The sequence below is a fragment of the Schistocerca gregaria genome, chromosome 11 (assembly GCF_023897955.1).
Source record: "Schistocerca gregaria isolate iqSchGreg1 chromosome 11, iqSchGreg1.2, whole genome shotgun sequence".
NCBI classification, from domain to species: domain Eukaryota; kingdom Metazoa; phylum Arthropoda; class Insecta; order Orthoptera; family Acrididae; genus Schistocerca; species Schistocerca gregaria.
Window position 1 is genome coordinate 94,799,104 of NC_064930.1, and position 144,179 is coordinate 94,943,282.

The 144,179-nt window shown below is 40.1% G+C and overlaps 2 protein-coding genes across 4 annotated transcripts; both read right to left on the reverse strand.

Annotated features, from left to right (window-relative positions):
- Positions 1-689: 689 nt before the first annotated feature.
- LOC126294963 (uncharacterized) lies at positions 690-64,871 on the reverse strand. 3 transcript variants are annotated; one of them, XM_049987190.1, is made up of 3 exons: positions 64,507-64,871; positions 2,698-3,257; positions 690-1,212 (listed from the first exon to the last, which is right to left on the reverse strand). In XM_049987190.1, the coding sequence occupies exons 1-3, from the start codon at positions 64,552-64,554 to the stop codon at positions 720-722; spliced, it is 1,101 nt and encodes a 366-aa protein (XP_049843147.1). In that variant the 5' UTR covers positions 64,555-64,871; the 3' UTR covers positions 690-719. The 3 variants fall into 3 exon arrangements, with proteins under 3 accessions (XP_049843147.1, XP_049843148.1, XP_049843146.1); XM_049987191.1 differs by lacking the exon at positions 64,507-64,871 and adding an exon at positions 15,609-15,729; XM_049987189.1 differs by lacking the exon at positions 64,507-64,871 and adding an exon at positions 10,438-10,497.
- On the reverse strand, positions 54,809-70,039 carry LOC126294964 (uncharacterized). Its single transcript, XM_049987192.1, has 3 exons — positions 69,919-70,039; positions 57,038-57,597; positions 54,809-55,359 (listed from the first exon to the last, which is right to left on the reverse strand). Exons 2-3 carry the CDS (start codon positions 57,586-57,588, stop codon positions 54,867-54,869), a joined length of 1,044 nt encoding a protein of 347 aa, XP_049843149.1. The 5' UTR covers positions 57,589-57,597; positions 69,919-70,039; the 3' UTR covers positions 54,809-54,866.
- Between the last annotated feature and the right edge of the window lie 74,140 nt (positions 70,040-144,179).

Genomic DNA, 144,179 nt, shown 5'->3' on the forward strand with positions numbered 1-144,179 from the left:
GACATTGTCAGTAACCTGATGTAATTTTGGTACATTAGTGCCCAATCCTATGTGCTGAAGTTTGCAGCAACTCCATAGCTCATGAAGTGTTGGCAGAAGTACGGGTGCATATATTCTCACCACTAACCATCGGATTAATAGTCACAAATATGAACAGGTGCTCAGAATGAATGTGAAGTCATTTGACAATATCACACGCAACTCGTTCTGAACCTTACACAGATTGTTAAATGTGCTTTCCTTAGACCACCGAAGAATAGGGATGTCTGTGCCGACATGAAATTGCACACACAAATTTCAGGCTGTGTTAACAGAAGAACTGGATGCTTCTGGGAAGGGCATGTGGTGTAAGATTCTTGAAACTGGTTTACAAGATTACCACACCAGAAGCTCATTGAAACTGATGTGCATTTGGAACATAGTCAAGATTAAATGTTAACAATCGCTACTCTCGAGCAGTTTCAATAGAACTCTGCTCTCCTGTGCCAGTCAAACATTTGATCCACTGCCAGTAAACTAAGTGTAAAACACTACTGTTTGGGAATCTCAAGGCAGTTGACGGTAGGAGTTTAGGAAGTCTCACCTGCGGAAGGAATACCACTATGGGAAGAGACAAGTGGGAAGGAAGAGAAGGTAAATATTTGAATAATTCAATGACACATTTCACAGTAAACCAGACGTTTATTTTATTACTCAGAAAATAGTACCAAAGGTCCACCTTACACCGGACGAATCCCACTCAGAATATCTATTACTGGCCTCCTGTTGTACGCCTGGGCAAGTTCCAGAGGCGTCCTACCGTATCCGGCAGCAGATCGGTCGGCTCCCAGCCGCAACAACAGGTTGACCACGGCCGCTTCACCACACGCAGCGGCAACCTGCAGAGCCGTCTGCCCACTGCCGTCCCAGGCGTCTTTGTCTGCCCCATAGAACAGCAAGGTCATGGCGACACCCTGTCTGCCGTATCCCGCTGCTACGTGGAGGGGCATCTGCTGCCAGTTGTTTTCTGCACCGACATCAGCACCCGCCTCCAACAGCCAGTTTACGGCCAAGACGTCGCCGCCCTTCGCCGCCTTGTGAAGTGCCGTGTAGCCGTTCTCGCACCGGCAGTTTATGTCCACCCCCTGTGCCAGAACGTCTGCAAGTTCTGCCACATTTCCATGTTCGGCAGCTTCGTGCAGCCACTTCTTCAAGGCTTCCTCCTTTGCGGCACTGGAAAACAGAGAGAGATTACTTTCCACAGAAATTTACCGTCGCAGTAGATAGTTGCAAAATTATTAACTACACCAATTGAATGCTATAAGCCCACACGATCAGTGAGAAATGTGTACGAAGGTTTGTAAGTTTGCTCCAGGATGGGGAAGGAGATTTTGAAGTTACACAGAATTACTTGCCATTTTTTAGAACTCTGGGAAACGTCAGAGGATGGTGTACCAAACTAGACCTGACACAGGAAGCAGAAACCAGACAGATAAACAGATCTGACAACTACTGCTCTGGTACAAAGTGCTGCTCAGCCTTTTTTTGAGAAACTGGCACTAAATTTCACTAGCCTGTTGGCTACCACACAAGAAAGCCAGCCATCTGGCTTGTTACATTTACACTACCAACTACGGCAGCATGTCCTCGTACTGCTTATCGATCCAGCCCTTCACGCTATCCTTTCTTAGAACACTCGTTGCTGTGACATGATTAACCTTAGATAAAAAATTACACCTGTGGGAAGGTAGTATCAAGATTAAATAAATAGTTGTGATTTTTCTCTCAATACACTTGAGCATATCCCACTTGCATTACACCTGACTACATGATTTACAGACAAATATTTATTGCATTGTGGTCTATTAGGTAAACTATAGATGTCTCCAAATATACCACCACGATTATTGGTATAACATTTTTTTCCCTTCGAAACAAATGTGCATCATAACAAAAGAAGACATTTGTTAAATAAAAGCCCAGAACAAAGAAATGAATATCAAGATTGTCGGCTGCCGCCACCTCTAATTTTGCAATTACTGCTGCCCGATGACTAGCGACATCCAAAGGCATTCGACAGGATCGTGCAAATTTCCCGCTGTTTCGTGAGATTTGTTTGGCAATGCACAGTATTAGAGCAGCTTTTGAGAGATTTAAGTAAGAAGCACAGCAAGAAGTAAGCAAAAGATAAGCAGGAAGAAATATTTGGTGTATTCACTCACAGCACGCACTTCTCCCGGCAACACATAACCAATTAAGTGGTTTGTGTACAGCAGCAATTGTGGTAGATGGGAACATGTTATTCTGAAGCCTATCTTATATGGAACTTTTTTATATGAAAAATCCAGCCCTATAAACCTTTAGACAACTGCTCACCTGAGCTAATGTCACCCAAACTTTAATTCTAGCAGAGCTTACTAAATTTGTACAAAATGTTTTCTATGACAAATTTAACATTTTAAATCACAACATTCAGTTGAAACAGAAATGGAGAACAGAGCACATGCAAAATATACTTAGCATCCACAGCAGTCAGATTGAGAATATTACTCTGTATAAGGAAGTACAATTCTAAGTTTTTTGGGTCTAATTAACTAGGCAAGTATACATTTATGTCCCAAATCTGCACTAAATTTTCACCGCAATTGATTGTAAACTGCAACACTGCGTTCAAGAATACAGTAAAAGAATGAAGGTTCTATTAGAATATTAGCTAACCTGATTTCTGCTTCAACCAAATCCGAGATTTCAGTCATCAGTTGTGGGCAGCAGGCAACTCCCTCCCGCCAGCCCTCCGTTTTGCGGGCCTCCAGAGGGTCCTCGGAGATCACCTCAATGGCGGCATCGAGCAGACACGAGCAACAGTGCTGTAAGGCCAGCACCGCACACTCCGCCACATTCTCTGCAGACAAATCCTGCAGCAACCGGTCCTCGCAAGCCTCCTTCAGCAGAGGGAGGTCGTATTTGTCAGCAGCTGCCAGTAGCTCTGCCGCAGATTCTTTCCCCTCCGGGACCTCGTCCGTGTACATGTAGCGGACGAGCTGCTGCATAGTGGCAGCCTCTACGTCCGGTATCTGGACACGGCCACTGGCAGCTTCCTCCGTGTCGTGCCGCAGTAACATAGCTGCGAAGACCGGGCTCCTGGCGGAGAGTATTAACCTGTGCGCCTTTATTTCACCACCTCGGACACACAGCGTAACATCGGCACCTGTGCACGACGTCAGGAGCTCAGACATCGCGTCAACCAAACTGCCTCTGTTATCGGCCATATTTAGCACCTGAAATTGGGATGTAAAAACGACACATTAAAAGCTGCCAAGTTTCTGATACAGTAATTTAATAACTCGATAATGGCAAGTTTGTTTAGAACAAACACTTCAATGTCACCACTTTACCTTCAGCACCTATAAACAAATACAATTAAAGGCAGAAAGCAGGTCGCACAGGTCTCAGTGATATCCCAGTTAGAGAACAAGCTGTAGTATTGAGTAAAGTCCATTGCCACCACAAATAAAAAAATCCTCCAGCCTTACTTTAAAAAAGCAAAATGTTTACATTATACTCAATACTATAATACTCCAGGCTTTAGACACAAGCAGTTCAGATCATTCTTAAACAAGAAACAAAAGCAGTGATGCAACAATCTGACCGAGATAAAAGCTCTGCCAACATAATTAAAAATTCCATCACGGACCAGCGAACTAACAATTACTTCAACACAGCAGGAAGCATTGGTACCAATAATAAAATGGCAAATGCAGATGCATTAGTTTTACGTTTGACACAAGGCATGTAATACTGACATGTAATCTAAAAATTACATTAGGTAAACAGAGAATTTTAAGATAAGTGCAGCTGACTGCATGCACTATGTATTGTGACACCTATTCACAATGGTGACATGCAAACTAAATGTTACATTAACCTAGAGTCCGTATGTCAAGGATTTAATCAGAAATGATGCCGCCCCCGAAAGTTGGGAGTTAACAAAATCTTTGTCACAGTAATACATATGACGTGATATCTACAATGAACTGCACTCAACACAAACCTGTCAACATGACTGGTTTGTGACGGTTGAAGGGACCAGACTACAAAGGGCATTGGTCCCTTTTTGCACAACTATGAAACAAAAACAACAGAGATGACAAGGGATGACAGAACAAGAAAACAGACAAAGACCAAAAAGAGTGTGTTGTTGGCTGACCATGGAAACAAAAAAGGAAAAGCCAACCACTAAGAGACACACTAAAAAACCCTATCTAAAACCATAGGCCAAAGGCAAGAGTCAATACAAAAGAGAGAAACCCTCTGAGCAATAAAAAACCCCTGCACAAATAAAACTCAAAACTAAGCCTGCCATGAGAGCATCATTCGTTAGAAGTGCAGGGAGCACATCAGGCAGTGCAAATGTCTGCCTGTGCGCAGTTAAAAGTGTAGAGTCCAACAAAATATTTACCACTGTCAATGCTGAACCATAGCGACAGAGCTACAAACATGTGCAGCATGAAAGGCCAGTGGTCATTGGTGCCGGATCCGCAATGGAGGGACACCAGCCTCCACAGATAGGCTGTTTATAGGACTTTTTCAGAAAGCTCCAGTTGCAAGTGATACCGCAGTGAAGTATGGGGTCAAGCAACAGCAATGTGGAAGGCAGTGCCAACCATAAACCAGGCTCCCATAATCGAGATGGGACTAAGTCGACACCTGATACAGTCGTAGAGTGGTAGGCCGATCGGCACCCCAGCTGGTGTGATTCAAAGAGACGAAAAGTGCTAAGATGGCGCCACAACTTTTGCTTAAGCTGACAAATAAGGGACCATCAAAAAACAAGCCCAAAAACCAATGCATCTCCACCACGGCAAGAGGTTCGCCGTCAAGATAAAGCCTTGGTTTGGGGCGAACAGTGCGATGCCAGCAAAAACGCGTGACGCAGGTCCCAGTGGCCGAGAACGAAGCCGTGTGTGACAGCCCAGGACTCCACCTTCTGGATAGAACCCTCTAGCCACTGTTCATTAACTGGAATGCCAGTTGAGCTGTAGTACAGGCAAAAATCATCAGCGTACGAAGAAGCCGATACAGACGTTCACACATCTGCAGCTAGCCCATTGATACCAACTAAAATGAGGCAGACACTCAAGACAGAGCTTTCTGGGACCCGATTATCCTGGACTCTGGAAGAAACCAGCTTGCACACAGAAGGAACAAAGTGACAGAAATTTTGAATAAAAAATTGGGAGTGGGCTCCTAAGACCTAAGACCCCACCCACAAAGTGTGGTGAGGATGTGATGTTGCCACGTTATATGCCTTCTGCATGTAAAAGACCAACCAGATGCTGAGGCGTGCAAATGCCGTGCAGATGGCAGACCCTATGCAGACCAGGTTATCGGTGGCAGAGCGGTCCTTACTGAATATGCCTTGGGACAGAGCCAAAAGGCCCCAAGACTCAAGTAGCCAACTAAACCTGCGGCTCACTGTGGGTTCGAGCAACTTGCACGTAACGTTGGTGAGGCTAATGGGGCACTGAAATGTGTGGAGGCATCATTTAATAGAGAAAGGTCAAGCTGTGCCAATGCTTTCTCAGTGACAGTACCTCTGCCTGTTGCCACCAATCCAACCCACAAAGGGTTATTGGCATTAAAGTCTCCCCAATAACAGAAAAGGTGGCAGCAATTGGGCTATCAGCGCAGCCAGAAGACACACACACACCACCGGATACCCTCTCATAAGCTGCTGGATTCTTATCATAACCCAAATAGCCATGGAGGGCGGGGGTTCGCATCACCGGAAACCCAGTTTCCTAGAGAGCAATGCGGAAGAAAGGGTGAAGGCTGAGAAATTGCTGGAGCTCCGCAAGGTGGTGGAAAAAATTGCTGCAGTTCAACTGCAGGGTGACATTGTCCACGAAGTAAAAAGGCGTGAAGAGATCGAGGAGGTAGGTTACACTGCTGGATCACCTGCTGCCACCAACTGATTACCCGTACGATCGACTTCCACGGTGTGAGGGTCCTGCGAGATCTAGGTCCTCAGTAGATGCCAGTATCTCGGCAGAGCTTATACATTGAGGTGGGGTAGGCCCACCATGAGTTCCTTCATCCTAGAGGTCTTCTTCTTGGACATTTCTCACTGCTCCTTGGGTTTCACTGGCTCGGAGGGCTTCACTGATTCAGTCTCTGGGACTGAGGAGGATCGTGAAGCCCTACAGCCAGCTGCTTGTGAGCACTTACACCAATGGCGGGCATCACCCTTCACACTGGTGGAAATCTGGGAAGAGAGGAACCCAGGAGGGGACGACTCAGCAAGATGAGCCAAAGAAGTTTGATGCTTCTTCAGCTTAGAAGTGGGGATGGACATCCCCAATGGGTGGGGGATGTAGTTCCTGAAGTAGGTGGCGCAGGGGCAACAGAGCAAAGTGCCCTCAGGTCAAGAGGGCAGATGTAGTGTTACAGCTCTGGGTGACGACTCGAATTTGCTGAAATTGATGGGGCTACCACTGTTGTCATAGCGGTGGCATAAGACAATCACACAAGATGGAGTCACTCGTATTTCCTCAGCCTCAGTGTCGGTCAGTCAGTCCAGCGTCTTTTATTACATGATTTTCCGCTCTTTCTGTAAAAGCCTGCAGCCTGGTGAGCAAGGTGAATGATGCTCTCTGCTGTTGACACAGATGGGAGGCAGGGCACAAGGAGTATTGGGATGTGATGGGTGTTCGAAATCTTGACATGTGACACTGGAAGTACAGCAGGAAGACATACGGCTGAAGTTCCTGCCCTTAAAGCACCACATCAGGGGAGGTATATAGAGCTTGCCGTCACAGTGGTAGACCACCTCGACCTGCTCAGGCAATGTTTCACCCTCAATACCAAGATGAAGGCAGCGGTGGCAACCTGATTATCCCTCGGACCTCGACAAACGTGGCAGATGAAATTAACATCTCACCACTCTAAATTAGCGTGCAGCTCATCAGACTGCAAAAGAAGGTCCCTGTGGAACATAACCTGGTTCATATTAAGGTCCAGGGCATGATTGTGACTGAAACATCCCCAACTTGTCACCATGACTGGAAAGGGGGTGATTTTTTTTATTATCATAACTGAACAAAACATGCGAGATTGCTTTTGGTCGACCATTACGACAGGCAGGAATACTGCAGGGCTATTCTAAACCCCGGACCTGCAGGGGGACAAACATGTCAAGAAGCTCTGTTAAAATTCATTCATTCGAATTTAGTTGGTGTACTGGGAATAGCGTTAAGCATGAAGTGAAAAGAAGGTGCCATATTTAGTGCATTAATAGCACTATGATTAGCTTGTCTTATTACTGTACACTGAGATAACAGTCATGGTATAGCAATGTGCACATATACTGATGGTGGTAGTATCAGGTACACAAGGAATAAAGGAGGCAGAGCTGTCATTTGGAGTCAGGTGAAAAAGGTTTCTGAAGTGATTATGGCCACATGACGAATTTAACTTTCCACGCAGAATGGTAGTTGCAGGTAGATTCAATATCGGAAAGCATTACACAGTTCATTATTCCGAGACCAACAATGTCTAGAGTCCGCCGAGAATACCAAATTCCAACTGTTACATCTCGCCACAGGCAACACTGCTGCAGCATTGGCAAAGGGTTGCTAGTGGTAACAGGCCAGCAACAATGTGTGAAATAACCACAGAAGCCAATGTGGGAAATACAATGAATGTATCTGTTAGGAAAGTGAGGTGAAAGACTATGGAAAGAGACTACCCATGCGAGTGCCTCTGCTAACAGTACATCACTTCCAGTGCCCGTCCTAGCCTCGTGATCGTATCGTTTGGACCATCGATGATGGGAAAAACGACATCAAGGTCACACGAGTCCCAATTTGAGACGGCGGAGTTCTGGTGTAGCACCGAGCCTACGAAGCCACAGTTGTCAATAAGGCACTGTGCAACCTGGTGTTGGCTCAATAATGGTGGGGGCGATGTTTGCATTACATGGAACTGATCACTTACTGGGAAAGGTTATTTTCGGCTACCTTAAGACCATTTGCAGCCACTCAAGGACAATGGTCCTGAACAATGATTTTTATGAATGAATGTGCCATGTCACAGGGACACAACTGTTACCAATTGTTGGAAGAACGTTGCAGATAAATCGCGTTAATTATGTGGCCACCTAGACTGCCCAATGTGAATCCCATGTAGCATTTAAGGGATCTTATAGGGAGGTCAGTTTGAGCACAAAATGATGCACAAGGAATATTTTCACAATTATTGAGAGCAATAGAGGCAGCACAGCTCAATATTTCTACAGGGGACTTCCAACAAATTGTTTAGTCCACACCACATTCAGTTGCTGCACTGTGCTTAGCAAAGGTGCAAAACAATATTACGAGGTATCCCATGACTTGTTGCCTCGGTGTATGCTCTCACTATTGTTGTCACCTCCGAATGATTTCCATTTTGGTAAGATATACGGAACACACACACACACACACACACACACACACACACACACACACACACACACACACACACACGAATTCCACTTATGTTACAAATATACTGCACAATTAATACACGTCAGTTTTATAACATGTTAGACAAGTCCCTGTAGAATAATTTGATTCCTGTCAAACATACACAGCACATCAGAAAAACTATGAGGGATTTGGGATGTCTACAAAACACCACCACTAACTGGTGCTGGAGAGGGGAATTCTCTATCTCGCCTGATACACGAGCTAATTGGCAATAAAATTTAACATCCATGTCTGCAAATCTTTAATAACACAACCCAGAATAGAATGAAATTTTTAAAGTTACAGGTAACTAACTGTCAGGTATCATTACATATCCCAATATTACAAAAGCAACAACTAATATGTTCAAGAGAACCACACCCGACCAGTGAGTGCATCACTTGTTCTGGGTAAGTTAATAGATACATCCTTCATGAAATCCTCCCCACTCCACTAAGAGTGTCTTTCTGCCGTCCATGTAACCTTGTTAACCTCTGGGTTCATCCCTATGAAATCCCCGAACTATCCTCCCTACCCTCTGGCTCCTACCCCTGTAACTGTCCCCAGTGTAAAACCTGTCCCGTGCACCCTCCCACCACCACCTACTCCTGTCATTTAACCTGGAAGGTCATTACCAACTGATATGCCTACACTGTGAAGCCTTCTATGTGGGAATGACCAGCAACAAATTGTCGATTTGCATGAACGGACACAGGCAGACAGTATTTGTTAGTAATGAGGATCACCCTATGGCTAAACATGCCACAGTGCACGGCCAGAACATCTTGGCACAGTGTTACACCATCCAGATTATCTGTATACTTCCCACAGACACCAACCCATCAGAACTCCGGAGATGAGAACTTTCCCTTCAATATATTCTCCCTTCCCATTACCCTCCACGCCGAAACCTTGAAATGAGCCCTTACCCTCTTTCCTGATGAAGCAAACTTGGGTTGCGAAAACTTGAACGTCTATCAACATATCAACACTTCCGTTTGTTAAGTTACAATGTAATTATGTATAATCTCCAAAGATGCTGTAAATTACTAAATAAAAGTGTTGGTATATTAATAAAAACACACACACAGAAAAAGAAACAAACACACACACACACACACCCACAAACACACACACACACACACACACACACACACACCCACAAACACACACACACACACACACACACACACACACACACACACACACACACACACACACACACACACACACACACACAAACTTTTGCAACCCAAGGTTGCGTCATCAGGACAGAGTGAAGGAGAGGGAAAGACTGAAGGATGTGGGTTTTTGGGTTTTAAGGGAGAGGGTAAAGTAGTCATTCCAATTCCAGGAACGGAAAGACTTGCCTTAGGGGGAAAAAAGGGAGGTAAACACTCACGCCTCAGCACAGGCCCACACCCACATATCCATCAGTACATATACGTATTGTCTGTATGTTGCCTGTAGGGTAACTGACATTTTTAATTCGTACTCTGAAATATTGTTATGTAGCACTTTGAACAGGTTTACATCTACACAGCACTGAAGAAAGCTAATAGTACTGAATACAAAATTCTTGAAGAAAAAGTTTGTGTGGCTTACACCACAATAATGGACAAATTTCATGACTATTTCAAATTGCATAAAAAAATAACATGGTGGTCTGTGAGGCTAAGGAACTGTACAACTTGCAGTTTATATTCTACTGTAGTAATAAATATGAAGCCATGCGGGGAGTTAAAACAATAACACACAATATGCTGCCAGTCTACAATTTAGCATAGAATGGCATTCTAAAAATTTAAGACAAACACAAATTAAGAAAACTTCAGGACTAGAGGAAGTACTACGCAAGTGCCTCGTGATCAAATACCACATCACAGAAGGCAGATTTATACAATTATGCTACAGCTGTCATATTTGAAACAATATTTAGTTAACAACTACTGACCATATTTGCCTCCTTAGTCAGCTTCAAGTCAATGTTTACCATGTTCATATGTATATAGCATTACGAGATCTTACAGTGCCATAAAAGGAACAAGACTTCAGAGACTACTCCAGCAACATTGGAATTTCATAAACCATATTAAAATGCTTTATTCCACTCTAAATACACGTATGTATGTCCAGATGCACTCTGAAGTCCCTAATATTCAGCTTTTCAAGTGGTTTTCACGATACATATTTTCTTGGAGGTCCAGTAGTGTATTCTCATGTTTGATTCTTTAGTATGGTATAATGTCACTCATCCCAGAAAATAAAAATTTCCACTTGAAATTGAACAAGGTTTAAAGTAGCCAATAGTGTGGAACGAAAGACTTCATTTTGAATAAACTAAACGCCTCAAAAAAGAAAAAGTAGAGGCAAATTTACTTATAAAACAGACAAATAGCTTCTTTAAGACATTAATGGTTGATTGCTAATATTGTGGATAATATAAAATCGGAAAATTGACACTACTAACTTATTTTGGTCTTTCATGGTTATGAGAATGTATATTAATTCACTTTATTGCTCCCAGCCACAGAAATCTGTTTTGATTTCGTTTGACGTGGGACCTGTAAACGAAGAGACCAGCAACATTATGAAGACACAAAACATATACACAGGTCACGTGGGGAAGGACCTCCCCCACTACAGCACTCCGCACACACGCAAGCAACTGGCTACCTGCTGCTAGTGTTCATACAGCAAACAGCCACACTCCAAGGAGCCAGAAGCAGGAGGAAGGCACTGCTCATACTCTAATCCAGCTCTGTGTATGTGCACGAGTCCATAACTCAACAGAAGAATGAGACTAGAGCAAAAAAAGAAAAATAAAACAAGTAACGTTAACCTCTGTTGACATACGAGCTGTATCCCGAACTTGAGCTGATCTTCATAGGGTAACTGCAGTACGGTATCAAATTAGTCGCTTTGCAACTTTCTACCTTTGCTAGCACTAGTATCCTACGTAGGTCAACTGGAGTACGGGATACAAATTTTACAGTTGTTGCTCTTTTCACCTCTGCTACTGCTAGCAACCTATTCTTCAGCTGATACTAGTACCAGCAGAAGTGAAAATATAAACAGATGTAAAATCTGTATGCCAGGTTGCTAATGCTAGTAAATACATAAACCTATGTAAGTAACATTGGCAAACTGTACCTCAGTTAAAAACCGCGAAGGCAAAAAAAAGCAATATACATAAAATCTGTATCCCACACTTCAACTGACCTAAACAGCTAAGCTGAAATAAGTGGTATGAATTTTTTTCCACCATTGATACCAATAGTATCGGATGAAAATCATCATAGTGGTACTAGTGACAGTGAAAAAACCTAAAACAAAAAAATTTTATACCATATTTCAGTTTATTTAGGCCAACTAAAGAATAAGATACTAGCATTGGCGAAAAAACTTGTACTGTGAAATTCATATTCCATATTTCAGTTGATGCACCCTACCCTAAGTCTTCCATATGGATAGGAATACATGAAATCCAAACCTACAAACAAAACCAAAAAAATAAAAACTGCTCAATGAAAAACAATCTTCCGAAAAGTCTCATACGCACTAAGAATGAAAATGTGTACTGAAAGAATTGGACTGAACAGATGATTTAATACAAGCGACAAAAATGTTACACAATGTCCCACTCTATCTTTAAAAACATTCATTTATTTCAATTTACAATGATGCTATGCCACAAAAGATAACCAATTTATTACCTACAGCTCGATAATAAAAGCATTATTGGTTGTGAGTAAATACGATACACTGCTTCACGTGTAGGCTCCAGAATACAATCTGCAAATAACCAGCAGAACTCGCAGCGGGCTATAGTGTGATATTGCCACTGCTGCCCCCCCCCCCCCCCCCCCCGCCACACACACACACTCAATGAAATATTCACACTAGTAGATGGCCTGCAGACACTGGAAGGTTTCACATAGATTACATAATGGCAAGGCAGATCTAGGAACCAAGTTCTAAATTTGATGACATTTCCAGGGGCAGATGTGGACTGACCACTATTATTTGTACAGAAAAATTTAAGAAACTCCAAAAAGTCAGAAATTTAAGGTCAATGAGGCCTGGATTAACTGAAAGAACAAGAGGTTTTAGAGGGGATATTTTAGAAGAGCAATTCCACCCATCTGCTTTGACCCATTACGTCATGAACCTGGCAGAAATATCTATTCGAAGAGTAGAAATGTGGCGCCTATGATGCCACTACATACACACGGCAACAAACACGAAAATACATATAAATAAGAATTACATTTACCCAAATGTACAATCAAACTAAGGGGACAACCACAGGAAATGGGGTTTTAGGGTGAGGGAAATCTAACTATAACAGTAAAAAGAACACCATGATCCCAAAAGACAAAATGATAAACAAAAAGAAAAAAATTACTACACTCCACTACAATAAGAATGGGCAGGAATCAGACACTTCCTTTGATCTAGTCAGGTGAAGATACCAAAACATCAATTCCTACAACTAAAACAATGAAAATTGGAATCCGGACACTTCCCTTGACCAATATACGTCAACCACAAATGACGATACCGAAACACCAACACCTACAATTACAAAAATGGGAATCAGTCATTTCAAATGACTCATAGGTCAACCGTAACTGTTGATATAAAAAATCAGCGCCTAGAACTACGAGAAAAATACAAAACCTCAAAGAAACAAACATCGCTACATAAATTAAAACATTAATACACCATAAATACAGAAAACACCAACTCTAGAAGAATAAACAAACCATTTACTTGCCACTAGCAAATTCCCACACTAAACTGGATCGGCAAGTCCACCCCCCCACATATACACACATATAATCAACGCCTTACCACAGTACAAACAAACCAATAACACCTAATGAAAACAACAACACAGACACACACCATGAATCAACAATACGGCATCTACACACACAACAAACTCCAGCACCGAGCCATAATTAAGTCACACACCGTAACACCCTTATGTCACGTGTCTTCCATTAACTCGTATAGTGTTTCAGAGGGCATTAGGGAACAATTGACAAGGATGGGGAAAGAAATACAGTAGAAGAATGGGTAACAGAGACGAAATAGTGAAGGTACAACTACTAGGGCTAGTAGAAATCCTTGGGTTACAGAAGAGATAATGAATTTATTTGATGAAAAGAGAAAATTCAAAAATGCAGTAAATGAATCAGGCAAAATTGAATACAAACACCTCAAAATGAGATCAGCAGGAAGTGCAAAACAGCTAAGAAGGGATGGCTACAGGCATGATAGATACTGCCTAATGGAAGAAAGATCTTTGCGGAAAAGAGAATCAAGTATGAATATCCAGAGCTCAGGTGGGAACCCAGTTCTAAGCACAGACAAAAGCAGAAAGGCGGGAGGAGTATACAGAAGGTCTATACAAGGGAGATGTACTTGAGGGTAATATTATGGAAATGGTAGAAGTCGTAGGTGAAGATGAAAAGAGAGATTATGTACTGCATGAAGAATCTGACAGCACTGAAAAACCTAAGCTGAAACAATGCTACTCAACATGTACAGTAACCATAGAGCAGTAATAACAGTTAAGGTCATGAAAGTGAGTGAGACAGGGGATGGGAGTGAAGGGGGATGGGAGGGGTGTAGCATGTTCCCAATATATCTGTATATACTGAGCATTGAGTAAAGGATACAAAAAAAAAATTTCGAGTATTAACTAAAACCTAAGGAGAAGGAATAGAAACTGAGGTCAGCTGATGACTAATTCCATTACCGAAGGACTTGGACGAGCAGTCGAACTGGAAGCACAGTGTCTTGGAAAGAGAATATAAGATAAACAAAAAGGAAAGGAAAGCAAAACGAGGATAATGGAATTAGTGAATTAAACCGGGTGATGCTGAGGGAAATAGATTAGGAAATGAGACACAAAGCAGTAAAGGAGTTTGGCTATTTTGGGAGCAAAATAACTGATGGTCGAAGCAGAGGATATAAAATGTAGACTATCGCAAGTAAAGCATTTCTGAAGAGAAATTTATTAACATCGAATACAGGTTAACCGCCAGTAAGTCTTCTCTGGAAGTCTTTGTATGGATTGTAGCCATGTATAGAAGTGAAAGACGATTAACAGTTTAAGCAAGAAGAGAATAGAAGCTTTCAAAATGTGGCGCTATAGAAGAACGCTGGAGATTAGAGGGGTAGATAACATAACTGATCAACTACTGAACAGAACTACAACAGAGCAGTTGGTAGGACACGTTCTGCGGCATCAAGGGATCACAAATTTAGTATCGGAGGGAAGCGCAGAGGATACAAATCGTACAGAGACCGAGGCATGAATACAGTAAGCAGATTCAGAAACAGATAGGTTGCATTAGTTAGACGGAACGGTTTGCACAGGAGAGAGAATCATCGAGAGTTGCATCAAACCGGTCTTGTGTGTGCTAACAGACTACTCTGCGGCATAGCCTATTTAAAACATTTTATTCAAAAAAACGTAAGTGACAAAATCAGGAAACTCACAGTAAATACTGGACAAGACACCAACTATTTTTATGCACATAATGTACGTACAACTAAAACTACGAGAAATGCAGGGGGTCCATTACCTAAAATTAGCAACTACTGTCCATGTTTAAGAAATCAAAACATTAAAACCTATATATTAGTGCAATGCCTTAAGCAAGCACATTGCAGCTAACTTCACTCTTTTACGCTTATTAATCTTAACGAAAAACCGCCGTATTCACACCATCAACCTCATTCCTGGACACGAAACAATTTGGCTGCAAAATATGTTCAACAGTAACTTTCCTCACTCACAATGTTACCGATGGCGAGAAAATATTCTTACTTGCTACAATGGTCAATACAATAACTTCGATTCAAAAAAAATTGCACATGAACTAACAATGTTTACCAAGGCCTACTATCAGAATGCACAGCACCCTTTAAGCTTACATCACATCGACAGCTATTACCACGTGGAACCAAGGGGGCAAGCATACTGTTTCATGAACACCATATTTTTGCGGCGAACGAATCTACAATGTATTACAAGCAGACCACTGAAACAGTTTATCGCGTCACAGACAAAAAGTTAATAACGCAACTAAAACGGTTAGAACTTACCAGTTACAGTGATTGAAGAAATACAGGCAGCGAAACACGAACGGCAAACAGAAACTACTCTTCGGCTACTCAAATCGACGACCGCAAAACAAATGAATACGAGAGACGAGAAATGACCAGAGTGTCTGCTACAACGCGAATTGCTACCAACTTATTTCCTATGTGGTCGAACTAATACATATATCTTTGGTTTTTTTGTTTTAAGACCACCTGATAATTTTCAAATAAGAGTGTTGGATGCATTATACAAGTTTAAAGGCAGACTCAATCAGGCAGGTGTTATATATGTGTTCTGACAGCATGTACCAGGTTATATTATAACAAGACTGAAATACAATATATATCCAGAATGTGGCAAATGTATAATTACGGAAAACAGAATTACACGTAACATGCACATAAAAAGTTGTTAAATATTTTCAGTTACAATGTAATCTCTAAAATTTAGTCTAATTTCAAATACTTGCTCATTTTACAGACATATCTAATTTTTTAATAACTTATTTAAGTCTTTTGACTGTTTCACGTGGTACACTCATCGTTGGTTTTAATTTTGGCTGTCTCGTGTAATAATTTCTTGTGTTATGCTCATGTATGTCTTTATTATAGGAGCCATAATATCCCGATATCCAATTTATACACTGAAACGTATTTTTCTTGCTGCAATCTGTATCTAACTATACTCCAGTCATTTTTGCCTTTTACATTAAGGAACAATACAGTTTTGCTTATATATACGATACTGGTTGATCGGTAAATGATACAACCCACAGTTTTTACATTAAGAAATTACTTCGTATTTCCGGCCGAAATCTGCGTTTCCTGTCATTTGATCAACTGAGTGAAGTGATAGTTCCTCTAACCTATGACGACAGGTCAGAAAATACGGGTTTTGCCAGGAAAATTAATTTGTTGGTGTGGCTATTATCCACAACAAATATATAAATATTTGTATTAGAGATTGAAATTTCTTTTTGTTGTGCAATCTATATTTATTTGTGTTCCAGGTGCATTTTATATTAATACCTACAGTAAGTAAATTGTCGACGTACACTGATGATACAAAAATGCAGCACCCCAAGGACAAAATCTTTTTAATGATAAGTTACGGTGATGATAGATAAACTCCAGTGGAAGACTCTGCAGGAGAGACACTCAGTAGCTCGGTACGGGCTTTTGTTAAAGTTTCGAGAACATACCTTCACCAAAGAGTCAAGCAGTATATTGCTCCCTCCTACGTATGTCTCGCGAAGAGACCATGAGGATAAAATCAGAGAGATTAGAGCCCACACAGAAGCATTCCAACAATCCTTCTTTCCACGTACAATACAAGACTGGAATAGAAGGGAGAACCGATAGAGATACTCAGGGTACTCTCCGCCACACACCGTCAGGTGGCTTGCGGAGTATGGATGTAGATGTAGATGTAGATGAAGTGAGTTGACAGGCAGTTAGTTATTCACCGTAGGAGTATATGATAATTTTTATCAAATGAACACACATGTCACAGAAAAGGATGCGCAAACAGCAGCAGTCAGTTCTCGTTTCTTCTTAATCTGTGTGCAACAGCAAAAGTCGGTGTTAGAAAAGGGGGGGGGGGGGGGCTTAGAGCATCATTTTCTTATGAAGATTCTAGAAGAATTTAGTGTTAAATACACTGCTAGCCATGGCACCTCACACAGATACATCATCTTGAAAATTGATAGTAGTTAAAAAAAAAAGTCCTTGGTTTTTAAACAGGGTATTGCATCACTTCTTATTGACCAATCAAATTCCACTCTACTAAGTTCTTTACCGTGCTTCATTTGTGCCACACCTTTGCGATCATACCTGAAAGTACCATAACTGTCTATGTCATGTTGTTTTAGCTTTTCTGCTAATGGCACACATATAATAACCTTTTCTTTCCAGACCCTCACACAAATAAAGTATCCATTTTTCCACTGTACATCAATACAAACTAACCTACCTGGACTAGGCAGCACGCGTCTCTTCTCTTAATGTTCCTGCAGATGGCAGCACTGTGTAGGACCAAGAGAAGGTGGATTTGGTTCAAGCTGTGTCAGTCAGCTGAACAAAAAATTGAAAAGGCTAGGTGATCTCAAACAAAGCCACTTAGCATCAAAGGGGTAAATAGCATAATATCAGCACCTGTGCCTAATGCCAAGAGCTCTGACATTGCACGAATCAAACTGCCTCTGTTGCTGGCCATACTTGGGCACCTGAAATCGGGAGAAAAAGACCCCATCAGAAGCTTCTCAACTTCCGATAAAGTCACTTTGTGCTACTCGGTAATGCCAACTCAGTTTTATTTACTAGTATTACACTTCAATTTCACCAATTTACTTAAAACACCTTTGATATTCCTAATACAAATAAAATTAAAGGCCAAAAGCAGATTACATAGATCTTAGTAATATTGGAGCTAAGAAGAAAAGATGTAATATTGAGTTTAAAGTCCTATCTGGCACCAAAAATCTTAAAATACTCTAGTCCTACCAATAAAGTGAAATGTATATACTATATTCAACACCCATAATATTCTGGGCTTAAGGCACGAGCAGTTCAGAACTTTAAACAAGAAACGAAAACAGCAACGCAAATAAAACTGATCAAGATAATAGCTTTGCCATAAATAGTGAACATTCTGATAATTGGCCACAGAACACTATTGCTTCAAACATGGTGGCAAGCATTGGACCCAATAATAAACTGCCAAATGTAGATGGACTAGTGGAGGAATTTTACTTTTGGCAAAACCGTAAACTACCAACAGGTAGTCTCAAAATTACATCATGCAATAAGAGAGTTGCAATTCTGTTGGCTCTGATGGTGTTCCTTAACACTTTCAAACCTTTATTTTCATTTACCTATAAAATTAAGTTCTAAATACAGGAGATTCTCTAGAAAATATTTTTTCTAAGAACATATTTTTATGTGACCTCAGCTTTTCTAGATATTTAATGAACACAGTTGTGTACATCACATCTCAAGCATTGTCACACCTTACTGAGGTTAGCACTAAGGATCAAATTAGCCAATCTTTATTTCACTTTAAACAGCAGAAATAATAAAAATCATTCCAAATTACAGTTATTAATTAAACAAGTATGACCAGCACCTTGAACTTCAGGTTTAATCTGTAACTGCACAAAACACTTTGTCCTTTTGGAGAAAGAAATGTGATTCACATTTTCTGCATTAAATTTTAGAACGAAAGGTAAATAATCAGTGCAATAAAACTGTATTTCTTCTGCTGGATGCAATTCTCCTCTTTTTCTAGGTATGACTCGGAAGTCTGACGCAGATCCTCTATCATAAGGGCACCCCCTCCCATTCATTCTCCCAGGAACTTTTTCCTGGCATAGTGTGAGTACATCTGCTACCCTCGTAATAAAGGGAAGAAGTTCTTTCTTATGGATGGGCAAGTTTTCTGCATCTTGTGTATAGTCCAAACAGGACAGATCAAGATGGCGACGCATATAGATGAGGTAGTAAAACGGTCCGTAAATTGCGAGTATTTGCGTCAATAAGGTGCAAGTTATGCGACAAAATCGTATCAAGTGGCATTAGAATTTGTTCAGTGTTGCATATTTGGTATCATTCACAGTGCTTCGCGAAAATAAATCAAGAAAACATTTCGTGTGCGTGTGGAACAAAGTGTAACGGACGTCTGGCAGCGAGTGAAATGTGCCGCGCAAATCGTGAAATCATAGTACTCGAATCACTGCAGAAAGAACTGAAAGACACAAGAAAACATGCTCTGTTGTTGGAAAACATTATTAAAAGTCTATCTGAACCATCACATAAAGAACTCTTGTCAACTTCAGGAGTACAGTGAACCAAAGAAATGTGCAAAACATAAATTTGTTTCCAGTGAGTTAAAAGTTCCGTTATGACATCGATTTCAACATCTAATTACGGATGGTGAACTTAAAAATGTTGAAACAAGCAACTCACACCAAGACTACGAATCGAAATCGGCGGACAGGAAATTTACAAAGCGTAATAAGTCAGTAAAACGTAACTGTCTCGATGCTGCAAAGTGACTCCTAAAAATTTTAGTAGGCGTACAGTTTTGCTTGCTGACAGCCACGGAAGAGGTATTGCAGGAATTCTTCGTTTCCAGCAGAATCTCAATGTTACAAGTGTTGTCAAACCTGGAGCAGGCCTAAAAGAAGTTTTGAAAGGCTATAAAAACAATAATCACATGACACAAAGTGAATGTATTGTAATATTGGGCGGCGCAAACGATGTATATAAGAATGAACTAATAGTAGCAAACAGAGTGCTAAGAGATGTGCTATGTACGACAGAGGATCAAAAAGTTATTGTTGTACGCATACCACACAGACATGACCTTACTGAATCTTCTTGTGTGAACAGAGAAATCCAAAAAGCAAACAGGGTGTATAAAAACATCTGCAAGATCACTTCAAATGCTTTTTTCGTCGGTATTGACGATCTTGAAAGACAGCACTTCACAACACATGGTATGCATTTAAATAAATGGGGCAAATCGCTGCTCAGTCAAAAGATCAAAATGTTAGTGAACAGTGTTTCTCCTAGATGTAAGAAAAGTGATCCTATTCCACTACCACTGGTAAAGGAAGCCTGCAAAGTATCTTCCCTACCATGTACTCCAGTTGCAGCAGTAACACAACATCAGGAATCACTGATTACAAAAGAATGTGCTGGGAGAGAAGAAGCTGTAACTACAGTTACAACAGGTAGAATACGTCATTCAGGAACTAAGATAACAGAAACAGCAAAAGTGACAGCATATTCAGCAACAAGTGATCCAGCTGTCCATTGTGCAGCAACATTTGAACCACTTACCGTGGGAACCCAGCCACTTAGTTCATGCCATGAACAAGAAGAAGTGAAGAGACCTCCAAGAGTAGAAGCAGTATCAAGTGTAGCAGGCAAACGGAAAACTGTACCTCCATTACGTCTAAATGATTTTTTAGTAGAAAGCAGCAAAGGGAAGAAGCCCATCAGATAAATAGTGCCATAGATTTAATAGCCTCTCAGCAAAATAGTGCATCTGTAAAGAAAGACAGGTTTGATTTTATAATCTGTTATCTTAACATTGAAGGAGTAAAGGATAAAGAATTTATTGTCAATGACTTTGGATTAGAAAATAAGTTTGATATCTTCTGTTTAAGTGAACACTGGGCTAGTGAGAGTGAACTTACATTTATTGAATTTGATAATTACAATCTAGCCAGTAGCTACTGCAGGAAATTGCATTTAAGAGGTGGTGTGGCAATATATGTTAACAAGTCACTTAGCGGTACAGTCAATAGATTAGATCTAGATTTTCTGTGTGATTAACATAACTTTGAAGCTGCTGGTATAGTAATAGACAGCTTTAAGTTAGTTGTAATTTCCCTGTACAGGTCACCTAAGGGTATAACCAATGTATTTTTAGAAAAACTGGACCTGTTGTTACATGTACTTACAGATACTAGATGGATACACTATGATATTGTGATAGGTGGAGACGTGAATGCTGAATTTGATGTTACAACACAAAAACGTACTGTCACTGAACTCCAAAACCTACTAAGACAGTGCAACTTACATTCAGTCAATAACAAGCCTACAAGAGAACATGCATGTCTTGACAATATTTTTGTAAATTTTAAAACAACAGAAAAATCATGATTTGTGACAGTATTTCCATACTCTGACCATGATTCAGTGTCTTTAAATTATACAAGTAGGTTCCCTCTTGATAGGAGTAATGTAAATAAGCTTGTCCCAGAAGTTGTGGTCACTAGACCAGTACCAGATGAGAAAATTGACAGGTTTCGTACGTCCCTTTCTAACAGAGGTCCCCCCTGCGAGTTTGGGGGTTAGAATAGGCCTGCGGTATTCCTGCCTGTCATAAGAGGCGACTTTTCGGCCTTATATGATGGTCCCCTGTTGGGTTTGACCTCCATCTCTCAAAATTTTCCGAAGAGCGAGCCGATTGGGGAAGGGCGCCTTACTTGGTGCATTGTGTCCATCTTGCGATCAGACCTTTCGCTAGCTTATACACCGTTGAACTGCAGTCCTGTCTGCTCTCCATCTCTTGGGCATGACTCTGTTTCTGCATGCAGATTACACCTTGCACTGTGCAGTGCCTCTTTCTGCACCGACGGCGACCATGGACCATATTTTACCTAACATCCAGCACGGTAGCCAGTCCGTTGTGGTGGGGGCGCCATGTACCCTGTTGGTTGTAGCCCCCTGACAACACAGGGATCGCTCTACTGATGCCTGCGCCGTTAACTCCCCACGTATGCCAAGGAGTAGATGCCTATCCTGCTGGGGTATCGGGACTCCCGGCAACGGCCATCCTGCCAGGTGGCTCTTGCCATGGCTGGGTGGCGCCTGTGGGGAGGGCCCTTGGTCGGAGTAGGTGGCATCAGGGCGGATGATCCGCAATGAAGCGTGGTACATCATCTCTCGCTGGTGGCCAGCCGCCAGCAGTCTCTAAGCATTCTCGGGCTCAGTTTAACGCTCAGAAATATGATCCGAAAATGTTCCCCTCCCTGGCCACACAGTGGGAGGAACGTAAGTCTCAGGATGGCAGTAGCAGTTATTCGCCCCGCTTCTTAGTTTGTACGAGGGCTGATGGGGAGTCTTTCCTCTCCACAAAGCCTCAGTTCTTCGTCAAGCATTTAGAGGACAAGTTTGGGGAGGTGGAGGGCTTGTCAAAAATCCGCTGTGGGTCAGTCCTGATACAAACGGCCCAGTCACGACGGTTACTCGCTTGTGACAAGTTGGGGGATGTTGCCGTTACGATCACACCCCATAAGAGTTTAAATATGGTCCAGGGAGTTTTTTACCATAGGGATCTTCTTTTGGAGTCTAATGAAGAGCTGCACGCCAATTTAGAGCACCGGGGTGTACATTTCGTCCGGCGCGTTCATCGGGGTCCGAAGGAAAATCAGATTGCTACCGGTGCCTTCATCTTGGCCTTTGAAGGGGATACATTACCGGAAAAGGTCAAGGTGATGGTCTACCGATGTGACATTAAGCCCTATATCCCTCCCCCGTTGCGGTGCTTTAAGTGCTGGAAGTTCAGCCATATGTCTTCTCGCTGCACTTCCATCCTCACATGTCGAGATTGCGGACGCCCATCACATCCCAATACTCCATGTGCCCCGCCTCCCATCTGTGTCAACTGCGGGGAGCACCATTCACCTTGCTCGCCAGACTGCCGAATTTTCCAGAAAGAGCGTAAAATCATGGAATACAAGACCCTGGACCGACTAACCTATACTGAGGCCAAGAGGAAATACGACCGACTCCATCCTGTGAGAATGACATCTTCCTACGCTGCTGCTACAACACCTGTGCTAGCCCCGTCTGGTTCTCCAATTGTGGCCGGATCGACGAGTAGTACAACCCCTCCTGCCCCCTCGCCAGTGGGGGGCTCTATCCATCTGGTTGCTCCTGCGCCACCTACCTCAGGAGCAACACCATCCCACCCATCGGGGACGTCCGTCCCCACTTCTAAGCCGGAGAAGTGTCCACCTCCTTCGGCTTCTCATGCTCGCAAGGGGTCCCTTGGGTCCCTCCCTTCCCAGGCTTCCAACAGCGAGAAGGCTGACGACCGACAGTGGCGCAAGTGCCCACCATCAGCTGGTCGTAGGGCTTCACGATCCTCCTCCGTCCCGGAGACTGAATTGGTGAAGCCCTCCCAGTCGGTGCGACCCAAGTAACGGCGTGAGAAACCCAAGAAGAGCCCTCAGCCCAAGGAACTCGCGGTGGCAGCCATCCCACCGCAATCTTCCGGCTCTGCGTCTGAGGATGCGGTGGAGATTCTGGCGTCCGCTGAGGACCTCGATCTCGCCGGTCCATCAGACGCCATGGAAAGCACTATCGCAGGTGCTAAATCGGAGGCAGCAGGTGACCCAGCGGCGTAATCTCCCTTCCCAGTCCCGTCATGCCTTTCTCAGCCACGGACAACACCATCCTCCAGTGGAACTGTAGCGGTTTCTTCCACCATCTAGCTGAGCTCCGCCAACTTATCAGCCTTCACCCTTTCTTCTACATTGCTCTGCAGGAAACTTGGTTTCCGGCAATGCAAACCCCCGCCCTCCGTGGATACTGGGATTATTATAAGAACCGGGCAGCTTATGAAAGGGTGTCTGGTGCCGTCTCCATATATGTCCTGAACTCTTTTCACAGCGAGTCTGTGCCTCTCCAAACACTTTTAGAGGCTGTCGCTGTTCGGGTGTGGACGCCACAGGCTGTTACCGTCTGCAGTCTTTACCTTCCACTGGACAGTGATATCGCGCAGCATGTCCTGGCTGCTCTGCCCAGTTGCCGCCACCTTTCTTGTTACTGGGCGACTTTAGCGCCCATAACCATCTGTGGGGTGGGTCGGTGGCAACAGGTCGAGGCGCCATCGTTGAGCATTTATTGGCGCAGCTCGAACTCTCGATATTAAATGATGGTGCCTTCACACACTTCAGTGTGGCGCATAGCACATACTCCGCCATTGACCTTTCGATCTGTAGACCTAGCCTCTTACCGTCTGTCCAATGGAGAGTGCATGACGACCTTTGTGGTAGTGACCACTTTCCGATCTTTCTGTCACTGCCACAGCGTCAGTCTTCTGGGCGTCCTAGCAGATGGGCTCTGAATAAGGCTGACTGGGACTTGTTCTCCTCCACCGCCGCTATTGAGCCTCTCTCTACCGATGACATTGATGCAGTGGTTCAATCGGTCACCACCGGCATCGTTACTGCTGCCGAATCTGCCATTCCCCGTTCTTCTGGGTCCCCTCGGCGGCGGACTGTGCCTTGGTGGTCGCCTGAGATCGCTGAAGCGATTAAAGCTCGCCGGCGGGCGCTCCTGCGTTACAAGTGACATCCCTCAATCGAACACCTTATCGCCTTCAAACGGCTGCGTGGTCAGGCCCACCGCATTATCCGCCAACGCAAACAGGAGTGCTGGGAGCGGTATGTGTCCACTATTGGCCTCCATGTCACTCCATCGCAGGTCTGGGCCAAGATTCGCCGCCTCTATGGCTATCGGACCCCTGTCAGCGTCCCTGCGCTCTCACTGAATGGAGCAGTTTGTACTGACTCTGACGTCATTGCAAACCGCTTGGCAGAGCACTTTGCTCTGAATTCCGCTTCTGCCAACTACCCCTTGGGCTTCCGCTCCACTAAAGAGTGGATAGAATGTCGGAGTCTTTCTTTTCGCACCCACAAATCTGAATTGTACAATGTTCCAGTTAGTGAGTGGGAATTCCGCAGTGCCCTCGCCACTTGTCCTGATACCGCTCCTGGCCCAGATAGCATCCACTCTCAGATGCTGAAACACCTTTCAGTGGACTGCCAGCGACGCCTCCTCGACCTTTACAACTGCATTTGGGTCGAGGGTGAGTTTCCGTCGCAATGGCGGGAAAGTCTTGTTGTCGCCATTCTGAAACCGGGGAAGAACCCTTTGGAGGTGGACAGCTACTGTCCCATTAGCCTCACCAACGTTCTTTGCAAGTTGCTTGAACGGATGGTGAGCCAGCGCTTGAATTGGGTCCTGGAGTCTCGGGGTCTTCTGGCTCTGTCTCAGGGTGGGTTCCGTAAAGGCCACTCCGCCGCCGACAATCTGGTGAGCCTGGAGTCGGCCATCCGTACTGCCTTTGCCTGCCATCAGCATCTGGTCGCTGTCTTTTTCGACATGCGGAAGGCGTACGATATGGCATGGCGTCATCACATCCTTTCTACGCTTCATGGATGGGGCCTTCGGGGCCCTCTGCCGATCTATATCTGCAATTTTCTGTCGTATCGTACCTTCTGTGTGCACGTCGCGGCCTCATATAGTTCCTCCCAAGTCCAGGAGAACGGTGTGCCACAGGGTTCTGTTCTAAGTTTCTGTCTGTTTTTAATAGCCATTAACGGGCTCTCTGCGGCCGTGGGAAATTCTGTCTCCTCTTCGCTGTATGCTGACGATTTCTGCCTTTACTACAGCTCTATTGCCATTGCAGCTGCTGAACGTCAGCTACAGGGCGCAATCCGCAAGGCGCAGTCTTGGGCTGTAGCGCATGGTTTTCAGTTTTCCGCAGCCAAGACCTGCGTTATGCATTTCTGCCAGCAACGCACGGTTCACCCGGAGCCGCGGCTTTATCTTGACGGCGAGCTTCTTAAAGTGGTGGAGACACATAGGTTTTTGGGGATGGTTTTTGATGCCCGGTTGACTTGGCTGCCTCATATTCGGCAGCTTAAACAGGCATGTTGGCGGCATCTAAATGCTCTGTGATGCCTGAGCCACACCAGGTGGGGCGACGACCGATCTACTCTCCTACGGCTTTACCAGGCGTTGATCCAGTCCCGTCTGGACTATGGGAGTCTGGCTTATGGCTCAGCGTCCCCATCTGCGTTGCGGCTGCTGGACCCAATCCTCCACAGCGGGATACGCCTTGCCACTGGTGCCTTCCGGACCAGCCCTGTGGACAGCATACTTGTGGAGGCAGGTGTCCCTCCACTGCGGTTACGACGCCAACAATTATTGGCTGCTTATTCTGCCCATGTTTTTAGCTTGCCCGGGCATCCAAATTATCGTGTCCTGTTCCCGCAGTCAGTCGTCCGTCTGCCAGAACGTCGGCCCCGGTCGGGTTGTCCGATCGCCGTACGCGTCAAACAGCTTCTCTGCGGGCTTGGGTGTTTCCCTGTACCACCTCCTTTCCGGGCCCCTCTGCGTACACCCCCATGGTGTGTGCCTCGCACTTGCCTTCGGCTGGACTTGGCACAGGGCCCGAAGGACTCAGTCCCTCCGATGGCCTTCCGACGCCGCTTTTATTCCATCCTGGCCACATATCAGGGCTCTGGCGTTATCTATACCGACGGTTCGATGGTTGCTGGTTGTGTCGGTTATGCACTAACTCTAGGGGACCATTCTGAACAACGGTCGTTGCCGGCTGGCTGCAGTGTTTACACTGCTGAGCTGGTCGCCATCTTTCGTGCCCTAGAGTATATCCGCTCTTGCTCAGGTGAGTCCTTCGTTATCTGTAGCGATTCCCTGAGCGGTTTACAAGCTCTCGACCAGTGTTTCCCCCGTTCTCGTCTGGTGATGGCTATCCAGGAGTCCCTGCATACTCTTGCCTGTTGTGGCAGATCTGTGGTCTTTGTTTGGACCCCGGGCCATGTTGGGATACCCGGAAATGAAACTGTTGACCGCCTGGCGAAAGAGGCCACTAGTGCACCAACTCTGGAGATTGGCCTCCCGGCGACTGATTTGCGGGCACTATTACGCCGCAAAGTTTTCGATTTATGGGACACTGATTGGCGCAACCTGCCCGTGTCAAACAAACCCCTGCCATATCAAGGAGACGACTACTGTGTGACAGTCATCCATGCGAGCCAACCGCAGGGAATCAGTCGTCCTTTGTCGGCTCCGCATTGGCCACACCCGACTCACGCACAGGTATTTACTGTGTCGTGAGGGTCCCCCTCTTTGCCATTGTGGGGCGTCCTTGATGGTGTTCCATATTCTGTTGGAGTGCGCCCTTTTAACTGTTCTCAGGCAGATACGCTCTCTGCACTTTTATCTGTCGACTTTTCCATGGCGGACATAGTTCTGCGTTTTATTCTGGCAGGGGGATTTTATCGCTTAATTTAAGTGTGTGAGTTTTTGTGTTGATTCTGGCCTCTGGCCTACGATTTGTCTGATTTTTAATGTGTTTCTCGGTGGTTGGCTTTTCCCTTTTTGTTTGTATGGTCGGCCAACCACCGTCACACTCTGTGTGATTTTAGTTCGTCTTGTCTGGTCTTTGCTACGTTTCTCTTGTTCTGTGTCGTCTGTCTTATCGTCTGTTGATCGTTTTTATTCTCTGTGGGTGTTCTTAATATTTGGAAAAAGGGACCGATGACCGTAGCAGTCTGGTCCCTTTAACCCCCACAAACCAACCATCTAACAGAGGTTGGTTTGGCCTGTGTTATGATGAGACACATTATACTCTAAGCAATTACCTGCCAGCAAAGGTACTATTTGTAGGTTTCTCAAAGCATTTTTGGGACACTTTAATGACTGCATACCAATAAAGAAATGCAAAGTAACTGACAGAGTCCTAAAAGCAAAAGTGTCAAATAGACAAAATACATGGTATACAAAACAGCTGCCTACTATGAAAAATCAAGTTATGTTTTTGTACAATATTTATAAAAACCTGAAAACCAACCATGCTAAATTAGCCTATGTTAGATCTAGGAATGAGTACAAAAAAGCAATTGTGGAAGCCAAACAAGCACACAATCTCAGAAGTATTGAGAAATCCACCAATAAGTGCAAAGCAGCATGGACACTAATAAAGTGTTTCGCCAAAGATAAAAGAAGTGACAAAATTAATATCTCTCCCCAGGAATTTAATGACTTTTTTATTAAATCAGTTGAGGAAGTAGGAAGTGCTATAATTAAACCTGAAATCAGCTCATCACAGTTACTGTCAAAAAATGTTGCTATGTCATCAACAAACGCAGGTACCTTCAATTTTTCTGAGGTCTCACCTGGTTTTGTGTTAAGAATAGTGATGCAGTTAAAATCATCAGACAGTGTAGACATATATGACCTGTCTTGTAACATGCTGAAGAAAGTAATAGACTGTATAGTGTACCCCCTAACAAATTGTATAAACAAGTGTATAAAATGGTTCAAATGGCTCTGAGCACTATGGGACTTGACATCTATGGTCATCAGTCCCCTAGAACTAAGAACTACTTAAACCTAACTAACCTAAGGACATCACACACATCCATGCCTGAGGCTGGATTCGAACCTGCGACTGTAGCAGTCGCGCGGACCACCTCGGCTGGCAAAACAAGTGTATACTGAAGGGATTTTTCCCTGATGAGCTTAAACTGTCTAGGGTAGTTCCAGTACATAAAAAAGGAGATAAAAATTCTGTCTCAAGTTACAGGCCAATATCCATAGTCCCAGTTTTTTCAAAAGTTCTAGAATGCATAATTTACCAACAATTATCTGTTTACTTTGGTAACATAGGATTAATAAGTGAATCACAGTATGGCTTTAGGAAAAACCTGTCAACCATTGATGCCATAGACAATGTTGTTAAATACATCCATCAAGTATTTGAAGATAAATGCTTTGCTCAAGTAACTTTTTGTGTCCTAAGCAAAGCCTTTGACTGTGTAGAACATACTCTACTACTCGAAAGAATGGACTTTTATGGTGTTAAAGGTAACAGCCTTAAGCTATTAAGATCAAATTTACAAAACTGTAAGCAAGCCGTCTGTGTTGGGAAAGAAATGTCCAGTATAGAACAAGTTAAGGTAGGTGTTCCGCAGGGATCCGTGCTGGGCCCTTTTCTTTTCCTAGTAATGATAAATGACCTACCATCATTTATTAAATCCAGAACAGTACTCTATGCTGGTGATACAACGTTTCTGAACAGCAGTAATGATCTTAATAGTCTTAAAACAAGTGTTACAGAGACAATTGAGCAAGCTTCACTCTGGTTTAAAGCAAATGGGTTCTTGCTTAATGAAAGCAAAACCCAGCAGATGGTATTTAGTTTAAAAGACAAGTTTCCATCAGATGATCATAGTTGTGTTAAATTTTTGGGGGTATATTTGGATTATAAACTTTCTTGGAATCCACATATTAAGTATATTAGTGGTAAATTGTCTAGGGTAATCTATTTGTTAAGGCCATTAATGCGCTGTGTACCTAAAAATTATGTTAGAGTATCTTACTACTCATTTTTCCAAAGCATCATATCCTATGGTATTATTTTATGGGGAAACTCCACTTGTGTGCATGATATACTATTGCTGCAAAAGAAAGCTATTACGATAATTACAGGCTCACCATACAAACCTCATTGTAAACCTTTGCTTACTCAACAAAAAATCATGACAGTAATAAACCTATATATTTATTATGTTTTAATCTACACAAAAAAGAACTTACCTAAAGTAAAACGCAGGGCAAATATACATTGTTACAGCACTAGGACAAACAACTCTATCTATACGCCCTACCACAGACTGTCAAAATTAGTTAACAGTTATGAACTTATGGGCCACAAATTATTTAACAAACTTCCACAAGCTATACAAAATTTACCAGAGCAACAATACAAACAAACACTTTATCACTGGTTAGTTGTAAACCCATTCTACAATATAAAGGATTTCATGACCTGTGATATAAAACTGTAACGTTCTTAACAAATCTGTTATTTTATAGCATGTACTGTACTGCATTGTATTAAGTGTATGACTTTGTCTATTGCTGTAATGGCTTAAAGACAATAACATTATTATTGTTATTATTATTATTATTATTATTATTATTATTACTTTGTACAATGGCACAAAGTCAACAGCATCAAAAATCATCTTGCAAGGCCATTGTAATAAACACTCTGTAATAGCTTATCTTCTGAGGGAAAAAGAGAAAAGAAACAGATCCCCATCACCGATTGCATGGTTATCTTTTCACTTTCTCAGGTCTTTTGACTGTCACATATTTATGGCCTTTATCCAAATTGTCAACTTCAATCACTGTGCCTTTACCAATAAAGTTTGAACACAACTAGTGTACTCTCTGCCCACTTGCATACAGTAATGACATCAGCACTATAGATTCTTCGTAGAAACCTCTGGTTTGTTTCATTATTTTTTATCATCTGAAAATGGCAATTTCTTTTCAAACCTGTTTTGTTAGATACCTAGATACCTTGAGATTCCAGAACTTGAAACAGATGATTACAAAACAAGGAGTTGCCAAATTATAATTTATGACCTTCACCTTTTGAGAGTGGAACAGAAAATCCTAAAACAGCATGATCTAAAACAAATTCTCTATAGTATGTAGTATTTACTTCACTTGTAACAACTTGATACAAAATAAAATGGTGCACTGTTCACTATTTCAATACAGCATGGAGACTTTGATTCCCAGAGGGCTTGGTTTGCCCTTGATGTACTGCTTTGCAGAAAACTTCCCAGTGGAAAGAATAATTTCTTCATCCACACAATTTTTTTTCTTCTGTATTAAGTTCATTGCCTTGTCTTCGAATGGCTGTATAGATTGGCATGACTATAAAATTTGTCCTTATTTTCACGTGGCTTCTCCTGTCTATTTGACTGAGGCTTTGCCTTGTAACGCGTAAGTATTGGTATACACTGAACAGATCACCAGGTATGTATCTTTTGAAGTACTCTATTGGTGAACACACAACAAATTTTCCAAAATTTGGAGCTTTGTAAGTTTCTGCAATGATACTTACACTTGTTTTTCCACTTTATGGAGTCTTCATGTGTCACCATTATGTTGTCTCTGATTCTGAGATGTTTTCATTGCATAAAATGTTCACTTCGGTACTCGACACCTATTCATCATCTTCAGATATGGTGTCTGTACATATATCATTCTTATCCACTTTGTCTACTCCAACACATTTTGCTTTTACTTCTTTTGTAAATAAATAATTTATTTTTGCCAGACGTGTTTCACCTTTTTCTTGCTCTAAGGTATCTTCAGTGAGATCTATAACTATACAGTTTTGTTACTTTTAAATTATCAGACTGTTCACATTGCCTTTTTTTATGTAAATAAGTAATCACTTACAGTTTGCTGTGATCTGTTTAATCTCATCTGGTCTGGAGGTCCCACTACCCCCTTATTTCTGAAACACAAGCACAGTTTTTTATTCCAAAATTTTTCACACTGTTCTCCATTCTGCTATATGTGGGACATAGCTTTTAATAAACAATACATCATCATCATCATCATTATCATCTTCCCCAAACTAACTATTTTCAATTATGCCTAAAAACAAGTCCCAGAGAAATGCTTCTTATTCATATTTGTAAGTCAGACAGAACCAATATAGAAAATAAAACCATATCTAAATGCCAGTTATTCTCCTCCCTGCTGCTGATCCTGAAATTAAATGGAAAAAACAAACAAAACTACCACTGGCATGCAAACACATGTGATTCGCATTTTAGATTATGATATCTATTTTAAACAACTAGTGACCAGGTTGTACACAAATGTTTACATTGTATTTAAATGCAGGCAGAATGAATTTGCTGAAAATTCCACTAAACTACTGCTAAGTGTTTATAAAAGAAGGAAGCTATATAAAACACCCATAACCAAATTTTAAACATCCTATTATAGTAATAAAATCAAGCAGTAATGGCTTCCTACAGAGAGAAAATGCCAGAGTACAATTCACTATGTAGTTCACAGACTGCTCACGAGTGCAGCAGCTGCTTGAACATAGCTAAAACGAATGTACACAAATGTGTACAATGGGTTTGGATGCATCTGATATTTTTTGCAAGAGAAATATTAGTGAACAAACTTAATGTACACAGTTGTGACCACCAGGTCTGAAAGGGTTGCTATGTTTATCAATGACTCGAGGCATAACTGAGAGGCTTTAATATTATGTCGTAACACACAGCTATAAATCTTTTGAAAAGATGCCCTGTGGTAAGCACAGGCTTATTCATCAAGCAGAAACATAACTGTCTGTTGGGCTGGCCTTCATACAGGATTCTCCGCAGGGAACAGCAAGTTAAGTGCTGGAAGATTCAGTGTGTAAATCCTGTTCATTATTGGGAAATGTGTGTTATATTAACAACATAGAATAGTGGTCATGAAACCATGACAAGACTAGGACCTGCCATGACTTTGCACAGGTAGCAGTAAGTATCAACAACCAGACAACTTGTCTATATAATGTAATTTACTCACCAAGAGGCAGCAGAATGTGCACATAAAAGGTTATTCTTATGCAAGCTTTTGGAGGCAGTGGTTTGTTCTTCAGGTGGAAGGGTTGAAGGGGAATGAAAATGACTGGAGAGGTTTGTGAAAGGGTGTAGATTTTGGAAAAGTCACCTAGAACCACAGGTCAGGGAGACTTAACCAGGTGGGATGATAAGGAAAGAAGACAACTAGTTTGGCGTAGCGCTATTTGGCTTTGAGTTACTGTCTATAGTTGTGATTAAAATTCAGAGAACAACTTTAGGTGACTGAATATCACCACTTTCTTATAAATTAAATGATTTAAGCACCATACTTCACTTGCCGGCTTGCTGGAGCACCAGCACACACAAAATCACCAGACTGAATATCAAGTGACCCTAACAGCTTCTGAATACTGTAGTTTTCTTCCCCACTGACAATCAAAAATACAGGGGCGGTAATACCTGTATTTTAAGACAGTTGGTTAAATGGGGAATTCTGCTGTGAGCTAAGGGGAGGATGGTGACCCTTAGCTAGTCAGTTGGGGGCTCATGACACAGAGGTTCTGTCCCACAATGTGTGTGTAAGCTCTTGAGCAAATAAGTCTGATGACCACTGACCTAGAGTGATGGTGTTGTATGTAAATCAGTATGTCAAGAGATTGAGAATCAGAAACAGAAAGTTCTTTGTTAGTTGATAAAAGTCTTTGTTTTGGTAACAGGTGTAGCATGAGATATACACTGAACTGGAGTCAACACAAACTTGTCAAGAAGCTCTGTTCAGGCTGCTTCATATTTAGATGCATCTCATTGTTTTGACCTAAAGAGGAGCGTTCTGACATTTTACGCACTCTCTCTCCCTTTTTTGTGGAGTTATCCTCTGGGGTAGTGCACCTGATGTAAAAGCATTTATTAAGCAGAAAGACTACTGGGTAAAGCAGATAACGGTTATGCTTGCAGAGGCCTTGTTAAGAATCCTGCAATTCTTTCATTTCCCAACACATTTTCTCCATAACAGTGCTAGTTGTCAATTATGGAAATTTCTTGGTAGAAGAGCAAGACAATTTCCGTGCACACTTTGCCCCCCTCTTAGGTTGCAGAGTGTAGACATGTACTCTGTGTAAAGGTATTCCACAATTTCCCATTCTGCATAAAGCAAGGAGATGGGAATCCCTTCCAGTTCAAAAGGACACAGAGTACATCCAACATTATAGTCTGGTTTAAACCAGTTGTCACTCGACATCTAGGCTCCAATGTTGTGGCTCTGTTGTGTCAAGTACAGTCTGGAGGCAGCTGCCAAACCACATTGCTGTCCACACCGACAGAAAATCACTTTAAAGCCTGCATCTTTCACAAAAATCAAATTTTAAAATATCTCAAATTTACATAGACCTCAGCATGTCAAAATTAAGTTTTACCGAGGGAAAGAGTTATGTTAATTTTTGTGAAATAGATTAAATTTTCACATCCATAAGCAGCTTCAAACTTAACACACCGTAACCCCAAAAACAAATGCTCTATGAGCAATACTTTTTTTACTGAAAATGGTGTTTTTATGCAATTTTTATGCTGTCTAACTCATTAGAAGAATGAAGTTTAAAGTCTCTGTCCTCTACAAAACTAATGTAAGGATTCTGAAATTTAGGATTAGTATGGTCTTGATAGTCTCTCTAAACACAGCAGAAATCTCTTTCTTAAGTTTCACTCGAAACAGTGTTACATTGGTTACTGAAATAGAAGGAAACTTTTCCGGATCTGAAATTTCTCCTATCATTGCATATCTGTAAAACTACTACACACATGAAATACCATCTTGGTGTCCACACGAAGTGAAATATATTTAAAATGCAGTCTCCCTTACCATAATGAGAGGAGGCTCAACAGTATTCCTCAGTCTGACAACAGGAACGAGAAAATGATCATAATAGTTGCAAACGTAAGCATTAATGGAAGTAAGATGTTCATTAAAGTACCAATAATACGATGGAGAGAAACCACATAATTCAGTCAGTGGAACTATCGGAGTCACTGCTCGTAGTGGCATATATTATCAGTTCTTCAACACACTGTTATCACTCCTTTCACACGATGCACTACTTTTTGCCAGTCATCTGGTGCCTCTTTTTCAACTGCTTCCTTCAGAAGTCATTTCACCTCAGTCAATGAACTTTTTTTTAATTTTCTGCAGAAATATGACATTGAATCTGAGCCCATATCATTTATATTGCATTGAAGTGGCAATGGCAGGGAGGGAATGCCCATAGTATGTTGCTTTTTCATCCACAATATAAATTGTGTTCTTTGGCATGTGTTGTGCCTCAGTTTCTAATAATTTTGCACTAGTCAATTTACTGTCAAATGGTAGCTTACATTTCCTAACTAGTAAACAATGTCTTATTCGTTGTTGCCTTTGTGGACAGTTTCTTGTCTACAGAATGATATGGAGTGTTATCCATGACAATGAGTTTTTCATTAAGTTCTGAAGCACAGTTCTCGCAACAATTTCACAAAAGTATTTTGGTTCGTGTTTTCATGGTAGTCAGAGGTCTTGTATGAAGTGAAAACAGTTGACAATTAGAAATGAAACACTTTGAATTCTCAGCATGTGCTACAATTCTTTTTCCTCTGCCAATTGGAGTTGCCACGCTACCGTCGATATCACCTCTTCATCTTTTTGAAACTATGTCCCATGTTTACCCATGTTCCAAAAAGCTAAAAGATACAGTCTAAATTTGTCCCTACCAATTCTCTAAGAAAACGGCATTGCCAGGCTGGAATCATTTGGTGTTCCATTAATAGCACGCGGCCACAAATTGAATTATAGTAGAATACTAACCTGATCACAACTCTTAATAAAGATGATAAACCATCCCGAAATAGATCCGCTGCTACAACGTTAGCATGAGGCTTTTCGTGTCGGGTACTCCTTCCTCGAATAATACGGATATATCTGATGACGAATCACACTTCGTGAAAAAGAGTTGAGATTTGTGACCCACTTCTCGAGGTGCCTCTTCTTACAGGTTTTTCCATTTTGGATCACCCACTTGATCCTTCTATAAATTTGCCCTTTCAGATCCTTATCACTGATTGTTTGCTGATTTGTAGAGTGGGTGCAGTTCACTCCACCACTTTATCCATAGGAAGTGGAGGTGCTCCTGCATATGTCTCATACTCCCTTGTGGAACACGCAAATACAAGCATTGACTGTGTGTAACCGTGCCATGTCCAACACGTTTTGAAAAGTGTCCTAGGAGTGTGCAGCCTTGATTTGCCCTCTCCAGACTACTTTCAGAAAGCATGTGACTTTATTTAGGATTCCAGTTCACCATACTATTCCCCACTCTTTTGGCTACAAGACCCTATTTTCCAACATCACTTCTACTCAATGTGGCAGCGTTACACTACCTTACTGAGAGGACCTGTGTACCTCCAAGACACCACTCTTTTGTGACATCAGAGCCAACAACTTGTTGCATTTATAACCTCACCACCATCCACGTACTGCTTCCAAAGGAGAGCATCATACCTCCGATGAAACAGAAGTCAGAAGATGTGAGATCTGGGCTGTAGGGTGGATGTGGGAGGACAGTCGTTTCAAGTTCCACGAGCTGCTCTCGGATGTGCGGACTTGTTTGAGGTCTTGCACTGCCATTGAGAAGGAGAAGTTTGTTTGCATTTTTAGTGGAGGCGAATGTGCTTAAGTCGTTTCTTCAACTTCCTGAGGGTAGGACAATATACTACGTAGGTGGTCGTTGGCCACGAGGGAGAACACAAAGGAGAATAACACCTTTAGTGTCTTAGATGGCCATCACAATAACTTTACTTGATGGGGGTGCTGCTTTGAAGCTTTTCTTTGGAGGTCAAGTGGTGTGGCACTTCTATGCAGATTGACATTCGGTGTCCAGTTGAAAGTGAAGAACCCATGTTTCATTGCCTGTCATGATGTCTGACAAGAGTAGGTCAAAATCAGCACTGCAATGTAGAAGCAATTCCGTAGGAGGGTCCTCCATTACTCTTTATGGTCTTTTGTTAGACACCAAGATACCTAGTGGGCACACTCCCTCATCCACTCCAAGTGGTGGATGAGAATGTCAGCACTACCAACAGAGACATCCAGTTGTGCAGCGAGGTGTCCGATAGTGGTCTCTCAATCTCCTCGAACGAGTATCCACACTTTCCAACACTGCAGGAGTCACAGATGTGTGTGGCTGGGCCGCACACGGGAAATAGGATATTTGCGTGACCTCGTTGCAGTGACGAGAGATGCCTCACCCAGTGACTCGCTGTGCCTCTGTTCGCTGCCAGGTCTCCAAAGACATTCTCCGAGTGCCTGTAAACACTGGCGATCCTCTGGTTTTCAGCAAAAGTAAATTGATGGGGCCCTCTGCTTGGAGGGCCCTGCCATTACAGACGCCATTTTGAAGACCATGTATAGTGCCACGATCTATTGCATCTTCATGCAACTATAGGGGCTGAAGCGGGAATATTCCACGATTCCCCATAACAAAATCAGCATTTTTCCCAAATGAAACTGGCCAAGAAAAAAAAATGTGTTGTGTTACTTACTAAGTGCCCCTTGTATAAAATACTGGTGTGCTTAATTGATTAATTCAAGTTACAAAAATATATATGGAAATACATTTTTCGAAAGTATCTATAATATATTAAAAATTATTTTTAGGTCATAAAAATTAGTTATTCTGAAGATTCTACTTTACAAATATTTTTCCTAATGTAATTTTCCATAAAAAAAAAATAAAAAAATGTTCATCATAAACATCTCTATATTTTGTAAAAACTAAGTGTACAATGTCATTCAATCGTAATGTATTTATTTTGTAACAACTAAGTACACACTGTCATTTACTCATTGCACATTTCAAAATTATTAAAGTTATTTTCCTAACTAGATATCTTTTATGGTTCAGAAGTTAGAAATCATAAAAATGTAAGTTCATTTATATTTGTCTGTATTGTTAAAAGCATAAACTGCTCTATTTATCAGTGTGACTAAGAGAAGCTTTTCAGTGCTTTTGGAATGAACGTGATTTAACTTATTATTTGAGTTTTGTGTCAAAAGAGGAGACTTCAGTAGACACTTTTTGTGAGCTTTTTCTCATACTGCAGGTAGTGCTGGTTTTGTATGAAGGCACATGTGGGGCAACACCCATCGATTCTAGAAGAGGAACAATTTCATTTTTTACTGTTCTAATAAATCTGCGTGTGGAATAAACCCTGTGCTATGATAGTGTGCAGAAGGATTTTCACTTTGTTATTTAAGAGCCAGTAACTGATGTACGCCTAGAGAGAATAAGATAACCCTGAGTCGTGGACAGCTGGAAAGACTTGTACAATGTTTTGTTACATTTTTATTCGTCAAACTTTTGGTTAGTGCTGGCACTGTCCAAGCAGGACAGATCTGTTCTGATATAGCAATGACGAATGCTACAACCTATCTCCAAGAATGATTTTGACATAATACTGGAAAGACCGACATTACAAGTGTGATCAAACAGTCCACGGGTGTACTGGCGTTCCAGTGTCCAATGGGCACTATGGACAAGATCTTAATTTCATTCATTATATTCAGTGTTTTAGGAAAGTCTGTAGTTGTCATTCATGATCTAAACCATGAAAAACTCCACAAGTTTTGGTACTTACTTTTGTTATGCTTAGCACAATTCATTTAGAGCATGTGTTCTCAATTTAAAGTTCATTTATTCAGATGAATATTTTTGATGTTTGCATGTGTTATTTTCTGCTTGTATCCCTTTGCAGATGTCTTAAGATGTTATACTGCAGTTGCAAAATTAGACAAAATGACTGAGTATTTTTAAATGCTGATGTTAGAAATGGCATTTTTGTTTGTCTGCTTAGAGGTATTGTGCTGCTACCTCCATTACACAGAATGTCACACATGTGCAAATCATCACTTACGCTTTTTGTTTTAGGAAACAAAACATACTACAAAGACACTATGGTTCCACAGAGTGTTTGTTCAGAGGTGTTAGTGTTTTTGGATTACATTACATAGGCTATATAGAGTTGTCAGTTGTGAAATTTATTTTAACACTACTAAGTACTGAATTATCCATTAAATTTTATACATATGTGGAAATACATATTGATATGGATTGTAATTATTGTAAGCATGAGAAAAAGTAACTCTCTAGTTTGTCATTGAAAATTTTCCTCATTGCTTTCTGTGGTGCACGAAAATATTAAGCTGTTCCATTAAATTGTGTGTGTGGTTTTTTTTCTACTGATGATTGTGTAAATTGGTTATGTATGTTAACAACTGTGTTCACTGTATCCAGTTCCTGCCTGCTCCCCCTATGCAGTAGCCTAAAGGTTTTAAATGTGCTTTTTTATGTTCTTGAGTCCATAGTTTATCATTTTTATTGTTTAAGGTGCAGACTAAGTCCTGTTGTTGTTAGCGGAGAAAGCTACTTTCTTTTCCCCTCTTAAGTTCATACATGACAGTGGAACTGGCAGAAAAATTCATAAAGGCAAACAATCCAAAATAATATGGTGTGTGGCAGACCCAACAGGGAAAAACTTAGCAAACACAAACAGCAGGTGAAGTACACCACTATATGGTTTTATGACATAATATCAACCACCCCTTTTTTGCCATAACTGTTAATGCAATGTGCAGGATAGTCTGATAGGATTGCTTCTCTTTCGTTAAAGCGCACATCCTCGTTGATGATATCTTCTGGTCGTAATGAATGAATGTCCTGCAGTTATTTTGTGTTTTCTAAATTACACCAAAATTATTAGAAAAACAGGATGTATCTTTTACCCATGTGTGGGTAACAGCTTTTAGTACTGTCCTACATGTTTGCGGCGTGTGAATATGCTTAGTTGTTTTGTTGGTTCTCCCAATAAAGGTTGTAGCATATAAACATGTCTCATCATGTTGCATGTCATGGGAATAAGTTATTACTTGCAATGTAACACTCGTAAGGATTATTGAATTTATGTGGCTATATATAAAATAGTATTTTATTGTTTTCTGAATTCATTACATTTTTATATACAATTTTAACATGAAGTTTTATGATGGGTAGTAAAATCGATGTTTACTATCCAGTGTGACAAATAGGTTAGCTGTGTGAATGTACCGATAAGAGCAGTGTACATGCTTGTACATGTCAAAGTTATCTGGCAATGTGTGGTATAATTACATTGACTCTACATGATTATAACAGTTTGTAACCAGGGAATTGGAATTACGCACAATTGTGAGATGGCTTTTGGTCAGTGTACTGTTTAGCTGATTCTTGTAGCATTCGCATATATAGCACTGATTTTGCACTGTTAAAATTCTAGATCTACACTAAAAAAGATGATTACAACTGATGCTGACCAACTTTCTATCCTGTGTCACATGTCCGAAGTGAGTTTGGTGGAGAGAGTTTGGAACAATAATACCTTTCACACTAATGGCACGTCACATCCGTGTTTCGACATCTCGTCGTCTCTCGATGTAGCTGGTGAGAATACTGAGAAACTCACATTGACTGTTCTGAGAGTTCACACAGGCTAATAAAGACAGCTGTGCCTCAATGTAGAAAAGGAATGAGCACGTGCGGAACGAAGTTTCATCGTGAAGAAGCTGCAGTAGCCAGTCACGTAACTGACAGTGTGAGAACGGTCTGTTGTCCTGTTACACTCTATGAAATTTCAGTGTGAGCTTGTGCTGCTGCCCCAAAGACGGGAATGAATGGTTCAGTGACTTCTCTTGACGGTCACTCCCAACTCACCTAGTTTGGTACACATTCCGGCACATACAACCAGTAAAAGCATAATCAGTCTTCAAAAATAAAATATTGCAGCAAATTAATCTTTTTAAACACCACATTGGAATACAACCACAATGTTTACCAAAAATTAAATTAATTTCCATATGTGGAACGCAAGTGAAAAATTTCAGAAGCAAGCTGAGAAAGAGATGCAGCTGCATATTCACACAAAGAAACCACTAAATGTAGTCAACTGTAGGAAAGTCGGTGGATTGTCCATCCTGTTGTAAACCTCAGTTGTTTTCAGATTACTGAGGAGCCTCTTCCCACGTACAAGTGACCTTTGCGTGTGATTTGAAAGACACGAAGCGTCCACCAGTTCACTTGTAAATCGTTCTCTTCCTAGCACCCATTCGCAATTCGTTGTTTAGTGGCTAGCTTTGCTGCCTCTATACCACTGTGTCCTAGGTTCGATTCCTGGCCAGGTTGTTGATTTTCTTTGCACAGGGACTGGGCGTTTGTGTTTTCTTTTCACCCCCCCCCCCCCTGCCCCCGCCACATGTCTGTGGCTCATTGGACTGTGTAAAAACTCGACTTTGTTAAAATTAGGACTTGGTTCGGGCACTGATGACTGCGCAGTTGATTGCTCCACAAACCAACATAAATGTGATGATCACCACCACTCCCAATCCTTGCTCCCATTATGTAAACTTTTCATTTCCATTCCTCGTTACATTTTGTCAGTCACTCCTTGTCCCACATGAAAACCATGCTGATCTCAATGACTTCCACTCATAACTGACAGTTCTCAGTTTTGTCCCTGTTGTTTGGCAAAACTTTGCTTAGAATATTCATTTAAAGTCAATTGGCAAGTGAAATGGAACAATGTCTAATATCACCTAGCCAGTATTAGCAATAGTTCTCTACAGCAATTTTTATTTCCAGTACTAAAAGTTACAAAAGATAATATAATGGTTGCATAAAATAGTTTTTTTTTCAACCAGCAGAAGAGGTAAATGGACAAAAACTCAATCATTCTGCGGACAGTCGAATGATACAAATACTGTAATTCATACCTTAACTGAAAGTTCGCCATTGTTGAACAGCATTTTTCATTAACAGAGGTATTCATCAGGATCAACTACACTAATATTATTAGGCTGACCACAAGTCCTGCTGCCCCCAGAAAATCATTTGGGACACAGCTGTCCAGCTTTTTAATTGAGAAACAAAATGAGTGGAATAACATTTCTCACTTAAGCATTTCTGAAAACAAATTTTGTAGTAGAACATTATAGAAATACATATTTTCACAATACATAGGCCTACCACATTTAGTTTAAGTAGCCCTCCGCTAGAAGAAACAGTAGGCGATGCTCAAAACAAAAGTGGGTACTACCTATCCCCACCTCTAATGTACTGATAATCCACTTTATAACCTTCAAGACAAGTGAAAGCAAAACCAAAGGTGTAAAGGAGCCTGATTTAAATTTCTCCTAATGTCACTGCATCCGTATGGAAGTTAAATTTGTAAATTATGTGAGTAATGCAGTGTGTGTTAGCAGTGCTCATCGAATATTGTTCAGCGCATATACGCACTTGTCTTGACAATCTGCAGTCAAACGATATGTTAAATTTTAGTAAGAAGATATAATCTGTATCCGATTACCAATTACTTTTAGGATTAACAAATTGTACAAAGTATGTGACTAAACATTTCAGAAAAACATATCCAAGCTATTACAATAAAATAGTATGCCAGTGATTATATCTGAAGAAAACCGAGCGAGGTGACGCAATGTATAGACACTGGACTCGCATTCGGGAGGACGATGGTTCAATCCCTTGTCCGGCCATCCTGATTTAGGTTTTCCGTGATTTCCCTAAATCGCTCCAGGCAAATGCCAGTATGGTTCCTTTCAAAGGGCACGCCCGACTTCCTTCCCTGCCCTTCCCTAATCCGATGACATCGCTGTCATGTCTCCTTCCCCAAACAACCATATATCTGAAGAAAAGAATTTTGTTTCTATGTTATGTACCAACATTTTCCTTTCCAATTCACAAAATGAAGATGCATTGTCACTACAGGTACAGGGTGTTTCAAAAATGACCGGTATATTTGAAACGGCAATAAAAACTAAACGAGCAGCGATAGAAATACACTGTTGCAGTATGCTTGGAACAACAGTACATTTTCAGGCGGACAAACTTTCGAAATTACAGTAGTTACAATTTTCAACAACAGATGATGCTGCAAGTGATGTGAAAGATATAGAAGACAACGCAGTCTTGGGTGCGCCATTCTGTACGTCGTCTTTCTGCTGTAGCGTGTGCTGTTCACAACGTGCAAGTGTGCTGTGGACAACATGGTTTATTCCTTAGAACAGAGGATTTTTCTGGTGTTGGAATTCCACCGCCTAGAACACAGAGTTGTTGCAACAAGATGAAGTTTTCAACGGAGGTTTAAAGTAACCAAAGGACCAAAAAGTGATACAATAAAGGATCTGTTTGAAAAATTTCAACGGACTGGGAACGTGAAGGATGAACGTGCTGGAAAGGTAGGGCGACCGCGTACGGCAACCACAGAGGGCAACGCGCAGCTAGTGTAGCAGGTGATCCAACAGCGGTCTCGGGTTTTCGTTCGCCATGTTGCAGCTGAGGTCCAAATGACGCCAACGTCCACGTATCGTCTCATGCGCCCAAGTTTACACCTCTATCCACACAAAATTCAAATGCGGCAACCCATCAGCGCCGCTACCATTGCTGCACGAGAGACATTTGCTAACGATATAGTGCACAGGATTGATGACGGTGATATGCATGTGGGCAGCATTTGGTTTACTAACGGAGCTAATTTTTACCTGTACGGCTTAGTCAATAAACAGAACTGGCGCATATGGGGAACCGAAAAGCCCCATGTTGCAGTCCCATCGTCCCTGCATCCTCAAAAAGTACTGGTCTGGGCCGCCATTTCTTCCAAAGGAATCATTGGCCCATTTTTCAGATCCGAAACAATTACTGCATCACGCTATCTGGACATTTTTTCGTGAATTTGTGGCGGTACAAACTGCCTTAGACGACTCTGCGAACACCTTGTGGTTTATGCAAGATGGTGCCCGGCCACATCGCACGGCCGACGTCTTTAATTTCCTGAATGAATATTTCGATGATCGTGTTATTGCTTTGGGCTATCCGAAATATACAGGAGACGGTGTGGATTGGCCTCCCTATTCGCGAGACATGAACCCCTGTGACTTCTTTCTGTGGGAACACTTGAAAGACCAGGTGTACCGCCAGAATCCAGAAACAATTGAACAGCTGAAGCAGTACATCTCATCTGCATGTGAAGCCATTCCGCCAGACACGTTGTCAAAGGTTTCGGGTAATTTCATTCAGAGACTAAGCCATATTATTACTACGCATGGTGGGTATGTGGAAAATATCGTACTATAGAGTTTCCCAGACCGCAGCGCCATCTGTTGTTGACAATTGTAACTACTGTAATTTCGAAAGTTTGTCTGCCTGAAAATGTACTGTTGTCCCAAGCATATTGCAATAAACGGTGTATTTCTATCGCTGCTCGTTTAGTTTGTATTGCCGTTTCAAATATACCGGTCATTTTTGAAACACCCTGTATTTCACCCACAGTGTTGTCATATTGTTGATTTTAAAATATCATGTAAACTGACAATGGTACATATAACTGTAGTAAAGAAGTTACGTACGAACCAAAGTGTCCAAGTTATCTCTTAGGAATCTCGTTAGCCTAAGTATTGCTGGAGATGGAAAATGCACTAAAGGCACCACAGCAGTACTGAGCTGTAGTTACAAACGTGAGGCACGAGTGGTGACAACACAAGCAAGAAATCCACCCACCTGAACAAATGTACATGTACACCATGTGGGTAGAGAAAGGTCTCAGTAATTACTCACAATAATAAAAGTACTGGAAGAAGTATTGGAGGGCTGTAACAGAGGTCGAGCACTGTAAAAGGCAATTTGCGAATACATGAGACGAACCGCCACTGATACGTCACCTGCCATTTCTGACTGAGGACCGTGCAGCGACAACAGGACCTGCGGCATCTGTGGCGCTCTACAATCCAAGTCATATGAGAAAACACTCTGTACGTAAGCCTAGTACGTACGGCTGCTCCGATCCGTACTTGACATCTGACAAGACTCAAATCTAATGTGAGGTACATGCAACAATTTTTTATGTTCCATTTTTAACATGCATGTTTGTTTTGGCTTGTGTGCAGAGCAGCAAATGTTGACTCCTCGGCATTAAACTATAATTTGCTTTTCAATAATAATAAAAAATATTTAAAAAAAAATTCACGAGACAAATCTCAGCCAGTGTGTATCTTTCGACAATTTTGAACTTACGCCAATAGCAACTTGCAAGGATTGTAACACTCTTTAAAACCATTACATTTACAGATGCACTTCTTAGCACAAGGAATGACTTGACATTATCCAAATATTCCTAAACATAATGAATTGCTTGACACAGCTTTCCTCAACCTTTTCATTTTATATGTTTCAGTTTTCCCAGTAATACTGATGTACTTGAATGCCAAGAGTGCCTCCATTAAATAATGAGATAGAGAGAGAAAGTGCTGTTCAACAACAGTCAAGTTACAGTTTAAGATACGAATTACAGCATTTCTGTAGGTATCAATTTTGTCACTTCCTGGTTTACAAAACTATCAGTTGTTTGTAGTGTCTCTTTTTGGCAATTGTGAACAAATCTAAACCGTTTTGTGGCAATATACATTGTTTTAACGTTTAATGTAACAGTTATCTTTTGCAAGTTAGTGTTCATACTGGAAAGACTTACACTTTCGTAATGAAACTGTTGCTGAATAACTGATTTATGACCTATGTTGGCTAAGTGATGACACTACATACTCATTGATCAGTCACCTTTAAATGATTATTATGAGGCAAGTTTCACTAACAGGTACAAAACTTAAAATGTCTTTTAGCCAGGAATGGAAATCACTGAGACAGCGTGGTTTTTACGTGCGGCGAGGAACGACAAACACAAAGTAATAGTTTTGCATTTGTCACTAACCATACAAATCATTGGATGAGAATTTAGGATGTGATGTAAATGCACACTCTTGCATTATGATAATTATTGACTTTAGATGTTAAATTTTCAGAATTAGATTTCGATTTATTCCACAAGTGTACACAGAATGTCCAGGTGAGAGATGAGGTAGGGGCTCTTGTGAACAGATTACTCAACAATCAGGGGACTGCAGTGTACAAGGTGGCCCTGTACATTGTAGTTGGAAGCTCTTGCAACAAAGGTGTGTAACGGTGCTGACGGTGTAGCAAGCCGATTTGCAGCACCCTGCATTCCTATGAAGCCCATGATATTGTAAATGGAGCCTTGATTGATTGATAGAATAAGTAGCCAATATAACGTATCTTGCCAGCTACTCCACGATTTACTAGGCTCCTTCCTCTTGACAATTCATTTCCATTCAATTAACGTAACGGGAAAGTGCATATTAGTTATGATAGGAGTCATAATCATTGGCAACCAGTGGCGCACTGCCAATACATATTATCAACCCGGTTAATGGTTTAATGCACAAATTTTAACTCTAAAAGATTTTTGTGCTGCAACAGGTGTTAAATATAGTCATCAGCTGTTTAGGAAAGCTGATCCAGTTGCTGTAGAGACATTTGTAAACCTTATCAAGGAACAAGATTGGCAAGATGTTTATAGCGCTGATACAGTATACAATAAATAAAATGCTTTTCTCAAGACTTTTCTCGTGCTCTTTGAAAGTTGCTTTCCGTTAGAACGTTCAAAACAGGGTACTAGCAGAAACAGGCAGCCTGGGTGGCTGACTAGAGGGATAAGAATATCTTGTAGAGCAAAGTGGCAATTATATAAAAACCTTAGAAATAGTCAGAATCTAAATGCAGCAGCCCATTACAAACAGTATTGTAAGGTGCTTAAAACTGTTATTAGGAAAGCAAAAAGTATGTGGTATGCAGATAGAATAGCTAAGTCTCAGGATAAAATTAAAGCCATATGGTCAGTCGTAAAGGAAGTGGCTGGTCTGCAGAGACAGGTCGAGGATATAGATTCAGTGCATAGTGGGAATGTCCATGTTACTGATAAGTTGCATATATGTACAGTATTTAATAATCACTTTCTGAATATAGCAGGTGAACTAAATAGAAACCTAGTCCCAACAGGGAATCAAATAGCGCTCTTAGAAAAAAGTGTTCCGAGACTGTTACCTGAAATGCTCCTCCATGATACTGACAAGAGGGAGGTTGAGTTAGTAACAAAATCACTAAAGACCAAGAACTCTCATGGATATGATGGGGTATCTAGCAGAATACTGAAGTATTGTTCTGTGTATGTTAGCCCAGTACTTAGCCATATCTGTAACTTTTCCTTTAGGAGTGGTCGGTTTCCTGACCAATTAAAGTACTCGGTAGTGAAGCCACTTTATAAAAAGGGAGACAGGGATAATATTTGACAATTATAGACCTATTTCTATGCCATCGGTGTTTGCTAAAGTTATTGAGAAGGTTGTATATACAAGGTTACTGCAGCCATAAATTCACATAATTTGCTGTCAAATGTTCAGTTTGGTTTTAGAAATGGTTTAACAACTGAAAATGCTATATTCTCTTTTCTCTGTGAGGTTTTGGACGGATTAAATAAAAGGTTGTGAACGCTAGGTGTTTTCTTTGATTTAACGAAGGCTTTTGACTGTGTTGACCACAAAATATTACTGCAGAAGTTGGACCATTATGGAGTAAGGGGAGTAGCTTACAATTGGTTCACCTCTTACTTTAAGAACAGAAAGCAGAAGGTAATTCTCCGCAATATTGAGAGTGGTAGTGATGTTCAGTCCCAATGGGGCACTGTTAAGTGGGGCGTTCCCCAAGGGTCGGTGCTGGGGCCACTGCTGTTTCTTATTTATATAAATGATATGCCTTCTAGTATTACAGGTGATTCAAAAATATTTATGTTTGCTGATGACACCAGTTTGGTAGTGCAGGATCTTGTGTGTAATATTGAAACATTATCAAATAATGTAGTTCAAGAAATAAGTTTGTGGCTTGTGGAAAATAATTTGATGCTAAATCACAATAACACTCAGTTTTTACAGTTTCTAACTCACAGTTCAACAAGAACCGATATTTTGATCAGACAGAATGGGCATATTATAAGGGAGATGGAACAGTTCAAGTTCCTAGGCGTTCGGATAGATAGTAAGCTGTTGTGGAAAGCCCATGTCCCGGATCTTGTTCAGAAACTAAATGCTGCTTTATTTACCATTAGAACAGTATCTGAAATAAGTGACACTTCAGCACGAAAAGTAGTCTACTTCGCATATTTTCATATGCTTATGTTGTATGGTATTATTTTTTGGGGGAATTCTTCTGATTCAAAAAGGGTATTTTTGGCTCAAAAACGGGCTGTTCGAGCTAAAAAATTAAGCAAATTCTAGTGTTACATTGTTGATTTTCTTTATTTCAACTTACGACTTGTCACCTGAATGTGTTTTTTTTATATTTCATTTTATCTGTTTCTAATATTATGTAATAATTTCATGTATTGACTCGTTCCATGACCATGGAGGCTTCTCCTTAATTTGGTCCCATGGAACACTAAATAAATAAATAAAAAATGTACTGGACCTATCAAATCGGGCAAGAAAATGTATACTGTACACTGATGTGACAAAGCAAGCTGGGATAATTTTAATTCACCTCTTGTTTTGCCATCTGCCTCCTTAAATTCGTTTTGTTACTGTTAACTATTTATTAACATACAGAATATAATCTGCATTTCCATGAAAGATAAAGACTGGCCCTCAGTTTTAAAGCAAATAACACCAGATCTAATTTTGTGCTTAGTTTTATGTATGTAATTGATGTTCTAACTTCTTTTGTCTATTCATAGTTAGTATCATGTTATAGGGTGAAATCAGTGATCATTTCGGAACTTGAATTCTATTATTGACATATAAGCAAATATAAATTATATAATAACCGTTAACATTTGGAAGACGAAGTACCAGTAATCTTAAAGTATGTATCTAGCGCTATTCAAAAACACGTTAGCAAACCCAGCCTTTCATTAATTCCAAAGTAATTAAGTTTTATCAATGGTATTGTTTGCACAACTGTATTTGTTAATTCCGTGATTTAAACTAATAACTGGGCCTAAATCACCTAGTAGAAAAAACTGCTAAAAAGAAATTTTTTTTTGGTGTATTCAGTTAATTTAGAGAGTTAAGTTTTAATTGTAATTGTAATTTCTGTAAATTTAACTTTGAACAATGTTTTGTTTCAGCTCCTATTATTGGGATGATATATAAGGACCCGATTTTTGGTCATGAGACAGTCAGTCTACAGCAGAGTTTAGATGATTAAGTTGTGCTGGTTAGAACAACAATGCTTCAAATTAACTGTCAAACAAGTGTTAAAAAAAAAGGACATGTGTAAAAACAGCGACAATGTATGCTCCATACGTACCCGATTATTCTTCAAGAACTGTGAACTTTGTGGTTAGGTTTTACTGCTCGTAGATATTCAACAAGAAACAATTGTAGCAGTATGTGGAGTTTCGCCTGCTAACAATGAGGCTTTTTGAAGGTTAAATAATAATGCGCTGGCCATATAACTTTAGTTTTGATTTTGTACAACACCAAATATTAAAGTACTGTGAAACGCAACTGTGCACCTGTCGGCTACATGATTTACAGTAGTGTGAGTCAGAATCCACAACCCATTTCGAGCCAGTGTAGCAACACAGTACATCAACACCGAAGACAAAAAAAGAAATTCAAAGCAGGTGGAACCGCTACAATGTAAATGTTTAAGACTGTAGAAAAAGTAATACAATCCTATAGGTAACTACTCTGGGAATAGTAATGTGTGGGATAGGGAAATGAAAATAAATTTAGTGAGAAGTTATGGAGAAAATTATTTACAAATGAACTGCAGTATGCCTTGTCATTTAAAGTGTGCCCAAAGACCACTTACATATGGGAATGTGGCTGCATAGAGATAATGTGAAAGCAACCGAGAGTAAAAATGACAATCCACTGACTATTTCTACGCCAGAATTAACTCTTTTTCCTTTTTGCATTAGCTACTAAAAGTCAAAGCAACCAAAACTTGACACCTTTACCCTTCCTGCCCTATAACAAAATTCTGAACTGCATGTGTTATGTCAGGTGTAGAGAGCAACTTTTGGCAGTATGACATACTATCAAGTTGCATGTATGAGTCTTGGAGATGCATTTCATTGGGATTTCAGTTGGAACAAAAGATGAATGGTTTAGGTACGTGAAGGAACTTTTATACTGCCTATACCTAAATCTCTTTTGAGTAGACTGCATATAGTTTTTTTTTTTTTTTTTTTAAATTTTCATTCTGTAACCACACTAAGAACAAATTTAAACATGGTCACAACATTTTTCTGTATTTTGTGTACAAAGAAAAGTTTGGTTACTGTTTGAACACAAACTTGTTATTCTAAATCTATACATACATTTAGCAGAAACATTTTGAGTGAAACTTTTGCCATGATTTATGAATTACATAAAACTACATTGTGAAAACATGTTTTCAGGTATACGGCAATGCTACACAAACCCCAAGTAACTGTTACTAACACTGCTATGGTGGATTAATATGCCTTAATGTTGTGGGGAAAGCAAACACAAGACTGCATTTTGCTGGCAGAATACTTAGAAAATGTAAAAGATATACTAAAGAGACTGCCTGCACTACACTTGTCCTTCAGGTACTGTTGTGTATTCTGGGAGATCCTTACCAGCTAGTATTAACAGAGAACATCGGGAACGTTCACAGAAGAGCAGTACGTTCTGTATTATTTTGAAATAGGGAGAAAGAGTCACAGATGTGATGCAGGATTTGGGATGAACACCATTAAAACAAGGCATTCTTTGTTGCAGCAGAATCTTCTCCTTAAATTTACATCACCAACTTTCTCCTCCAAATGCGAAAATATTTTGTGGATGCCAATCTACATGTGGAGACACACATCATAATAAAGTAAGAGAAATCAGGGCTTGCACGCAAAGATACAGCTGTTCGAGAGCGGAATTATAGAGAATTATTGTGAAGGTGGGTTTCATGAACTTCTACCAGGCAGTTAACCGACTTGCAGAGCAGGCACGTATTATTCATTTATTTTAAATACTCAGATTTAAGATCTAAATAAATGTTGCAGAGTTCATCTTCTCCAAAATTGAAGATTGTCAAATTTTAATGTTCTGCATATATTTCTCCACAGGGTGAGAGTTGTGATGGAGATGCAATGCTCGTCAGTTGATAGAAGAATGCTCTGCCCAACCACTTCATTTTAATGAAGAAAAACAGTCACTAATTGCTCCAATCAAACAATATTGAAGAGAATTTGGTGCAGTGTTCCTCATGCTTAATCTGAAGGCCGCTTCCATTTAAAGACCTGTCGTTCTACAGGTGCAGCATACGTTGCTCGTTCACATCTTTCTGAATTCCTACCAAATTAATAAATTTATGGCTGTAAAGATATCAAACAATTACATTATCTTGCTGTACCTAAATGTGTGTGACGGCTATTCTTAGCTTGAACATGTTTTATTGCTGCTTATTTTCATGTATTTCCTGGTCTGTGATAAATCCACAGGGTGTAAACATCAGCATTTTGTTGTTGGTCTTGTGTCGATGTGGCCTGTAGAAGTAGAGTTGTCTTAACCATCTGGCTGTAGACTGTTCATTCCCATAAAGCCTTAAGTGACAACAGTCTGGAAGCAATAGACGTAGTGATCCGAGTCAGACAAGTCTCCCATTTCAATAATATTCATGTTGTCTGCAGTTAATAAGCAAGCAGAGATTTCAGAAATGAATCTGTCGCAATAAATACTCAAGTCCTTAAGTGAAAAAAATCACCCCCCCCCACAAAAAAACTCAGTTGCACAGATTTTACCATTAGGAAATGGGCTCACTGTCTAATCACACCTACCCTGCCAGTCTGGCAAGTAAGGAAATTGCTACCCAGTGCCACCGTATTTCACTTCTCGACAGCACATCATGCCCGCTGTATCTCTGACCAATACATCGATCTCTCATACCCGTCACTCATTGCTAACAGTGACTGTCATATCACTGAAAGAAATGAGTCTTAGTACCTTCATTTTAACATGTGCTGTGAGTCAAGTAACATTCAGCAATTAGCTTGACTTGGTCATTCTAATGATAAAGTATATTGTCCAGGAGTCAGTGTGAAATTGGGTGCCTAACAGGCATTGTATTATGTGCATGAAATTATTTTTCAGCTATAGCATGGGGTGACTTTGTAAGACGAATAAGAGGTCTTCAGTTTATCAAGATTTAGAAGCTCAGGAGCAAATCAGTTGTTATGTAGGTGAAATCGAACACTGGAATGGTTACTGACGATTCTGATTTTGTTGCAGCTGATGGTCACCAAAAAAGAGGGATACTAGCAAAGAAAACGGCTCTTTGGTAAAGGAAGCTGTTGTGAGCTGAAACTTCCAGGCAGATTAACACAGGGTGTCAGTCCAATAGTCAGGACCATCGCCATCTGTGGGAAAGGGCTCAACTGACAGATACCCGGCAACTCACGCCCTGTGCTGCTCACAGATTTACTTCGGGCAGCATCTCGTCTGCTACCTTCCCAACTTCAGGGAGTGCCAGTTGGTCAACCGGCTGGATTCAGGAGTGCTACTCTTGCAGGTTTCACGAGAGAGCTTCTGTGAAGTTTGGAAGGCAGGAGACGAGGTACTGGCAGACAAAGACTAAGGCCCGAGGTCAAGTTTCGGTCCGGCACACAATCTGACACAGAAGTTTCGTATTGGCACACTCTCTACTGAAGAGTGATAATTTCATTCTGATACGACCAGTTCCACAGATAATTACTCATATCAGAGATAGTCTTTTATAGCCAAAATAATTTCAAGTGAAGACATTCAGAATCTGTTGCGTTAGAGCAAGAAAAACACAACACAGTATTTCAAAAGGAGGAATGCTTGGACTAGAGGTATAAGTTGAATTTTGATACAGATGCCTACCAAATCTCAAATATAGGAGAATCATCTGACAACACGTCGTATGTATATCAACTGATAGAACGAAAAGAATATGAGTTCTGTGCATCATAAGAAAAGAAATCAGCATATAAATGCATCATACAGGGTCAGTCAATTTGTCTCGGGTGTAGTAGAAAGATGTGCGTCCACTGTGCAAAAGTTGTGCAAATTATTTTCAGATCATTTGATTATTACCAACATTTACGCTTTCTGCAGTCTCATTTATTTCTACAGCTACATCCAGCACCGCAGAGGATACATCCCAATGCACCAGTTATTTGGGTTTCTTCTCATTCTATTCCTGCATGGAGTGCAGGTAGAATGATTGAATGCCATTGTGCATGCAGTAAAAGTTGCCACAAGTTTCCTGAAGAGAAATTACTTCCCTGACATTGAGATCTCAAGGGTAAGTAAAGTCACAAGTTGACAAAAAATGTGAGGACATCTGTATTTCTCTCCTGTGTGAGCAAAAATCTTAAGTACTAACATCAACATATTTTGTAATGAACTGCTTTTAGATGGAGGCAGGGCTCGCATGTTAGTGGGGAATGATGCACTCCGTATCGACATCCCTCATCTATTACAGATACGCTCGGAAATGGCCAGCAGTTTTGGCCCGTCGCAGAAGTCCACTCGTTTAGCCAGTTATTCGTGTCAGACATGTTGTTGAAATGAGACCGCAGTGCTGAATCCGTGCAACATAACTTGCGCAAATACTCTGAGAATCAGTAGTAGTGAGGAGAGGTAGCAACTCACTGTGAAGATAGCCACTTAGCTGCAGACAGGCAAGTAGGAAAGACAATCACACTTTCAACTGAATTTTTGGCCATAGCTCATGTCAGAAAATGAGTGCGCACACACACATTCACACAATTACTCTGCCAACTCGCACACATTACCATCTCTGTCCGCTGTGTCAATATTCTCAGAGAATCAGATTGAGAAACCACTCCTCGTGCCCACCTGCCTCTCATTGACAGCTGCTAGGCTAGCAGTAAATGGTGGCAGCACTGACTGCTTCCTGAGGGAATGGGTACGAAGGGTAGAAGCAGTAAGAATGAGGGGTTAGGAAGCAGCACCTAGCCAGTGACAATGCATGACGTCTCAGTAAACAAAACATTTCATCTACTGAGAAGAAGATGAGGTTTTCCTTTTTTCTTCAATTTTCCCTGACACGTTTGAAATTTCCTGATTTACAGAACTTGTAACAATCCCGTCATGAGTGCTAAATAGGATTTCATCTGCCCTCAATATTAAATAGTTTACTATTCAGCTAATGTAGTTACCTGATGAAAATATTACAAGGTCTGTGAAACATATCTTTTTACTTACACATATTTAAGAGATGTTTCATGTAAGGGTTAAAATTGCATTCAATTCATATGGTCCTCATTCCAATTGATCAAAAAGTCAGATACAGTGAAATTAACGATGTCTCCAGGTGCATAATGTGGTGTTGCAGTGACTGCAGTTTACCAAAAAATTTAAACATTCATAATTACTGATTTAGTTGTCCGATGGGAAATATTTCCAGGAGTACCAGGTCCTGCTCGTGTCAGAGCCTCACAAACATTGAGATCTGCACTATGATTTACTATCTTTAGAATCATATAACAGCTCTTCAATTTGACATGTTATCTTCAGTGTTACCTTCCATTCTTCATTCTGTTGTGTAAATGTATTTAATATGTTAAGCAAATTGGCAAACTGATTCACATTTTACAGCTTCTCTACAGTCTGTGAGTAAATTTCATGACATTTGTCATTTCCAGTAACTGAATTGTTTGCGGTTGGCCATAACTCATCTCTTGATAAATATAATCAATTGAAGAATGTATTATGCACAATCTGTTGATTAACCTTCCAGCAACAGTCAATGCCCCATGACAGAATGCTTAGTCAGCTGTATTTACATTTACTGTTACAAAATTAGATTAACAAACTACACAGCCTGGGACATTGTCAGTAACCTGATGTAATTTTGGTACATTAGTGCCCAATCCTATGTGCTGAAGTTTGCAGCAACTCCATAGCTCATAAGTGTTGGCAGAAGTACGGGTGCATATATTCTCACCACTAACCATTGGATTAATAGTCACAAATATGAACAGTTGCTCAGAATGAATGTGAAGTCATTTGACAATATCACACGCAACTCGTTCTGAACCTTACACAGATTGTTAAATGTGCTTTCCTTAGACCACCGAAGAATAGGGATGTCTGTGCCGACATGAAATTGCACACACAAATTTCAGGCTGTGTTAACAGAAGAACTGGATGCTTCTGGGAAGGGCATGTGGTGTAAGATTCTTGAAACTGGTTTACAAGATTACCACACCAGAAGCTCATTGAAACTGATGTGCATTTGGAACATAGTCAAGATCAAATGTCAACAATTGCTACTCTCGAGCAGTTTCAATAGAACTCTGCTCTCCTGTGCCAGTCAAACATTTGATCCACTGCCAGTAAACTAAGTGTAAAACACTACTGTTTGGGAATCTCAAGGCAGTTGACGGTAGGAGTTTAGGAAGTCTCACCTGCGGAAGGAATACCACTATGGGAAGAGACAAGTGGGAAGGAAGAGAAGGTAAATATTTGAATAATTCAATGACACATTTCACAGTAAACCAGACGTTTATTTGATTACTCAGAAAATAGTACCAAAGGTCCACCTTACACCGGACGAATCCCACTCAGAATATCTATTACTGGCCTCCTGTTGTACGCCTGGGCAAGTTCCAGAGGCGTCCTACCGTATCCGGCAGCAGATCGGTCGGCTCCCAGCCGCAACAACAGGTTGACCACGGCCGCTTCACCACACGCAGCGGCAACCTGCAGAGCCGTCTGCCCGCTGCCGTCCCAGGCGTCTTTGTCTGCCCCATAGAATAGCAAAGTCATGGCGACACCCTGTCTGCCGTATCCCGCTGCTACGTGGAGGGGCGTCTGCTGCCAGTTGTTTTCTGCACTGACATCAGCACCCGCCTCCAACAGCCAGTTTACGGCCAAGACGTCGCCGCCCTTCGCCGCCTTGTGAAGTGCCGTGTAGCCGTTCTCGCACCGGCAGTTTATGTCCACCCCCTGTGCCAGAACGTCTTCAAGTTCTGCCACATTTCCAAGTTCGGCAGCTTCGTGCAGCCACTTCTTCAAGGCTTCCTCCTTTGCGGCACTGGAAAACAGAGAGAGATTACTTTCCACAGAAATTTACCGTCGCAGTAGATAGTTGCAAAATTATTAACTACACCAATTGAATGCTATAAGCCCACACGATCAGTGAGAAATGTGTACGAAGGTTTGTAAGTTTGCTCCAGGATGGGGAAGGAGATTTTGAAGTTACACAGAATTACTTGCCATTTTTTAGAACTCTGGGAAACGTTAGAGGGTGGTGTACCAAATTAGACCTGACACAGGAAGCAGAAACCAGACAGATAAACAGATCTGACAACTACTGCTCTGGTACAAAGTGCTGCTCAGCCTTTTTTTGAGAAACTGGCACTAAATTTCACTAGCCTGTTGGCTACCACACAAGAAAGCCAGCCATCTGGCTGGTTACATTTACACTACCAACTACGGCAGCATGTCCTCGTACTGCTTATCGATCCAGCCCTTCACGCTATCCTTTCTTAGAACACTCGTTGCTGTGACATGTTTAACCTTAGATAAAAAATTACACCTGTGGGAAGGTAGTATCAAGATTAAATAAATAGTTGTGATTTTTCTCTCAATACACTTGAGCATATCCCACTTGCATTACACCTGACTACATGATTTACAGACAAATATTTATTGCATTGTGGTCTATTAGGTAAACTATAGATGTCTCCAAATATACCACCACGATTATTGGTATAACATTTTTTTCCCTTCGAAACAAATGTGCATCATAACAAAAGAAGACATTTGTTAAATAAAAGCCCAGAACAAAGAAATGAATATCAAGATTGTCGGCTGCCGCCACCTCTAATTTTGCAATTACTGCTGCCCGATGACTAGCGACATCCAAAGGCATTCGACAGGATCGTGCAAATTTCCCGATGTTTCGTGAGATTTGTTTGGCAATGCACAGTATTAGAGCAGCTTTTGAGAGATTTAAGTAAGAAGCACAGCAAGAAGTAAGCAAAAGATAAGCAGGAAGAAATATTTGGTGTATTCACTCACAGCACGCACTTCTCCCGGCAACACATAACCAATTAAGTGGTTTGTGTACAGCAGCAATTGTGGTAGATGGGAACATGTTATTCTGAAGCCTATCTTATATGGAACTTTTTTATATGAAAAATCCAGCCCTATAAACCTTTAGACAACTGCTCACCTGAGCTAATGTCACCCAAACTGTAATTCTAGCAGAGCTTACTAAATTTGTACAAAAAGTTTTCTATGACAAATTTAACATTTTAAATCACAACATTCAGTTAAAACAGAAATGGAGAACAGAGCACATGCAAAATATACTTAGCACCCACAGCAGTCAGATTGAGAATATTACTCTGTATAAGGAAGTACAATTCTAAGTTTTTTGGGTCTAATTAACTAGGCAAGTATACATTTATGTCCCAAATCTGCACTAAATTTTCACCGCAATTGATTGTAAACTGCAACACTGCGTTCAAGAATACAGTAAAAGAATGAAGGTTCTATTAGATCTTCAAAGCACAAAAATGCGTACGGAGTGTCTCCTTACAGAATACACATACTCATAGTCCTGAGTGCGGTTCATGTGGAATATGCGAGATTTAAACTAGTGAAATGCACGACTCCAACAATTACTTTTGGAAGTGTTTGCGAGAAGGCTCACTACTTTGCAGGTGCGACTTACAAAGACAAACGAAATTAGAATATTAGCTAACCTGATTTCTGCTTCAACCAAATCCGAGATTTCAGTCATCAGTTGTGGGCAGCAGGCAACTCCCTCCCGCCAGCCCTCCGTTTTGCGGGCCTCCAGAGGGTCCTCGGAGATCACCTCGATGGCGGCATCGAGCAGGCACGAGCAACAGTGCTGTAAGGCCAGCACCGCACACTCCGCCACATTCTCTGCAGACAAATCCTGCAGCAACCGGTCCTCGCAAGCCTCCTTCAGCAGAGGGAGGTCGTATTTGTCGGCAGCTGCCAGTAGCTCTGCCGCAGATTCTTTCCCCTCCGGGACCTCGTCCGTGTACATGTAGCGGACGAGCTGCCGCATAGTGGCAGCCTCTACGTCCGGTATCTGGACACGGCCACTGGCAGCTTCCTCCGTGTCGTGCCTCAGTAACATAGCTGCGAAGACCGGGCTCCTGGCGGACAGTATTAACCTGTGCGCCTTTATTTCACCACCTCTGACACACAGCGTAACGTCGGCACCTGTGCACGACGTCAGGAGCTCAGACATCGCGTCAACCAAACTGCCTCTGTTATCGGCCATATTTAGCACCTGAAATTGGGATGTAAAAACGATACATTAAAAGCTGCCAAGTTTCTGATACAGTAATTTAACAACTCGATAATGGCAAGTTTGTTTAGAACAAACACTTCAATGTCACCACTTTACCTTCAGCACCTATAAACAAATACAATTAAAGGCAGAAAGCAGGTCGCACAGGTCTCAGTGATATCCCAGTTAGAGAACAAGCTGTAGTATTGAGTAAAGTCCATTGCCACCACAAATAAAAAAATCCTCCAGCCTTATTTTAGAAAAGCAAAATGTTTACATTATACTCAATATCTATAATACTCCAGGCTTTAGACACAAGCAGTTCAGATCATTCTTAAACAAGAAACAAAAGCAGTGATGCAACAATCTGACCGAGATAAAAGCTCTGCCAACATAATTAAAAATTCCATCACGGACCAGCGAACTAACAATTACTTCAACACAGCAGGAAGCATTGGTACCAATAATAAAATGGCAAATGCAGATGCATTAGTTTTACGTTTGACACAAGGCATGTAATACTGACATGTAATCTAAAAATTACATTAGGTAAACAGAGAATTTTAAGATAAGTGCAGCTGACTGCATGCACTATGTATTGTGACACCTATTCACAATGGTGACATGCAAACTAAATGTTACATTAACCTAGAGTCCGTATGTCAAGGATTTAATCAGAAATGATGCCACCCCCGAAAGTTGGGAGTTAACAAAATCTTTGTCACAGTAATACATATGACGTGATATCTACAATGAACTGCACTCAACACAAACCTGTCAACATGATTGGTTTGTGACGGTTGAAGGGACCAGACTACAAAGGGCATTGGTCCCTTTTTGCACAACCATGAAACAAAAACGGAGATGACAAGGGATGACAGAACAAGAAAACAGACAAAGACCAAAAAGAGTGTGTTGTTGGCTGACCATGGAAACAAAAAAGGAAAAGCCAACCACTAAGAGACACACTAAAAAACCCTATCTAAAACCATAGGCCAAAGGCAAGAGTCAATACAAAAGAGAGAAACCCTCTGAGCAATAAAAAACCTGTGCACAAATAAAACTCAAAACTAAGCCTGCCATGAGAGCATCATTCGTTAGAAGTGCAGGGAGCACATCAGGCAGTGCAAATGTCTGCCTGTGCGCAGTTAAAAGTGTAGAGTCCAACAAAATATTTACCACTGTCAATGCTGAACCATAGCGACAGAGCTACAAACATGTGCAGCATGAAAGGCCAGTGGTCATTGGTGCCGGATCCGCAATGGAGGGACACCAGCCTCCACAGATAGGCTGTTTATAGGACTTTTCCAGAAAGCTCCAGTTGCAAGTGATACCGCAGTGAAGTATGGGGTCAAGCAACAGCAATGTGGAAGGCAGTGCCAACCATAAACCAGGCTCCCATAATCGAGATGGGACTAAGTCGACAGCTGATACAGTCGTAGAGTGGTAGGCCGATCGGCACCCCAGCTGGTGTGATTCAAAGAGACGAAAAGTGCTAAGATGGCGCCACAACTTTTGCTTAAGCTGACAAATAAGGGACCATCAAAAAGCAAGCCCAAAAACCAATGCATCTCCACCACGGCAAGAGGTTCGCCGTCAAGATAAAGCCTTGGTTTGGGGCGAACAGTGCGATGCCAGCAAAAATGCGTGACGCAGGTCCCAGCGGCCGAGAACGATGCCGTGTGTGACAGCCCAGGACTCCACCTTCTGGATAGAACCCTCTAGCCACTGTTCATTAACTGGAATGCCAGTTGAGCTGTAGTACAGGCAAAAATCATCAGCGTACGAAGAAGCCGATACAGACGTTCACACATCTGCAGCTAGCCCATTGATAGCAACTAAAATGAGGCAGACACTCAAGACAGAGCTTTCTGGGACCCGATTATCCTGGACTCTGGAAGAACTATGGAAAAAACCAGCTTGCACACAGAAGGAAAGTGACAGAAATTTTGAATAAAGTGGGAGCGGGCTCCTAAGACCCCACCCACAAAGTGTGGTGAGGATGTGATGTTGCCACGTTATATGCCTTCTGCATGTAGAAGACCAACCAGATGCTGACGGCGTGCAAATGTCATGCAGATGGCATGACCCTAGGCAGACCAGGTTATCGGTGGCACAGCGGTCCTTACTGAATATGCCTTGGGACGGAGCCAAAAGGCCGCCAGACTCAAGTAGCCAACTAAACCTGCGGCTCACTTTGGGTTCGAGCAACTTGCACATAACGTTGGTGAGGCTAATGGGGCACTGAAATGTGTGGAGGCATCATTTAATAGACAAAGGTCAAGCTGTGCCAATGCTTTCTCAGTGACAGTACCTCTGCCTGTTGCCACCAATCCAACCCACAAAGGGTTATTGGCATTAAAGTCTCCCCAAAAACAGAAACGGTGGCAGCAATTAGGCTATCAGCGCAGCCAGAAGACACACACACCACCAGATACCCCCTCACAAGCTGCTGGATTCTTATCTAACCCAAATAGCCATAGAGGGCGGGTGTTCGCATCACCAGAAACCCAGTTTCCTAGAGAGCAATGCGGAAGAAAGGGTGAAGGCTGAGAAATTGGAGCTCCGCAAGGTGGTAGAAAAAATTGCTGCAGTTCAACTGGAAAATGACATTGTCCACAAAGTAAAAAGGCGTGAAGAGATCGAGGAGGTAGGTTACACTGCTGGATCACCTGCTGCCACCAACTGATTACCTGTACGATCGACTTCCACGGTGTGAGGGTCCTGCGAGATCTAGGTCCTCAGTAGATGCCAGTATCTCGGCAGAGCTTATACGTTGAGGTGGGGTGGGCACACCGTGAGTTCCTTCATCCTAGAGGTCTTCTTCTTGGACATTTCTCGCTGCTCCTTGGGTTTCACTGGCTCGGAGGGCTTCACTGATTCAGTCTCTGGGACTGAGGAGGATCGTGAAGCCCTACAGCCAGCTGATGTGAGCACTTACACCAATGGCGGGCATCACCCTTCACACTGGCGGAAACCTGGGAAGAGAGGAACCCAGGGGGGGACTCCTCAGCAAGATGAGCCAAAGAAGTTTGACACTTCTTCAGCTTAGAAGTGGGGATGGACATCCCTGATGGGTGGGTGATGTTCCTGAAGTAGGTGGCGCAGGGGCAACAGAGCATAGTGCCCTCAGGTCAAGAGGGCAGATGTAGTGTTACGGCTCTGGGCGACGACTCGAATTTGCTGAAATTGATGGGGCTACCACTGTTGTCATAACGGTGGCATAAGACAATCACACAAGATGGAGTCACTCGTATTTCCTCTTAGCCTCAGTGTCGGTCAGTCAATCCAGCGTCTTTTATTACATGATTTTCCGCTCTTTCTGTAAAAGCCTGCAGCCTGGTGAGCAAGGTGAATGATGCTCTCTGCTGTTGACACAGATGGGAGGCAGGGCACAAGGAGTATTGGGATGTGATGGGTGTTCGAAATCTTGACATGTGACACTGGAAGTACAGCAGGAAGACCTACGGCTGAAGTTCCAGCCCTTAAAGCACCGCATCAGGGGAGGTATATAAAGCTTGCCATCACAGTGGTAGATCACCTCGACCTTCTCAGGCAATGTTTCGCCCTCTAAGACCAAGATGAAGGCAGCGGTGGCAACCTGATTATCCCTCGGACCTCGACAAACGTGGCAGATGAAATTAACATCTCACCACTCTAAATTAGCGTGCAGCTCATCAGACTGCAAAAGAAGGTCCCTGTGGAACATAACCTGGTTCATATTTAAGGTCCGGAGCATGATTGTGACTGAAACATCCCCAACTTGTCACAAGCGAGTAAAGACCGTGACTGGGCAGGGGGTGATTTTTTTTTTCATCAAAACTGAACAAGACATGCGAGATTGCTTTTGGTCGACCATTACGACAGGCAGGAATACTGCAGGGCTATTCTAAGCCCCAGACCTGCAGGGGGACAAACCTGTCAAGAAGCTCTTAAAATTCATTCATTCGAATTAGGTTGGTGTACTGGGAACAGCGTTAAGCATGAAGTGAAAAGAAGGTGCCATATTTAGTGCATTAATAGCACTATGATTAGCTCGTCTTATTACTGTACACTGAGATGACAACAGTCATGGTATAGCAATGTGCACATATACTGATGGTGTCATTTGGAGTCAGGTGAAAAAGGTTTCATAAGTGATTATGGCCACATGACGAATTTAACTTTCCACGCAGAATGGTAGTTGCAGGTAGATTCAATTTCGGAAAGCATTACACAGTTCATTATTCCGAGACCCACAATGTCTAGAGTCTGCCGAGAATACCTAATTCCAACTGTTACATCTTGCCACAGGCAACACTGCTGCAGCATTGGCAAAGGGTTGCTAGTGGTAACAGGCCAGCAACAATGTGTGAAATAACCACAGAAGCCAATGTGGGAAATACAATGAATGTATCTGTTAGGAAAGTGAGGTGAAAGACTATGGAAAGAGACTACCCATGCGAGTGCCTCTGCTAACAGTACATCACTTCCAGTGCCCGTCCTAGCCTCGTGATCGTATCGTTTGGACCATCGATAATGGGAAAAACGACATCAAGGTCACACGAGTCCCAATTTGAGACGGCGGAGTTCTGGTGTAGCACCGAGCCTACGAAGCCACAGTTGTCAATAAGGCACTGTGCAACCTGGTGTTGGCTCAATAATGGCGGGGGCGATGTTTGCATTACATGGAACTGATCACTTACTGGGAAAGGTTATTTTCGGCTACCTTAAGACCATTTGCAGCCACTCAAGGACAATGGTCCTGAACAATGACGGATTTTTATGAATGAATGTGCCATGTCACAGGGACACAACTGTTACCAATTGTTGGAAGAACGTTGCAGATAAATCGCGTTAATTATGTGGCCACCTAGACTGCCCAATGTGAATCCCATGTAGCATTTAAGGGATCTTATAGGGAGGTCAGTTTGAGCACAAAATGATGCACAAGGAATATTTTCACAATTATTGAGAGCAATAGAGGCAGCACGGCTCAATATTTCTACAGGGGACTTCCAACAAATTGTTTAGTCCACACCACATTCAGTTGCTGCACTGTGCTTAGCAAAAGTGCAAAACAATATTACAAGGTATCCCATGACTTGTTGCCTCGGTGTATGCTCTCACTATTGTTGTCATCTCCGAATGATTTCCATTTTGGTAAGATATACGGAACACACACACACACACACACACACACACACACACACACATGTGAATTCCATTTATGTTACAAATATACTGCACAATCAATACACGTCAGTTTTATAACATGTTAGACAAGTCCCTGTAGAATAATTTGATTCCTGTCAAACATACACAGCACATCAGAAAAACTATGAGGGATTTGGGATGTCTACAAAACACCACCACTAACTGGTGCTGGAGAGGGGAATTCTCTATCTCGCCTGATACACGAGCTAATTGGCAATAAAATTTAACATCCATGTCTGCAAATCTTTAATAACACAACCCAGAATAGAATGAAATTTTTAAAGTTACAGGTAACTAACTGTCAGGTATCATTACATATCCCAATATTACAAAAGCAACAACTAATATGTTCAAGAGAACCACACCCGACCAGTGAGTGCATCACTTGTTCTGGGTAAGTTAATAGATACATCCTTCATGAAATCCTCCCCACTCCACTAAGAGTGTCTTTCTGCCGTCCATGTAACCTTGTTAACCTCTGGGTTCATCCCTATGAAATCCCCGAACTATCCTCCCTACCCTCTGGCTCCTACCCCTGTAACTGTCCCCAGTGTAAAACCTGTCCCGTGCACCCTCCCACCACCACCTACTCCTGTCATTTAACCTGGAAGGTCATTACCAACTGATATGCCTACACTGTGAAGCCTTCTATGTGGGAATGACCAGCAACAAATTGTCGATTTGCATGAACGGACACAGGCAGACAGTATTTGTTAGTAATGAGGATCACCCTATGGCTAAACATGCCACAGTGCACGGCCAGAACATCTTGGCACAGTGTTACACCATCCAGATTATCTGTATACTTCCCACAGACACCAACCCATCAGAACTCCGGAGATGAGAACTTTCCCTTCAATATATTCTCCCTTCCCATTACCCTCCACGCTGAAACCTTGAAATGACCCCTTACCCTCTTTCCTGATGAAGCAACCTTCACACACACACACACACACACACACACACACACACACACACACACACACACACAAGCTTCAAGCTTTTGCAACCCAAGGTTGCGTCATCAGGACAGAGGGAAGGAGAGGGAAAGACTGAAGGATGTGGGTTTTTGGGTTTTAAGGGAGAGGGTAAGTAGTCATTCCAATTCCAGGAACGGAAAGACTTGCCTTAGGGGGAAAAAAGGGAGGTAAACACTCACGCCTCAGCACAGGCCCACACCCACATATATCCATCAGTACATATACGTATTGTCTGTATGTTGCCTGTAGGGTAACTGACATTTTTAATTCGTACTCTGAAATATTGTTATGTAGCACTTTGAACAGGTTTACATCTACACAGCACTGAAGAAAGCTAATAGTACTGAATACAAAATTCTTGAAGAAAAAGTTTGTGTGGCTTACACCACAATAATGGACAAATTTCATGACTATTTCAAATTGCATAAAAAAATAACATGGTGGTCTGTGAGGCTAAGGAACTGTACAACTTGCAGTTTATAGTCTACTGTAGTAATAAATATGAAGCCATGCGGGGAGTTAAAACAATAACACACAATATGCTGCCAGTCTACAATTTAGCATAGAATGGCATTCTAAAAATTTAAGACAAACACAAATTAAGAAAACTTCAGGACTAGAGGAAGTACTAGACAAGTGCCTCGTGATCAAATACCACATCACAGAAGGCAGATTTGTACAATTATGCTACAGCTGTCATATTTGAAACAATATTTAGTTAACAACTACTGACCATATTTGCCTCCTTAGTCAGCTTCAAGTCAATGTTTACCATGTTCATATGTATATAGCATTACGAGATCTTACAGTGCCATAAAAGGAACAAGACTTCAGAGACTACTCCAGCAACATTGGAATTTCATAAACCATATTAAAATGCTTCATTCCACTCTAAATACACGTATGTATGTCCAGATGCACTCTGAAGTCCCTAATATTCAGCTTTTCAAGTGGTTTCCGCGATACCAATTTTCTTGGAGGTCCAGTACCGTATTCTCATGTTTGTTTCTTTAGTATGGTATAATGTCATTCATACCAGAAAAAAAATTCCAATAAACTAACTGCGTCAAAAAAGAAGCAGAAGCATATTTACCTAAAAAACAAATAACTTCTTTAAGACATTAATGGTTTATTGCTAATATTGTGGAAAAAATACAAAATCAGAAAATTGAAACTACTAACTAATTTTGGTATTTCATGGTCATGAGAATGTGTATTAATTCACTTGATCGCTCCCAGCCACAGAAATCTGTTTTGATTTTGTTTGACGTGGGACCTGTAAACGAAGAGACCAGCAACATTATGAAGACATGAAACATATACACAGGTCACGTGGGGGAGGACCTCCCCCACTGCAGCACTCCGCACACACACAACCATCTGGCTACTTGCTACTACTGTTCATACAGCAAACAGCCACACTCCAAGGAGCCATAAGCGGGAGGAAGGCACTGCTCATACTCTAATCCAGCTCTGCGTATGCGCACGAGTCCACTGGCAACTGCTCATACGAACCTATAGTGTCCTATTCTTCAGTTGACCTACATAACACAAGAATGAGACTAGAGCAAAAAAGAAAAATAAGACAAGTAACGTTAACCTCTATTGACGTATGAGTTGTATCCCGAACTTGAGCTGATCTTCATAGGGTAACTGCAGTACGGTATCAAATTAGTCGCTTTGCAACTTTCTACCTTTGCTAGCACTAGTATCCTACGTAGGTCAACTGGAGTACGGGATACAAATTTTACAGTTGTTGCTCTTTTCACCTCTGCTACTGCTAGCAACCTATTCTTCAGCTGATATTAGTACCAGCAGAAGTGAAAATATAAACAGATGTAAAATCTGTATCCCAGGTTGCTAATGCTAGTAAATACATAAACCTATGTAAGTAACATTGGCAAACTGTACCTCAGTTGAAAACCGCGAAGGCAAAAAAAAAAGCAATATACATAAAATCTGTATCCCACACTTCAACAGAACTAAACAGCTAAGCTGAAATAAGTGGTATGAATTTTTTTCCACCATTGATACGAATAGTATCGGATGAAAATCATCATAGTGGTACTAGTGACAGTGAAAAACCTAAAACAAAAAAATTTTATCCCATATTTCAGTTTATTTAGGCCAACTAAAGAATAAGATACTAGCATTGGCGAAAAAACTTGTACTGTGAAATTCATATTCCATATTTCAGTTGATGCACCCTACCCTAAGTCTTCCATATGGATAGGAATACATGAAATCCAAACCTACAAACAAAACCAAAAAAATAAAAACTGCTCAATGAAAAACAATCTTCCAAAAAGTCTCATACGCACTAAGAATGAAAATGTGTACTGAAAGAATTGGACTGAACAGATGATTTAATACAAGCGACAAAAATGTTACACAATGTCCCACTCTATCTTTAAAAACATTCATTTATTTCAATTTACAATGATGCTATGCCACAAAAGATAACCAATTTATTACCTACAGCTCGATAATAAAAAAGCATTATTGGTTGTGAGTAAATACGATACACTGCTTCACGTGTAGGCTCCAGAATACAATCTGCAAATAACCAACAGAACTCTCAGCGGGCTATAGAGTGATATTGCCACTGCTGCACCCCCCCCCCCCCCCCGCCACACACACACACACACACACACACACACACACACACACACACACACACACACACACTGAAATATTCACACTAGTAGATGGCCTGCAGACACTGGAAGGTTTCACATAGATTACATAATGGCAAGGCAGATCTAGGAACCAAGTTCTAAATTTGATGACATTTCCAGGGGCAGATGTGGACTGACCACTATTATTTGTACAGAAAATTTTAAGAAACTTCAAAAAGTCAGAAATTTAAGGTCAAATGAGGCCTGGATTAACTGAAAGAACAAGAGGTTTTAGAGGGGATATTTTAGAAGAGCAATTCCACCCATCTGCTTTGACCCATTACGTCATGAACCTGGCAGAAATATCTATTCGAAGAGTAGAAATGTGGCGCCTATGATGCCACTACATACACACGGCAACAAACACGAAAATACATATAAATAAGAATTACATTTACCCAAATGTACAATCAAACAAAGGGGACAACCACAGGAAACTGGGGTTTTAAGGTGAGGGAAATCTAACTATAACAGTAAAAAGAACACACCATGATCCCAAAAGACAATGATAAACAAAAGAAAAAATTTACTACATTCCACAACAATAAGAATGGGCAGGAATCAGACACTTCCTTTGACCTAGTCAGGTGAAGAAACCAAAACATCAATTCCTACAACTAAAACAATGAAAATTGGAATCCGGACACTTCCCTTGACCAATATACGTCAACCACAAATGACGATACCAAAACACCAACACCTACAATTACAAAAATGGGAATCAGTCATTTCAAATGACTCATAGGTCAACCGTAACTGTTGATATAAAAAATCAGCGCCTACAACTACGAGAAAAATATAAAACCTCAAAGAAACAAATCAAACATCGCTACATAAATTAAAACATTAATACACCATAAATACAGAAAACACCAACTCTAGAAGAATAAACAAACCATTTACTTGCCACTAGCAAATTCCCACACTGAAAACTAGATCGGCAAGTCCGCCCCCCCACATATAATGAACGCCTTACCACAGTACAAACAAACCAATAACACCTAATGAAAACAACAACACAGACACACACCATGAATCAACAATACGGCATCTACACACACAACAAACTCCAGCACCGAGCCATAATTAAGTCACACACCATAACACCCTTATGTCACGTGTCTTCCATTGACTCGTGTAGTGTTTTAGAGGGCATTAGGGTACAATTGACAAGAATGGGGAAAGAAATACAGTAGAAGAATGGGTAACTTTGAGAGACGAAATAGTGAAGGTACAACTACTAGGGCCAGTAGAAATCCTTGGGTTACAGAAGAGATAATGAATTTATTTGATGAAAAGAGAAAATTCAAAAATGCAGTAAATGAATCAGGCAAAATTGAATACAAACACCTCAAAATGAGATCAGCAGGAAGTGCAAAACAGCTAAGAAGGGATGGCTACAGGCATGATAGATACTGCCTAATGGAAGAAAGATCTTTGGGGAAAAGAGAATCAAGTATGAATATCCAGAGCTCAGGTGGGAACCCAGTTTTAAGCACAGGCATCAAAGCAGAAAGGCGGAAGGAGTATACAGAAGACTTCAAGAATAATATAATAATTCCAAACCAAGAGAAATCAAGTGTTGACAGATGTGAAAATTATCAAACTATCAGCTGCAAAATACTAATGTGCAGTCTTTATACACAAATGGAAAAACTGGTGAAAACCAACCTCAGGGAAGATCAGTTTGGATTCCGTAGAAATATTGGAACACACAAGGCTACACTGACCCTACGACTTTGTTTAGAAGATAGATTAAGTAAAGACAAACCTACATTTTTAGAATCTGTAGACTTAGAGGAATCTTTCGACAATTCTGAAGGTGGCAGGCTTCAAACAGGGAGCGAAAGGCTACTCAACATGTACAGTAACCATAGAGCAGTAATAACAGTTAAGGTCATGAAAGTGAGTGAGACAGGGGATGGGAGTGAAGGGGGATGGGAGGGGTGTAGCATGTTCCCAATATATCTGTATATACTGAGCATTGAGTAAAGGATACAAAAAAAAAATTTCGAGTATTAACTAAAACCTAAGGAGAAGGAATAGAAACTGAGGTCAGCTGATGACTAATTCCATTACCGAAGGACTTGGACGAGCAGTCGAACTGGAAGCACAGTGTCTTGGAAAGAGAATATAAGATAAACAAAAAGGAAAGGAAAGCAAAACGAGGATAATGGAATTAGTGAATTAAACCGGGTGATGCTGAGGGAAATAGATTAGGAAATGAGACACAAAGCAGTAAAGGAGTTTGGCTATTTTGGGAGCAAAATAACTGATGGTCGAAGCAGAGGATATAAAATGTAGACTATCGCAAGTAAAGCATTTCTGAAGAGAAATTTATTAACATCGAATACAGGTTAACCGCCAGTAAGTCTTCTCTGGAAGTCTTTGTATGGATTGTAGCCATGTATAGAAGTGAAAGACGATTAACAGTTTAAGCAAGAAGAGAATAGAAGCTTTCAAAATGTGGCGCTATAGAAGAACACTGGAGATTAGATGGGTAGATCACATAACGGATGAATTACTAAATAGAACTGGGGAGAAGAGTAATTTGTGGCACAACTTTACTACAACGGAGCAGTTAGTAGGACACGTTCTGAGGCAGCAAGGGATCAATTTAGTATCCGAGAGAAGCGCAGAGAATACTAATCGTACAGAGACCAAGGCATGAATACAGTAAGCAGATTCAGAAACATATAGGTTGCATTAGTTAGACGGAACGGTTTGCACAGGAGAGAGAATCCTCGAGAGTTGCATCAAACCGGTCTTGTGTGTGCTAACAGACTACTCTGCGGCATAGCCTATTTAAAACATTTTATTCAAAAAAACGTACGTGACAAAATCAGGAAACTCACAGTAAATACTGGACAAGACCCCAACTATTTTTATGCATATAATGTACGTACAACTGAAACTACGAGAAATGCAGGGGGTCCATTACCTAAAATTAGCAACTACTGCCCATGTTTAAGAAATCAAAACATTAAAACCTATATATTAGTGCAATGCCTTAAGCAAGCACATTGCAGCTAACTTCACTCTTTTACGCTTATTAATCTTAACGAAAAACCGCCGTATTCACACCATCAACCTCATTCCTGGACACGAAACAATTTGGCTGCAAAATATGTTCAACAGTAACTTTCCTCACTCACAATGTTACCGATGGCGAGAAAATATTCTTACTTGCTACAATGGTCAATACAATAACTGCGATTAAAAAAAAAAAAATGCACATGCACTAACAATGTTTACCAAGGCCTACTATCAGAATGCACAGCACCCTTTAAGCTTACATCACATCGACAGCTATTACCACGTGGAACCAAGGGGGCAAGCATACTGTTTCATGAACACAATATTTTTGCGGCGAACGAATCTACAATGTATTGCAAGCAGACCACTGCAACAGTTTATCGCGTCATAGACAAAAAGTTAATAAGGCAACTAAAACGATTAGAACTTACCAGTTACAATGATTGAAGAAATACAGGCAGCGAAACACGAACGGCGAGCAGAAACTCCTCTTCGGCTACTCAAATCGACGACCGCAAAACAAATGAATACGAGAGACGAGAAATGACCAGAGTGTCTGCTACAACGCGAATTGCTACCAACTTATTTCCTATGTGGTCGAACTAATGCATAAATCTTTGGTTTTTTGTTTTAAGGCCACCTAATAATTTTCAAATAAGCGTGTTGGATGCATTATAGAAATTTAAAGGCAGACTCACTCAGGCAGGTGTAATATTTGTGTTCTGACAGCATGTACCAGGTTACATTATAACAAGACTGAAATACAATATATACCCAGAATGTGGCAAATGTATAATTACGGAAAACAGAATTACACGTAACATGCACATAAGAAGTTGTTAAATATTTTCAGTTACAATGTAATCTCTAAAATTTAGTCCAATTTCAAATACTTGCTCATTTTGCAGACATATCTAATTTATTAATAACTGATTTCGGTTGCTTATTTAAGTCTTTTGACTGTTTCACGTGGTACACTCATCGTTGGTTTTAATTTTGGCTGTCTCGTGTAATAATTTCTTGTGTTATGCTCATGTATTTCTTTATTATAGGAGCCATAATATCCCGATATCCAATTTATCCACTGAAACGTATTTTTCTTGCTGCAATCTGTATCTAAATATACTCCAATCATTTTTGCCTTTTTACATTAAGGAACAATACATTTTTGCTTATATATACGATGCTGGTTGATCGGTAAATGATACAAGCCACAGTTTTCACTTAAAACTTCCGGGCTGATAGGCCGTGGTCGAAGTATAAAACTCTCTCCTGACGTTTCGTATCCGACTGCGGGAGACATACTTCGACCACGGCCTATCAGCCCGGAAGTTTTAAGTGAAGACAATACCGGCCGTGAAAGCTTACATTGTATGATCAGAAGCCACAGTTATTACATTAATAAATTACTTCGTATTTTCAGCCGAAATCTGCGTTTCCTGTCATTTGATCAACTGAGTTAAGTGATAGTTCCTCTAACCTATGACGACAGGTGAGAAAATACATGTTTTTCCTGGAAAAATTAATTTGTTGGTGTGGCTATTATCCACAACAAATATATAAATATTGGTTTTAGAGATTGAAATGTCGTTTTGTTGTGCAATCTATATTTATTTGTGTTCCAGGTGCATTTTATATTAATACCTACAGTAAGTAAATTGTCGACGTACACTGATGGTACAAAAATGCAGCACCCCAAGGACAAAATCTTTTTAATGATAAGTGAGTTGACAGGCAGTTAGTTATTCACCGTAGGAGTATATGATAACTTTTGATCAAATGAACACACATGTCACAGTAAAGGGTGCGCAAACAGCGGCATCAGTTCAGAATGTGCCGCCCTCTGGCAGACACACAGATGTGAAATCTCACATGCAAACGATCATTAAGGTGCCAAATGGTATGCTGCAATAAACTGTCCTAAGGACCTTTTGCCTATTATTGTAATTCGGCAATGGCTCTTGCAAGCCCTGGAGGATGAGTAAATTACTGTGTCATCATATCTCACACATCTAATAATGACGATAGATGTGGTGATCTTGCTGGTCAGGGCAGTTGTTGCACACCACGAAGAGCATGTTGCATCAAAGAAGCCTTATGTGGACTTCTATTGATCTGCTGAAGAAAAGCATTAAATGGAATGCGCCTATGCAATGTATTGGGCACTGATTATTTTACCCCACAGAAACACCAAGTATGACCACGAATTGTAACTGATCGCCCTCTGCCAACGCCCACCATGGAGTCTGGAATGGGACATATCTGTGTCACAAGACCTGCACATTACATGTGTATGTCCATCACTTGCGTACAGACACAACCTGTTCTCATCACTGAAGACAACAGTGCCATTCCGCTCTCCAGTCAACACTTTAATGACATTAGTAGGCATGATTGGTGGTTTCGTGGAGGTTGTGGTAACCTGGCCAGAGGCATATTTGGCTTTATCCTGCTGCAAGCAGGTCATTCCCATTGATGCCCTTATGACACAGCACATGCAACATGAGCCCAGATTTCTTCCCTTAATGATGATTGGCTGGCTACCACTCTTCACAGACTTTATAGACATTGATTCCATCTCTACAAAGCTGAAGACAAGATCGTGGTCTACAGCTGTGGGAATGTTCTGATGAAAGCAGCTACATATAACAAACACAATGTTACCAACGTGCACAGCATTCTGTTGATACGTCTATCCATCTTCCTGTAGGCTGTAGTTTTTCAGCAGGAATATGTACTCCTCACTGGGGAAGGGTTGTACCATAAAATGCAACTTTAAAATACTTTACACCTCAAAACAAGCAGAGTCAGCGCCTGCTGAGTCGAATCACAAGTATACAAATAGCCCTCGTGAGGAAGACATGATCCACAATGACAGAGTTAAATCATTTATGTAGGGAATAAATCCCATTGAGTCGACTATGGAACCTTGTAGCACACCATCTTGGACAGTATAATTCAGGTCTGTGATTGATTCTGTTTCCTCCTCTACTACTGAGCGAGGTGTGGTAAGCACACTGGACTCAGATTCAGCAGGACGAACGTTCAAACCCAGACATGGCAAGATTTAGGTTTCCATGATTACTGTAAATAGCTTCAGGTAAATTTCAAGATGGTTCCTTTGAAAGGGGATGGCCGACTTCCTTAACCATCCTCCACAAATCCGATAGGACTGATGACCTTGCTGTTTGGTCCCCTACACCCAAATCAACCAACTAACCCCATCTAGTACATTTGATTTCCATGTGCTGTTTCCAACTCATAATGAACTATTTCTGAACATTTACATTATGTCTTTGTATTTCCTTTGAAACCCATTCTAGTAAAGTTTCTCTATTAGATCAGAATGATTTAGAAAGAACCATGAAGATCCCAAGTCTAATGTTGTCAGTCAAAAGAGATCAGCTAAATCTTTCTCTGATATCATGTTCTGACAAGTGTATCTGTAAAAATTTAGTTATAAAACTCACAATTCCATTACTTACTACTGTCATTTCATAGATTTTGGCAAAAGTGGAGATTAAAGATAGTTTTATTTATTTATTGTTCCGTGGGACCACATTAAGGAGAAGTCTCCATGGTCATGGAACGAGTCAGTGCATGAAATTGTAACACGATTGTAGAAACAGATAAAATGAAATATAAGAAACATATTCAGGCGACAAGACATTAATTTAAATAAAGAAAATTAAGAATGTAACACTGGAATTTGCTTAATTTTTTAGCTCTTCTAGGAGCTCCTCGACAGAATAGAAGGAGTAAGCAATGAGGAAACTCTTTACTTTAGACTTAAAAGTGTTTGGGCTACTGCTAAGATTTTTGAGTTCTTGTGGTAGCTTATTGAAAATGGATGCAGCTGAATACTGCACTCCTTTCTGCACAAGAGTCAAGGAAGTGCATACCATATGCATATTGGATTTCTGCCTAGTATTAACTGAGTGAAAGCTGCTAACTGTTGGGAATAAGCTAATATTGCTAACAACAAACGACATTAAAGAAAATATATACTGTGAGGGCAACGTCAAAATTCCCAGAATATTAATAGGGGTCGACAAAAGGTTTTCGAACTTACGCCACACATAGCTCGAACAGCCCATTTTTGGGCCAAAAATACCCCTTTTGGATCAGAAGAATTACCCCAAAAAATAATACCATATGACATAAGCGTATGAAAATATGCGAAGTAAACTACTTTTCATGTTGAAATGTCACTTATTTCAGATACTGTTCCAGTCGTAAATAAAGCAACATTTAGTTTCTGAACAAGATCCGGGACATGGGCTTTCCACAACAGCTTACTATCTATCTGAATGCCTAGGAACTAGAACTGTTCTGTCTCGCTTATAATGTGTGCATTCTGTCTGATTAAAATATCAGTTCTTGTTGAATTGTGAGTTAGATCCTGCACTACCAAACTGGTGTCATCAGCAAACAGAAATATTTTTGAATCACCTGTAATACTAGAAGGCATTTCATTTACATAAATAAGAAACAGCAGTGGCCCCAGCACCGACCCTTGGGGAACGCCCCACTTAACAGTGCCCCATTGGGACTGAACATCACTACCACTCTCAATATTCCGGAGAATTACCTTCTGCTTTCTGTTCTTAAAGTAAGAGGTGAACCAATTGCAAGCTACTCCCCTTACTCCATAATGGTCCAAAGTCTACAGTAATATTTTGTGGTCAACACAGTCAAAAGTCTTCGTTAAATCAAAGAAAACACCTAACGTTCGCAACCTTTTATTTAATCCGTCCGAAACCTCACAGAGAAAACAGAATATAGCATTTTCAGTTGGTAAGCCATTTCTAAAACCAAACTGTACATTTGACAGCAAATTATGTGAATTTAAATGCTGCAGTAACCTTGTATATACAACCTTCTCGATGACTTTAGCATACACCAATGGCATAGAAATAGGTCTATAATTGTCAATATTATCCCTGTCTCCCTTTTTATAAAGTGGCTTCACTACCGAGTGCTTTAACCAGTCACGAAACCGACCACTCCTAAAGTAAAAGTTACAGATATGGCTAAGTTCTGGGCTAACATACATGGAACAATACTTCAGTATTCTGCTAGATACCCCGTCATATCGATGAGAGTTCTTGCTATTTAGTGATTTAAGTATTAACTCAATCTCCCTCTTGTCAGTATCATGGAGGAGCATTTCAGGTAACAGTCTCGGAACACTTGTAAGTAGGCTGTTTAGGTTTTTTCATTGGTAACGCCAGGTAGCGCTCTGTAGGAAAATCACTGGCTGTGTTGTGTGCAGTCTGTGGCTGGTTTGCATTGTTTTCTGCCATTGTAGTATTGGGCAGCGGCAGATGGATGTGAACAGCGCGTAGCGTTGCGCAGTTGGAGGTGAGCCGTCAGCAATGGTGGATGTGGGGAGAGAGATGGCGGAGTTTTGAAATTTGTAAGACTGGATGTCATGAACTGCTATATATATTATGACTATTGAGGTAAATACATTGTTTGTTCTCTATCAGAATCTTTCATTTGCTAACTGTGCATATCAGTAGTTAGTGCCTTCAATAGTTTGAATCTTTTATTTAGCTGGCAGTAGTGGTGCTCGCTGTATTGCAGTAGTTCGAGTAACCAAGATTTTGGTGAGGTATGTGATTTGTGAAACGTATAGGTTAATGTTAGTCAGGGCCATTCTCTTGTAGGGATTATTGAAAGTCAGATTGCGTTGCGCAAAAAATATTGTGTGTCAGTTTAAGCACAGTCTTGTATAATTTTTCTAAGGGGACGTTTCAAACTAAGATATCTATACGAAAAGCATTTCGCTTTCGTTTATCATGAGGTAAGTACATTGACTTCTGCAGAACTTAGCTTTCGGAGGCCAATAACTACGACACTTCCACAGAGATTGTCGTACAACAAGACGCACAGTTTAGCGCTACAGTACACGTATTGGAGTGATTAATTTTGTACTTAAAACGTTTATTTTTATAGATATTTGAAGTACAATGATACAAAAGTTTTCCGTGATACATTTCATTCCATTGCTGTAATCTGTAACACCTGAGGATATAATTACATTAATCCTCAGGGGGCTACACGCTTACTTTGTGTACCATGTGTTTGGCAAGCTCAAGGAGCCCTAACTAATATGGTATTTGCTTATACAACTTTACACACCGGTACCATATTTCTCTAACACATAAATTACACAGCTATCTGATAATTTCACTGAGAGACAAACTTTTTTTTACTACATCAGTGACACATGTTTACACAATTACACAGTTGGATAACTTGACACTTATGAAACTATATTTTGTCTGCACTTTGTGAACTGTTCATATTTTTTCGGAACCATTGTGATACTATGAGAGCTTTGAATGATGTATTTGGTATGGGATCATGATTTTTAAAGTACGTTTGAGGCAGATGACACTTTTGACATGAGCAGAGAATATTTTTAGGGTTTGTAATTATTGGAGGAAGCTACAACGATTTTGAGATTTGGCTGAGGTTTTATGATGTTATGATGACGATGTGTATTACGCAGTTGCGGTATGTTTATGATCAATAAGCTGACGCTATATGAGGAATTTGATTATGCTATGTATTTATTATCATGAAATATTGAATAAGTGTTTACGAATATGTATATGTGTAATAAAGCAAGGAATAATGAGTAGTGGTTAGGGACTCTGGTTTGTGAAAAAGGTTGTTGTAAACCTAGAATCGTACTTTAAGAGTTATGAAATGTATGTAAATGCGTGAATGTATTACAATGCCGACGAAAATTTTTTGGACACTGTTATGTCAATAGGATTTTGTTTCTACAGATGAATAACGCAAATTCTTGACCTGTGAAATTTTTATATGAGACTGCCACTGTAGCGGAAACTGGTGTCGTGAATATTTCGGTAAGAAAGTTAAGTGACCACGTGCACGTAATGCGTCGTGGGCACCAAGCTGCGCGACAGCCACCCGGAAACAAGCCATTAGCGTGTGCCTTTCAGAGGCACAAGGGAAAAAAAGAGGCCGTTATCCTCGCTACTGACATTCCTTTGTAGGAAGCATCGCAAAAACGACACGCTCATTACTTGGAAAAGATACTTATTTACATCTGCACACCTGATAATGACAAGCGTCTTTCTACAAGAGTTGAGAGAATTTGTACTAACTTATGAAATGTCACATGACTATTGAATGATATTTTTATGCTTTGCCTTTCATAGTTGCTTATTTCATTTGATATCTGGTTTACAGCTGTGTTGCAGCATTGGTTTTATGAAACAAAATTAAATGCATTTGCTAATGTGAACCCTTTCTGTCAACAGATCTATTAAATAATCATTTTATGATCCACGTTCTTCGAAAAAGGAGCACTTCAAAAGGAAAGAACAGTAAGAAGGGATTAATAACAGTCACTGCATACTTAATTTTCTTTTCAACTACTTGGTAATTTTTTGTAGAATTAGCTTTTGTGGTGCATCACTTTAATGACATAGACATTAAGATGTGAATATACATTTCCCTTATCTGCATTGTTGTCTTTACTGTAATATTTTTTCTGCTTGAGCTTTGTCATGTTTAGATATAAGTTATTGCATTTGCTGCTGCTGTTTGCCAGGCATAGTGCTACTAAATTTCACTTTGTATTACCTCGTTAAGCTAGTTTTCCGACTGATTTATTTTTCTTGTTTGCTGCTCATTGCCTTATATTAGTTGTAATATTGCTGCTTGCTTTGACAACTTCCATTTTTTTGATTACCATATATTAGTTGTAATATTGCTGCCTGCTTTGACAACTTCCATTTTTTTCATTGCTGTTTGTGTTAATTGTTTTGTGCAGCTGCATTGCCTCGTCCCTTAGTTTATCATCTGAGCTCAGTAGGTTTAAGTTAGCTTAAGAGGGGGTAGACTATATAAGAAACTAACCATGAGGAATTGGAAGAAATGCATTGAGAAGTTATAAGAAAATGATTTGGCCAAAAGTAGTGCACAGTGGAGAAAAACTATTTTTGAAAGAGGATGTGAACAAAATACAGAAAGCATGCTTGGATAGGATATTTTTGGTGGAAACAAATGTTGAGATACGACGAAAGATCTATGGAATCAAGTTTTGGGTTGGACTGCAGTACCAAATGTTACACTGAAAACAAACCTGGTCCTTTCCTTGTGTTATCCCACTATGTGTTTGTATACCCTTGTGTATTTATGTTCTTCCGGTCTTTACATGTTTATCTGATAAGACTTATGTTGCAGAATGTTTCTAATACTCAGCTACATGAACTATGACGAGGAATACTGTTATCTTCAAATATAATTTGCATTAATAATATGTTATTTACTTTGTAAAGATGTTAGACATTATTAATTCTGTTCTGTTTTAATGCTCATGTGTGAAGTTTATGTTTCAAAACTTATTCTGATCTTTATGTATGTACTTATGTCATAATTTTTGTAACACTGATGTGCATGTTTATTTCTATTCTTTTGTAAAGGCTGTATTACTGCAAATGTTATCTGTACTATTATGTTCTTTAATGATGTATTTTGTACCTTTGTTATTGTATTCTCATGTTATAAAATTGTAATTGACACCAGTTCATCAAATTAAGTAACTTGTAAATTACATTTCACTGCACACGTTTCTGTTGGTCATAGTAAATGGACAATATGTGAGAAGTAGGGACTGATAATGTTTGCACGTGTGTTAATAATTCAACAAGGGAATGGATAACATCATTGCTGGTTCTAAGGACATTTCAAACAAATTTTTTGTGAGTGGACATGTGGTGGTTCATGGACTTGCTATATTGTCCACAAGACTTTTCGATGGTGATTGTGCACCTGCACAGTCGCAACAGTTGGCTGCTAGCCATCTCTACAAGGACTACAGTGGGTCTACACCTTTGATGACTCGCCAATACCATTATTTCTACAAGGCCTGCAGTGGATCTGCACCTCTGGTGGCCAACCACTACCATACTCTCTACCAGGACTACGGTGGGTCTACTCTATGGCGACCTACCTACCGATATTCTTCAAAACTTCGACTGACTCTGCTGTGCGTTTGCTCTGTTGTGGCCCATTACCTGTCAGCATGTCAAGGGTCAGCACTGTCTTTCCGTTGGAAGGACAACACTACTTCTTCAAGACTGCATGGTAATCCACTACTTCCATGTGCATTTTCCTTTACTGCTCAGACATTGAGCAAAAACACTGCTATTTTACTGTGATGAACGATCAGGACTGTCTTTATGGACTGTGAGAAAATTTTAGCTTTTGACCAACATTGTATCGATAAGTGTGTGCATTTCATTTCTTTGTTATTGTAATTATGAACAAATTTTTCATATCTGTATTGACTACTGCCTAAAACAATTTGTAAATTTTTTTGTGCTGAGCATGAGGGGCTATGTAAGTAAGCTGTTTAGGTTTTTTCATTGGTAACGCCAGGTAGCGCTCTGTAGGAAAATCACTGGCTGTGTTGTGTGCAGTCTGTGGCTGGTTTGCATTGTTTTCTGCCATTGTAGTATTGGGCAGCGGCAGATGGATGTGAACAGCGCGTAGCGTTGCGCAGTTGGAGGTGAGCCGTCAGCAATGGTGGATGTGGGGAGAGAGATGGCGGAGTTTTGAAATTTGTAAGACTGGATGTCATGAACTGCTATATATATTATGACTATTGAGGTAAATACATTGTTTGTTCTCTATCAGAATCTTTCATTTGCTAACTGTGCATATCAGTAGTTAGTGCCTTCAATAGTTTGAATCTTTTATTTAGCTGGCAGTAGTGGTGCTCGCTGTATTGCAGTAGTTCGAGTAACCAAGATTTTGGTGAGGTATGTGATTTGTGAAACGTATAGGTTAATGTTAGTCAGGGCCATTCTCTTGTAGGGATTATTGAAAGTCAGATTGCGTTGCGCAAAAAATATTGTGTGTCAGTTTAAGCACAGTCTTGTATAATTTTTCTAAGGGGACGTTTCAAACTAAGATATCTATACGAAAAGCATTTCGCTTTCGTTTATCATGAGGTAAGTACATTGACTTCTGCAGAACTTAGCTTTCGGAGGCCAATAACTACGACACTTCCACAGAGATTGTCGTACAACAAGACGCACAGTTTAGCGCTACAGTACACGTATTGGAGTGATTAATTTTGTACTTAAAACGTTTATTTTTATAGATATTTGAAGTACAATGATACAAAAGTTTTCCGTGATACATTTCATTCCATTGCTGTAATCTGTAACACCTGAGGATATAATTACATTAATCCTCAGGGGGCTACACGCTTACTTTGTGTACCATGTGTTTGGCAAGCTCAAGGAGCCCTAACTAATATGGTATTTGCTTATACAACTTTACACACCGGTACCATATTTCTCTAACACATAAATTACACAGCTATCTGATAATTTCACTGAGAGACAAACTTTTTTTTACTACATCAGTGACACATGTTTACACAATTACACAGTTGGATAACTTGACACTTATGAAACTATATTTTGTCTGCACTTTGTGAACTGTTCATATTTTTTCGGAACCATTGTGATACTATGAGAGCTTTGAATGATGTATTTGGTATGGGATCATGATTTTTAAAGTACGTTTGAGGCAGATGACACTTTTGACATGAGCAGAGAATATTTTTAGGGTTTGTAATTATTGGAGGAAGCTACAACGATTTTGAGATTTGGCTGAGGTTTTATGATGTTATGATGACGATGTGTATTACGCAGTTGCGGTATGTTTATGATCAATAAGCTGACGCTATATGAGGAATTTGATTATGCTATGTATTTATTATCATGAAATATTGAATAAGTGTTTACGAATATGTATATGTGTAATAAAGCAAGGAATAATGAGTAGTGGTTAGGGACTCTGGTTTGTGAAAAAGGTTGTTGTAAACCTAGAATCGTACTTTAAGAGTTATGAAATGTATGTAAATGCGTGAATGTATTACAATGCCGACGAAAATTTTTTGGACACTGTTATGTCAATAGGATTTTGTTTCTACAGATGAATAACGCAAATTCTTGACCTGTGAAATTTTTATATGAGACTGCCACTGTAGCGGAAACTGGTGTCGTGAATATTTCGGTAAGAAAGTTAAGTGACCACGTGCACGTAATGCGTCGTGGGCACCAAGCTGCGCGACAGCCACCCGGAAACAAGCCATTAGCGTGTGCCTTTCAGAGGCACAAGGGAAAAAAAGAGGCCGTTATCCTCGCTACTGACATTCCTTTGTAGGAAGCATCGTAAAAACGACACGCTCATTACTTGGAAAAGATACTTATTTACATCTGCACACCTGATAATGACAAGCGTCTTTCTACAAGAGTTGAGAGAATTTGTACTAACTTATGAAATGTCACATGACTATTGAATGATATTTTTATGCTTTGCCTTTCATAGTTGCTTATTTCATTTGATATCTGGTTTACAGCTGTGTTGCAGCATTGGTTTTATAAAACAAAATTAAATGCATTTGCTAATGTGAACACTTTCTGTCAACAGATCTATTAAATAATCATTTTATGATCCACGTTCTTCGAAAAAGGAGCACTTCAAAAGGAAAGAACAGTAAGAAGGGATTAATAACAGTCACTGCATACTTAATTTTCTTTTCAACTACTTGGTAATTTTTTGTAGAATTAGCTTTTGTGGTGCATCACTTTAATGACATAGACATTAAGATGTGAATATACATTTCCCTTATCTGCATTGTTGTCTTTACTGTAATATTTTTTCTGCTTGAGCTTTGTCATGTTTAGATATAAGTTATTGCATTTGCTGCTGCTGTTTGCCAGGCATAGTGCTACTAAATTTCACTTTGTATTACCTCGTTAAGCTAGTTTTCCGACTGATTTATTTTTCTTGTTTGCTGCTCATTGCCTTATATTAGTTGTAATATTGCTGCTTGCTTTGACAACTTCCATTTTTTTGATTACCATATATTAGTTGTAATATTGCTGCCTGCTTTGACAACTTCCATTTTTTTCATTGCTGTTTGTGTTAATTGTTTTGTGCAGCTGCATTGCCTCGTCCCTTAGTTTATCATCTGAGCTCAGTAGGTTTAAGTTAGCTTAAGAGGGGGTAGACTATATAAGAAACTAACCATGAGGAATTGGAAGAAATGCATTGAGAAGTTATAAGAAAATGATTTGGCCAAAAGTAGTGCACAGTGGAGAAAAACTATTTTTGAAAGAGGATGTGAACAAAATACAGAAAGCATGCTTGGATAGGATATTTTTGGTGGAAACAAATGTTGAGATACGACGAAAGATCTATGGAATCAAGTTTTGGGTTGGACTGCAGTACCAAATGTTACACTGAAAACAAACCTGGTCCTTTCCTTGTGTTATCCCACTATGTGTTTGTATACCCTTGTGTATTTATGTTCTTCCGGTCTTTACATGTTTATCTGATAAGACTTATGTTGCAGAATGTTTCTAATACTCAGCTACATGAACTATGACGAGGAATACTGTTATCTTCAAATATAATTTGCATTAATAATATGTTATTTACTTTGTAAAGATGTTAGACATTATTAATTCTGTTCTGTTTTAATGCTCATGTGTGAAGTTTATGTTTCAAAACTTATTCTGATCTTTATGTATGTACTTATGTCATAATTTTTGTAACACTGATGTGCATGTTTATTTCTATTCTTTTGTAAAGGCTGTATTACTGCAAATGTTATCTGTACTATTATGTTCTTTAATGATGTATTTTGTACCTTTGTTATTGTATTCTCATGTTATAAAATTGTAATTGACACCAGTTCATCAAATTAAGTAACTTGTAAATTACATTTCACTGCACACGTTTCTGTTGGTCATAGTAAATGGACAATATGTGAGAAGTAGGGACTGATAATGTTTGCACGTGTGTTAATAATTCAACAAGGGAATGGATAACATCATTGCTGGTTCTAAGGACATTTCAAACAAATTTTTTGTGAGTGGACATGTGGTGGTTCATGGACTTGCTATATTGTCCACAAGACTTTTCGATGGTGATTGTGCACCTGCACAGTCGCAACAGTTGGCTGCTAGCCATCTCTACAAGGACTACAGTGGGTCTACACCTTTGATGACTCGCCAATACCATTATTTCTACAAGGCCTGCAGTGGATCTGCACCTCTGGTGGCCAACCACTACCATACTCTCTACCAGGACTACGGTGGGTCTACTCTATGGCGACCTACCTACCGATATTCTTCAAAACTTCGACTGACTCTGCTGTGCGTTTGCTCTGTTGTGGCCCATTACCTGTCAGCATGTCAAGGGTCAGCACTGTCTTTCCGTTGGAAGGACAACACTACTTCTTCAAGACTGCATGGTAATCCACTACTTCCATGTGCATTTTCCTTTACTGCTCAGACATTGAGCAAAAACACTGCTATTTTACTGTGATGAACGATCAGGACTGTCTTTATGGACTGTGAGAAAATTTTAGCTTTTGACCAACATTGTATCGATAAGTGTGTGCATTTCATTTCTTTGTTATTGTAATTATGAACAAATTTTTCATATCTGTATTGACTACTGCCTAAAACAATTTGTAAATTTTTTTGTGCTGAGCATGAGGGGCTATGTAAGTAAGCTGTTTAGGTTTTTTCATTGGTAACGCCACACAGCGCTCTGTAGGCAAATCACTGGCTGTGCTGTGTGCAGTCTGTGGCTGGTTTGCATTGTTGTCTGCCATTGTAGTGTTGGGCAGCAGCAGCTGGATGTGAACAGCGCATAGCATTGCGCAGTTGGAGGTGAGCCGCCAGTAGTGGTGGACGTGGGGAGAGAGATGGCGGAGTTTTGAAATTGGTAAGACTGGATGTCATGAACTGCTATATATATTATGACTATTGAGGTAAATACATTGTTTGTTCTCTATCAAAATCTTTCATTTGCTGACTATGCCTATCAGTAGTTAGTGCCTTCAGTAGTTTGAATCTTTTATTTAGCTGGCAGTAGTGGTGCTCGCTGTATTGCAGTAGTTCGAGTAACCAAGATTTTGGTGAGGTATGTGATTTGTGAAACGTATAGGTTAATGTTAGTCAGGGCCATTCTCTTGTAGGGATTGTTGAAAGTCAGATAGCGTTGCGCTAAAAATATTGTGTATCAGTTTAAGCACAGTCTTGTATAATTTTTCTAAGGGGACGTTTCACACTTTTTTCTACGAGCGCTATATGATTCCCTGTTGGGACTAGGTTTCTATTTAGTTCACCTGCTATATTCAGAAAGTGATTATTAAATACTGTAATATATGCGACTTATCAGTAACATGGACATTTCCACTACGCACTTATTCCATATCCTTTACCTGTCTCTGCAGACCAGCCACTTCCTTTTTCGACTGACCATATGGTTTTAATTTTATCCTGAGACTTAGCTATTCTATCTGCATACCACATACTTTTTGCCTTCCTAATAACATTTTTAAGCACCTTACAATACTGTTTGTAATGGGGTGTTGCATTTAGATTCTGACTGTTTCTAACGTTTTGATATAATTGCCACTTCGTTCTACAAGATGTTCTTATCCCTCTAGTCAGCCACTCAGGCTGCCTGTTTGTGCTAGTACCCTGTTTTGAACGTTCTAACGGAAAGCAACTTTCAAAGAGCATGAGAAAAGTCTTGAGAAAAGCATTATGTTTATAGTCTTCTGTATCAGCGCTATAAACATCTTGCCACTCTTGTTCCTTGATGAGGTTTACAAATGTCTCTACAGCAACTGGATCTGCTTTCCTAAACAGCTGATGACTATATTTAACACGTGATGCAGCACAAAAATCTTTTAGTGTTAAAATTTGTGCATCATGATCTGAAAGGCCATTCACCTTTTTGTTAACGGAATGCCCTTCTAGTAATGAAGAATGAACAAAAATATTGTCTATGGTTGTTTTACTGCTCCCTTGTACTGTCGTTGGAAAGAATACAGTTTGCATAAGATTATATGAATTAAGGAGTTCTACCAGCATCCTTTTCTTTGCACAATCACTTATACAATTAATATTGAAGTCACCACATATAACTAACTTTTTGTATTTCCTATAAAGTGAACCAAGAACCTCCTCTAGCTTTAGCAAAAATGTTGTGAACTCGGAGTCTGGGGATCTATAAACAACAACAGTAAGAGGTTTAGCTCCACTAAATTTTACCACACCTGCACAACATTCAAACACTTTTTCAGTGCAGTACTTTGAAACATCAATTCACTCAAATGGGATACCGTTTTTCACATACATGGCTACTCCCCCACACTGCAAAGAGCTCCTAGAAAAGCTGCCAGCCAACCTGTATCCTGGAAAAGGAAGCCTCTGAATTATTTCCTTATTTAAGAAGTGTTCAGATATACCAATAATTTCAGAGTCAATATCTATAAGCAGTTCACTGACTTTATCTCTAATACCCTGCATATTTTGATGAAATATACTAATTCCCTCATTAATCTGATACCTAAGCTTTGTCGAAAGTGGTTTCTTTGTCAGAGAGACTTCCCTTAAGCAGTAATACGTATCAGCTGACTTCAATCTAACAAAGGTACAGCTCTAACACCCACAATTACCGGAATTTTCCCATGAGTGATCCGACCACCCCCACCTATGCTGTCACCTACAAGCTTTGCCAACCTCCCCTTTCCATACCTGTGGTTAGCATTGGCCAAATTCACTTATGTTTCCCATGTGACTTCTGCAACCGTGTCTTTGCACAGTTATCTTAGAATAAATAAAGAAAGTGCCACCATTTACTCACCACCTATCAGTTTTGATGTGAAAGATCCAGAAACAGGCAGGGTTTCTGATGGCAGTTGTAGGATGTCTCCGCAAAATAAATGACTTCAGATAAAGGGAGGCAATGAAGGAAGAACTGCAAAGGATATAAGGGATGAATTTGCAATCTACTTTGTATCGGACGTTGATAAAGTGAAATGGCAAGATAAATATGCATTAATAAATATCAAGTGAAAAGGCAAATGTAATTAAAAATTTACGAACAAAACCCTTTTAGCTTTAGTTATTAACAATATAAGCCATTAATTTGCAAACTACTTTGTATCAGATGTTAACAAAAGGATATGGCAAGAGAAACAAACAAATTTCCGTGCGAAAATATAGGTGTAATTACAGAATTTCCGACCAAAAGTCTTACAGCCTCAGTTATGTTAGTGAATGATATTTTACTTACGATTGTAAATATTTTTCTCCCTGGCTTGTCCACACCTTCCAAAAACTTCATATGTTCGTAAAATATCCATTTTGGAACGTAGATCTCTGTTGTCCCAGACCCACTTTTAGATTTGACCATTTTACAATGCTCACGATTGTAATGTGTTTTCATATTTGTCCATTTCCTTTCACACTCCACATGCAATACATCAGTTTTATCCGAAACTTCTTTCAACAAATATTTCCTTTCATATCTGTCTTTACATGCAGAATCAGAAGGGTCCTACAGAGATCTGTGCATTTCAATTTCTAACAAGAACTAAATTGTTAGATCTGTTGGTGGCACCTGGTTTGCCATTGTCGAAACACACACAGCAGACGAAGAAAGGGACACAGCAGACGACATGGCAGATGCACATGTTCAAGTCATACAACTCTGACGTGATTTTGCTCACTGAACTTCAACTACAAACTCGAGACAAAACTTCCCTCAAGCAGTTGTTCAGACTCGCTAGTTTAAACAACTGTTGACAATAGTTGAAAACTAAGACAAACTTCGAGTTGATAACAGTTGTCGGCAGAGTTTGTTTGAGTTGGTTTTCAGTGTGAAGGCCCCTTTAAGGGGACCACCCAGTGGCTCGGGTCGAAAAAAATCGATTTTCGGGTTTCATCATAATAATAGATTAAGGTTTTATTTAAGTGCTTTGAAAAGAATTTTGCTGAAAAAATTTTTTTTCGAGCACTTAAAGAGCGATTCCCTACCACGTGCAATGCCCCCTTTTATGTCATCCACTTTTCTGCATATATTTTAGATCTTTGTATCCCCTACATTGCACGTTAGGGATTTTTTTGTATTCCCTAGTGTTTTTGTTATCCTTGGAATGCAACGGTCGGTATTCCTTTGTTTCTACGTTTGTAGTGCTCGTTTACGTTAGTTTTGTTGTGTTTTTTGAAGATGACGAAACGTAAAGGCAATTTCAAAACGACAATTTAGAGGAAACAAGTTTAGAAAGCTTTCTGTACAACAGGTTATGTAGCCTGGCAACGATGTTTCTAATTGTAATTCTTCAAGAAGTGCATCATCAAAGAAGCTCTCACCATTTCAAAAGAGTTACAACTAATTTACTGTAAGTGACAATGGGTGCAGTAAAATTATTATAAATTTGAGAACATTGTCAGATGTAATTTCTAAATTTGTACAATGTAGACAATGTGGTGAGTCACAGAGTGTGAAAATTTGTGCAAGTGCTAGTGGGAGAAAAGGCCTAGCAATTAATTTGAATTTAATTTGCACTAAATGCTCAGCTGTGATTTCATTTATGAATTCTTCACAACCAGATGCAAGTGGCCCTTCTGAAATCAATACTAGATTAGCTTATGTCTTACGATCCATTTCAAAGGGCATGGCTGCAGGGAGAACATTTTGTTGAGTGATGAACTTACATCAACCACCAAATAAATTTGAAAAACTGACTGAAATATTAGAGAAAGCTGTATGCGAGGTCAGGGAGGAAAGTATGAAACTGGCTGCTAGGAAAGCAGTGGAAGAAACCGATGAATATTTGGATATTGCAGTTGCACTTAATGGAAGTTGGCAGGAAAGAGGAGATACTTCTCTGAATGGCATAGTGACTGCAACGAGTGTAGACACCAGTAAAATGTTAGATATGGAGATAATGTCTAAATGTTGCAAATGTTGTAAAGTCAATGAACAAAATGAACACAAAAATGGCTCTGAGCACTTGTTGTTGTTGTTGTTGTGGTCTTCAGTCCTGAAACTGGTTTGATGCAGCTCTCCATGCTACTCTATCCTGTGCAAGCTTCTTCATCTCCCAGTACCTACTGCAAGCTACATCATTCTGAATCAGCTTAGTGTAATGATCTCTTGTTCTCCCTCTACGATTTTTACACTCCACGCTGCCCTCCAATACTAAATTGGTGATCCCTTGATGCCTCAGAACATGTCCTACCAACCAATCCCTTCTGGTCAAGTTGTGCCACAAACTTCTCTTCTCCCCAATCCGATTCAATACTTCCTCATTAGTTATGTGATCTACCCATCTAATCTTCAGCATTCTTCTGTAGCACCACATTTCGAAAGCTTCTATTCTCTTCTTGTCCAAACTATTTATCGTCCATGATTCACTTCCATATATGGCTACACTCCATACAAATACTTCCAGAAATGTCTTCCTGACACTTAAATCTATACTCGATGTTAACAAACTTCTCTTCTTCAGAAACGCTTTCCTTGCCATTGCCAGTCTACATTTTATATCCTCTCTACTTCGACCATCATCAGTTATTTTGCTCCCCAAATAGCAAAACTCCTTTACTACTCTAAGTGTCTCACTTCCTAATCTAATTCCCTCAGCATCACCCGACTTTATTCGACTACATTCCATTATCCTCGTTTTGCTTTTGTTGATGGTCATCTTATATCCTCCTTTCAAGACACTATCCATTCCGTTCAACTGCTCTTCCAAGTCCTTTGCTGTCTCTGACAGAATTATGAAGTCATCGGCGAACCTCAAAGTTTTATTTCTTCTCCATGGACTTTAATACCTACTCCAAATTTTTCTTTTGTTTCCTTTACTGCTTGCTCAATATACAGATTGAATAACATCGGGGAGAGGCTACAACCCTGTCTCACTCCTTTCCCAACCACTGCTTCCCTTTCATGCCCCTCGACTTTTATGACTGCCATCTGGTTTTTGTACAAATTGTAAATAGCCTTTCGTTCCCTGTATTTTACTCCTGCCACCTTCAGAATTTGAAAGAGAGTATTCCAGTTAACACTGTCAAAAGCTTTCTCTAAGTCTACAAATGCTAGAAACGTAGGTTTGCCCTTCCTTAATCTAGCTTCTAAGATAAGTCGTAGCGTCAGTATTGCCTCACGAGTTCCAACATTTCTATGGAAACCAAATGATCTTCCCCGAGGTCGGCTTCTACTAGTTTTTCCATTCATCTGTAAAGAACTCGCATTAGTATTTTGCAGCTGTGACTCACTATGGAACTTAAATTCTGAGGTCATCAGTCCCCTAGAACTTGGAACTACTTAAACCTAACTAACCTAAGGACATCACAGACATCCACGTCCGTGGCAGGATTCGACGCGCCGTTCCAGACTGCAGCGCCTAGAACCGCTCGGCCACGCCGGCTGGCAAAAAGAACACAACAGTGTGGCTAATTTTAGAGGAACAAGTGGTGGTATGGAAGTTCATGGAGTACAACAACTATTTCATTACTCTGTAGAAACAAGAGGCATACAGAACACCAAATATTTTGGCGATGGTGACAGTAAGGCATACAACAATGTGGTGAACTCTAAGCCATATGGAGATGCCATTATTACCAAAATAGAACGTGTAGCCATGTTCAAAAACGTTTGGGAACAAGGATGAGAAAACTAACTGTTGATATGAGAGGAAAAAAATTAGAAGATGAAAAATTGTTGACCGGACAGGGTCAGTCAACTAAAACTGAAATAGAAAACCTGCAGGTATACTATGGGCTGGCAATTAGGAGAAATAAAGGAAATCTGGAGCCAATGAAGAGAGATGTTTGGGCCATATTCTTCCATAAGTCCTATACTGATGATAAAGCCCGTCATGGATTGTGTCCATCAGGAGAAAATTCGTGGTGCGTATACAACAGGGCTCAGGCAACTGGAAAATCTTATTCTCACCAGCATTCTCTTCCTGCTGCTGTTATTACAGCAGTTAAACCTATTTTCAGAGACTTGGCTCATCCTGACCTTCTACGGAAATGACACAGAACCCAAATGAATGTTTCAACAGCATAATTTGGATCCACCTTCCTAAAACTGTATTTGTAGGCACGCATACAGTGAACTAGCAGTTCATGATGCTGTTATTACATTCAATTGTGGTAATGTTGGAAAGAGTTGGGTACTGAAAAAGCTGGGAATTAATCGTGGTGAAAATATGATCACTGGGCTGCAACATTGCAATAAAATGAGGATAGCCGATACAGACAGGTCTGCATCAAATACGGCCAAGAAAGCAAGACAAACTTCCAGGAAGGTGAAAAAGAAGCTGGAAGACCTGTTAGAGGCCAGAGAAGGGCCATCATATGCAGCAGCACAGTTTTAATTAACTGTAAGTAACAAATTTCCAAACTTTTTCTTTAAAGTCACTTTCCTGCAAAATAAAATTTTCAATACATATACCTCATTATATCAGAAACTATCATAGATAAATGAATGAAAATTTCAGAGACTCTGCACAACACAAAAATCACCTCTGGTGCTACATTCATTAATATTCCACCAATAGGAAGTTCACAATAAAATATTTTCTGAAGAAAAATTTAATATTTTTGTTAATAAATTTAAAAAAGTATTAAAAACTATAAAATAGAAAAAGTAGATTTTAGTACAGTGGACTATTAGAGTCATGTAACATACAGTAAAATATTAAGGTCCTGCATCAAATAGTGTTTTTCAGAAATGGGTCAAATACTTGCCTAATTTAACAGGTGTTAGATAGGCAGAGTGTGGTCCTCTTAAACACAGGCATCTGCTGGAATGCCAGTCGCATTTTGCTCCAACATACCATTGGCGCAAAGTTACGAATGTTCCAGAATTCTTTGAACAGACTTCATACGTTGTTCCTAAATAAATCAGCAATAATTCGTTATAAGAAAAGTCCTTCATCTACTAGATATGACCAGTTAACAACAAAGGGCTTTCAAAAAGTTTTGCTCAGTCGTCTCTAAATTTTTATTTTTTGCAGGAGAATGAAATTTTTTGTTAAGAAGATAGCTTTTTCAGGTTTGAAATATTTAGAAAATTCTTTCAAGCGCCGCCATTAACGCGAGCCATCACAACTTCGAAGTCCGCAGGGAGACAATCTGAAGCTGCTCTAATTGCGTTGTGAACTATATGAGCTCCATATCCAATCCCAGGTGGTGGTGGTGGTAGTGGTTAGTGTTTAACGTCCCGTCGACAACGAGGTCATCAGAGACGGAGCGGAAGCTGGGGTTAGGGAAGGATTGGGGAATGAAATCGGCCGTGCCCTTTCAAAGGAACCATTCTGGCATTTGCCTGAAACGATTTATGGAAATCACGGAAAACCTAAATCTGGATGGCTGGGGACAGGATTGAACCATCGTCCTCCCGAATGTGAGTCCAGTGTGCTAACCACTGCACCACCTCGCTCGGCCCCAATCCCAGTAAGTTGCGTCTGAGTGATAGATTGAATTTTGCCTTAACATTATAACCCCCTTTACAATTCTATCCTCCAAAATTGCAGTTAACATTATTTTCACAAAATGCCACTATTTTCTTATTTTAAATCATTGCATGATAGTAGTTCCTTCAAGTAATCGACAACAGTATCTGATGTTTCATCAGGCTCTTCCCTAAACGGTACATTAATTGAAAGAAACTTCTTTGCGAAGAAGTTTCTAAGAGTTAAATGTGTAAAGAAAACTATGTGAAACAAAACGAAGGAGGCACATTCATTTCTCTAACGATATAAAAAAGCAGAACACAGCTTGTTCACTCTTTCTCTCCTCTGTCCTGCGCTTCCGAGATATGCTGTGCATATGTCATTTGTGTAAACTCTACGCTTTTGTTGAATAATGACGGTAATTTGATGTTTAGTAGCCGTGTTTCATTTGACGATCCCTTCCCTTGCTATTCATGACACGTGTGATTTTATTACGCAATTGTTTAGTACAGCGTCAGGCTGCATCGAAGAGAAGTTCCTGGCGCATTGTTTGGTGGCCACGCCCAAACACTGTTAGTGCTTATTTGGCATTTAATGGATCAGATTGTAATTCCTGCGTCCCTGAGGTCATTTTTACCGGTCTTTTTCTCTCAAAATTAGTGCGCGCGCCTGTGTGTGTGTGTGTGTGTGTGTGTGTGTGTGTGTGTGTGTGCGCGCGCGCAAAGAGCGGGATGCAAACATATCATCAGCAAAGAAATCCGGACAAGGAACTGGATGTGGAGTAATTGTTGAGGCAGTTCGTCAACGGCGACGCATTCGGGCCTGACATTCAGCATTCTGATTGGAGGAAACCAGCTACAACGTGTGAAGTCTCGACTGTCAAGTAATTTCAGTCGGACTATAGTAGACGTTGGGATACAGGTGATCAGGTAGTGTAAATGACCACTTGATGGAGAAATTTCGAAGTTTTTCTTTTTGGGGGGCAATATTTTTTATCGGAAAGGGTAATGGCCCATAATAGCATTTCTGCAGTTACCTCGCAAACATCTTGTCCCGTATCGATAATTACAAACATTTTTTACAAAGAATTTTCAGAAGTCTTAGGAAATAGGAAATACATTCAATGGCAATGGATTGTTTCGTTTCTTAGTATTTCGAAATGCAATAAAATTTCGAAATTCATTTCTGCTACGGAGAAATGTCTTTGTGGTACTTATACTAAAAGAAAGAAACAACCCACTTCGACAATCAATAGATTTAAACTTATTTTTAAAGATCTTACCGCAAGGCGAAAGAAAGGAAAGTTGTGTCAGAGGGAGAAGAACTTGGCAGCCAAATGAAATGTTCTTGCTTGTTGAGAGAAATGTTCTCTAACCGTTCCTGGGAACGCTAAGTACAAAGTCCGTCGTCTCCATACCAAAAGTCAGACCTGGCGGACGCCGACAGTGAAGCGTGCCGGTATAGCAGTTTCCTACTCGCGCACACCTGACATGGTGGAACTAGACTCCAGAGACAGCGAAACACTGGAAGTGACGTAGCTCACAGAAGTTACCACATCCAGTTGAAGGCGACTCTTCGACCATTTCATCAAAGGTAAAGCTGTGAAAAGTATGAAATTAAAATATTTTGTGATTGGCTCTGCATGGAATGTTGAATGTTTTGTTATAATATATTCAATTACTCAAAATTTTTTTGCTTAATGTGAACTGTTAGACATCAGCAGTATTAGGTATAAATGTGATACCTATTAGTGACATATGATTATTTCTGCTTAACTGCAACTTGTACCTACATTTCTCTCACGCTGCGAGGAAACATCCCATGAAGTTCTGGGTTTGCAGTCAGACGTTACTGAACCAGTCTTTTGACTGCATAACTTCCAACAATCTGAATGTGAATGGGATGAATAAATACTGAATATTCATCTGTCCTAGAAACCTCATCAAAAATTCGCGGTGTATATGCTTAGAATAAGATATAATGAGTCAATTGTAACACATTCAGCCAATGATACAGAGTTTCTTATTTATCATGTGTTCAGTTCTTTGATTCTTTCCACACATCACCTCTCCTCTGCTTGTAACTTCGGATTGATCAGTCTGTAAGAGTACATGTGGGCTATGAAAATGTACACTTACTTACAACAGTTTCTTGTAGATATGTTCAGTTGGGTTTGACCTGTTGGATATGACATGATCTTACAGAAACAGATCAAGTAGAAGTAGCAACAGTTATGATCAGTACTTGGCTTGTAAAAAAAGTATAAGTACCAGTACCGTGACCTACCAGAGGTATCGGTACAGCATACCATCACAAATCGAGCACTGGTTATAACAACAAAAGCAGTTGTTTCGTTTCAAATAGTGACACAAGTAATTGTACCTGGATTTCTGTCATTACACAGCAATAAAAAGGAAGATTTATGTTTGACAGTATTATGAAAAGGATAGTTGCTACTCACCATATAGTGGAGTCACTGATTCACAGCTAGGCACAACAAAAATACTGTCAAAAACAGCATTCGGCTAAACAGGTCTTCATTAGATTTAGACAGCATACAACACACAAATGCAATGTGTACACGTTTACCTGTGACTCAGCATCTCCATTATGGATTTGTTATAATGTCCAGTGTTATGTGTATCTTGTCAGTTATGTCCTTATTCACCACAGCCACCCAAAGAAACTTATGAACGAAATTGATCTTATGAATTTTTGTGTGGTGGTGGAGGAGGGGGGGGGGGGGGGGGGGAGTTTGCACTGCTCACATAGAAATATATCTCTTGCGTGTGTTAATTAAGAAGTCCCAGCACAATCGTGGGTCTGCCATTATAGATTTATCATTGAGTCAACATAGCAGAATTGAAAAATAATTTGAAAGTGATGAATGAAATCAAAATATTTTGTAATTGGCTCTCATGGTATCTGAACCCTCTCACATTCATCTTTTTTTGTTATAATATATTTGGTTACACTGATGCCAAACTTCAGAAAAAGTACATGAGATGAAAGCTTTTTGTATAAGGGACAGTCAAATGAAAACAAAGCTGATGGAAAAAAAGTAAGTAAACTGTTTACTATTTCAAAAGTAATCACCATAGTTGTGAATACATTTATGCCACTGTGAGAGAAGATGGCCAACTGCTTCATGGAAAAATGTTTGTGATTGTCTACAAAACTATGATTGTACTCATCTGTGCACCTCTTGGTGTGAACCAAATGAATGGCCAAGAGTGTTTCTTTAGGGCTCCAAAAATATGGAAATCACATGAGGAGAGTTTGGGACTGTATGGAGGTTGTGTGAAGGCTTTCCAGACCAAACTCTGTAATATAGTTTAAGCAACCTGCCAATAAGATGCCTACCATGGTTTTATAGAGTACGCTATAGGAGTTTCGAAGGAAAACACTTACACGTTCTCCATAAAGGCCCAATCTCTCTCCATGTGATTTCCATATTTTTACAGCCCTGAAGAAAGACATTCATGGCTGTCCCTTTGCCTTAGATAAACAGGCGAGTGCTTGGCAACTGCATTCATTTTCCCACATAGGCGTTCTCCTTCGTAAGGCAGATATAGTGGAATAAATGTGTTAATAGCTATGGCAAGTATTTCTGCATTAATGAATAGTTTACTTACTTTTTTCCCCACGTTTTTGGTATTAATTTGACTGCCCTTGTATGACACTCTCTCTCTTAAGTTTGCTTTTGTAGAGCTGTGTACTATGTACACAAGTGCTCTATTATTATTTTACACCATTTTCTTTTTTTCTCTTTTAACACCGTGTTCCCATCAGTAACTTGCAGCTGTGTGCTGGGTTAAGGATATCACAAATTAGATAGGTTTTCATAATCTAGCTAGATTATCTGCAGTGCTAAAGCAATCAACAGTAGCTTCATAAACACTAATCGACATGCACCATTTTGGATTTGAGAACTGTAGACTCACTTTTTTGAGGTGGAGGCAGCAGAATACATGCTTCTATTGTACAGATGAGGAACTTGAAACTTAGCAAGTTGGAGTAACTCCATTTGCTATAAAGCTACTCCTTAGATAACTTTCTTGTTTCTTTTTTATATTATGCTGGTAGTAGATGTACCACATTTATATAAAGCACCAAAATTCGTATTTAGGTGGTTTTTCAGTATAACTCATTATTCATCAGTTTATCTGAGTTCTCTAATGCCTATGGTATAGTTAATTTTTCACTGTACGTGTTCTTTTAAGAGATATCTGTAATTTGCTTTATTTAGAAGCCATATGCTCAGGAACATATTGTGAGCTAATAATTGTTTATTTCCAGAATGACATAAATAATTTGAAAGCTCTCATATCACCCTTATCAGTAAACATTTTATTTTTTGTGAAAAGTCATTAACTAAAGTGTTATTCATAATCAAAGTTTCCACACCCACAAAATGATATTATTATTTGGACCTTTAAATACGTTTATGAAATCTTAGGTGTAGTTGTAATTTTTCTGAACTAGAAAATAGCTTTGGTTATCATAGTAATTTGACAATTAAGAAATGAAGAAAACTACTATCATGCTAAATTTAGAACAAGCTCGGTAAATTCCCACGGCAGTGCGCATGGTATGAGTAAAGCAATCTGCCCAACTTTTTTAATTTCCCAATCATCTATCACATAGATAGACCAAATTATTACTAGCTTCCCCGTGATGTCATTGCCACTAATTTCAAAATTGTTCTCTTTAGATAGAAATAGGAATTTAGGTCCTAGTAATCGTTACAGTAACTTCTCCACAGCAGAGTCACGATAACATATTTTCATCTTAATATCTCAATGTAAAAATCCATAGAGTGCACTCATCCATTCAACATTTCAGTGTCAAAGTCATTAATATGAGCAGATCTTACTGTTATAATCACTCAGTGTGATTATTTAATGAACTTGTTTGGAAAATCTGTGTGTAGTCATTCACATAACTTCTCTGTGTTAAAGTGTTAGTAAAGCTTAAGCGACAAAGTTCTTTCAAATGCTATTTTCGGAAGATTTACTTTTTTGTAGACTTGGATGACGACTTCACCATGGAAAGAACCTGCCACTGGTTAGAGTTCATCAAGTGTAGTAGCTGACTTGGTTTATTTGAACTATAAAAATAATTGATAGCAGAGGTTAATCTTCATCATTGTGTGTTTTGGCACTAAGAAATGTGAAGTAATCTCAAGTTTAAACCAATGATGTCATGTCTATCACTGAAACATTAGATTAAATCGTGATTTCAGTTTGATATCCCTGTGAGTGATTGACACTTACAATGCAAAACAAATTATTTGCATTTTATGTCCTCATGTAGAACTGACAAAAATGGTTTGTGTAAACATTTTGAAATCCCACTTGTGAAATACAGAGAGAGAGAGACTGCTTTCACATTTGTCCCGGCCTTTGATGGGATGGGAGATGCCTGGGACAAGACTGGAGCATGTTGTAGTATGAGTCAGGTTTTGCATCTATTATAGAATAATCCCCATGGGACAATTGGTTTGGAGCAGGGATGGAACAGGGGCAGACAAGGATATCGCATGAGTTGGATGGGTAGCGGATTACCTCTATGTGTGTGTGTGTGGGGGGGGGGGGGGGATATTTTTCATTTCAGGACACAATGGGAGGTAGTTGAAACTCTGCCGTTGTCTGAAGTATCATTAATGAACCCTGATGATGACAGAATAATTGTTTTGAACTATCATTAATGCAATAGAAGTCATCCAATCTTAGCATTTTGAGAAAACTAAATTGTGTGGTTGCCTTAGTCTTAAATCAGTATTTATGCCTCCAAGAATATATACCCTTTCCTTAGACCATTTTGCAAGAAATAAGTCAGTTTTCTCCAAGGTCTGCCCAAATGCTTCAATGTTAGTGCCTGGCATACAGTACAAAAATATAGTTTTGATTTTTAACATGAGCTGTAACAGTACAGCTGCTTTCATTGCATTTTCTAGGCTTGTATCACCCACACTAAGGACACTGTGTTGCACAAGTACTGTAAGCCCACCAACTTGATTTATGTAGTTTCTTCTACGATACCTCTTTGGTAGCACATCAGTCTGAAGTCATAAAGCTGAAAATCTTAATGATTTCAGGATGGCGTTTGCTCAAAAATGTACACACCACCACAATTTTGGTTTCACTTTTTCATATATTGTCTTCAAGGTCTTATTGTTGGATGATGATCAAGTTCTTAACATCATATGAAAAAAATTACTACTGATGATATGCTATAATTATTAATAATAATTTGGTTAGTAAAAAGTGTAGTGAACTTGGACTTTGGAAAAGTATATGGAATCATTTTATGCATCTGCACTAATCCTTTTTTGGGTACAAGCACAATACTGAACATCATGGTAGATCATGCAGTATTCATAGCTAATGGCTCAATCTGTTAATGAAGTAAGCCACCTTATGCAAAAAAGAATTGGAGTAACAGAAGTACAGCAGTCAAAGATGAATTCTAATAAGCACAGAGTCAAAATCTGCAATGTAAAATGTGTCTACTTCTGAACTTTAATTATAATTATCTTGTAAGTTAATTTTTTCTACAAAATTTTAGCTATGTTAATGAAAAGTTGGAATGCTAGTCTTTGAAATGAGTGGTATCATCCTTACCAAATCTATTGATTAGCTGAAAATATTTTCACTGCTATTTACTGTAGTAAAATTTTTAATCAGACATAACTTTTAATTAATACGGTTTTAAACAAAACTAACTGCATTTTTGCTGTCAAATACTGAGACTAAAACTGTAACAATGAAATCTGACCTAAATAACAAATAGGCAGATTTATGCCTATATCACATACAAATATTACTGAAAATCAGAACCAAAAAATGCCCGGAGGCAGAAAAGAGAGGAAAAAATTATTGGTAGTAGTTGGGTGTAATTAAAGCTGGTGGCGGATGTCAGCTCGATCTGCCACAGTATGTCAGAACCATCCCCATGATATGTACAGTTGTAGCTTATCTTCACTGAGCCAGTGTTTATTAACACATAATGTAGTCTTCTTGTTTACACCTAACAGAATACTGAGATTACAAATTTTATTTTTTAATGACTCAACATTTATATAAAAGAATAATCATGAGTCATCACCACAATGGGTTAAAGGTGGATTCTTAGACAGCAGCACATCATTGTCTTCACTTTATACATAGTCTTCTGTTATAAGGAGATATACATGGTGCTCCATCTGAAGTTTCGGATGAGATTATCTCTAAAACTACATCTGGTAAAAATAGTAGATAAGACAAGTTTGTAAGCTCAAAGGGGGACATCAAATGATACTACACATGACCTCCAGACCTCACCTCCCTGGGTGGGGTGGGAGGCAGCTTTTAAATCTTTAATGGAAATAGCCATTTTTCATTGCAGATTCTGATTCTCCATATAAAAGTAATCAGGTTTTGTCTGAAACATTTTTTTTAAAACATTGATAGATTGTGCTGAAATCGAGAAAAAAGTAAAATTGGGGAAGAACTTTGATTTATTTAGAATGGGGCAAGAAAGACCATCAAATCAATACAAAATGTGCACCAATTCTTTTGTTAGGCCAAATTAAGCTATTTTTGTACAAAATGTACTGTATCCTACTTTTAGTGTTACCCATAAACGATGACATGGACGTAGTAGAATGATGTTCTCATGGGGTGCTTCGTTTGTGTGAGTCCCCTTTCCTCTCATATATTTGCTTCAATGCATAAAGTCAATCGTCTGTGAAAGTTGTCCACAATTTTGAGCAGCACATCCCATGGTATGGCTGCACACGGTCTTTGAATGCATTGCTCCATATCATTTCGTGTTGTGGGCTGTCTGTCATACACAATATTTTTTAAACAACCCCACAAGAAAAAAATCAGGTGTTAGGTTTGGTGAACGTGGAGGCCACTGAATTCGTCCATCCACTGACCAGGGTACTGTAAATTTAAAACAGTTTTAGCATAATGAGGAGGTGCTCCGTCCTGTTGGAACCACATTCATTGTTCAGTTTCTAAATCAACATCTTCCATTAACTCCAACAATTCATTGTGGAGAAGTTGTAAATAAGATTCCCCAGTTATATTTCGGTCAAAAAAATATGGTCCTATCAAGTAACTGTTTAACATTCCACACCAGGCCATTAACGACCATTTGTGTTGATTGTCAACAGGTCTGTACCATTGTGGATTGACAGGGAACCAATAATGACAATCATGACGATTTAGTTTGCCTTTTTTTTTAATGTGGCTTCATCGTGAACATAACGTATGTGAAAAAAATCATTGTCACCTCTTATCATTTCCAAGGCCCATGCATATTTGCATATCTTTTGGCTTTAATGCCTGTGTCAGTGTGATATGATATACATTTATATGCCTTCAGACTCCTCAAAACAGTTGATTTTAGTATTGCAGTTTGGCTCTGAATCACAGAACTACTAATTTCGGGATCCAGTTGAACACAGGCGAGAATGGTAAGGGTATGGAGTATCATTTTCATTGTATTCGAGATGATGAGGTGGATGGTGCAAGTATCCATTTCGAGCTCGTTGAGTGCAATTTCAAACAATGTTTTTGCTTGGATGTCGTCTGTTTGGGAAACGATCCGCATACAACTGTACAGCTGCAGCGTAATTGTTATGGAATTCACCTAAAATTAACATCATATCAACAAACTCTGTAGGAGGATAGTGGGCCATGTGTCGCTAAAGAATAATTTACTTTCGTCAGTTGATGTTTACGGTTCACAATCTGAAACTGAAGTGACGTGTGATTGCATTGCACCGATCTTAATGCTGAGCCATAGTTCGAAGTCTGGCCATGGTAGCACCACATTCGAGTGCGTAATGCAATTGTGAAGAGTTCCTTAACGAGATTTTAACACCATTCCACCTTCCTGCATCAAAACCTGTGGCGGGTAGGATATATTTTGTAAAAAAAATAGCTAATTTGGCGTAATGCAAGAATTTGTGCACATTTTGTATCGATTTGATGAGTCCTTCTTGGATCATTGTAAATAAATCAGAGTTCTTGCGCAATTTTAATTTTGGTTGATTTCATTGCCATCTGTCAATGGTTTAAATAGACAAAACTTGATTAATTTTTTTTTATGGAGAATCCGAATCTGAAATAAAAAAAATGGGGGTTTCCACTTAAGATTTAAAAGTTGCCCTCTCGCCCCACCCTATGGAGCGGGGGTGGGGGTCACATGTAGTATCATTTGATGTCCCCCTTTGAGCTTTTGTACTTATCTTATCTACTATTTTTACACGATATATAGTTTTCGAGATATTCTCATCTGAATCTTCAGATGGACCACCCTGTATGAAAAGATGACCAAATAATGTAATACTTAAATTTCAGTCATCGCATGGAATGTAAATTAACAGTGATATACTGAAGTAATATAATAATACCAGTTAGATCTTACTAACTGTTTATCATGAAATAAACTATAACTATTTATTGTATGTGGTTAAAAGACAGTATGGCATTCCCCAACTGCATTTTTTTAGATTACGGACAATATACGTCATGCACTCATGAGATACTTGTTTATTATCCCATATTTGCTTTCTGAATTTACCTTGCAGTTTGTTTTTATAACAAAAAGTGCACTAAATATGGCATGAACATAGACATCGTGCTACTCTTCAAATCAATATTTTACATCTAGCTCCAAATAGCTTGGCACCCACACAGTCCCAAGGTATGTGTACCTTTTTGTTACGAAGGAGTGACCACCTTAGTCTGCAGTAATATGCAGAGCAGTGTGCTTAGTACACTATCAGCAGTTGCATTATTTGTTAATGGGGTGATTTTCTTATTAGGCCCTCCACTCAGTTATATTATTAGTCATACTGGGATGAGCTGTCCATATGATCTTTTGCAGACTCGTTAACTGTAGCTTAGGAGCACAAGTATGGAACAATACTTTACTTTTAACACTCTGCTTCCCCATTCAACTTGGCCACACACAACCAAACTGTCACCTAGCCACCTTAACCTAGTCCTCTGATTACATTACAGATCAGTCATCACAACAAAACGCCTATTCAAACTTGTTATATCATTGTTCATTGAGGGGGATAAAGTAGGTGTTTACCCGACCTGAAAATTAATTTGCATAAGAAAATAACATCTGAAATGAAGTGTTACAGAAAAATGGTGAAGTAAATAGGTGGTACTGAATAAATATGGTAAGAAGAGAAATTAATATCACAACTAAAAAAATGGGACTGGCTGTTAGGACACATCTCAAGGAATCATCAAGGTAAGTGGGTGGGTTAAAAATTACAGAGGCGCACCTAGGTTTTAGTACTGTAAGCAGGTTCAAATGGATGGAAGTTGTGCCTTACAACAAAATGTAATGGAAGCGGTGAATTATAACAAAATGCACCCAAGTTTCCTGGGTAAATTAATCACAGTTACAGTCAATGCTTTTCAGTGTAATTCCCTCTTGGATTTGTGCATCAGTACAAATTTTCAGGATTGCTTCTAAAGGATATCAAATGTACATCTGTATCATTATTATTAACAATTAACTATTCTCAAATCCAATATTTACTATCAACGAACATTTGACATAATAGTCAGTGGATGTAGACCCATTTATAACGTGGTCCCAGCATGTACAAGAAAGCATAAAAAAACCACCATCCGAACAGCCCACGAAGGGCCAACGGTACTGACTGGCTGCCATGTCATCCTCAGCCCTTAGGCATCAACAGGTGTGGATACAGAGGGCATGTGGTCAGCACACCACTCTCCCAACCGTTGTCAGCTTTTGTGACCAGTGTCGCTTCCCCTCAGTCAAGCAGCTTCTCAATATACCTCACAAGGGTTCAGTGCACCTTCTTGCCAGCAGCACTCGGCAGACCCAGATGGTGACCCATCCGAGTGCTAGCTGAGCCCAACAGCTCTTAACATTGGTGATCGGATGCGGACTGGTGTTACCACTGCGGCAAGGCCACTCCCCAAGAAAAATATTGGTTTCAGCTTTTATTGTGTTCTGACCAAAGGAAACTAGGGTGCAACTGTCTTGCACATGTTCTTTGGTGTATTACATAACTCACAGACTTCAGCATGTTTACACAAAAAACATTAAAAATTATTTAAATAAAATAGAAAGAAACTTCCACATGGGAAAAATATATTAAAAACAAAGATTCCAAGACTTACCAAGCGGGAAAGCGCCGGTAGATAGGCACAATAAATAAAACACACACACAGAATTTCTAGCTTTCGCAACCGGCGGTTGCTTCTTCAGGAAAGAGGGTCGGAGAGGGAAAGACGAAAGGATAAGGGTTTTAAGGGAGAGGGTAAGGAGTCATTCCAATCCCGGGAGCAGAAAGACTTCCCTTAGGGGATATAGGGATATGTGTGTGTGTGTGCGCGAGTGTACACCTGTCCTTTTTTCCCCCTGTCTGCTTGTGTGCGGATGGATATGTTGTGTGTGTGCGAGTGTACACCTGTCCTTTTTTCCCCCCTAAGGGAAGTCTTTCTGCTTTTAGCAAGAAAAGGGATATAAATGCAATGAAATAGAAGTTGTTAAAACCTATGGCTGAAAAGGGCAGTTAGCATGCCCTCAAACAGATTGCTCCTCCCCCTGACGGTGGAGAAGGGGGGGGGGGCGATGATAATGTCCTTACTTTGAATTTTGGTGGGGCTTGGATAGCAATGGCTTAATTTGCGTCTGTTAATATTAATAAAAAAGAGATACAGTATGAAGCCATGTTGTTAATGACATGCCATACCCATGGTTCTAAATATGTGTTACTCAGGGAATATAGTTGATAGTTATTTATCTGTGTTATTTCTTTGAGAAAACTTTTTTTTTTCTAAACAGTTAAGAATAATCAGTGGACAACCTGTAGCTTGCGGCCATTCATATACCCAGGCAAATTAAGAAAAATAAAGGAAATAATTTATAAGCTTTTGAAACTTTGGGAAAATACCCATAGTGGATGTAGTAGTGAGAAACAAAAAAATTCCCACCCCTAGTGGGTGAGTGTTTGCCTCCACCACCCCTAATTCATTTTTTTTAACTTTATTTTTCTGTTTTTATGAAAAACAGTTCATCTTTCGAAGACATCTATTATGACAAAAAATATTTCTAGTGAAATTCTGCGTATTTTAACCAAGATAAACACTTTAGGATTACAGGAGGCCACTCACCAAAAAACAGAAGTATTGAGTTGTCGATAGGCATGAACAAGAAAGAAAACTTGCTAGCTTTAAGATTTATCCTTTGATGAGCTAGACTAAAAAAAAAAAAAAAAAAACTCTCTCTTTGTGTCTCTCTCTCTTCTCTTCTCCGAAGAATCTAGAAAACTGCATACTCCTTGCAAAGTGGCATCAAACTTGGTACCAAGAGTGTGGACCCCATTTCAAACAGAGGAGTGGTTTGACACTAATTTAACATAGCAATCTTGATGATAAGTCTCTGCAGCTACTGAACACAAAACATTGTTGATATGCTGCAACTTTTCTGCAAAAATCATAATTACATTTCTCTGCTTTCTCAGGCAATGCGTGTTTCATAGTTAATTGTTTCATTGCCATCAATATTTTAGTGAAACTCTTGTGAGTGGGGTTCAGTGATGCAGAAAAGTGCCTAACACCAGCCTGGTGTGTGTCAAAAGATGTTGCTGAGGTCTCCATCACAGCACTGCATAGCAGGAGAGACATCAGGCAGACATTGAAACCCTGTGTCAGCATCATGTTTGCTGCAACAAATAAATTACAGCAGTGCTATCTTTTTGTTTCGTCACCAGCCTACTCAGTTACGGATATGCGATGACAGTGTAAACTTTCACAGGCTCCCCCCACAAAAGTCTAGACATGGCACTCACCAGCCATACTCCATGAACTGAACTGTCATAACCATCTGTCAACCACATAATTTACATTTACAATAACTATGGCTTAAGTTACACAATCAAATGAGTGCCCTCAACTAGACATTTCCATTTCAATCACAGAAATTTTGTCATTAATATTATCTTGTTATATTATATTGTTTTAATATATTTTTCCCATGTGGAAGTTTCTTTCTGTTTTATTTATATTATCTTGTTAAATACACAGGAGCAGAGTCTCTATTAAGAAGTTATTTTTCCCAAACATGTTTGCAGAAATAAGTAAATTATTGCCCAGGTCATCCTAAAATGATGGATTTATTGCATCAGAAGACCATAAATTCTCGCAACCTTTGCTCCTGCATCATAAACCAGATAAGTAACATAGCTGTACGATAAATTATTTTAAACTGTTGTCATCCAAGACAAAAGAAGTGACTTCATTCTTGTAGGTTTATGGCCAAATCGCAGTTACACGATATTTCCATATTTTTTTACCTTGGTTCTCTTAAGCAGTATTTTTTTCCACCTTCATTTGCATTGGAAGGAAATGAAAATCCATCATTCTGGCAGAAACACCTGTGCCACACATGCCAGCTAAAGAAAATCAGGAATGGAAAGCAGATAAATGGCAATAAATAATAGCCATGAAATCAAATTTACTGTACTTCAGTTGCCACTAAAATCTTTAATATATATATATTTTTTTGTTTGGGAATAATTCTCAAACATGATGAGCAGAAACTGTCATGAATTTCAATTAAGAAGAAAACTACTTCTGCGAATCTTTATATCAGTTTCAAGCTTATGCCCTGAACAAATTTCCTCTCTTTTTATTTTCTTTACTTATCACTAATTCAATTTGAAGCAACATTTTTAGTTGGCTGCTACTCAGCCACAGATCTGATGCAAAAAGCATTGTGGAAGACTTGTGTCCATCCTGGTGGAGACCACACAATAAGAGATAAGCTCCACTCTCGGCAAGGTATACATTGTATGTACTGTCTATTGGTAGAAACCTGATAGTCGGCCCTTACTCTTGTGGTCAGTCGGACATTAAACACTAATCTTCACACAATGGAAATTCCATTGTGTAATAATGACAATGTTATGAAAAGGGTAGTTGCTACTCACTATATAGCAGAGATACTGAATATATGTTGTCTAATTGTGATAAATGGCTGACACCTGTGTTTGACAATCTTTTTGTTGTATCTAACTGTGAATCAGCACCTCCACTGTATGGTGAGTAGCAACTATCCTTTTTATAATATTGTCAAACATTAATCTTCTTTTTTTATTGCTGTGAGACGACAAAGTAATCGAGGTACAGTTATTGGTGTCAAATGCTTTTGTTGTTATAACCAGTGCTTGATTTGTGATGGTATACTGTACTGATACCTCTGATAAAAAAAAAAACCATTAAAACACGTTTTTAAGATATTAATTAAAAAAACAGTCCCTGGTAGGTCACAGTACTGGTACAAACCAAGCACTGGTCATAACTGTTGCTACTTCTACTTGATCTGTTTCTGAAAGATCATGTTATATCCAACAGGTCAAACCCAACTGAACATATCTACAAGAAACTGTTGTAAATAAGTGTACATTTTCACAGACTGATCAATCCAAAGTTACAAGCAGAGGAGAGGTGATGTGTGGAAAGAATCAAAGAGCTGAACACATGAAGAAGCTGTGTATCATTGGCTGAATGTGTTACAGTTGACTCATTATATCTTATTCTAAGCACATACTTTGTGCATTTTTGATGAGGTTTCTAGGACAGATGAATATTCAGTATTTATTCATCCCATTCACATTCAGATTGTTGGAAGTTATGCAGTCAAAAGACTGGTTCAGTAACGTCTGACTGCAAACCCAGAACTTCATGGGATATTTCCTCGCAACACGAGAGAAATGTAGGTACAAGTTGCAGTTAAGCAGAAATATTCATATGTCGCTAATAGATATCACATTTATACCTAATACTGCTGATGTCTAACAGTTCACATTAAGCAAATAAATTTTGAGTAATTGAATATATTATAACAAAACATTCAACATTCCGTGCAGAGCCAATCACAAAATATTTTTATTTCATACTTTTCACAACTTTACCTTTGATGAAATGTAAGCAACTCAATTAAAAAGTATTATCTTTGGACCTATAATTATTAGTGGATGGATCAATAAACTCTTGTCAAAAGTGCATGCACCCCCTCCCCCTCCAACAAACAAACACACACACTATTTAACACTAAGCAATGATTCTGTAACTACTTTCTCTGGGTGGGGATGGGAGCAGGGATTGTGAACAACACACATATAAAATGAGATGATCTAACATATGTAAGAGACATAACTCCTTCTGCAATAAACAAATTTATTTTACTGCAGTTGTTTTTAACATGTCATACTAAAAAAAAATCACATTCATTACAACAGTTACTCCAACACAAAAGATACAAGTGTTATACACTTCAATAAACATTTTATGACAGTGGGTTTTCACAGTGGAATGTAAACCATTTCATTCTCTTAACTTGGATCTACGATACTACTATTGACAGTGCCATAACATTAATATATTACCAGACACATTAATCTGGCACAGATGGTAAAATATAAAATAATGATCTTGGGTATTTGCCATGCCCTATCCTTAGTAACCATCCCAGAAAATATAAGGTGGTGGCAGGTGGTGTTTGGTTGTACAATCATGTAGTTCTGGTGTGGTACTGGATTTACAATGTGTTTCTGAAAATAAATCAAAGATATACTGAGTCAATTAGTGAATACTTCATGATAGAACCTGGCAGTAATGAAAAGAAGAAGAAGAAAAAAAAAACATAAGTAGAATATCATCATTGCATGTCAGATTAGAAAAGAACTTAGTATGTACTGATTAGTAACATGAATCTTGCATGTAGAGCACACCACTGCATCACCAATAAGATAGAAATATCAAGTTGCCAAAAGCTGAAGCACATATTCATCTAATCTGATCACATATTGCATCACATTGAAAGTTGGAGGCTGCAGATAGTGATGCTAGTGTAGGTGCATCTTCAAGGCATTACACATTTCCACAGCACCTTCACAATATATACATTTACTAATGTGCAAAACAAATATTCGCCCAAAAATCAAGAACATGAAATCCTCAAAATTTAACACAAAAAAATACAAAAATGAAAACTAGTGTAGTACATTCCACGTGACCTGTATATCTAAGCAGTGCAGCTAAGATCTAAATATGTCCATTCTAACATTGGAATAATAATACTTACGTCCTAAACCTTTTACTCCGTAATGGAACTTATGATTAATAATAAACAGTTAATTTACTAGACACTGATTTGATTTGCGAATTTTCTGACTGTCAGGAGAGACATACTTATGAATCCTTACGTGCTATTTCAGCATCTTGTTTTGCAAATAGAAATTTCCCACGGTATCTCCAGTTTTGCTGCATCTCTCTTCCTGTTTTTAGCGAGTTTCATTGCTATATACTTCAGTACATACGTCACAGTATTAAATGAATCCTATACATTTATACTCTGTGGGAAAATATGATATTCTAACCACAATCATTTTAAACGATCAGCTTATTTGCCTCCCAGAATGCGAATGTATATCAGTTTTCCTGTTTTCTCCTCAACAATTTTGCGTTCCACATTTCGCCTCTTAGAAATCACATTAGCACAAACCCTACTGCTAAGTTAACTACAACAGTTCCATGCAGCATGTACCACCTTGTTGAAAACAATAACAAAACACAGATTCCCCCCCAAAAAAATTGAGTTTTCAAAGATAACAATCGCAACGCTTACAACTGGGTGTGGTAACGTCTGTGGAGTACGTCACTTCCCGTGTTTCGCAGTCGCTAGAGTCTAGTGCAATTCAGTCCACCTAACTTTGAGACATCAGCTGCTCCAGGCGGTGCAAATCGTCACATAAAATATATTCAATTCTAAAGATAAATCTCGACAGTGTAGTCGACCAATGAGAATGAAGTTAGCTTCAACCATTGAAAATGTTCGACTCGAATTCACTGGAAATTAGTGTCTGACATTCGCAAAACATATGAATGTCAGTAAGTGATTGGAAAGAGAAAAGAAATATTCACCACAAAACGGGTGGGAGCTGCAAAAGCCGTATTTCGTGCCAATTCAGCACACTGTTAAACCTTGTGCATTGCCTCCATTTATCCTCACAAAGCCTCGATTGTCTAAGGCATTTAATATTTCATGTTTCTTAATGTTGCAATGTGGACTTCACTACATCTGTAAATATGAAGTCTGTGGCTGCATAAACATTTGGCATCCTTAAAAAACGAAATGGGAAAATGGGTACTCATACACCTACAACACCTACAAGACCAAGATCCACCACGAAGTTATTTGTGTGTGTGTGTGTGTGTGTGTGTGTGTGTGTGTGTGTGTAAATTGTCAGGTATTTTGATAAGTAATATCAATGTATCATTTAACAGAACTGCAACCACTGTACAACTATGAAGACAGAAACACGAAGGGGGTGGGGTGGGGTGGGGGGGGGGTGGAGAGAGAGAGAGAGAGAGAGAGAGAGAGAGAGAGAGAGAGAGAGAGAGAATGAAGTGTACATAAAGAAACAAAGAAAAACTAATCAAAGCATACTTATTAAATTATCATTACATCAACATATTTGCTATGTATTCATTTCTTAAAAGAGTCTTACAAATCTCAAAAACCGGGCAGCTAACATTTGCCCAGTAGGAAGCTGCATTGTTCATTGGAAACATTATATCTGCAACTCTACAATATTTTTTATGTACTCCCGCTAAAATTAACATTTCTGAAGCCCCAAACTCACAACAGGATTCATCACAATGCTTTTAAGCTGGTTCTAGCCCAGATCTTGATCAGAGGATAGAACAAGACAAAAACTGCAGGTATCATATCATAATGGATGGTTTTTTTAGTAAGAAATTATGATTGTTGGAAAACAGTAACTCTGATGTTCCTATGAAGATCTGTATGAAGTCCTAGAGGACTGCCAAAAGAAATATTGTGAGTTCAATTTTATGTTGTCAGACAGCTGTACTAGATATGAAACAAACAAAAGGAAAATATTATAACCAGCACATTATGCATACAAAGTTTCCCTTATGTATTTTTCACTGGACTGAATCTTGTTTAAAAGTTTCTTTTGTTGACACAAACTAAATTTTATACAAATTAAATTTTACCATTGCAATTTCCTTTACAGATTCAGCTGTCAGTCTATTTCTGTTCATTGTCCACTGTGTCTGTATTAAGGAGAAAACTCTCACCACAAGCGTTATTGGCTGGCATTTCAAAGAAAAAATGTGGAATTTTAATTAATTCACTAAACTGTTCTTCACTGCTACACAACTCTGTGTACCTACACCGTTTCTTCTGGCCTGGTTCAGATTTTCCAGCACAAGTGACTATAGTTTCTTTTTTAGTTTTGAAAATTGATCGAATCCCTTTTCATCAATTTCAGTATTTTTATCAAACAAAGATTTGATAAGATTCTTCTAATTAAGTCCATGGTGATTTAATTCAATTATCAAAGTAAAAAGCACATAAATTATGAACAAGATGAGATGAAAACAAAAATTAAAAGATCCTAGTTCCCAAAACTAAAAAAAAAAAAAAAATGTAGACATTAGGAGAAAACATTAACATGTATGTGAACACTACATTAAATGTCAAAATGTGGACTTTTTATGTTGTAATATATTTATAAAGATCTTATGAAGCACTTTTGGCAACAGTGGAGTTATTTACTTAGTTTTGTTCTTCTTTACTAATTTTGTTCATATGAGTAAGTACACCTCACACAAGCAAGCACACCTCACTCACATGCATGTGACCACCATCTCTGACTGGTCCAGACTGGTCCAAGCTGCCGGAAATGGTGGTCGCAGAGTGTGTGTGTGTAGGGGGGGGGGGGGGGGCGGCGTGCGTATGCATGCATGCAACTTAACACATCAGCTTTATGGTAAGCTGCGATCTACACTACTGCTCATAAATTAAGGATAATTGCATAATGAGGTGCCACACAACGTGGCACTACACAAAACTGGCACTAATAGCATAGGCACATAGGGAACATACATGACACTTATAACTTGAGAAACACATGTGCTACAAAACGCCACTGTTTCAGGCATATGTAGCCCAACATTAATAGAGGATATGACCAGCACGCACATGTACACAGTTCGCACAATGGGTTGGCATACTCTGGATCAGGTGGTCGAGCAGCTGCAGGGGTATACCCTCTCATTCTTGCACCAGTGTCTGTCAGAGCTCCTGAAGTGTCCTAGGGATCTGAAGATGTGCAGCAATATGTCTACCGAGAGCGTCCGAGACGTGCCCGTTTCAAGATACTCATCCACAATGGCAGCTCTGTGGGGCCGTGTGTTATCATTCACCTGGAGGAAGGTGGGACCCACTGCACCCCCGAAAAGGTGGACATACTGGTGCAAAATGACATCCCGACACACATGAACTGTTACAGTTCCTCTGTCAAAGACATGCAGGGCTGTACGAGCACCAATCGTAATCCCACCCCACACCATCAAACCATGACCTCCATACAAGTCCCTTTCAAGGACAGTAAGGGGTCGGTATCTGGTCCCTGGTTCAGACCAGGTGAAAACATGGCGAGAATCACTGTTCAGACTATACCTAGACTCCTCCATGAACATAACCTAGGGCCACTGTTCCAATGACCATGTACTGTATCCTTGATGACACCAGGCTTTATGGGCTCTTCTGTGACCAGGGGTCAGTGGAATGCTCCTTGCAGGTCTCCGGGAAATAAACCGTGTCTGTTCAGTCGTCTGTAGACTGTGTGCCTGGAGACAACTGTTCCAGTGGCTGCGGTAAGGTCCCGAGCGAGGCTACCTGCAGTACTCCGTGGCCGTCTGCGGGCACTGATGGTGAGATATTGGTCTTCTTGTGGGGTTGTACAGTGTGGACGTCCCGTACTGTAGTGCCTGGACACGTTTCCTGTCTGCTGGAATCGTTGTCACAATCTTGAGGTCACACTATGTGGCACACGGAGGGCCTGTGCTACGACCTGCTGTGTTTGACCAGCCTCCAGTTGCCCTAGTATTCTACCCCTCGTAACGTCATCAATATGTGTTCTTTGAGTCATTTTCAACACACAGTCACCATTAGCACGTCTGAATACGTCTGCACACCACGGTCATACCCTGAGGTGATTTAACCCCGCAAACCGCCCACCAGAGCATTGTTTCACCATGTATCAGTATTACCCTTAATTTAAGAGCATGAGGCTATAATTTCCTTTTATTGTTGATATTTCAACATGGAGTTTCCATTGTTTGATTTTGCTAAAATTGTGGAGCTTTTCTGTGTAGCAATAACTGTCATTGGTTTACCTACTTATTGCATTTCAGTCATCTGTATTGTTCTTACTGTTTTACAACTTGGTTCAATAACAGAATGTGTAGCCCTGACTATAGTGTGCAAAACAAGCAGCAGCATCTGTGGATTTTTCACAAAATTGATCAATAGGTCTATAAACACTGTTCCACAACCTGTGCCATTCTTCTTCAGATAACTATCTCTGCTGTGTCATGTTAGCTTCATTAGAACAACTTGAATCTTCTGAAGGGTGTAGATTACTGTCTCCTGTGTATTACACCCTCAATCACCTACTCTGAGGTTTAATGTAGGAAAAGAAAAAGAAAAATTAATTTTACAGTACTTGAGGCACAGACAATTTAAGTCAATGTTTCTGTGCTGCCTTCTTGGAGCCTCTGGTCCTGTTTCTGCGTCAGCACACGAAACAGAAAGTTTCATGTTTCAGTCTAGATGTGCATGTGTAAATTGTATCTAGAACCTACATGCTACAATAAATATATAGCTAAAAAGCTTGAGATATTAGATCACTTTTATGTATACCAGTTCCCTATGAATCATTTATCTATAGATGAGTGATTACCTGCCTTCAGTTTTGTTTTTGGTGTCACATTCTTATAACCTTAATTGGTTTAGGTAACAGACTAAGAATCCGTCCTTTCTGAGGCCTGTTCTGTTTTTGAAAGCAGAAATCATAATCCACTACTGGTTTGCCGGGCCTATTGTAGCTTCACCAGAGCCACCGTAGCCATCAATGTTAGATGAAGGGAGGTAAGTCACCAGGTGTGTATGAGCGAAGTGTAGAAATGGTGAGAGCAGCAGGAAAGGTGAGGATAGAATGGCTATATCGAGTAATGAAAATGGTGTGCAGACAGAAGATGATCCCAGAAGACTGGAAGAAGGGAATAATTGTCCCCATCTTTAAGATGGGAAATAGAAAAAGAGTGCAAGAACTATCAGGACGGGGTGGGGGTAACATTGATTAGTCAGTGTGCAAAGATTTTTGAGAAAATTTTGGAAGCACAAATTCGGGAAAAAATAGAAGGAGGGATGAGAGAAGAGCAACATGGCTTCAGAACAGGAAAGTCCACGGTGGATCTCATTTTTGCTGTAAGACAACTGCAAAATGGCTCTGAGCACTATGGGACTTATCTTCTGAGGTCATTAGTCCCCTAGAATGTAGAACTACTTAAACCTAACTAACCTAAGGATATCACACACACCCATGTCCGAGGCAGGATTCGAACCTGCGACCGTAGCGGTCGCGCGGTTCCAGACTGTAGCGCCTAGAACCATTCGGCCACTAAGGCAACTGCAGAAACAGCATTGTGAATATGGAATAGATCTACTAATGACCTTCCTGGATATTGAAAAACATTATTGGGGGGGGGGGGGGGGGGGGGAGATCAGCTTGAATTGAACGGAAGTGTGTAGTGATAGGGTGAGATAATGATTACAGTAGCACAAGTAACTGATGAAGGAAAGATGAAAGCTATGGTGTTTGCAGATGATCTGATGATTTGTGGGAATAAGAAGGAGGAAGTACAAGAGTAGTTGGACATATAGGAACGAACAGTACAAGAATATGGGATGAAATTTAGTATAAGTAAGAGTGAGATGATTATCACAAGAAGAACGAATGAAAGAGGAACAACTGGAATAACAGGTGGTGGGGAACGATTGTGAAGAGTTTCAAGTACCTAGGGAGCCTGATGCAGAAAGATGGAAAAAACGACAGAGAAATAAATGAGAAGGGGAGAAAAGCAGAAGCATTTCGGAAATGTGTCAGAAGCCTGATGTGGAACAAGAATATATCCCAAATCAGTAAAAAGGTTATATACCAGTCATACTATGTCCTAATCCTGATATATGCATCAGAAACCTGTATTATGAAAGGAAGAGAGAAAAGCAAAGTACAAGCTAGTGAGACAAAATTCTTGAGAAACAGTACTGGAGTGACGAAGATAGACTAGTTAAGAAATGAAAGGATAAGAGTGTTAATGATGGTGGAACTATTACAGGAGGAGATAGAAAAATCAAAGCTGAGATGGTATGGGCATATTAAGCGAATGGAGGAGGAGAGGATACCCAGGAGGATACACGAGATGAAACTGGAAGGAAAGAGACCAAGAGGAAGACAGAGACAGATGGCTGGAAGGAGTGGAGGAATGCGTCCAGAAGAAAGGAGATGACTGGACGAAGGTGAAGACAGAGAGATGGTGGCAAGACAAAAGATGATGGAGAGGCTTGTGTTCCAAACAGACCCAGCCAGAGGCTGGCCATGATCATCATCCAAGATGATGATGATGATGATGACGAACAGAACAAGAACTAACAACCATCACACATGGGTGGGAGAATAATGATGTGTTAGCAGCAAGTGCAGGAAAAGGAGACACAGAGGTGACAATTGCTTTGAAGTACTATTTTCTGTTGGAAGTGAGGTACCACTTGATAGCAAATCCTACATATGATACACCTGATAAAGAATATAATAGAGGGAAACATTCCACCTGGGAAAAATATATCTAAAAACAAAGATGATGTGGCTTACCAAACAAAAGCGCTGGCAGGTCAATAGACACACAAACAAACACGAACATACACACAAAATTCAAGCTTTCGCAACCAACTGTTGCTTCGTCAGGAAAGAGGGAAGGAGAGGGAAAGATGAAAGGATGTGGGTTTTAAGGGCCGAAATTCTTTGCCTTTAAATATGTCTGCTTGTGTCTGTATATGTGTGGATGGATATGTGTGTGTGTGTGTGCGCGCGCGAGTGTATACCTGTCCTTTTTTCCCTCTAAGGTAAGACTTTCCGCTCCTGGGATTGGAATGACTCAACCCTCTCCCTTAAAACCCACATCCTTTCATCTTTCCTTCTCCTTCCCTCTTTCCTGACGAAGCAATATTTGGTTGCGAGAGCTTGAATTTTGTGTGTATGTTCGTGTTTGTTTGTGTGTCTATCGACCTGCTAGCGCTTTTGTTTGGTGAGTCACATCATCTTTGTTTTTAGATATATTTTTCACACCTGATAAAGATTTATATGTGTTGCAAGGCTGTATGTAGCTGCAAGATTTCATGCACTTGTAGGCTATCAGTTCTTTGCCATTACACTTGATCAGTTCCATGTGGCTTTATTCGGAAGATTGTGTGATGTACACTTGTTGTCTCAGTTGAAATGGCAAGCTTGCTAATCACAGGTTGAAAGGTATCTTTACAATTAAGGGGTATCTTTACAATTAATCTGAATATGAGGGTAAAGTATGGCCTCAATACAACTGTTGCAGAAAGAAAATGCAGTAGGATGTGCCATACATGAGAGCTGGATGAAGCACAGAATGGAATTTTAGCAGTAAGAGCATTAACAAAAATTCTGACAAAAGAACATTTATTAGATTGGTAAATTTAATTGCACACATGAATGTGTATAGTGAGTAATGTGATGGTTGCTGTTGCCTGCAATCTATTACACTGCATATTAATTAAACCTAGAACTTTACTTCTGAGACCCCTGCAAGGTCTACAATGTGTGGAGGAGGAATGATCAAAGGATGGTTTAATCATAAATTCTTATACTCACACACACTTGAAGGAAAATAACTGAAAACCTTCACCACAGCACACGTAGGTAACAAGAGGGGCTGTTCTCTTGGTGAATGAATAAAGTTTATATTAAAGTGAATTGCTACAAAAATGAAGCAGAAATATGAATCACAATTAATTCAGATATTCTACAGTAGAAGATGACTGTGGTCTCGACACTGTAGACTTTCTCATTAGATCTCGACCACTTGGTCCTCACAAACAAAAGCGTGCACAAATGAAGTTATCAAGTGAGACAAATTCCAAAGAATTCAGTCATAAAACCATGGAAATCATACACAATATACTTGCTCTTGCGAAAATGGACTGAATCACAATAAACTCAACATGGCTCCAGGTGTCTGATTAACAGACCAACTGAACAATAGCCTACACTGTCTGTGGATTTTAACACATTTAACACTCGCGAAAAGGTGGAAATTTAAGGAGATGGAACCTGGATAAACTGAAAGAACCAGAGGTTGTACAGAGTTTCATCGAGAGCATAAGGGAGCAATTGACAAGAATGGGGGAAAGAAATACAGTAGAAGAAGAATGGGTAGCTTTGAGGGATGAAGTAGGGAAGGCAGCAGAGGATCAAGTAGGTAAAAAGACGAGGGCTAGTAGAAATCCTTGGGTAACAGAAGAAATATTGAATTTAATTGAAGAAAGGAGAAAATATAAAAATGCAGTAAATGAAGCAGGCAAAAAGGAATACAGATGTCTCAAAAATGAGATCGACAGGAAGTGCAAAATGGCTAAGCAGGGATGGCTAGAGGACAAATGTAAGGATGTAGAGGCTTATCTCACAAGGGGTAAGATAGATACTGCCTACAGGAAAATTAAAGAGACTTTTGGAGACAAGAGAACCACTTGTATGAACATAAAGAGCTCAGATGGAAACCCAGTTCTAAGCAAAGAAGGGAAAGCAGAAAGATGGAAGGAGTATATAGAGGGTCTATAGAAGGGCGATGTACTCGAGAACAATATTATGGAAATGGAAGAGGATGTAGATTAAGTTGAAAGGGGAGATACGATACTGCGTGAAGAGTTTGACAGAGCACTGAAAGACCTGAGTCGAAAAAAGACCTCCGGAGTAGACAACATTCCATTGGAACTACTGACGGCCTTGGGAGAGCCAGTCCTGACAAAACTCTACCCATCTGGTGAGCAAGATGTATGAAACAGGCGAAATTCCCTCAGACTTAAAGAAGAATATAATAATTCCAATCCTAAAGAAAGCAGGTGTTGACAGATGTGGAAATTACTGAACTATCAGTTTAATAAGTCACAGTTGCAAAATACTAATGCGAATTCTTTACAGACGAATGGAAAAACTAGTAGAATCCGACCTCGGGGAAGATCAGTTTTGATTCCATAGAAATGTTGGAACACGTGAGGCAATACTGACCCTACGACTTATCTTAGAAGCTAGATTAAGGAAGGGCAAACCTACGTTTCTAGCATTTGTAGACTTAGAGAAAGCTTTTGACAATGTTGACTGGAATACTCTCTTTCAAATTCTGAAGGTGGCAGGGGTACAATACAGGGAGCGAAAGGCTATTTACAATTTGTACAGAAACCAGATGGCAGTTATAAGAGTTGAGGGACATGAAAGGGAAGCAGTGGTTGGGAAGGGGCGTGAGGCAGGGTTGTAGCCTCTCCCCGATGTTATTCAATCTGTATATTGAGCAAGCAGTAAAGGAAACAAAAGAAAACTTCGGAGTAGGTATTAAAATCCATGGAGAAGAAATAAAAACTTTGAGGTTTGCTGATGACATTGTAATTCTGTCAGAGACAGCAAAGGATTTGGAAGAGCAGTTGAACGGAATGGACAGTGTCTTGAAAGGAGGATATAAGATGAACATCAACAAAAGCAAAACGAGGATAACAAAATGTAGTGGAATTAAGTCAGGTGATGCTGAGGGAATTAGATTAGGAAATGAGACATTTAAAGTAGTAAAGGAGTATTGCTATTTGGGGAGCAAAATAACTGGTGATGGTCGAAGTAGAAAGGATATAAAATGTAGACTGGCAATGGCAAGGAAAGCGTTTCTGAAGAAGAGAAATTTGTTAACATCGAGTATACATTTAAATGTCAGGAAGACGCTTCTGCAAGTATTTGTATGGAGTGTAGCCATGTATGGAAGTGAAACATAGACGATAAATAGTTTGGACAAGAAGAGAATAGAAGCTTTCAAAATGTGGTCCTACAGAAGAATGCTGAAGATTAGATGGGTAGATCACATAACTAATGAGGAAGTATTGAATAGGATTGGGGAGAAGAGAAGTTTGTTGCACAACTTGACCAGAAGAAGGGATTGGTTGGTAGGACATGTTCTGAGGCATCAAGGGATCAGCAATTTAGTATTGGAGGGCAGTGTGGAGGGTAAAAATCGTAGAGGGAGACCCAGAGATGACTACACTACGCAGATTCAGAAGGATGTAGGTTGCAGTGGGTACTGAGGGATGAAGAGGCTTGTGCAGGATAGAGTACCATGGAGTGATGCATCAAACCAGTCTCAGGACTGAAGACCACAACAACAACACTCGCGAATTAGCAAGTAAAATTTGTCACACATAATAAACTATGAACAATGAAAGGAATCATTTACTTTGACTAGGTCTGAAAATCTCACATAAAACACAGCATTAATTTCTCATCGAACAGACATACTTACTCCCAATAGGTCTCCCCATCTCGGAACACTCTGCGAGTATTTTCTATCCAACAAAAACCACTCCCCGTACCTACAGAAGTGGCCAGAGGAACCCCTATCATAGTGCCAACCTATACAAAAGTTCGTCCAAAGCAAACAGAAACCTTTCTGTTACCTGGTACATGTTTCCTACAGTTGGCTGCTCTGACACAGTGGCAGACTACTACACTCCCACAGGTCTACACACTCTCCTTCATACATTCATCTGATCAGACAAGAAGAGGAAAGAATAGATACATTGAAATACGGCACTTAAATGTATCAAACATGTGTCTGGGGCTCTGACATGTACTGATAACCTAATGAAATGTTAAAATGAAATATGGATAGTATACTGTGACCACAACAAACACACACACTGCTACATCTTTTCCCTTTCCTTCTTTACATCCAGGGCAACCATTTGCACCAACAATTGAGGAGCCAGAGGAAAACATATGAAGCTGTTTGGTATGGCAAAATCATGAAGAGGCTCAGCAACCCTTCAACGTCACATGTCATCCAAAAAGTCGGAAATTGGTGACTCACAGTTTTGAAGTACCTGAGGATTCTGCCATTTGAACGATGCTTTAGAAACAACAGTGAACCTCTGTCAGATGCCATAAGCCTGATGGGTATTGTTTAGGCCATAAAGAATGAAATGGTGCCATACACACACATCAAAAAAAGTTTTGCACCACCTCGGTTCCGAGAGTTCCAGACCCTGTACAGAAAATTGGAATAGTGAGCAACATAAATATCATTTCTACCCTTTTTATTGCTCATGAAAACCACACATTGCATGTTGTACTACCATACAGAGCCATAATCCGTAGGCAGCAGTCGTCCAATGCAGTAGTAGCCCTTGGGCGGCCTGAGTGAGGCATGTCATCGACAGTTCCTTTCTCTCTGTATCTCTTCCGTGTCCGGACAACATCACTTTGGTTCACTCCGAGATGTCTGGACACTTCTCTTGTTGAGAGCTCTTCCTGACTCGAAGTAACAATGCAGATACAATCAAAAAATGGAATTGACTGTCCTCCTTCCTGGTGGAATGACTGGAACTGATCGGTGGTTGGACCCCCTCCATCTAATAGGCACCGCTAATGCATGGTTGTTTACCTCTTTGGGGGGGTTTAGTGACATCCCTGAACAGTCAAAGGGACTATGTCTGTCATACAATATCCACAGTCATTATCTATCTACAGGAGTTCTGGAAACCAGGGGATGCAAAACTTTGTGCATGTGCATATGATGTTTAGTATGGTCATATTGTTCTTTTGAAAGTACCCTGCTAAATAAATGAAAGTTTTTATAGATCGCACAGTAGTGTTTTGCGTATAGTTCATGTGTTGTAATATGCCTTTGTTGTGGGAACATAAACTAGTAGCAATTTGTCTGCATTATGGAGTACTAATTGTAAAAGAAATACTATAATGCTCTCTCACCAAAACCTGATGGCATGAATTGCTCTAGATATCGTCGGTAGAGAGCTTGATCTTGAGATTCTCAGACATTGTCTTCCATAGGAGAAAGCAATTGTCTTCCTTACACAGGAAAACAATTACAGATAAGAGTGCGTTCAAATTCGATAGCAGTGCTTCCAATGCAAATAACAGGCTGATGAGTAATGCAGGTACTGTAAATAAAAAGTGCCAGCAGTGAATAATCTCAATGGGCAGTTTCAGAAAATTATCTTACCCTATAATAGGACCTAAAAAAAATGTAGCTTTTATGTATTATCACGATAGCAAATATCCTTCAACTTTCCTCCACAGAAAGAAATCCAGGGACGTCAGATCCGGTGAACGTGCGGGCCACGGTATGGTGCTTCGACGACCAATCCACCTGTCATGAAATATGCTATTCAATACCGCTTATGTTATTCAATGCTGCTTCAACCGCATGTGAGCTATGTGCCGGACATCCATCATGCAGTGAAAAATCTTGTAGTAACATCGGTAGAACATTACGTAAGAAATCAGCATACATTGTACCATTTAGATTTCCATTGAAAAAATGGGGGCCAATTATCCTTCCTCCAATAATACCGCACCATACATTAACCCACCATGGTCGCTGATGTTCCACTTGTCGCAGCTTTAGTTGATTTTCTGTTGCCCAATATTGCATATTACGCCGGTTTACGTTACCGCTGTTGGTGAATGACGCTTCGTCGCTAAATAGAACTCGTGCAAAAAATCTGTCATCGTTCCGCAATTTCTCTTGTGCCCAGGCAGAACTGTACATAACATTCAAAGACGTCGCCATGCAATTCCTGGTGCATAGAAATATGGTACGGGTGCAATCGATGTTGATGTAGCATTCTCAACACCGACATTTTTGAGATTCCCGATTCTCTCGGAATTTGTCCGCTACTGATGTACGGATTAGCTGCGACAGCAGCTAAAACACCTACTTGAGCATCATCATTTGTTGCTGATCGTGGTTGATGTTTCACATGTGGCTGAACACTTTCTGTTTCCTGAAATAACGGAACTATCCAACAAACGGTCCAGACACTTGGATGATGTCATCCAGGATACCGAGCAGTATACATAGCACATGCCCTTTGGGCATTTTGATCACAATAGCCGTACATCAACACGATATCAACCTTTTCTGCAAACGGTCCGTTTTAATACGGGTGATGTATCACGAAGCAAATACTGTCCGCACTGGCGGAATGTTATGTGATGCCATGTACTTATACGTTTGTAACTATTAAAGTGCCATCTATCACAATGTAAAAACAGTAATCCAACTAAATCATTCATATTTCTTTACGTACTACATGAATATGTAATAAAAAATGGGGGTTCCTGTTTAAAAAAACGCAGTTGATATTCGTTTGACCTATGGCAGCGACATCTAGCGGGCCAACCATAGTTCCGTCTGGATTTCCCCTTCAAGCTAGATGAGTTTGTTTCTATGTAGCTTTTTTGTTTTATGCTTATTTCATGAGATATTTGGCCCTGTCACTAGCAATGGACCATCCTGTATAGTGAAACATAATACTTTTCGCGACAGTCGTAAGGCACCACTAATGCATTATTAGGACTTGCTGGCATATTTCAATATTCTGCAGGCATATGGAGAGACAGATAAGCACCGTTCACTATTAAAAATGTATCATTCTTTGTTTCAAAATATTTTTGATAGGTACATATTAACAATGGAACATGATTCCCCATGGTTACTACAACACTCAAATCAATTCTCACCAAAGCACTACTTTTCATTTTTACTTCTAGGAAATTTATTCCTCTACATCTGAATTAAGTAAGGAGTTGCATAGTGTTTATTTAGTATAAATAGAACAGTTGGCCAACAGCTCGATAGCTTCTTCATCAAACAACAAAAAAATATTTCCACACTCTTTATAAGACTTATCACATTTGTTGTACTGATAACTGTACGTACAACAATTACATTATAACATACCATTTTAACAAGAAGACTGAGTTTTCATAAATACAATAATTACTTTATTTCTGCATGAGACATTGCCTTGCTTCTGCTAATTGAATTATTAAAAAGTGAAACATGATAGTTTGAACAATGACGTTGTTTCTAACAAGTGTAATCACCTGTAGTCTGATGTAGAGAGCAATACCAACATAAAATAATCTCCAGTTATCTTTTTTTCATTTTTAAAAACACATAATATTTCATAGTATTAATTAACGTATATGTTCATAACACAGTGACTTCGGCACACGTGTTTCAAACAGCATCTTAGCGACGATGATTGAATTATACATTACATATAGGTGTACTGCACACTTTGAATTAACACAAATTTTGATACAAGTTATCTTTTGTGGAGAATGCCAGGAATTTCTTTTGAATTGGCGTTTGTTGGAACAGGAAGGACAAACCTTTACATTGCTTTGCCCTGGCATTTGCCCACAAGTTGTTAGGAAATTCTCCTTTAAAAAACACAACAGGACGACTTCTGCATCTCCCTTGTACCTGATTTACAATGCAATGCAATGCAATGCAATGGCTTGAGGACATCTTCAGGTTGGTGGCTACAGTAGGTTGACAATTACAGTAGTTTGATAACAGCAGAGGGTCAGTCACAGCAACAAGCTGAGCCTGGAGATGGCGATAGGAAGACGGCTCTTCATACCCTTCAGGATCTCGTGATGGCGATCGTATTGCGCGTGCAACAGATCATACAACTCATTCTAGTTTCAAGTCACAGTAAACAAAAATAGAGTCCCGGAAGCATTCACTGGTGCATACATTGACACTACACTGAAGTGAGAAACGTAAGGACAAAAGTGACATTCTCGTGATGTGTCACTGCCAAGTGACATACACTACGTGATCAAAAGTATCCGGACACCACGAAAAAAATACGTTTTTCATATTAAGTGCATTGTGCTGCCACCTACTGCCAGGTACTCCATATCAGCGACCTCAGTAGTCATTAGACATCGTAAGAGAGCAGAATGGGGCACTCCGCAGAAATCTCAGACTTCGAACGTGGTCAGGTGATTGGATGTTGCCTGTATCATACGTCTGTACATGAGATTTCCCCACTCTGAAACCTCCCTAGGTCCGTTGTTTCTGATGTGATAGTGAAGTGGAAACATGAAGGAACACATATAGGAAAAAGTGTACAGGCCGATCTCGTCTGTTGACTGACAGAGACTGCCGACAGTTGAAGAATGCCACAATGTGTAATAGGCAGACATCTATCCAGACCATCAAACAGGAATTCCAAACTGCATCAGGATCCACTGGAAGTACTATGACAGTTAGACGGGAGGAGAGATAGATTTCATGGTCGAGCAGCTGGTCATAAGGCACACATCATGCTGGTAAATGCTAAACGACACCTCGCTTGGTGTAAGGAGCATAAACATTGGACGATTGAACAGTGGAAAAACGTTATGTGGAGTGAGGTATCATAGTACACAATGTGGCGATCGGATGGCAGGCTATGGGTATGGCAAATGTCTGGTGAACGTCATCTGCCAGCGTGTGTAGTGCCAACAGTAAAATTTGGAAGTGGTGGTGTTGTGGTCTGGTCATGTTTTTCGTGGAGGGTGCTTGCACCGCTTGTTGTTTTGCATGGCAATATCACAGCACAGGCCTACACTGATGTTTAAGCACCTTCTTGCTTCCCACTGTTGAAGAGCAATTCGGGGATGTCAACTCCATCTTTCAACAAGATCGAGCACCTGTTCATAATGCACAGCCTGTGGCGGAGTGGTTACACGACAATAACATCTCTGTAATGGACTGGCCTGCACAGAGTCCTGACCTGAATCCTATAGAACACCTTTGGGATGTTTTGGAATGCCAAATTCGTGCCAGGCCTCACCGACCGACATCAATACCTCTCCTCAGTGCAGCACTCCACGAAGAATGGGCTGCCATTCCCCAACAAACCTTCCAGTACCTGATGGAATGTATGCCTGTGAGAGTGGAAGCTCTCATCAAGCCTAAGTGTGGGCCAACACCATATTGAATTCCAGCATTACGAATGATGGAGGGCGGCACGATCTTGTAAGTCAGTTTTATCCTGGTGTCCAGATACTTTTGAACACACAGTGTATAAATATCAATTATGATTAATTTATGGTCAGTTAACAATTCTGTAAAACTGCCTTTCTTAAGAAAACACATTTAATCCTGAACTAAAATCAACATAATCTTATCTCACAACTGTGCAAAAACTTTATACCATAAGAAGAACACAAGTTTGATTCTTCAACGTAACAACTTTTTTTGAATCAAGATTTCTGTTCCTTCTTTTTATTGAGCAGGGGGGGGGGGAGGCTGTGAATATCACACTGACTCACAAAAGAGGGGGAAAATATTTATAACACAGAATGGAATAAGCGAATGGCATTGTTGGTTGGGAGGCTCATTTTGGGGAAGTTCAACCGCCACGTGCAAGTCTTATTTCAGTCGAGTCTTATTTCAGTCAACTCCACAGTGGGCGACTTGCGTGCTGGTGATGTGGATGAAATGATGATGAGGGCAACAGAACACCCAGTCCATGAGCAGAGAAAATCCCCAACTCGGTTGGGAATCAAACTCGGGCCCGTTGCATAGAAGGCAAGCATATAACCACCCAGCTAAGCATGCGGATTGTAGCACAGAAGACTGTAAGCAATGACATAAGCCACACACAAGGAACAAACAGGAGGTAATTACTGGTGTCTACAAATCCTGTGCTTGCCTTTCTTTTATTCTGCAAAATATGGTTAGTGTGTGATAATGCCCACCACCACCCCACAGAATACTGGCTGAGGTGACAGACTGATCCATAGTATACCCTGAGATCTAAGTTAGGTCAATAGGTGGCAATCTGTTTACGAGTCTGTGAACCTGATATGACTAAAATAGTGATTTACAGCGTAGTCCAGTGTTGAAGTTTTTTACTGCAAAGGTACAAACCAATACAAATCCAGAAAAACATGCTGTAAATATGTTTCCTTACCTGCCATAGACAAACTCCAGTTTCCCCACCATTTCTTTTTTGTGTAAATTAGGATATTAATTCCTCCCATTTAGAGCATACATAAGTTTCACTTTTTGTGCATGGCACCTTAATAAAGAAACAGGATATGTGGTAAGCATTTTCATAAAGCAAAGCAACTAATACATTATTCATATTAATCATCACACTTTGTGTACAACAGCTCAACAAAGGAACACAATACGTGGTATGCGTGTTCTTAAAGAAACTAATAAAATAGTGTTGTACATACACACACAATATTGCAATACATCATATTATATTGAATACTTTCCTTACCTCTCCTCCTGTAGCCCTTGCTGTCACCATTGCGAATGCCATATGTTTCTGTAAGTAATGGCTGTGTACAAAAATCTTGCTGCAAACTTATCAGTATACTACACATCTGATCAGTATTTAAACTACATGAACCACAACAGTCTGCCAATGTGCTGCTCGCATCAGAATGTTTTCATTGTCTGATTGTAACCTTTGTTGTCATTGGATGGCTGCAAAATGGAGCAAATATCTTTGGAATGGAATGTATTTTAGGTTGGGAAAATAAGCATTTGTCAAATCATCACAGCACATGGGCAAGTAGGCCCTACATGTGGTTGCATTGGGCAACACGATGAGAGAGTGCAGTTCATCAGAAAGGGTGAGACGTTCAGAAAATACAGAGACCAACTTAGAAAACTTTTTTTGTCTGTACAGTGATGCAGTGTTTTGGTGTTATCATGTTTGTGAAAACTGTGCAGTAACCATTTATTAGTGTACCAGGAGGTACGTAATAGAGAATATTTATGTTGTATGTTTGTTGCTACTAGAAAAATGGTTGTAGAGACTCCAGAATAGAATGAAGATTTACCACAACAAATGTCTGACAAAATGAATTCTAATTTCAAGAAATTATTTGACAAATTAAATTTAACAAATAAGAATCTATCTGACACTAGGAAGGAAAGTAAATTCTAATAATAAGGAACTATGTGACAAAGTGGGGTCTGAAAGTAGTGAACTGTCTGTCAAGGTAGAAAATATGAAAGATCTAGTATTAGAGATAATAGAAGCTATATTAACTAACCTTGCAAATACTTTGATGAAGTTGTCTCAAGAGTTGAAGGATGAGGTCAATAACAAATGCACTTTAGTTCACAAGGAAGTACCGATAAAAGAGCAATTCAAAGAATTACTTGGTAAAATTAACAAAGTAGGTCAATTTGGCATTAGAGAATTCAACCAGGTTAAAGAGCAGATCTCAGCAGCAAAAAAGCATGTAACTGTTTAAGAACAATGCAAAGAATTTAGAGAAATAATTAACACACCAGAAATGGTGTCTAATTTGGAGGAACAATTACACAAATTTGTAAATTCTACCATACGAGAGAAAGTAGAATCACATACTAACACTCTTTTTGAGGAAAGTGCTGAAGAACACAAAAGAGAATTAACAAGACTATGGGAGGCCGTTGAGAGGACTAAACAGAAAATCTGTAAGAAGGAGATGAGCATTTTTTTCGAAAGTTCAGAATATACAGGGTATCCAAAAAAATCTTTCCCTGATTACATAAATTGATGACTAAGGCTAGAAGTAAGATACAAATATGAAACTGGTGTCTAATTGTTTACAAACTATCAAAATTGTTTTCACACATCAGTAACCTTCCACATGAGCACCCTTGGTAGCATGTAGCACGTCTAGGGGCTATTCAATTTCCATCCACACATTAGCCAACACCACTGGAGGGATCGATTCAACGACTGTGGTTATCCGTTGCTGCAGGGTTTCAAGATCTGGTACATGTGTTCGGTAGACCTCGTCCTCGACATAACCCCATAAAAAGAAGTCTAATGGGGTTATGTCAGGAGAGCATGGAGCCCAAACTGTAGGCCCATCATGACCAATCCGTCGCCCAGGAAAGGTCATATCGAGATAGGCACGGACGTCCAAACCCCAATGAGGCGGTGTACCATCTTGCTGAAACGAGACATCGGGGTGATACTGAAGCAGCTGAGGAACAACATACAGTTGCAACATGTCCAGATACACTGCAGATGTGACGGTTGCCTCAGCGAAGAAGAATGGCCCGATAATTCGATCGTGCAATAGCGCCCACCAAACATTCACCCTTGGACTGCCTCTGGTGCACTCCATGACCTTGCCAGGGGGTTGTGAACCCCAAATGCACACATTATGGTGATTCACTACTCCACTGACAAAAAAGGTCACTTCGGTGGAAAAGGCAATTCATCTGAGATAACTATCATCGTCCTCAGCATATCGACGTGTACCGTCATTGGGCAACAAGGCTTGAACGATTTGCACTTCATATGCACAAAACAATAAACGTTTGTGTAAAATGTCATGGAGAGAGATTTTTGGCATCTGTAATTCACGTGAGGCCCCGCGCTCCGATTTCTTCGGACTTCGCAGAAAGGTCAGCAACTGATCTTGTGTTCTTGAACTTCTCATACCAGGCTTTAATGCTCTTGACATCAGGTGGATTCCTTCCAAATGTTGTCTGGAAGTGTGTCTGCACTGTCGTTGGTGATCGTGTCACAAGGTACCACAGGACACTCTGTGCCTTCTCCTGATTGGTTAACATGGCTTCTTGGGCACTGCATCTCATCCACTACTTATGTACTGTGAACCTATAACAGTTAAAAAAAACTTTGATAGTTGTTGTAAACAATCCGACTCAAGCTTCATATTTGTATCTTACTTCTAGCCTGAGTTATCAATTTATGTAATCGGGGAAAGTCTTTTCAGACACCCTGTATGATACCACATCCAAAAGTGGTATATTTAATTATAGATATGATTAAAAGATTTAAGGTGCAAGGAGAGTTCACACCTTTAGCAAATTTGGTGGATTGACAACCACAGGTCATCTCAGTTAGTTTTTTTGGGGAAAGTGTCTATCTGCTTTGACTATTCTATTATCTTTCATTAAAAGTATACCTTCTACTACTACATCTTCCAGAAATAGAACTATACATTTAAAAAAATACCTCAACCCCTGTTTATTCAGTAATAACTGCATTGGTACATTTGCAAAGTTAGTCATGAGCTTAACTAATAAATTTAACTATGAATTAACATTTCAAGGAAAATTCTGAAGATGCACAATCTACATGTAGTACACAAAAAGCTAAGAATAAGTATTATATTAGCTCTATTAATACGTGATAGTAATAAAATGTGGAGGAAATTATAGCACTATGACACTTGCAGAGAAATGCTTTAACTCACAAGGTCTTTGTACAAATTATGAATATAGTAAGCTAAATACTCTGAAATTAAGAAAAAGTAGTTGTTGGTTGTGTACATTTTTAAACATAAAGAAAGAAGAACGGTTGAGACCACAGAAATTATACTGACTGTTGACAATGACTTACTCGAATGTACTGCCCTATTCCATTGCACTTCATGGGGGCTTGTTAGGATTAGTTTTTGGGGCATCTGTGATGGTGATGCCACAGCAAGCCCATTCTGTAGGGAATTCTGAACAACTTATCCCTCCGGCACCACAGTGGCATACCTTGGCAGATGGGGTATGTGGTGGTAAGGGAATCCATCTATTAGGTACTGTCTTCTTTTCTTCTTCCATCCTAACATACCTTCCTCCCTAGTTCCTTTTTGTACGTCACCCTTAGAAGTAACAAATCTATCTTCCCTCTCTCCATATGCAAAGTTCCTATCGCATTATCTCTTGTTTTTACAGTCTGGCAGGATTTTTTAAAAGTTTAAGTTAGTAACACATGCTAGTCATACCACAAGCTGTAGGGCAGAAAAGTCCAGGTAGGAGTTGGAAGGCAAGACAAACTGATGGTGTGTTACATGCATAACTGAATAAGAAGCAAGATCTTAAGAGTTAACAAGAGAACAAGAAGAGTATGTCTACGAGGAATAAATTTTAGTAACAGGAGACAAAGTGCTAACATTATCCTAGTGTATTCACAAGAAATACCTGGAATGAAATCTTTTGTGTTGTCTACATCTAGTAATTTTAAGAAAGAAAAGGATAAGCTATATGTGTTGTCAGTAAGCAGAAGCAAGATACATAAGCATGAGAAGCATGTTTACATAGTGATCTTATGTGTGTTATAAACAAGAGTAAGAAAAAAAGAAGTTAGAACAGAGGAGTTAAGATATTTAGACAGACAGCAATCGGGTAATGTCAGCAGGAAGCAGTTATGGGAGAAACTTATCGTTTAGAGTGAGAAAAGGTAGTAAAAGAGAGCTAGTAACTGAGTCTACTGATGAAAGTAATAGATGGATCTATAGGAGGAATGGCCTATATCTGGCCAAGTGAAGCTGTGGGAGGGAGTACCTGTACCATTTAATGAAGGTAGAAGAGCAGACCCATAGAAGGGACGGTCTGTACCTCGGTCAGGCAAATCCATTGAGGGAGCGACCTGTACTTTATTTTTTATTAAGAAAATGAGGGTCCACCCACATGTATAATGATATAGAGGTTCAACACAGTGACTGCCCTTAGAAGGAGTGTAAGTGCAGTAAATGCAGAAGTATGAATTGAAATTTGGGTGCTTACAATATGAAAGTTTTCTCTAAATTAGTTATATAATTGAATAGAGCTACCTGATACCAGAGATTAAAATGGTTGGAGCAGAAATGCTCTACGCATGTTGACTAGAGCTTGTGCTGAGATTTCACTCTGGAGCCCGAATAGCAGGCATATACCCGGCGGGCAACTCCTCGGGCAATAATAATATGAGAAAGAATACAAGATAACTATGTAAATAAACAAGAAGTAAACAAGAAACTCTCAAGTATACTGGCTTGAAGGCAATGCATTGTTAAGTAATTAAATGTAAACACAATATGTAAGTTGAAGAAGTTTACTTAAGTTGGATCACAATATAAATATATATTAATGTGATGTGAAAACACAGGTGGTGGAATTGATGTGACCAAGCAATAGAAGAAAGGACCAATGACTGGAAAAACTTCAATAGTCACAAAACATCTGAGAAATGGCAACAATTTCTAGTAATCAGAAAACAAACATCGAAAACAATTCGGAGGGAAAAAAGAAATTATGGCAAACGGTGACTAGATGAGATAGAACAAGACTTTAAGAAGAACAACACCAGGATTTTTATAAGACATTTAAAGAACATATTGCATGATACCAGACACCCAATCTTTGCTTCAAGAAACCGGATGGTTCACTAGAAACAAACACAAAGAGTAACTGCCAAATCCTCACAGACTATTTCAACAAACTTGTCAACTGCAAAAGACCTAAAGAGGATATTCACTACCAGACATCTACATCAAATCCCGATGCTAAAACACCAACCATCAATGAAATAGCAGAAATTATCAAGACACTGAAAAACAATAGAGCCTCAGGAGAAGATGGAATTATTGCAGAAATATGGAAGTTAAATGATGAAAGATTAAAAGGAAAAATCCACAAAATCATATTAAACATTTGGGAAACAAACAGATCCCTTCTGAATGGAAATGCACATTCATCCATCCATTCCACAATAAAGGGGAGAAAACTGAACCAAATAATTACAGGGGTATCTCACTTGTGCCGGTCACATATAAAATCCTATCAAAAGTTCTCATGAATAGATTAGAAGTACAAGCTGACCCATAAATAGGAGAATACCAGGCTGGGTTTTTGCAAGGGATGATCATGCATAGAACAGATCTGGAATCTGAAAATGATTCTCCAGATGAGAAATACCTGAAACACAGTGGTCACTTTTGTAGATTTTAAAAAGGCCTACGACTCAACAGACAGAGTAGCGCTCCGCAACACGCTGGAAGAATTCAGCATTGACAGAAAGACAAGAGCAATCATCGGCAAACATTAACTGACACAGTTGTTATGTGGGATATCTCTGAACCATTTAAAATCCAAACGGGAGTGCGACAGGGTGACGGACTTTCACCATTACTCTTTAATATCATTCTTGAAAAAATTATCAGGACATGGGAAAAAGAAGTCAAATGAATCCAAATTGGCATTAGAAAAGATAATAGATTCAATTAGAAGTGTTTAGCTTTTGCAGATGACCTTGCAATCCTCACAAATAATAGAAAAGAAGCCACTAACGCCATAGAGAAGTTACACAAAATTGCACAAAGAACTCACCTGCAAATTTCGTATGAGAAAACCCAGTACATAGAAAGAGTGCCACAAGACAAATTGCCTATTGTGACAACTCATGGGAAAATCGTACAAGTACCACATTTTAAGTACCTGGGAGAAATCATCCAGCCATCAGGGATCAGCCTAAAGACCAATGAGGAAAGAATAAAAAAACTACAGAAAGCATATAAACTCACGTGGAATTATTATAACAAAAAGCCCATACCCATTAACACAAAATTGAGGCACTACAACACTGTCATACTTCTGAAGGCACTGTGAGCATCTGAAACAACACAAATAGGTGGGCAAACTAACATCAAAGAAATAGAGAAACAAGACAGGAAAATTCTCAGGAAAATTTTTGGCTTGATACAAGAGCAAGGAATCTAGAAGGAGAGACCAACATCAGAATTATATAAATACACAGACATGATTATGGATACAATAAGGAAAAGAAGAATGCAGTTCTACAGACATATCCATGTTGTTGTTGTTGTCTTCAGTCCTAAGACTGGTTTGATGCAGCTCTCCATGCTACTCTATCCTGTGCAAGCTGCTTCATCTCCCAGTACCTACTGCAACCTACATCTTTCTGAATCTGCTTAGTGTACTCATCTCTCGGTCTCCCTCTACGATTTTTACTCTCCACGCTGCCCTCCAACGCTAAATTTGTGATCCCTTGATGCCTCAAAACATGTCCTACCAACCGATCCCTTCTTCTAGTCAAGTTGTGCCACAAACTTCTCTTCTCCCCAATCCTATTCAATACCTCCTCATTAGTTACGTGATCTATCCACCTTATCTTCAGTATTCTTCTGTAGCACCACATTTCGAAAGCTTCTATTCTCTTCTTGTCCAAACTAGTTATCGTCCATGTTTCACTTCCATACATGGCTACACTCCAAACAAATACTTTCAGAAACGACTTCCTGATACATAAATCTATATTCGATGTTAACAAATTTCTCTTCTTCAGAAACGCTTTCCTTGCCATTGCCAGTCTACATTTTATATCCTCTCTACTTCGACCATCATCAGTTATTTTACTTCCTAAATAGCAAAACTCCTTTACTACTTTAAGTGTCTCATTTCCTAATCTAATTCCCTCAGCATCACCCGATTTAATTTGACTACATTCCATTATCCTCGTTTTGCTTTTGTTGATGTTCATCTTATATCCTCCTTTCAAGACACTGTCCATTCCGTTCAACTGCTCTTCCAAGTCCTTTGCCGTCTCTGACAGAATTACAATGTCATCGGCGAACCTCAAAGTTTTTACTTCGTCTCCATGAATTTTAATACCTACTCCAAATTTTTCTTTTGTTTCCTTTACTGCTTGCTCAATATACAGATTGAATAACATCGGGGAGAGGCTACAACCCTGTCTCACTCCTTTCCGAACCACTGCTTCCCTTTCATGCCCCTCGACTTTTATGACTGCCATCTGGTTTCTGTATAAATTGTAAATAGCCTTTCGCTCCCTGTATTTTACCCCTGCCACCTTTAGAATTTGAAAGAGAGTATTCCAGTCAACATTGTCAAAAGCTTTCTCTAAGTCTACAAATGCTAGAAACGTAGGTTTGCCTTTTCTTAATCTAGCTTCTAAGGTAAGTCGTAAGGTCAGTATTGCCTCACGTGTTCCAACATTTTGACGGAATCCAAACTGATCCTCCCCGAGGTCCGCTTCTACCAGTTTTTCCATTCATCTGTAAAGAATTCGTGTTAGTATTTTGCAGCTGTGGCTTATTAAACTGATAGTTCGGTAATTTTCACATCTGTCAGCACCTGCTTTCTTTGGGATTGGAATTATTATATTCTTCTTGAAGTCTGAGGGTATTTCGCCTGTCTCATACATCTTGCTCACCAGCTGGTAGAGTTTTGTCATGACTGCCTCTCCCAAGGCCGTCAGTAGTTCTAATGGAATGTTGTATACTCCGGGGGCCTTGTTTCGACTCAGGTCTTTCAGTGCTCTGTCAAACTCTTCACGCAGTATCGTATCTCCCATTTCGTCTTCATCTACATCCTCTTCTATTTCCATAATATTGTCCTCAAGTACATCACCCTTGTATAAACCTTCTATATACTCCTTCCACCTTTCTGCCTTTCCTTCTTTGCTTAGAACTGGGTTGCCATCTGAGCTCTTGATATTCATACACGTGGTTCTCTTCTCTCCAAAGGTCTCTTTAATTTTCCTGTAGGCAGTATCTATCTTACCCCTAGTGAGATAAGCTTCTACATCCTTACATTTGTCCTCTAGCCATCCCTGCTTAGCCATTTTGCACTTCCTGTCGATCTCATTTTTGAGACGTTTGTATTCCTTTTTGTCTGCTTCATTTACTGCATTTTTATATTTTCTCCTTTCATCAATTAAATTCAATATTTCTTCTGTTACCCAAGGATTTCTAGCAGCCCTCGTCTTTTTACCTACTTTATCCTCTGCTGCCTTCACTATTTCATCCCTCAGAGCTACCCATTCTTCTTCTACGGTATTTCTTTCCCCTATTCCTGTCAATTGTCCCCTTATGCTCTCCCTGAAACTCTGTACAACTTCTGGTTCTTTCAGTTTATCCAGGTCCCATCTCCTTAATTTCCCACATTTTTGCAGTTTCTTCAGTTTTAATCTACAGGTCATAACCAATAGATTGTGGTCCGAGTCCACATCTGCCCCTGGAAATGTCTTACAACTTAAAACCTGGTTCCTAAATCTCTGTCTTACCATTATATAATCTATCTGATACCTTTTAGTATCTCCAGGGTTCTTCCACGTATACAACCTTCTTTCATGATTCTTAAACCAAGTGTTAGCTATGATTAAGTTGTGCTCTGTGCAAAATTCTACCAGGCGGCTTAGGATGAATGATAACAGAATTTCAAAGCGAATTCTTAAAGTCATCAACTCAGGCAGGGGAAAAACAAAATTGATAAAAGAAGTTGAAGAGGACCTCAGACAAGCACACATAACCGTAAACAATGCAGAAAATAGAACTGAATTAAGGAACATCATCAAAAAACATAAATTTGACTCCACAACACAGAACAGACCAGGATGCAAATGGACAGCGGAGTGAAAGAAACAACACAGTGAACACATGAAGAAAATTTGGGCTCAGAAAAAACATAAACAATCATCATAAAGGAATTCCATTTCAAACGCTCTCTTTAAATGGGAATAATTGATAATAGTAATAATAATAATAATAATAATAATAATAATAATAATAATGTGATACCTTGCTATACAGAAGACTAGTCATTATAGGACAATTTCTCGCATCACACAGAATGTGAAGTAAACAATATGAAGATACACAAAATAGACTAACACTCTTCAGCACAATTTGCTTGAAATGAAACAACAAAATTGACACGTCTTGTTATTAACCCTCGAGCAGGCACACTGGCGCACAGTGTGTGCAAATTTATATAATCGACATATCCAATGTGTTGGCAACATGGAAACCTTTGAAACTTGACGTATTCCTTCATTACTGTTATGATGACTGTTGTGTGCAGTGCAGTAATTGTCATTGCTCAGGAATTTGTTCAACAGAGATTTTAGTGTAATGCTGTCACTTCTGGCACACTCAGTGCACTGCGCAACTGGTCATGTAAGTATTTTTTACATCTTTGAACATAGTGATTATTTTACTTCCAACATACCTACGGCCTGTATTCAATATAAATTTTTATTTTAGGGCAAGAAAGCGTTTAACTGACGAGAAACTCAAATGGCTCTTGAATGAAGATCCAGATTTTACGAAAGCTGTAGACACTATATCTCCAATGTGGAAGTGGAGGTAATCATTTGTAGTGACCATGACACTGAAAGTGAACAAGTGTATGGGTCAGACGGAAATGAAGACAATAATTGTCAACCAGGTTCTATTAGTGATTGGTTTGTGGGAACAGACAAAACTTGTAAATGGAGGAAAAGTACTAGTTCTGCCACAAGCAAAATTTAGTAAAAATATTTCCTGGATCCAAGGCTATTGCCAGGTATGTAACAACCAAGATTTACAGATTCCTCAGGATAATTAACATGGAAATGATCTATACTATTGTGAAATATACAAACAAATAAATTCGGCTCAAATCAGAATTTTCTGATAATCTGAGAGAAAGAGACAAAGAAGAAACAAAAGAAGTGAAATACTGGCAGTCCTCAGGCTACTTTACCTCTTCGGAATGAAGAAAGCTAACCACATGAATGTAATGGAACTGTGGAATACTGACTGATCAGGAATCAAAATTGGAAGAGCTGTGATAAGCTACAAACTGTCTCTACTTTTGCTGCACTGTATTCATTTTGGCAATAAAAGCACAATAGAAGAGGAGGCCGCAGTATGTTCAATTCTGGATGAGTTTGTTACCAATTCAAAAAGTACACTCCTGGAAATAGAAATAAGAACACCGTGAATTCATTGTCCCAGGAAGGGGAAACTTTATTGACACATTCCTGGGGTCAGATACATCACATGATCACACTGACAGAACCACAGGCACATAGACACAGGCAACAGAGCATGCACAATGTCGGCACTAGTACAGTGTATATCCACCTTTCGCAGCAATGCAGGCTACTATTCTCCCATGGAGACGATCGTAGAGATGCTGGATGTAGTCCTGTGGAACGGCTTGCCATGCCATTTCCACCTGGCGCCTCAGTTGGACCAGCGTTCGTGCTGGACGTGCAGACCGCGTGAGACGACGCTTCATCCAGTCCCAAACATGCTCAATGGGGGACAGATCCAGAGATCTTGCTGGCCAGGGTAGTTGACTTACACCTTATAGAGCACGTTGGGTGGCACGGGATACATGCGGACGTGCATTGTCTCTTTGGAACAGCAAGTTCCCTTGCCGGTCTAGGAATGGTAGAACGATGGGTTCGATGACGGTTTGGATGTACCGTGCACTATTCAGTGTCCCCTCGACGATCACCAGAGGTGTACGGCCAGTGTAGGAGATCGCTCCCCACACCATGATGCCGGGTGTTGGCCCTGTGTGCCTCGGTCGTATGCAGTCCTGATTGTGGCGCTCACCTGCACGGCGCCAAACACGCATACGACCATCATTGGCACTAAGGGAGAAGCGACTCTCATCGCTGAAGACGACACGTCTCCATTCGTCCCTCCATTCACGCCTGTCGCGACACCACTGGAGGCGGGCTGCACGATGTTGGGGCGTGAGCGGAAGACGGCCTAACGGTGTGCGGGACCTTAGCCCAGCTTCATGGAGACGGTTGCGAATGGTCCTCGCCGATACCCCAGGAGCAACAGTGTCCCTAATTTGCTGGGAAGTGGCGGTGCGGTCCCCTACGGCACTGAATAGGATCCTACGGTCTTCGCGTGCATCCGTGCGTCGCTGCGGTCCGGTCCCAGATCGACGGGCACGTGCACCTTCCGCCGACCACTGGCGACAACATCGATGTACTGTGGAGACCTCAGGCCCCACGTGTTGAGCAATCCGGTACGTCCACCCGGCCTCCCACATGCCCACTATACGCCCTCGCTCAGAGTCCTTCAACTGCACATACGGTTCACGTCCACGCTGTCGCGGCATGCTACCAGTGTTAAAGACTGTGATGGAGCTCCGTATGCCACGGCAAACTGGCTGACACTGACGGCGGCGGTGCACAAATGCTGCGCAGCTAGCGCCATTCGACGACCTGGTGTGTCCGCTGTGCCGTGCGTGTGATCATTGCTTGTACAGCCCTCTCGCAGTGTCCGGAGCAAGTATGGTGGGTCTGACACACCGGTGTCAATGTGTTCTTTTTTCCATTTCCAGGAGTGTATGTACAGCATAGGTGACTTTGTAATCACTGATGAGAAACTTCAAGGTTTTCATGGTAGTTGTGACTTTGTGCAAATTATCCCCAACAAACCTGCCAAATATTGCATTAATATATTTGCACTTTGTTATCCAAAAACATTCTTTTTATGAACAACCTTGAGGTATATTGTGGAAAGCAGCTCAGAGGACCTTACACAGTCTCAAACTCAGCATCGCAAATAGTTCACAGACTTGTGAGTCATATAGAGGGATCCAACAGGAATGTAACTGTGGACAATTGGTATACAAGTTGCCCCTTGACTGTGTCACTATTAGGTAAGAGGCGTATGCATATTGGGACATTCAGAAACAGTAAACAAGAAATTCCCTTGGAATTCCTGCCTAAGAAAAATCAAGTACCTGGTTCATCCCTCTTCGGATATAAAAACGATTTAACATTGGTTTCGTATGTACTGAAAAAGAACAAGGCAGTTTCGTTGTTGTCAACTATGCACAATTCAGGTACTCTAAAGCCAGAGATTGTGTTAGATTCCAATGCCACTAAGGGTGACAATGATACAGACGACCAGATGCGTGGCACATGTTCTGTGGCTCATATAACGAGAAGGTGGCATTTGGTAACCTTTTTGTTCTAATAGACATTGCTGGTATCAACGCCCAGATCCTTTTTTTACACAAATGGACAAAATCGAAAGGTTGCAATAAGAGTATTTGTGAACGACGTGGCTTATTATGACCTCATGAAACCGCATCTAATAGAAAGAGCTTAAATTCAGAGTCTTCCCAAGGACGTATCACTGTTCCTTCAAAGGTACCAGACAACATCGGAGCAAGTTGAGAAGCATTTGGCTAAGAAACGAGGATGCTGTGCCATTCGTGGAAGGGCCAAGAATATTAACGCAACAATAAAGTGTGATTCTTGTAATAGTTTTGTTTGTAGGAAGCAAACGAGTGTTAGTTACACCTGCAGAGTCAGATGGCTAGTCATTTGAATCTTGACATATCTTAAATTATGAAGTAGTGAATGTGGCCTGTATGTGAGCTGTTATAATGTCGTTTCTGTAGGCATTCACTACAAATATTATTAATTTTCAACACCGACAGCAAAATGCAGATTTCTCAGAACTATGTCATTTATGTGTTTAGATGTATATCAGTTTTTCTAAATATAGTATAATTAATAGCCGTGTTAAATAATGAAACATTTTTTCCTGCTGTAAGCGAGCAACAGTGTATAGACATTTCTTGGCTAGATATGTAACATTATTTCTTAGTATTTTCCACTGTGCCCAAAGTTGCACAATAAAATTTGTTATATCGATATTATTAATACCATTTTGAGTGACACTATATCTAACCTTAAAAACAATATACTTATCAATACTAGAGTGAGAACATATGAAAATAGCTATAGAAGTGAGCAGCGAAAGTGGCACACAAAATGCGCCACGTGACTCCTTGTGCAATAAAAAAATGCATGCCTGATGGAGGGTTAAAAGTGAAGTGTTACGCATTTTTAAAGAAGGAAAACATATCAAGTGTTTTTAAGTAATTAGGTTGCTTATGGTTGTATGAAAATGAGAAACTTTTTTCCCCTTGCTCTCTCTCTCTCTCTCTCTCTCTCTCTCTCTCTCTCTCTCTCTCTCTATCTCTCTCTCTCTCTCTCTCTTTCTCTCTCTCTCTCATTTGGTTGTTTTTTGGTTTTTTTTTTTTTTTGGGGGGGGGGGACTGTGGAAGGTGCCAATATCTTTCCTTTAAGTTGGGGAATATGAAGTGTTACATGTCATTTAGTCAAACAACACATTGCATCCTTCATGTAATACAAGGAAAGATGGTCATGACAGAATAATGTTAAGGAGGGAGTAAGTTGCAGAACATATACTGTGTGTCGATGATTGTTTGCATACGTGCAGACATCAAAAGGGACGTGCAACAACAAGTAAACTGGTTCAGCGACTGTGCATGGGGACTTTTACGTTTTGGCATTGTGGCTTGGTGGTGGCTTGACCACCAAAGAGGAACTACACTCTCCGAGAATGAAAACGAAACATAAGATGGCTTTGTGACAAATAAAATATGTTGTAATCTTGGACGTCATGTTGAGCCTTCAAAGCATATGTCGTATGAAAAATTGTGTTCTACTTCAATTCATGAGTCACCCTAACGATCTGTACACCCATTCAAGGAAATAGTTTCTTGTAGAAGGAAAGCAGTAGACGTGCTTTTTCGTAGGAATCATCTTTTTCTCTGACAACAGCTGAAGAACATGAAGAAGTTAAGCCTTTCCTCAGTTACACACGGGATTTCAGAGGCTCTGATTAACAGAACCTCTACTTGAAGAGAATCAACTACATGGACTGGATTAAAAGAAAAAAGCAAATATGCCAGATGTTACACCAGGTGACAGGTCTTGTGAACTGTTCTGACTCAGCTTCAATTACAAGGAGTGTGCCAGCAGCTACGTAAAATCCTCAACCAATAAGAAAGACACTTCAGTGTGATTACACAGAAGACATTGTTGTGGTGTAGGACTTTCTTCCACTGGTCCCTTCTATTCTCTTAATAATATTGTGTGACTTTGGTCCTGCAGCAGTATACATATCATTATCCTCCGTCATATAATTCTTAAAATTTTCTATTATCCCCCGTTCACACTTGTCAGATCCATGTTCTCTGCACCCCTTACTACTTTCAACTGAAATTCATTTAAATATAAAAAGCAACAGTCCAAATTGCAGTTGCTTGACGTTCTCCTGGAGGCTTAATCACTGTCATCAGACTGAGATTCCAGACCAGGCGGAAACAAAACAGCCAGTCGTTGGAGTCACTGTGTAACGCTATGAGATATCCATGTCTTCATGTCACCTGGAAACCTGATCCGATATTGGTTACTGCGACCAAAAAGTGCTTACCTCCAGTAGAATAAAAGTAAGTTGTGATTTGGACTGTTATTTTTATTTATGTGTGAAGTACAATCACTGGAATTCTTTTAAATCCTTTTCTTAAATTATCTGTAAAGATTCTCTTGCACTATGCTCATACCCACTATCAATGAATGAATGAAAATTCTTCTTGTTTGTGGCCATTTTAGGCAAATTCATGTAGCTCTACATAATCAACTGAGCATGATAGTCTCTTACTATCTTACATAACCTCCTCTTGTTTCTCATAAATACACCACACTCTCTTCTTTATCTGCTTGCCCAAGACGTCAGATTATCTAGACCTCAAGCAAATTGTAATGTTTACGCAAATGTGAAAAAAATAGGTAAAAAGGAAAAGTACCACTCCTCTCCATTATAATTCATTTTTTGTTTAGGGATGTATCTTGTCACTAATAATATTTAATATACCAGGTGATCAAAAAGTCAGTATACATATGAAAACTGAATAAATCACAGAATAATGTAGATAGAGAGGTACAAATTGACACACATGCTTGGAATGACATCAGGTTTTGTTAGAACCAAAAAAATACAAAAGTTCAAAAAATATCCAACAGATGGCACTTCATCTGATCAGAATAGCAATAATTAGCATAACAAAGTAAGACAAAGCAAAGATTAGATTAGATTAGATTAATACTAGTTCCATGGATCATGAATACGATATTTCATATGATGTGGAACGAGTCAAATTTTCCAATACATGACATAATTAAGTTAATTTAACAACACAATTAAGTCAATATAACAACTTAAAGATGATGTTCTTTACACGAAATGCTCAACATGTCCATCATCATTCCTCAACAATAGCTGTAGACAAGGAATAATGTTGTGAACAGCACTGCAAAGCATGTCCAGAGTTATGGTGAGGCATTGGCATCAGATGTTGTCTTTCAGCATCCCTAAAGAAGTCGGTCGATCAAAATACACTTGCGACTTCAGGTTACCCCAAAGCTAGTAATCACACGGACTGAGGTCTGGGAACCTGCGAGACCAAGCGTGGCGAAAGTGGTGGCTGAGCACACGATCATCACCAAATGACACACGCAAGAAATCGTTCACGCATCTAGCAATATGGGGTGGAATGCCACACTGCATAAACATCGTACGTTCCAGCAGGTGTTTATCAGCCAGGCTGGGGATGATGTGATTCTGTAACATATTGGCGTACCTCTCACTCGTCACGGTAGCAGTTACAAAACCAGAGTCACGCATTTCCTCAAAGAAAAAAGGCCTGATAACAGTAGATGTGGTAAGTCCAACCCATACCGTGACTTTTTCATTGTACAATGGAGTTTCCATGACAGTTATAGGATTTTCGGTAGCCCAAATTCTGCATTTGTGGGCGTTGACAGACCCTCGGAGCGTGAAATGATCTTCGTTACTCAACCAATCGTCATCTTCTGCCATCTTTTGAAATGCCCTCACTGCAAATGCCCTCTGCTTCACTAAATAGCCAGGTAACACTTCACGGTGCCGATGGATTTTGTACGGTTAGCATCAGACGGTACGCCTCAGTGCCAACCAAACAGCAGTGTATGGAATGCCGGTGCGACGTGTGACTGCACGAGTGCTGACTTCCCCGTGCATAGACGAACCCTCTGCAGTCTCCGTTTCTTCCTGAAGTGTCTCAGCAGCATTACACCTTGTGCTCGGTTGACCACTACGGGGTCTATTGTCTAAACAATCCGTGGCTTCGAACTTCGAAATCATTCTCGCGACAGCTGCATTTGTCAACGGACCTTTACCCGTTTGAATCCCCTCCCTGAGCGCGATAGTATTGTAATACTGAACTAGCACATTCCCCATTCTGATAATACAGCTTCACTAAAAGTGCCTTTTCAGGTAACGTCAACATGCTGCGACTGCTGGCACATCTGATTCTCTCTCTCATTACAGTTCCTCTTGTACACGATTGTCATGCGCAGTCACTGACGTTTTACTGTCCAGTGCCATCTGTCGGACATTTTGTGAACCTTATTTTTGTTTTTTGTTCTAGTAAAACCCCATGTCATTCTAAGCATGTGTGTCAATTTGTTCCTCTCTATCTACATTATTCTGTGGTTTATTAAGTTTTCAAATTTATAATGACTTTTTGATCACCCGGTATACACAAAATTCATTTTTAGAGAAGCCTGGAAGAAGTAGAAGAAGGAATTTTGATAAATGAAATAAGATTCAACAACATTTGCTTTACTGGTGATACTATTGTATTTGCTGACACTATGCAAGTGTTACAATTTATAGTAGATAGAATGGTAAGAGGCAGCAGTCAGTGTTGGCTTGAAATAAACACCACTAAGACAAAACTTATGTTCGTAAGTGAGGAAAATATTACAAGAGTAAACTTAGTCATAAACTAAAGAACTATAGAAAGGATACAACAATATACGCACTTTGGAACCATAATAAATGAAAACTGAGATAACTCACAAGAAATCAAGATTCAAACTGAGAAAGCAAGAAGTGTCTTTCAGAAAATGAGCGCTGTCTTCAACAGCCACAGCCTGACTCTAACAACAAAAATCAAACTTTTGCACTGCTATGTACACTGAAGGGCCAAAGAAACTGGTACATCTACTTAATATTGTGTAGGGCCCCTGCAAGCATGTAGTGTGTCACAACACAACGTGGTATGGACTCGACTAATATCTGAAGTAATGCTGGCAGGAACTGACACCATAAATTCATAAGAGTAGGAGGGGTGAAGATCTCTTCTGAAGAGTACATTGCAAGGCATCCCAAATATGCTCAATAATGTTCATGCCTGGGGAGTTTGATGGCCAGCAGATGCGTGTAAACTCAGTGTTCATGGAGCCACTCTGTAGCAATGCGGGGCGTGTGGGGTGTCACATTGTCCTGCTGGAATTGCCCAAGTCAGTCTGAATGCACAATGGACATGAATGGATGCAGGTGATCAGACAGGATGATTGTGTATGTGTCACCAGCAGAGTCACTTCTAGATATATCAGGGGTCCCATATCACTCCAACCACACATGCCTCACACCAGTACAGAGGCTCCAACAGCTTGAACAGTCCCCTGCTCACGTGGAGGGTCCATGGATTCAAGAGATTGTCTCTATACCTGTACACGTCTATCTGCTCAATACCATTTCAAACAAGACTCGTCTGATCAGGAAACATGTTTCCAGTCATCAACACTCTAATGTTGACGTTTGTGGGCCCATGTGAGGCATAAAGCTATGTGTCATGCAGTCATTAAGGGTATACGAGTGGGCCTTCAGCCCCAAAAGCCCATATTGATGATGTTTTGTTGAATGGTTAACAGTCTGATACTTGTTGATGGCCCAGCATTGAAATCTGGATCAATTTGCAGAAGGGTTGCGCTTCTGTCACACTGAACGGTTCTCTTCAGTGGTTGTTGGTCTCGTTCTTGCAGGATCTTTTTCTGACCACATCAATGTCAGAGATTTGATGTCTTACAGGATTACTGATATTCACGGCACGCTCGTGAAATGGTCGTACGGGAAAGTCCCCATTTCATCGCTACCTCAGAGATGCTGTGCCCCGTCGCTCGTGCACCAACTATAACTCACTTAAATCTTGGTAACCTGCTATTGTAGCAACTGTAACTGATCTAACAACTGCACCAGACACTTGATGTCTTATACAGGGTGTTACAAAAAGGTACTGCCAAACTTTCAGGAAACATTCCTCACACACAAATAAAGAAAAGATGTTATGTGGACACGTGTCCGGAAACGCTTACTTTCCATGTTAGAGCTCGTTTTATTACTTCTCTTCAAATCATATTAATCATGGAATGGAAACACACAGCAACAGAACGTACCAGCATGACTTAAAACACTTTGTTATAAGAAATGTTCAAAATGTCCTCTGTTAGTGAGGATACGTGCGTCCACCCTCTGTCCCATGGAATTCCTGATGCACTGATGCAGCCCTGGAGAATGGCGTATTCTATCACAGCCGTCCACAATACGAGCACAAAGAGTCTCTACATTTGGTACCAGGGTTGCGTAGACAAGAGCATTCACATGCCCCCATAAATGAAAGTCAAGAGGGTTGAGGTCAGGAGGGCGTAGAGGCCATAGAATTGGTCCGCCTCTACCAATCCATCAGTCACCGAATCTGTTGTTGAGAAGCATACAAACACTTCGACTGAAATGTGCAGGAGCTCCATCGTGCATGAACGAAATGCACAGGTAGAGTTGTTGTGGTCTTCAGTCCTGAGACTGGCTTGATGCAGCTCTCCATGCTACTCTATCCTGTGCAAGCTTCTTCATCTCCCAGTACCTACTGCAACCTACATCCTTCTGAATTTGCTTAGTGTAGTCATCTCTTGGTCTCCCTCTACGATTTTTACCCTCCACACTGCCCTCCAATACGAAATTGGTGATCCCTTGATGCCTCAGAACATGTCCTACCAACCGATCCCTTCTTCTGGTCAAGTTGTGCCACAAACTTCTCTTCTCCCCAATTCGATTCAATACTTCATCATTAGTTATGTGATCTACCCATCTAATCTTCAGCATTCTTCTGTAGCACCACATTTCGAAAGTAAAGCTGCATGCCCTCGGGAAAAATTACGGCTGTAGTTTCCCCTTGCTTTCAGCCGTTCGCAGTACCAACACAGCAAGGCCGTTTTGGTTATTGTTACAAGGCCAGATCAGTCAATCATCCAGACTGTTGCCCCTGCAACTACTGAAAAGGCTGCTGCCCCTCTTCAGGAACCACACATTTGTCTGGCCTCTCAACAGATACCCCTCCGTTGTGGTTGCACATACGGTACGGCTATCTGTATCGCTGAGGCACGCAAACCTCCCCACCAACGGCAAGGTCCCTGGTTCATGGGGGGACAGGTAGAGTATCACATATGAAATCATGGTGGTGAATCGAGGAAGTACAATACATACTGACGAAACTAAAATGAGCTCTAACATGGAAATTAAGCATTTCTGCACACATGTCCTCACAACATCTTTTCTTTATTTGTGTGTGAGGAATGTTTCCTGAAAGTTTGGGCATACCTTTTTGTAACACCCTGTATAGGCACTGCTGACTGCAGCGCCGTATTCTGCCTGTTTACATATTTCTGTATTTGAATGCGCATACCTATACCAGTTTCATTGGTGCTTCAGTGTGTATTCTGTCCTCCTGTATGGGGTAGAGATATGGACCTTAAATAAAAACACAGAGAAGAAGCATAAGCCTTTGAATTGTGGAATACCTTGAATTGTGGAATACCTTGAATTGTGGAATACCTTGGACAAAGAGAGTGACAAATGTAGAAGTTTTTAGAAGAATGAACACAACACCTAAATTAATCAAGATAGTAAAATGCTGAAAGTTGAAATATCAGGGCACATAACGCGTAGTATAAACAGATATGATTTTCTACCAAAAATACTTCAAGGAAAGCAAAAGAGGTTCTGGAAGAAGATGAATATCTTTGTTTGACAACCTTAGATGCTGGTTC

Excerpts from the sequence above, each read along its gene's own strand:
- LOC126294964 (XM_049987192.1), bottom strand. The coding sequence starts at position 57,588 with ATGGCCGATAACAGAGGCAGTTTGGTTGACGCGATGTCTGAGCTCCTG. Across the intron at positions 55,360-57,037 it reads TTGGTTGAAGCAGAAATCAG|TGCCGCAAAGGAGGAAGCCT; the intron begins GTTAGCTAATAT and ends TCTGTTTTCCAG.
- LOC126294963 (XM_049987190.1), bottom strand. The coding sequence starts at position 64,554 with ATGAACATGGTAAACATTGACTTGAAGCTGACTAAGGAGGCAAATATG. Across the intron at positions 3,258-64,506 it reads TGACTAAGGAGGCAAATATG|GTGCTAAATATGGCCGATAA; the intron begins GTCAGTAGTTGT and ends TCCCAATTTCAG. Across the intron at positions 1,213-2,697 it reads TTGGTTGAAGCAGAAATCAG|TGCCGCAAAGGAGGAAGCCT; the intron begins GTTAGCTAATAT and ends TCTGTTTTCCAG.